Source organism: Oryzias latipes, chromosome 10 (genome assembly GCF_053564925.1).
Source record: "Oryzias latipes strain Hd-rR chromosome 10, Olatipes_Hd-rR_3.1".
Lineage (NCBI taxonomy): Eukaryota > Metazoa > Chordata > Actinopteri > Beloniformes > Adrianichthyidae > Oryzias > Oryzias latipes.
The window spans coordinates 20,466,601-20,604,631 of record NC_136246.1 but is presented as its reverse complement, the minus strand read 5'-3'; the positions used below and the strand labels follow the sequence as shown (position 1 = coordinate 20,604,631).

Below are 138,031 nucleotides of genomic sequence, written 5' to 3'. Positions count from 1 at the left end.
GTTACCATGCTCCTAAAGGGAAAAGAGGAATGACAGTCATCTGACCTGACTTAAACGACAGAAGCGTAAGGAATGAAGTCCTCAGCTTGTCTGTCCCCTGACCCGCGGAGCGATGAGTTTTCGAGAGGGGGAGCAGAAGAATCGGTCATGCTTGGAGTGAGATGGTGCCTAATCGTCCAGAGGCCAGGAGTGAGTAACTGTGATGGGTGCATCTACTGCTGTGAGAAGGCAAGGGACAATACGAAATGCAGCAAAGTTGTAATCATGTTTTTCCCACAGACTGAAAGGAATGGTCTGAACTCGGGTCGCTTGGGGCTGTGAGTGGCATCAGTCACTGCTGCTTCACAGACACGGCACAAGTCATTTCACCTCAGCTCCAGTCTGTGTATTTCCAGAGTGGCTGTGGATAGGCTGGATGCTTCTTCTCCATCCTATGCTGCTGTGTGGATAAAGCATGTCTGTGTAGCTGGATGGCTACTTTTTCACACTCAACTCAACACCTTTTTTCATCCCAGGCTGCAAATGTATATCAGGTTTTGAACTGCACCAAGTTTTTTTTGTCAGAAAACACTGTAATCCTGCACAGTATCTCAGTAACAGAGCCCTCTTATTTTCCCCTCAAGTGGACTAATGGTATTTTCTTTGACTTTATACCAGTGCATTGTGTTTTTATCTTTATGCTTGAACATATTTGTTTTACACCATTGATCTGGACAGTTTACAGCAGACATTTAAGGAGGAGAGTGGAGGCTAAGTGCAGCAGGGAGAGATGGAAAGAGTGATGGACGGAAACAGAAGAGGGGATGCTGAATTCAGGCACAACTGTCTGCAGAGATCATTTGCCGGACAGGAAAAGTAAAAAGAACATATATGAATATTTTAATGCGAAATCCACAAATTGCAAAGATGTTTCTGTTTAGTTAGGAAACAAAAGAAGAATGGACTTAGGAAGGTACTTGACAGAGGAAACAGCAGGAAAAACAGCAGCAACTCAGAAAATCTTTCTTCTGTAAAAAGAAAAGATCAACAACCCCCTCTGTCATCACCAACACACACACATGAAAGTGTGCTCTTATAAATCAATCTTGCTCTGCTCCACCGACACAATTATAGTGGAGGAAGTGGCTCAGAAATATCAAACCCATCTTGGGGAGCGCTGGCTTACTGCGAGCTCTGTGTGCCTCCCCTACATGGGCTCTTTGTATCTCTCCCATTCAGCGAATCAGCTGCCCGTTCTCTCAGCATTAATGAGATGTTGGAGTATTATTTTTGGTGTTGGACTGTTTGTCCTGTTCTGTGGGGATCACAGTCAGTGAAGAAAAACCTGCACACAAACAGCGGAAATGTCACAATGTTGCAGGCATGATGTGAAAAGAGGCCTGTCGTAGATCTTCAGTCATCACATGACTCATGGCTTACTGGGATGCAAGTAACTCAAACACAGGAATGTACACTTTTATATGATTTTACATAACTTATAGTCAGCTTTTAGATCTTTATTTTTCAACTTAATCCATAAAGAGCTCAGAGTATTTCTTTTACATAAATTAATTTGAAGAAATTACTAACTTTGAGTGTAATAACATGCAAACAGGAACACGTGTCGGTTGTTCACACACACCAACCACACTCGCAGCAGGTCAAGAGCACCATTTGTGCACGTTCAATTCTTAATCACATTCACTGCTTCTGAATTATGTATTTGTGAGCAGACATACAGTGAAGGTGGGATACACCTCGGTTTACATAAAAAGGGGGTCATGTTTGACACTTATTTGTTTAAAAATCCTCAGCAATCCGTGAGGGCTTCTCTGCTGTTGAGCCAATTAGTCAACAGCTTTAACTTAACGGATTATCCCTCAAGGATGTTTTAGAGACTAAACTTTGCCACAAAAATTTTCCAATAGGGGCTTTGACAGTCGAAGTCTGAAGTCAGATTTTTACAAAAACAGCTCAAAAACAGCATTTTTTTAAAAAGTCTTGGTGAAACTCAACAAGCTGGTGTATACTGCAGTTGTTTTTGTAAAGTTGTTTTTTTCTGCACCATGTGCACCCCACTATCTAGGTATCAAGCAGCATTTACTCAGATAAATGTGTCCAAATGAAAATGAATTTCAGGATTTAATGACTTTAAAGCTCCTAATCATCAGCGTTAACATCTCTCAGATCAATTTTTTCATGTTCATGAGTCAGATTTACAGAAACATTTTGGCAAAAACTCCAACTTTAGAATAAAATCCAGCAATATAAATTTCGGAAAAATACAACCGAGGCTTGCTGCAACATCTTACCCTCGAGTTGTGGATGTTGTCTAAAGAGGTTAGCCAGAGAAGATGTCAAAGAAGCTGCAAACACAACCCCAGGTAGCTCATTTGTTAGCTCCATTCTCTATTAGTCAGCTATGTGAGTTTCAGCCATCGTCCTTTTAACGGTGTTTGTTTCTTGTCTCAGGCTGCAAGCAGGCTCTAAACAATCTTTGTTATCTTTTTGGGCATAACTAGCTTACATATGAAAACAAGCATTCATACCATGCATTGCAAATTTCTCTACAACAAAATGTACAAGTAGTATGTAAAAAGCTCTCAAAATATTCAGTGATGAAGGAGATTTGACAGTGACAAAATAGTATATTTAATATACACCTTATACCATGGTCTGGGTGAATTCTTGGTACTGATTGGCTGCAGGCTGTGGATTAAAAAGTGATGACCCACAGTGATAATGCACACCAAAAAAAGAAGTTCAGGTCACATAGCCCAAAGGTTTTATATTATTGTTCTGGCCTAAATGCCAGCTGATAACAGAACAATAGAAACTCAGAACTTAGGTTGACATAGGTGCGTTATTCCAAAGTCTAGAACAGCTGTAAGACAGTAGAAAAGAAGTAGAAACTTTCAAACAGTGTCACCACCAGCTGCCATACTGTTTTGGATCCAGCACTGTAAGTAGATTGAAACAGCCATTCTAAAGTTCAATGAGCATTGATGCAGTATGCAGCCGAGTGTTAAGTTTATTACACAAACTTCTGGGACACCTGAACAAATTTCAGTCAAAATATTTTTGATATATTAGTCTCCATTTTATATTGTAATATGTTTGATGTTTCACTCCAAAGTTTCAAAGTTAGTAAAGGAATCTGCTCCATTTTGAAACCAGCCTCTAGTGGTCCTATGAGGAACTGCAACAATTGATCATTTTGTGTTGACTGTAAGTTCAAGTATGGAATGTGCAAACTTGACCATCAACACTCTGAATGCAGTTGGACTACCAAGCAAAATGCACAAGATAACCAAAGATTGTAAAGATTGTTAGCATTGTGGTAAAACCGCTTCAGGAATTTATTGAACACTGCAGTGTCTCAGCAGCAATTTTTAAAAGCAAATTTATAGTCAGCAAACATCTTCAAGTGTTTAGAAAGTATTTCCCTGAGCGAACCTCAACTTCTTCAGATATTTATAATCAAGCAAACTGCTTCAGCTTTTTAGCAATTTATTGGACATAATTGTTTAAAAACTTTGTATCCTTAAGCGATATTACCATTAAGCATTGATTCGTTGAACATGTTTGTTTAAGTAAACCTCAACCTGTTCACCGTTTAGTGCATTTTTTAGCATAAAGCATTCATACTTACATGATTGACAGTAATGCACACTTTTTTAATTTAAGATTTAGTTTAAATAAAAAATCTGTGAGAAGATAAGATCTAAACTGTTATTATTTTCATGCCTCAAAAATGCATCTACATGTTTTGGTTTCTCCGTGCCACTAAAATGTGGATGCGGGATTATCAAAAACCATATCGGGTCTTTGCCTTTGCTCGAAAAGATGTAGAAAAATCAAAATGCGCTCTGAAACAGAGAACATCTTCAATACGGATGCATATCTTAGCAGTCAACACCAACATGCTCATGACACACAAGGCCTCACTCTAAGTCAAACAGGAAATCGCCTGCACGATCCTGGGAACAAACAAGGGAGGACAGCACTGCAGTTTGATTGGGCCGTGAATAGTCGCTGTCGTTACAAAGCACCACTGTAAGCTCCATTGATTATCAAAGGGCTCCGAGCTCAGACAGGGAGTCTACTGATCTTTCCCAAGCTCAGACATGAAAAGCCCCCAGTGACAGCTCATAGCTGGGGCTAGATCATACCGCTGTGGAGAAGGGGGGGGGCTCTATGGTAGCTGATTTCTAACCACCTGCTCCACAGGCCATGGTTGTGTTTTGTTGTTTTCTCTTAACGCTGTGCTCTGTCAGGGGCAACAAAGATGAGCTTTCATGTGAACTCAGGGCCAGCAACAGCATCGGTGTGTGAGAGACACTTGGTAAAACAATAGTAGACAGGCTTTTATTATAGCTATGCCTCATTACTTTTTAACCAGGGTAATCGTATGTGCTGCTCGTCATGAATAATTCACAGGTAAGCTCCATCATAAAAATGACAAAAGGAGATTCAGAGCGTTCCAAATGGAAAAACAAGCTCAAAAATAGGAGAAGGCACGTCAAATACGGCATGTGGAGATCAATTTATCATAGCTTTCCCCCATGAAGACTTTTTACTATGGTCAATGTTTGTGTAAAACAAACAAACAAAGTTGGGGGTTATAACACATACAGAACATATTATGAATTTATATCTGTTGCATGAGACAGATATTCATACTAAAGGAATCAAATATAAGCAAATGGCATCTCCGCTGGTACAGATTTGATTCCATCTCCTAATCACGTGCCAAAAATGCATTGACATGGTCCTTGAACCAGACCTGTAGTTGTCTGTGTGTGGCTGTGTGAGCGTTTGAGTGTGTCAATGAATGAGTTTATCAAAAGCTGGGTAAAAGTGCTTTAAGTGCTCAAAGATAGAAAATAATTGCATAAGTGCAGGCATCATTTAGAACTGCTGTTATTGTAGATCATATATTCAGTTTGCAGACATATATAAAAAGCACATGGCGCAAATGTTATTGTGGCAGTAGTTCAGGGGATTGTGCATGATTCAGTTTCATCTGAGCTTAGTTGTTATCCGACGTACACATCAGGCATTTGTGGCGCGCTCAGGAACACGCTGAATGTGGGGTTTTGAACATGATTTTAGCATACTGTGTTCACACAAGTCTTTCGCTACTCGATATTAGCGCACGTCCAGTACACCTAAGGTTGGTGCGAAATGTTAAAGTGGTGCAAATGTTACAAATCCGGCTTCAGGCTTTTTTATTTCACAGCTCTATTCCAATACATGAAAGACTGGGTGTCTTGTTATTTGGGTCGGGCACAAACTACAATTATTAATGTCTCATTCATGATAACCTTTCTGTTTTGAAAAGGATGCTACACATGTGTCACTACCAAATCTGAGTCCCTGATTGGTCAAAGTTTGACTTTTATCACACATTCGATTGTCGCACATTTTTTACGCAGAGCCAGAATATGCATGACTTGCATAAGGATCCATGACAGCAGAAGCCCAAATTGTGCACCTACGCACATTTTCAGAGACTTTTCATTAGAAGCAGTTGCTCAAACAGGCGTTTCTGAGCCCAGTGTGAGGTCCAGTTCTTGATGTGGTGAAAAGCCCCAATCACTGTACCTAACTGCTTAATATGAAAATTTATTCAATTGTGTTGATTTCAGCTTTGACATTTGTGTTGTCAAATATACTAACGGTGGTTTTGTTTTTTCCAAGGACTTTGTGGAACTTTAACTCTGAAACATGTAAGCACAGAGGCTATGATTAATTTTAGACTTTGCAGCGTTTTTGAAAAAAAAGTTCTTGTCTCATCTATTTATTTAATAATGGATTGGATTTATCTGCGCTTTTCCAGACGCTCAAAGCGCTTACATTGTGTCCATTATTCATTCACTCCTCATTCATACTTGGTGATGGTAGCCACGGTTGTAGCCACAGCTGCCCTGGGGCAGACTGACAGAGGCGTGGCTGCCAGTTCACACCTATGGGCCCTCTGACCATCACCAGGACATTCATACACGTTCACACACCAGTGGAGCTGCTCTGGAGGTAGGGAGGGTAAAGTGTCTGGCCCGGGGACACAATGACAGCTGGCTGGGGGGAGCGGGGATCGAACCGCCTTGGACGACCTGCTCAACCGCCTAAGCCACTGCCGCCCTGCATTTATTTATTTATTTTTTAGCAGATTGGCTTAAGGTTTAAGGTCGCTGTAAGATTTAAAGTAGAAAAAAAATGTGCTAGTTAAGAGCTGCATCATTAAAGATGTTTAGTCTCTGCTGTTAGCATTTAGAAAAAATATTGCAAGCACGGAAGTAATAGAAAACACCTCATAATGGTTCATTTAATATGATATTCACCTGAATGTTCTCACTTTAGTCTATGTAACAGACAGATATTCAACTATATATATATATATACATTTATATATAATAATGAATCTTTTCACGGACTGAGGGAGTCTGTTTCTCACCTGAGACTTTTCTGCTGCTATCACATACGTGCGGCATTCACAGCTTTGTGAAACATCCAAGATCAATTAGACGCCAATTAAAACAACTTGTTAATGAGCTGCCTAATGACTTAACAGCCATGTTCCTCCTCTGAAAGTCTCTTTTTGCAGTTCTTCCTCAGGCTCCGAATGGAACTACTATTTTTAATTCTGTTGCTAATGAAAGTTTTTGTCTCTACCTCACAAAATCCGTTGGTTGATCATTTTGAGATACATTTTAAACACAGTTGTTCCTTGTAATAGGAATGGCTGCTTTTTAGATCACGTCCATCTGTTGATGAGATCACCATCAAAGCCTAAATCTCAGATTTTAAATGAAACTGCAGTTACTATGGCAACTGCATGACTCCTTTCATTGTCTGTTAGGCGTTACTTAGTGGACTAGCTTCTAAAGAATCCAAGAACCATACTGAAGCCAGCTTGTAGTGCCCAAAGGAATAGAATATTGGCATCTGTTATATAATCTGGCCCACTATACTAAATTTTCTCCAGCATAACTTGTGATATACAGCTGGTCTGCTGACTTGCAATGCCCACGCAGGTTAAAACAGCACATACAAGTTTCTGTGACTCAGAACTTGAATGTGTGAGAAAGTAAAGTAGAAATTAAAGGTGAGTTTCAAAACCTCCAGTTCAGCTTTGCTGCTTTCTGGCTCCACTCCTCCACTACTCTGAGTCAACCCGCCTGCTTCTCAAGGCTTTCATCAGCAGAATGCAGAGTGAATCGTGATGTTAGTTTCATTAAATTCCTGCTAAACTTTGTTTGAAAAGTTAAAGATGCTAATGCTACATGGGGAGGGAGAAAGCAAAAAGGAGCTCAGATAGCGATGACCCACTTAGTGTAATTATCGCTAACAAAGAGACGGGAGAAATGCGAGCTGGGGAAAACACACAGGCCTAAATGCGTTAAATTAATCCAGATAATTCAATAGGCAATGATGAAACGCCACAATCAAGCCCCCTCTGGCTGTAGTGTTTGACTAATAATAGTGAGCTGGGCTGTTTCATGCAAATAGTTCTTCATAATCTTCCCGTTGTTCTCTTTGTCAGTAGGTGTGGTTGTGGTCACTGTTGCTGGGTTGTGTATGTCTGCGGAAAGTGCCACACAGTGTGCACAAACATTTGCACGCATTGGCGCTCACACACACATGGATAAACACACCACTGTATGTTGTCACCCTTGGACATTTTCCCAGCCTCATGTGGGATTCAAACAACGCGTTCAGCCGTGGCGTCCCTCCGGGGGGAATGCAAGAGCAGCGTCTGAGATTTAGTAACAAGATCATTAAAATAATCAAATTATGATAAGAGAAAGTCAGTCGAGCTGAAACCGGTCCATCAGCGGCGTGTGTGGAGCGACGGCCGAGGAGAGGGCATCATCAGCATTAGCTGACAGCATGGGGAAAAGCCTGCGGTGGCTCTGAGCAATAATATTACCAGCCTCACAGTGACAACATTGCAAGAGTGAAAGAAAAGTTCCTTTTTTGTTGGAGTCGTTAAGTGTCCCACTTTTCAGCCCAAAAGCAAAGCAATCCTCACCCGAGCTCCGACTTTAACATCGTGTTGAAAACCAACAGGCTTCTAGTGTGTTTCTGCAGGCAATGCAGAACAGCATTTCCCTCCAATTCACCACATCTGACAGAAGAAAACCTACAAGTGGCTTCAGACTGGGTGTACACACATTTGTCTTTAGAGCAAGTGCTTGTGTAATTAGAAAAATATTATTCCACCTTTAATTACAAATGTGTCATTGCGTTCTGTTCACAAACATCTCCTTTGAGACGTTGTTTTGTAACAATCTCGGTTTAATATAAAAAATAATTAAAGCGAGAGTAATTAGCCCATAGAACAGCCTAATTGTCTTATATGTTTTTAAAGCATTGCTTCATCTCCTCAGGAACTCTCAAAGTAGGATAATGCACCCATCCCCCCCCCCCCCCCCACTCAACTTCTCTCCTGTGCAGCAGCTTTACAACATAACTATTCATTTAAACCAATAATCTCCAAGTCATTACCAGTTATCAAAAAGACTGCAAATTAATTATGGTAACCGCAAGGAATTTCATTAGATCTTTAAATGTGTGCAGTTCACCCGTTCGCAGAACTCAGCAATTTGATTACAGTTGGTTTCTTTTTATTTAATGAAGCAAGCATTTCTTTTTTTGTATCTTTCTTTCATTAAGTGGATTATGATCAATGCAAACTTTAGTGTTATGAAAAACTTAAGCGAAGCCTCTATCAGTTTAACAACGCAAGATTACAGCGTGCCATATCGTCACTCGTCAAAAATCTGTCTTTTCAAAAAGGATTTTGGAGTGAAATGTTGCTAATCGCTGCTGACGAACGCACGCCGCTGTTCCAATAAAGATAATGAGCGCGCCTCAGTCACAAACAGCTGAGGAGAGAGGAGTGAGATGGGGAGAGGAGACAAAACCTGACAGACCAGCTGAACGCAGAAACCACAAATCCAACTCCAGACTTGACAACTCGTGTGGAGGAAACTTAAACAAAAGAGAAGAAGACAGGAACTGGTCATGGACAGAAGGAACAGGAGACGTCTGCAGAGGAGTGAGAGCGGGAGACCGTCACATTGTTTCAGATTAAAGGGTAGGCCTAAATGAATCGTCGAGACACGGTCAGAGATGTAGCTTAGACACATGTCAGCTACCAAGGGATGTGAAGTGTGAAAAAGAGAAGCAAAAAGAAAAAGGGGGGCAAAGGAGGTGAACAGAAATGCAGAGTGCTTTGAGAGGAGGAGGGAACCAAACGCCGCTGTCATCCCAGACGCAGATTCTTAGGATGCTTTCACAGTTGTTGGTTTCACAGGAAAGTTGGTTTCCTTAAAAAAACAAACCTTCATTTGCCAGATTAAAACTCAGTTAAAAGAGTATAGACACTTACTGGACTGATGTCACCCATAAGATTCTGCATGTTGAGAAAGAAGCCAAAGTGGAGATGCTGTTTTTTAGAAGTTTACTCCCTCCAAATAAACTCAGTTTATAACATGGCACTTAGGCAGGACAAAGTAAAGTGAGATCTGCATGTGAATTATATTTTTTACATTTCCTGCTGGAAATATAAAACCAAGTAAAGTCACTCCCAGAAAAACTCACAGCATAGCACTTGCTCTTAATGTGTTTCATGATGTCTGCCTACTGCTGTGCCTGATTAGTGGAATAAAATCAACATAAAGTCTCAACCAAAAACTTCTAAAACCCCTCACCCTTTTTCACATTCTCAAGAAAGCACACCCTTACAAACTTGATTTATAGCATTATGAAATGTGTGTTTTATCCTCCCCAACTTTGGTCCTGAAATGTCACACAGAAGCGTGCACACACACAGACACACACAGGCACAGGTGCTGCTGGGTGGACCATGGGGAAGAGGTGAGCTCTTTCGCTCCACTGAGTGGAAAACCTGATCTTCTTACCTCAGCAAGTTCAGATGGAGCAGCTCGCTGGAGAGACATCTGTGTGTGTCAGTGTGTGTGTGTGTTTGTGCGTGCATGGACGGCGCTCTCAGAGGAGCAAACATGGCGACTGAGGAGGAAGCGAGTGATAGGCAGACTCAGCTCAAGACTCTGGTTTCCTGGCAGTTGCTATGGCAACATATTAGCACACCAAAGGGTAAACAGGTGTGTCCTTTTAACTTAATCACTTCGGCTAAATGAGCTAATCAGACCTTGCGATGTAATCTGCAGGCCCGAGGAGAAGGCAAACAGAAAGAGCCCCTCCCTCCTGTCACACTTTTCCACCAGCGAGTCAGACACCCAACCCGTCTGAGGTCAAACGCATTTTCACAGCAGAGCACCTTTCAGCTCACTCGTGGTGCATGTGAGCGCAGGAGGCTTCCGACCAGCTACTTGGGTTTGCATGTGCAACCACCCACCATCATCATTAGCATGTAAGAGACAGAGTGCACCGATTGTATGTTTCACAGACACACATGATATTATCATAACAGTTACGATAGCTATGCTTTGTTGAATGGATAATCAGCATGGTATTATGCCCGCTGATAATAGCAGCATGTGAATAGCAGAGATGCACTCTCCACTAACACGCGTGGCCAACGTACCTGTAATTACGAGCAGGGTTCACGCTACATTTGGGTAAAGCTGTGCATCCCTGCAGATCTGATTACGATAAAGGCAGTGCATCTGCTGATTATAATTATTAACACCACTGCAGAGATGATACAGTTGTTATTTCCAGGGATGAATTTACCTTTTGTGTGTTAAACAGCTTTGTGTATGCGTGCCAAAGAAAGAGAGCAAATGGTCGTAGTCTATCTTCTGAAAAGCATCTAAAGTGTGAAAGAAACATCACCTGTTACAGTTCACACGATCTGTTCAGCTAAGCAGTTTGTGCCGGTCGCGATTTATTTACTTAAAGAAAACTAGTGAGATCATCTCACTTTGCAAATTGCACATATCTCCTTCACTGCACGACACACCTGCGTCTGTGGGATTTGTAACTAATGTTAGCGGTTGTCATTAGGAGAGACTTAGCGCTAATTATCTCATCACTGTCAGTCTCATTGGATTTGAATCCTGCTAAAGCTGAAAGCAGGGAATGCAAATTCATTTTAGTTTCATCAGCCTCATTCTTTATAAAAAAAAAAAGCGCAGAGATACTTAGAAACAGCACATCCATGACAATGAACAAGAGCGTTCAGCAGGAAAAGGGAGACTTGCTGTTGTACAATTAAATCTGCTGAAACACAAGGTTTGCTCTGCTCCATTGTTTCCCCATCTCATTTTCGAAGGGCAGCATTTTTTGTTGCTCTATATTCCCCCAACGCTGTGAGCATGTACACATTATTAAGCTGCTCAAGCCTCATACCAGCGTCTGGGCCCCACGCCTCTGCCCCTCATCACTCTCCCACCCAAAGTCCCCTGAGATAATCAGGGAATTACAAATGAAAAGTCGGAGCCATAAATCAGGACCCCCACCAGCCTGAGCTCACACACCCCTAAGGTTCCTTCACCTCTTGCTACTTCTTATTCTCTCTTTGGTCTTGGTTCTTTTCTAGTCCAGAAAGAGTTGCAGGAATGATAACTGAAGAATGGAAAAAGGGAGGAACTGAGAAGGCTGACTAACCCGGGATTTCCACAGTGTGACTTCAGCAGTTGGACCGTGTCATCCATCAGCCTCACATCTGTGCCTCAAACATTCCCTTGTGTGTGTGTTTGTGTGCGTGTTTGAGTCTGCATGTGGGTTTGTTGCAATCCAGCATGACTCAGATGCAGCTTGTTTCCTCCGGGCTGCCGAAGTGGATGTGCAGGGACAGTCCAGGGTGGAGAACTGTGAAAAAATAAACACATTTTTAGGAAATCGCAAATCAAAATGCTAGCATTTTGGATTTCTTTTTAAAGACCCATACCAACATTAATCGGGTTTTTGGTGTTTTTAACATGTTTTTTAGAATTTACTTATTGAGTAAATTTATAAAGAATTTAAGATTAAAACTGTGTTTCTGACCATTTGTTTACTTGAATCGGGATGAAACGAAAAAATGACTCATGACGTTGTTACGTACAAACAATAATCAGCGGGCCACAAGCTCCCTGCTCTACTCCATTCTGATTCATCCACTTGCAGACAAATAGATCCATGTATGTCTTCGTTTTTCCGTTGCTAAGCTGAAATCTGGCTCAGAACTGTACGGCTGGACAGCTCCAATATTGCTTGGCATTTTTGTTGCACCAGTAATGATAGATTGGGTTTGTGAGGGGCTGTAAGCTAGCAGGAAAGCATGTATACAAAAGGATGATGGGAAGTCAGGGAAGGCTTATTCTGTGACAACAGTCCCGCCCATGACTCAAAGGTGAATTCCAATGAACTCCTGCCCCTTTGCAGAACCTATGACCTAGAAAACGATCAGAATAAAAAGACCACTAGAAACACTGGGAAAATAGATCAAACGATGATCGGAGTGGGGCTTTAAAAAAAAACAAAGACAACAGATTCCAAAGCTTTAAAGAAATAACTGCAGTATGAAAAAGGTAAACACTCTCGCTTCACCGTCTCATACTGACAATGTGTTGTAAAACCTGCAGAATCAAAACAACTATTTTTTTCCCACTGGCAAGACACACAGCAGACATGAGTCGATGATGAGCGGATGTAGAGGGGGCTTCTGAGACAGCCACAGCAACAGATTGAAAAGTTGCTTTTGTGTCAAACACATAAGGACAAAGGGACAGCCTGATCCAGGTGCCAAACTGCACAATGCAGCAGTGAACGGCAAAAAAGAGGAGGGGAAAGAGAAAAGAAGGTAGGGGGCGAGGGAGGGGATAGAAGGAGCCTGTCAGTCAGTCACAGAGGGGTAGAACGACAGGCCACAATGGGGCCCTTCAAGCCTGGCTGAAAGTTGTAATTTAGCATGAAGAGCCATCGAGGGGCGCGCCTAAATATAGCACCACATATACATTGTCTCTTGTAGAGAGGATAGCAATTAACAGCCAATTAAATTAATGACTGGGGTCAGCAGCAGCAGCAAACTAGTGGTGGGTGTGTTGCTGCACTACTGGATAATCTGAAGAGACAAAGAGAGGTTTGGGAGCAAGTGGGGCAATTTTTTTTTCTTTTCCTTGCGAGTGAGGTGGAGTAATAAAAGTTAAAGCAGCCTAATAATTTGTGACCTGTACCTCATACAGTGTACAGTTGTCATTTTCCCTGCATGCTTCAGGAATATTTGTGCCCAAAAGACAGCGGTGCACAAGTGTAGAACTCAGGCGTTACATCATGTGTTGGTGGTTCACCAGTCACTCCTGTGTGGCATTGATTGGCCGGTAGGTGACAGCTTTACTAAGTCACCGCAGTAGCCCAAGCACAACAGAACAAGTCCCCCTCTAATTGCCTTGCCTTTGAAACAGCAACTCCATGCTTCAAAAAACAAGACAAGTCATTAACGCAGTTCTGGCTGCTGTACACCCCCCACACACACACACAACCCCACTTTTCTCGCGCTCCCCCACCGTCTCTGCTGCAGCCAATAACACCTTGTTCAGAGGCAGTGATCAAGACAGAATCATCTCCTTCTCACCCCCTCCACCACATCTTTTCTACAACTCCACCTGTGTAATTGCTGCACCTAACCTTTTCTGTGCTACCTCCACTGGGAGTCAGCAAGCCAACCCAATCGGGCTGCAGGTATTAATAGAATCTCATTTCATAACTCCATTGGATAAAACAAAGGCTGGGTTTCACTGAGCAGGTTTGATCTTATTACCAGGGTTGTTGAGAAGGTAAGATTTCAACGTTGAAATCTGCTTGGGTGAGCTGGCAAGGCTGCAGCACAACATGGCGAGTTCTTGCGATAGAAACTCACTAGAAAAAGTTCTAAAAGGAGAGAAGTACGAAATCTGCCATCAAATAAATCTTAATGACCCATTTTAATGAAAACCATGTCTTTTGGTGTTTTTAAACATGTTGCATTTTTCTCATGATGGAGGACATACTGAGAAAATAAAGCTTTAAATTGCATTTCTAAATATTTCTTTGTTCAAATGGTTGTGAATCGGAGGCATACGACAAAATGCAGTTAGAAAAAGCTTGCAATTGTGACACAAGACCTACAAACTCCCTGCTCTGCTCCATTCTGATGCATTCACTTGCAGACACATAGATGCACGTATGACGAGCTGGAATCTGGCTCTAAACTGTACGGCTGGACAGCTTCAATATTGCTCACCATTTTTGTTGTATCGCTAATGTTTGGTTGGGAGGGGCTGTAAGCTAGTGGGAGAGCATGTAAACAAAAGGATAATAGCAAGTGGGGCCGGCTTTCTCCACGGCAACAGTCCCGCTCTCAAAGGTAAATTTCCAATGAATTGCTTTGCAGCAACTATGTCCAAGAAAATGACTCAGGTTTTTGTGATTTTGGCACCAAAAAAAAATTATAAATGTACCTAAAAGACCACTGGGAAGACTGACAATAGATCAAAAGCTGATTGGGGTGGGACTTCAAAAACATCAAATAAACTTTTTTACATGAGTTTTACATGCAACACAAGATGTCTAAAACAAATTTAAAAGCCCCAAAGAAAGATTGGTCTGTGTGAAGTTCAGTCTGGGTTGTACGGTTGATTAGTAGAGGTTTGCTGGTGAAAAAAGCAGAGACAAGTGTGACATGAAAGACTTAAACATGTAATTTTTTACCTTTATCCACATGTATTTTTATTTTCTTGCTAAATATTTAATTTATTTTCCGTTTTTCACCTTTTACACATCTCTGCTGTTGTAATGCCACGAATTCCTCCTGTTGTGGAATCAATAAAAGTTTGATGGATTGAATTTGAGGCATTTAAAAATGTCACCACTATTAGACTATAACAACACTTGAAATGGCCATTTAATGACTATCTGGTGAAGAGAAACGTATTTTTATATGTACAATGTATAGAGCAAAAACTGAAACGTTAGGTACCTCACTGTCAAGGGTTTAGGGCTTGTTTTTCTAGTATAATTTGTTGTTTTAACCTTTGTGGGTTTTTTTAATAATCCTGTTGTGAAGTTTAAAATAAATCCATACCAGTGCTTCATGGCAGAAAGAAGCATGTTGAGGTCTCTGACCTTTCCTTGTTGTTAAATGAGACTCATTAGCAGCTAAATATTCAGTGACTTATCCTCTGAGTTTAGCATATTCCTCAGCTTTTTGTCAGTGGAAGCTTTTCATGTTGACTCCCTTTAATTAAGCCCGTGCTTACCTGATTGACCAGTTTGTAAAGATGCCACAAAGAACTGCTCCTCATCGTAAATCTGGAGTCATTTTTAACATAAAAAGCCTTTAACCCTGAGGGATTACCAAGTAAAGTCCTGTGAATTATTTCTTTGTTTTTTTATAATAATTGTTTGTGTTACTCTTGTGAAGGACAGGCAGAGTGTGAGGGTTCTTGAGCTTTAGGCAAGGCCCTTTAATGAACCTGGAGCCCTTTGACAAGTTGTATTTTAATAACATTATGCTACCATTTAGAGATCAACGCCAGCCTCGCCACACACATAATCAAATGTTTGCACCGTATCAATGAGATGCATCTTGGGAAATCTCTTTAATGAACAAACACAGCCAAGAAGGCGGCAACACAAAGTTTCAAACGGGCGTCCGCATCAGCGTTAAAAATGTTAGCCTTTCATCATTAGCGTTTCTCTGTTATTTCTCTGTGTGTTGTGTGTTTTTTCGCCCTGTGTTCTTGGTGTCTTTGAATCTTTCTGCTCTGTAACCAAAGCTTTTGCAGACTCTTTGCAGGCTGTTTTTCTCGCCTTAATAATGCATAGATGTTTCGGGTGATGTGGCAAAGGCATCTTTGTTCAAGGAATCCCTAGTGTGACACAAATTGATGGAGATCTATGAGAATCTAGCTTGTTATGAGAGCCAGGCCCGTTTATGAGGTGGGTGTAGGTGGCAAGGGGGGAGGTGAGCAGGCAGATATAAGACAGGAGAGAGGGAGGGGCGCAGCAGGTCACCAAAGACCAGTCTCTGAGTCTCATTTAGAAAACGATCGAGAATGACAAAGGTTTGCTTTCATCCAGGGTTGAGGAAAGGAGCAAAGCAGCAATCTTTATACAGCACATGCATGCGCCCTGTGCACAAACACACACACACTCACACAGGTTCAAACAGTTCACACAGTCTGCTACCCTCAGCTCGAACCGGTAAATTAAAATCTGACCAGAAAAGCATTTACATGCAGTATGTGCAGTAAGGAGGTGTGTGGGTGGGTGGGCTGCTGTCTTAATTGAGAATTAATGAGGACGACAAGGTGAGGAAGACTGAGGGAGGAAGAGAATGTAGGGAGAGAGTGGATTACCCTGCATCAGTATGATTAAGAGGGATTTTCTCAGCAGTCCAACTCTGCTGTGGACTGATGGGACAAGGATCCCCCTGGAATGGTTGCCATACCCTTCTTCTGTGCACAAATACAAAAACCGCTGTCACATGATCAAGCCTGGCAAGTCACAAAATTCCAAACACTTGTGTACTTGTTGAGCGCACCAAGAAGAAGCACGGATTTTCTGTTTGAATCGACATTTCAGAATAGTTTTTGTGTGCCTGTTACTTGATTTTTTGTGACACGGCTGCGAGTCTGCAGGAAATGCTCCCTTCACAACAATATCCCCTCATTTAAAATCAAAGTTAAGAGCCACTCAAATGAAAATGGTATTTTTTATATTTTACACATGGTCTTGTGGATTTTTTTCTGATTGTGGAGGACATATTTTAAGAGGCCTAAAGTTGTATGTCTGAGTATTTCTTTATTCAAATCATGAATCAGGAGAGGACGAAAAAATGCTGTTGGAAAAAGCTTTTAAGTATCATGTAGAAGCTACAACCAGCGGGCCATAAGCTCCTTGCAACGCTTCATTACAATCAATCCACTATTGGACGACTGGATTCATGGAGATCTTTGTTTTCCTCATCCAAGCTGGCATTTGGTTCAAAACTGTACTGCTGGATAGCTTCAATATTGCTTTCCATTTTTGTTGCACCAGTAATGTTACGTTAGGGTTTAGAGGGGCTATAAGCTAGAGGGAGAGAGTGTAACCAGATAAATGACAGGATATGAGGGAGGGCTTACTATGTGCCAGCAGCTCACAACTCAGAGGCAAATTTCTGATGAACTACTGCCGCTCTGCAGAAACTATGTCCTACAAAACGACACAGGTTTTTGGATTTTGTCTAAAAACATCATAATTGAAAGACCACTGAAAATGCTTTAAAAATAGTTTTAAAAAAGTGGGACTTTGAGGAAAACGGAGAGCAAGGCATGAACAGAATATTCCGATATTTTTTTTGTCTCACTTCCGTTTTCCTTCTTTGTCCATGTTCAGCTCGTTTTCCACACCATTTCTACTCGTTCCTTCTTTCTCATCTATATTTATGTACCCCGTATTGAAAAGTTCTCCTGCATCCAAAGGAAAGCTGCGTGTAGCTCCTCACTGCAATTACCGATTAATTACAGGGAATTAAAACAATTAAAACTGCCAAGATATACAATTAACGAACGCACTCTTCATGACGCCACACACAGGCAGTGCAATCTCTTGCAATGCAAACACCCTTTTTGTCTTTTATTTCTCTCACAAGGCATTTCTCTTCACTTCCCTCTCTTCAGAACACATCCAAGACACACTCCTCTCATGCACACACTTCTTGCAGTGGTGGGGGCAGGTTTTCCAGTTCATTAGATAGTATTTAATTTGAAAATATCTCTGTGTTGAGGGAGATGTGAGACTTCCTCAGGGATGGAAACTGAGGCAGCAGTGGGCAATGAGAAAGGGACTCCTCCATCTGTCCCCCTCAGTTGCACAAGGAAGACACCAGAAATAATCTTTGCCAAAAATGATCATGGTGAAGGGATTTTAGCTGACATTATTACTGCACAGCAGTGACAGTTTCTATTTAATTCAACCCGGTTTATTTATACAGTGCCCGTTCACAACAAATGTCATCTGAGGGCACTTTGCTCAGACAAAATTAAATTCAGGTCCAATTAAACTAAGTCATTTTGATCCTGTTTTAATCTGTTTAAAGACAGTTTAATTCTGCATAACCCTCCGTACAAAATCAAGATGCCAATAAAAATTGATGGACTCCCTTTAACGCTTGATCACTCTTAGTGAGTGCTTTTCCTCTGAAACAGATCAGAAAAAACAAATGTGAAAGAGAAGATCAGGGTTCGTTACATTCAATTTAATTTTAATGCAGGAATAACACGAAGTGTAGACCTTGAACTCCCTGAGACTTGAATTTTACTGAAAGGAAAAATCTGACTCTTCCATCATCGATGTCATGAAAGTCTGCAGAAAATGCATCCAACTCATACCCTGACACAGAGCTTCTGTCAGATTGTGTTTTAATCTAAAATAAAGTTAAGATGACTAAAATGTAGCAGGATTTTACAAGATGTTTATTCCATTTGTATAATGCGTAAAAGCTAATTATGACCAAAAAAAAGGGTAGTTACGCCTCTATCCATGAGTAGTGGAACAGTCAACTTAAAGAAACCTTTTTTGCCATGGACTTAAGTCAGAGAACATTTGTATCTTCAAGTTAATCCCATTTTTTATGTTTTTATGTCGAAAGGTAATACAACCAACTGATTGTTAAACTGGAATGCTGGGATCTGAGATTCCCACTAACTCCAATGTAATGCTTGGGGGTTTGTCTGTTACTTGAGAAAAACCTTCTCAATCCAGATAACGCAGAACATGGGCTCCTTGATGGTGCCAAAAAACTTATTAGACACCAAGAAAAAAAAAAGCTCTGATCTGTGATTGGGGGGGTTAGTTAGTAACAGCATTAAGGGGGACAGATGACTGGTGCATCATTTTCATATACTGCCGTCATGATAAACTAGGCGTTGAGAAAGAAAGATTTTGATTGGAGTAGATTTTTACCAATTAGAAAAACTATTTACTTACATTTGGAAACATACTTCACCCATTTTCTAAACCCACTCAACCCCTTTTGGGGTCTTGGAGTTGCTGGAGCCTATCTCAGCCACTGTTGCTGGGGCTGGGGTACACCTTGGACAGGATGTCAGTCCATCCCAGAAACAAACAGAGACAAACAGACTTTAAACAATTTGAAAATAGTGGTTAGATTTACGTTTCTTTTAAAAATTAAAAAAACTTGGTAAAAACGTTGTCTAGCATGTGCCTCCCAGCCGTTATGTTATGCAAATGTGCACTTTTTGTCTCTTTGTTGAAGATTGTCAATCTCTGTCAAATGTTTGCTCTTATTCAGTTAGTGAATAGACAGTTATGGGAAGCTTGATATTTCTGTTCTGAAAGCAATTGTAGCATTCATGTTTGCAGAGCTGCAGAATTAAATAAAGTGCAATTATAAAAAGTACATTTTTGTCATTTTTTTTATTTGTTTTCATTCCGTTACAGTGAAAGTTTTTCATCTGTGATCTGGATTTTGATGTCCTGCTATTTCTTAAGGCTTAGCTAACCTTAACTCTCCATGAAGCATCAATCTGCAGAGGTCTGAATAACACTGCAAGACAGCATTTGTCTGTCATTTGTTACAGCCTCGTGGCTGACCACTGGTGTCAAACCTGCAAACTGAAAAAAAGATTGACTGGATAGAGTCCACAATTTGTTTCTGAAGCAGTTTGTTGTCAAACTTTCCATTATTTTCAGGTTCAGGCACCTAAAAAAATAGCACAAAAAAGGAAACAGTTCAATGAAATAACACAGCCATTAACTATGCTGTTGTTGGGCAATAAAAGAAAACTGACAGCAGCAGTTTTTGCAGCCTTGAAACAGAAGATAAGATTTGCATCTTGGGGACGGATGCCCCTTCTCTGGAGTTTTCACTGAAATAACATCTTTCACACGTCAGGAATGTTAAAGGAGAATAATTTTTTTGTGTGTAAACAGGAAAATCAAACACCAGCCAAACAAATAAAACCTGCAGAGGAAAGATTGATAGGTGACAGATGTTCCTCTGTCTCTGCTTCCCTCTCCGGCGCTCTGAGTGTGACACCCTGAGGCAGTGCCCACGGATACGCTCTCCTTTTTCCATCCAGCCTCTTTGCCTTTATTTAAAAGCCCACATCTCTATGACACTTGTGTGCTTTTAGTTTTCTGTTATAAACTTTTTCTCACCAGAACAAATACATTTTCTGGGCCTATGTCTATTAAAACAATGCACCCAGATGAACTTGTTCAATTGCTTTGATTTCAACAACAGGCTCCTTAAAACTTCTAAAAATATTTTTAAAAATTTATGCACATACATAGTTTTCCTCTTCAGTTTTTGTCCAGTTTTCAAAAGGAACATTTTTCTGCACTTTAGGATTTGCTATATTTATGAAGAGTGCAGGAAGTGTCCCCACGGAAACGCTGTGACTCATTTTAGCATCCTGCTGCAGCACATGGGCAAACCTTAGATCTAACACTTACGTCCTCCATTATACACTTAATATTCTTTGAAAGAATCAAACACATCTGGAATGCTTCACAGATAAATATATCATTAATATAAATTAAAACTAATTAGCTTAACTGATTTGCTGTTATGTTCATATTCAGTAAAAATTTACTGAGAGGAAACCTGGATAATAAAAGCACTCAGCTATTAGAAATGAGTTCAGACTGAGCAGATTAAACTGAAGATTTGACTCCGAGTGATGTTTGCAGCTGGACTAAGAATCCACAGCGTCATCATTAAAGCTGCACAGCACAACTTTGAGATGTTACATGATTTAAAATATAGTAATGTTCAGTAGACAGTCATGTTGTTTTTTTGTTTAGTTTTTTGTTTTTTTTTCATAGTTTTGATCTTGTTTATACTTAAGATAGGAAGTCAAGCAACATTACTAATAATATTACTTTAGGATGAACTCACATCTTTGCCAAAACAATCATGAGCCCAAACAGTTTAATACATAAGCCTCCCAACAGTGAACAATGTATCGTTACGTTATTTCATTTGATTGAGCACTTTATAAACTCTCTCTAAGTGTGGGTCATCTATCAGAAGCTTGTGAGCTTTAGGATCCTGCAATGTATCTGAGCTGTTTCTGTGACTTCACTCTTCGGGAAAAAGATCTGGGATGTTGTTCCTCTTATAATCCTGCCTCCTGTCTCCACCTGTGAGGAGCTGACAGGTGATCAGCATAATTACTCACACCTGTATGACTGCCTTTTAGGTAGGCTCTACCCAGAGGACCTCTGCCAAATGCACCATTCTGTTTTTCGCCAACCACCATAAAAGCAACACCCAAAGAAAGTCATATGCAACCAGAGACTCTCCAGCCACCTGTTCATGGTTTCTAGTCCTCACCTGTTTTCCGGCTTTGGTTTTCCTCAACTCTTGTCTCTGGACCAGAGTTTGCCTGCCCCTTTCCTGTGTATCTGGCTAGTGATGGAGAAATCAAAGCTTTCTGAACCAAAATAAATCAAATTATTTTAAAATGGTTCAGGGTCGTGAAGCATTTGACACACTGAAACTATTGATATCTATTGACCCAACTACAAAATTGCATCAGAATGGAACAAAAAAGACCAGCATGTCATGAAAGAGTCGATGTCTGCGTTATGTAGCAATAAAATTTTTAGGATTTGAAAAATTTGTTTCTTTCATAATTAATAATGTAGTTGTCACATGGTGACATTTCATGTATGAAATGTTGTAAAGCAACTACTGTTTGTTTGCAATATTAGTTTACTAAATGATTTAGATCTTTAAAATATCACATTTTTTACAATTGGTTTAGTTTAAGTTTAATTGTGAGTATGATAGAAAAGCATGTACCGGATGAGTGATATCTGTCTATAGAATGGACATATTGATAACCCGGCTCTGAATTAAAAACTGTTGCAAATGGTTGGCAATACAAGAGTGATGTAATGAAGCTGTATTTGGAAAGTCACAGGATCAAACGCATTCTGAAGCGAGTGCTCGATACGCCACCAGTGGCACTTCCGCTTTGAAAGATCGATACAAAGTCAAGCCGCCCACTCGAGCTGAAAACCTCTGGCGGAATTTTGATAGAGACTGTTTCTAGTTTTCTGCGGGTTCTTCAGTGGATCTCGGTTGGATTGAGAGGCTCCAGCTTCCAAAATTTTGGCATGATAACCTGCTGGGATTCCTCCAATCACTTCTCACTGCTGCCACCCAAAAGAGACTACCTTTCCTTCCTTACTTCCCCATTTTAATGGTTTCATCTGAATCAGAATTATTAATAAACTGTGTCCTGTGTGTTTTCTTGGATTCATTTAACACAGCCATATACCTGGAATGAAGCCATTCTCCCAGTTTGGGGTTATCAGCCTTAACTGTTCCACCTATTATAAAGACCACTGCTGCCTTCACTTTCTACATGTACAGTGGGGGGGGAAAGTATTTAGCCAGCCACCAATTGTGCAACTTCTCCCACTTGAAAAGACGAAAGCGGCCTGTAATTTTTATTATAGATATGCCTCAACTATGAAAGACAAAACAAGGGTGAAAAAAATCAAGAGAATCACATAGTCTGATTTTTAAAGAACTTATCTGTAAATTATAGTGGAAGATAAGTATTTCATCACCAACAAGAGAGCAAGATTTCTTGCTCTCACAGACGGTCAGATGAAACCAAAATAGAACTTTTTGGTAAGAATTCTATTTGTTGTGTTTGGAGGAGAAAGAATGCTGGGTTAAATCCAAAGAATGGACCTACTGCAAAGCATGGGGGCATTGGGGGTGGAAACATCATGCTTTGGGGCTGTTTTTCTGCAAAGTGACACGGACAATGGATCCGTATGAAGGAAAGAATGAATAGGGCCATGTATCGTCAGATTTTAAGTGAAAACCTCCTTCAATCAGCAAAGACATTGAAGATTAAACATGGCTTTCAGCATGACAACGATCCCAGACACACAGCCCAGGTAACGAAGGAGTGGCTTCGTAAGAAGTATTTCAAACACCTGGGAAGGCCTAGCCAGTCTCCAGCTCTCAACCCCATAGGAAATCTTTGGAGGGGGTTGAAAGTCATCACTGCTCTGGAGGAGATCTGCGCAGAGGAATGGGCCAAGATACCAGCAACATTTTGTGAAAAACTTGTAAAGACTTAGAGAAAACATTTGACTGCTGTCAATGCCAAGAAATAGTATACAACAAAGTATTGAGTTGAAATTTTGTCATCTACCATAATTTACAAATAAATTCTTTAAAAATCAGACATTGTGATTTTCTGGATTTTTTTGTTTCTCATTTTGTCTCTTCGTGGTTGAAGTGGACCTGTGATGAAAATTATAGTCCTCTCACCTTTTTATGTTTGTTTTATGTCCAGCACCACTTCTGGTCTGTTATCCATTACTGATTTATCTGTGTCTGGAAGTCCCACTGAATCTTAGCTTGGTCATTTTCAACACATTTGTAAGCATTTCCCATCTTGACCTTGGGACTTCCAGACCATTCTTGGCACAGATGATTCTGTACACTATGACAGCCACTTGGTAATGGCTTTCCATGAAATCCCTGTCTGCTACCATCTCACACCCAATTGATGCCTGGAGCACCTGGAGCCCTGCCTGGTTGGGTAGATCTTAGTCCTTGTGGATCTTTAAATAGGAGCCTACTTCTGCCACAATCAGTGCTACTGTGCTGTATTTCAGTCAAGCTTTTACCAGCTGTGGGTAGAATTGTCTGATATCAACCACTTTTTCTATTTGCTGGTGACACAAACCGTGCAGGAGTTTGTCCTTCCCCCTTTGTTTTGCTTGGATTTCTGTTGGATGAGCATGTCACCACTTCGACCCATCTTCTAGATGTCCAGTATTCTTTGAATCTATTTTGTTTCTTCCTGGACAGTAGCTCTGGTGTTTGTTGGTGTTTGTCTCCCTCTACCATCTCTTGGGGTCCTAGAATTGGGGTGAAATGTCCTTGTATCATAAAGAGCTTGCTTGTCTTGATGTTTGTGGCCTCTATCTCCTCTTTGGGAGATTTTATTGTGCCAGCAGGGTATCTGATGACCTGGAGGGGCACCGATGTTGAGTTCCCAGGCCAGTGTCATTCAGTTGACTTCTCAGGACTTCCCTTAGATAGTCATAGGTATAACATAAATACTTTTGTTACTATCCGGATAAACTTGTTCAACAAAAAATGGTATTATGTCATTGCTGTTGATTCTGGTGTGGATCAGTGAGTTAAGGCCTCGTTCATTCCTAACATACAGCTTGATGTCATCCATTTACAGGAAGTGATCGACAGTTGCTCAATTCTATAGTCAATATTAGTAACCAGTCTTAGTGATGATCTAGTTGAAAGGGTTCTGTCATGGTGAGGGGTGGCTCGAGAGCCGGATGGACCCAGACGCAGAGGCGGAGGCATGAGGATCAGGGCTAGTGGGTTTTAATGCACAAAAAGAACAAACAAAAAGCGCTGCAGAGCAGGATGACAAAACCCAAACGAAAACTCACTGTGGCGTGGCGAGGAACAAGAGACTTGACAGCAAGACATGAACACCAAGACTGAGTTAATGGACCAGCACAGGAGGAAGGCAGAGACGAGACTTAAATACAGACAGGGTAGACAAGACACAGGTGGACACGATCAGGGCTGATGGGGACCAAAGGAAGTAAAACTCAAGAAACAAGACAAGACAGGACCTTACAAAATAAAACGGGAAACAGAAAAGACGAAAAACAAGACAGCAAACTCAAAACCATGACAGTACCCCCCCCTCAAGGAACCGCTCCGAGGTTCTAACAGTCAACTGAGGGGGGGGGCCCGGAGGACAACCTCGACGGGCATAAGAGTCCAAAGAGACGGCTGGGGGTCCGCACCGTCTGGCGAGGCAGGTCCGGAGGACGGCTGGGGGGCCGAGCGATCCGGCGAGGCAGGACAGGCGTGGAGGCGTCGTCAGGCGTGGAGGCGTCGTCGGGCGTGGAGTGGTCGTCGGGCGTGGAGTGGTCGTCGGGCGTGGAGTGGTCGTCGGGCGTGGAGTGGTCGTCGGGCGTGGAGTGGTCGTCGGGCGTGGAGTGGTCGTCGGGCGTGGAGTGGTCGTCGGGCGTGGAGTGGTCGTCGGGCATGGGGTCGGGCCAGCAGTCAGGCTCTGGCGGGTCGGGCCAGCAGTCAGGCTCTGGCGGGTCGGGCCAGCAGTCAGGCTCTGGCGGGTCGGGCCAGCAGTCAGGCTCTGGCGGGTCGGGCCAGCAGTCAGGCTCTGGCGGGTCGGGCCAGCAGTCAGGCTCTGGCGGGTCGGGCCAGCAGTCAGGCTCTGGCGGGTCGGGCCAGCAGTCAGGCTCAGGCGTGGAGCCGAGCTCAGGCGGGTCAGGCGTGGAGCCGAGCTCAGGCGGGTCAGGCGTGGAGCCGAGCTCAGGCGGGTCAGGCGTGCCAGTGGAAGCGGGGACCGGTCTGGGTTCAGGCGGCACCCCCCTGGGAGCAGGAACGGGTCGGGGCGCAGGCGGCACCCCCCTGGGAGCAGGAACGGGTCGGGGCGCAGGCGGCACCCCCTTGGGAGCCGGGACGGGTCGGGGGACGTCCGGGACCACCACTGGACGAGATTGTGGTGCGTCCGGGACCACCACTGGACGAGATTGTGGTGCGTCCGGGACTACCACTGGACGAGATTGTGGTGCGTCCGGGACCACCACTGGACGAGATTGTGGTGCGTCCGGGACCACCACTGGACGAAGTTGTGGTGCGTCAGGGACCACCACTGGACGTGGACGGGGACGGTGGCGGCGACGACGACCCCCCCTCAGGGCAAGCCGGTTCCCAGCAAAGTACTGGTGGCTCCCACATCAGGGATATGAGGCAAACTGGGCCTGGTCAAACACCCAGAATGTCCTGGTCTGCTCTGCTTCCAGGCAGTAGGCCTCTAAAAGCCGCATGTCCCGCTCTGCTGGGTCCAGGAAATAAGGTTGGTCCATTCTGTCATGTGGTGGGGTGGCTCGAGAGCCGGTTGGACCCAGACGCAGAGGCGGAGGCATGAGGATCAGGGCTAGTGGGTTTTAATACACAAAAAAAAAAAAAGCGCTGCAGAGCAGGATGACAAAAACCAAACGAAAACTCACTGTGGCGTGGTGAGGAACAAGAGACTTGACAGCAAGACATGAACACCAAGACTGAGTTAATGGACCAGCACAGGAGGAAGGCAGAGACGAGACTTAAATACAGACAGGGTAGACAAGACACAGGTGGACACGATCAGGGCTGATGGGGACCAAAGGAAGTAAAACTCAAGAAACAAGACAAGACAGGACCTTACAAAATAAAACAGGAAACAGAAAAGACGAAAAACAAGACAGCAAACTCAAAACCATGACAGGTTCAGTCCCATGCAGAACAGTAGCAGGACCATGAAACATGCAGCCTTATCCAATCATGTTTGCTTATCCTGTTGCTTACCCCCTCAGTTTCCCCTTCTGATAGAAACAGCCTTCATGGCACAACATTGGCTTGTAATGCGTTCTATTTGAAGTTTAATTAATTAATTTATATTAACACACATTGTTTTACATTCAGTAATGGTACCTTGTTATAGCGACAAAAACAAACTAGTAAGATTACCCAATAACTAAAAAAATAACAGTTATCTTAAATAGTGTTAATACAAACTGATTATTTAGCACAATTTTTACCTGTGGAAGATTTGTTTCAACTTTCATACTTTTAACACATATATACTTTGTTTACATTTAATGCTACCTATGACAAATATAAAAACGGCACAACAATGAAACAAAGGTCATTTTGACAATTTTGTCAACCTTTACATATCCATGTTTCCAAACTTAGAAATTAAAATTTTGTATTTCAAGGTTCTTGCATTTATGTGTTTGAATAAATGAGAGCAGTGTCACAGCAGAGAGCAATTCCAAACTCTATTCCAAAGCAGTTAGGTTGTGAATGAGGTTATGGAAAATGTGACTGTAGGAGAGTGGACAGAAAAAAAGCCAAATCTAAGAAAACAAAAGCAAAAAAACAGGAGATCCTCATAGGACCAAAAGAAACTCAAGAATGACCAACTCAAAGAAACTATATAGGACTGTGACCCACTCAAACTCAAAGAGAGACTCCAGTATTTTCCAAAACATTTGGGACCTTTGTTCAGAAAAACAGTAAAGAACAGGTGCAGTTTTCTCTTGTTCCCAGGTTGGGGGAGAAAGAATGAAACAAAAATAAGGAGTTGTAAGTCCAGCTTCTGCAACAGTTTCTTTAGGTCCTGAAGGTTGTTTGTTCCAGAGCATAATGCTGCAGACATTCCTAGATAAATTACATTTAAAGAAGAAAAAATCTATACATTCTCAAATGAACATGAAAAGATATTTTTTGTACCCAACCAAACCACAAGACTTGGAATAATTCTCAAAACAACGCTCCAAAACCGTCCACTCTAGTCCTACTGAGACATGTGGACAAATGAGTTTGAAAGGTATTTTAATGCAGTTGCATTCAAGTACTTTATACCATATTTTTATCTGTTATTCCTGACTCCTCTTTGCGCACAAGCATCACATAAACTGTATTGTAAATGGAATATGCAGCAGCTTCCCGTCTATCTTCATCCCTCTGCCTCTCGTCTCCCCCTGTTTCAGCTTAACACATAATGACTGCACAGTGGTACACTCACACAAATAACATCTAATGTATTCAGCTCTGATAATGTGTGCCATGGCATGTTGCATTTCCATACCGCTGCCTAGTACATCACCGTCACATGAAGCCATTATGGTAATACAGCACCTGAGGGAACAGAGACAGAAAGAGGGAAGAAGTTGTCAGGAGAGAGGAAGATGAAAAACAGGAAGATATGTGCGCACAGATTAGTGAAGGGTTAATGGATACTTGCTGGTGAAATAGGTGTACCTAGGACAAAAGCATGTGATGTCCTGATTTGATTAGTGAGCTGATAAAGTATGTTTGCTTAAAGCTATATAATAAATGGGATATTAGAGTTTTGAAATTCAATATAACCCCTTTTGTGCTCAGAATTTGCACACAGAGTTATGGAGTTCTACTTTGTTGTTCCTAAATCATGGCGCTCTTTGAGATACTGCTCTCAGTCCTGCAAGAAAACACGTTTTTGTAACTGCCAGTACAGATCAGGAAAAACTTGAATTTTCTGTCTGTGACAGGGGTTATAAAAAAACTCTACTTGTTTTGAAGCTGTTCAATTCACAATGATATATAAGCACAACATGAGTTTATCAATATTACAATTTATAACATCAATTGTGGCAGTTGTTTTTGTAGGACTCTTAAGTACATTAGGCTTTTAAAACCTGTTTCTGGTCACCTTAGAGTCAAACTGTAAAGCTACATTCACACCAACCACAGCATGGGTGTTCAAGCGACCATTTTTAATAAAAAGTCTTTGCAAATGCAAGTTTCGGGCTTCTGTGTTCAAAGCTCTTCTTTTTAGCGACTGTTTTTGGGCTCTACATAAAAAACTGTGCGTCCATTGAATGCAACCAAACCAAACCAGGTTGAACTTTGATCAGTCAGGGACTCGTATTTGGTCGTGACGTCCAAAACATCCTTTTTACAAAAGTGCCAACTGTTTAAAAAGTGATCATGAAGGAGAGATTAATAATTGCAGTTTGTCCCCGGCCAGAAATATGACACCCAATCTTTCATATACTAGAATAGAGCTGTGAAAGAAAAAGCAAGAGATTTTGCACCAAGCCAATGCAAACTGTATGTGATGGATTTTTGGTAATAATGTATGAAAGTTCATCTGTACTCTGATATAGTTTAAACAAGTAAAGGGTCTTGTCTACTTGTAAGTGAACCCTGGTGTGGTTCAGTGATGTCATAATAGGTCTAAATAGCGGACCTAAAGACTATCAATGGTCACAAAGAGTTGGGGACATGGAATGTTTTTTTCATTATTAGATTAACAGTTGAAGAAAGACTTTAAGGCAAATTTAATCATGTGCACAAAGAAAAAGAAATTTGAAATGTTTCGTAGAGAAACATGGAGTTGTGGTGGAGATTATTAGATTTTTGACCTTTGATCTTTGATGAGTGGCAACTTGTAGCAGTCTGTTTTTTTCCTTCATGTATTTTCCTTCATGTTTTTTACTTGCTTTGAACTGTGTTAACTGTGGATGCTTTGTTGTAAGGAGTGCAGTTTGAGGCCACACCACACAAAGAAGAAAAAAAGCCAAAACAAAAAAGTTTTGAGGAGTACTATTTAAGTGAACTTCCATTTTCTAAAATTGGGAATTTTCTTCACGTTTTAGCTTTTTCATGTTTTTCATTTTGTGCAACAGTTTGGTTTAAGTTTTTTTCCGTTAACATCATTAATAAGTGTACTAGTATTTCCGTCAGTGGCCATGAGGATATAGAAAATTGTGCGGCAGCAGACAAACAAGATCACAGGTAGGGTATGCTGAAGAAACTCTGGATGTTTAATATGTGCAGCAGTTCAGGAAAGGTTTGTTTTTCTGTTTTCTAATAGGAAGTAAGAAGGTTGCACTCGGCAGGAGTCCTGCCCTGCATTAATGAAGGTTAATGAGAAAAAAAAATGCGTAGGGCTTCTGCTACACCAGAAGCTTTGTTTTTCCATTTCTGTGTTTTATTAAGGTGTTTGCCTTTTTCTTGAATATAAATTATTTTTTCATAATGAAATTAAAAAGTACATTGGTATGAAAGCATATTTGGTCTATGAAAGCATAAAGAAGAGACGGTTAAATTAAATTCCAACAAGAACACAGCACAGTGCGTCACAAGGATCACTTTTTTTAGGTCAATATTTTATTTTCTAGAATTGTCAGACGCCATTTCTGCAAACGTGTCTGCACACAGCCAGGTTCCCACATGCATCTGTGTACCTCGCCAGAACTTTCTGACACCGCTCTCATCTCTGATGTCATACTTAATAAATGCTTAGGTTAAGTCAAGAATCCGTTCTCATTTTGTTATTGATTCTATCCTAAGTTTTCAACACCCTGGATAGGTTAGCAACCATCATGTAAATAAAATAAATGAAACAAAAGAACATGCTTTTTTCCTTTTCCATCAGCATAATTCAGAATGAACATACCAACAGGTTTGAGGGTTATGGGAGAAAATCTTAGCATGTTCGCACAGAGGGGGGGCCGGTTGTGATTCATATCCTGCTGTGAGACATCAGATCTAACCATCCCATCAGTTTGAAGCCTGATTTAAATCATTTTTTCTCATCAAATGTGTGAGTTTTCTGTTGTCATTTTGATCACTTCTTTGGACAAGGTAAACATCACGATGTGCAAAAGCACCGGTTTTCAGAGCTGCTGAAGAAATCCTTTTTGAGTAAATGTGAGAACAATCAGATAAATTTGCCAACAGTTTAGTTGAGCAGTATGAAGTGATTAAAAATGTCATGAACACAGTTTGAGTCTCTGCGCGTGTCAGGTTTCACTGTTAAGAGTTTACTAAATAATCGCTGCATCGCCTCAATAATTGGGATATGGATACTTAAGGGTTGCATTTTTTCTGGGGAATCATGACTCAAATGTTTACATTTATTAATTTAATCAGATCAAGCAAAGACATGAAAATGGAGTAGAATAAACAAATGGGCAACGTGATTTTTTTTTTTTTTTTTTTTTAACTTGTCCCGTCCAACAGCTGGGCAGACAGAGGAGACCTGAGATGATCAGCAAATGACACTAGGTGAGGCTGAGGCAGGAAAACTGAAAATAAAACATTGTGGAATCCATAAAAACTCTCTGAAAAAAGCTAAAAAAAAAAGAAAGAAAGGGGACAACCCTTATACTTTATCCACCAAAGGAGAATTTAAAGTGCTAAATATTAATAAAGTCCTCTTGTGAGCACAAAAAATAAATAAATAATGAGAAATACATGATTATGGAAAGCCTTATTATTGTATTTTCCCAGATTAGAACCCACTGTTTATGATTTAATCAGTTGATTTGTTATAATACGTGTCCTTTCTGAAATACAAATTAAAAAAATGAAGTTCATTAATATGGATCAAATTGAACTATTTTTATTTTTGTTTTTAAAATTTAACAATCTAAGAGTTGTGCTTAATCTGAGGGGTGGATGGGTTGTTGTTGTTGTTTTTAAACATACAATGAGTACAATCTTAATTTAACCTTAAGCGTGAAGTGACCCTTCACAGAGATAAAATGGATAGAACCTGAAAAAATATTTGCATTTAATTCAATATTTCATTTAAGAAAAAAACGTTCCAATTAAAGGAAAAAGTGATATTTTGCCGGAAAAAATTAATTTACTAAAATATTGTGCACAAGGTGTGTTTTCAGAGGAGGTTAAAAAAAAAAGAGCATTGATCATGGGGAACCAAACAGCTGCAAGACATTTTTGCAGAAAACGGCACAATAATTACTTCCATTACTTAATGTATAAATTATTTAAAAATGTATCCATTAAGAAACAGATTTTCAGTTTTTCTAATAGAAATTTAAAAACATGTTAAAAATATTGGTACATTACTGTTTTACAGGGAGCAAAGGTTCCACAAAGAAGGCATAGGGAACTGATATACTAAGAATAAACTAATCAGTGCAGAAAGTTTAACATGACAAATTGTCTAAAAGAAAACGCTCACACTACATTGGCCTGCAACAGGTTGTTTTTCATTTTATATGTGTAAAAGCTCATGTGCTTTAGTTTCGATTATAAACTGTTTCTTTCAACAAATCAACTCTGGTTCACCTGAGAATGAATGTCTTAGGTCACTTGCAAGGTAATCCTGAAGCGGATAACTTCAGTATGATGCAATGAGACTAAACAGAGGGTAAAAGAAAAGAAACAAACAAATGAGAATATGTGATTTAATCATTGGAAAGTAAGAGACAAAATTATAAATCTGAAGATTGTATCAGAAATGTAGAATGAAGCTTGTTTCATTTGTGTTTATTGTGCTCTTTTTTTTAAAAAACACTGACTGTATATGAGAACTGGACTGTAAAACCCCTCCTTGTGTTCCAAAAGGAAGTATCTGCGGGTTTCAAGAAGTCAAAATCCCATAGACGTCTACAGAAAAATAAACAGCCTTTACTCAGTCATTCTATTTGTCAGGATAACCATTCTTGAGCTGGTTCATTTTTTTAACATTTTCTTGCTCATGGCTACATACAAGTATGTAGTCGAACAATTAAAACTTTTGATAAACAGATTCTCCTGAGCCTGCTTTCAAGTGGTAGGACTGTTGCCTTGTCATTGGTGAGAGTGGTTGCCATAGAAATGTTGACTCAATCACTGATTACTGACGAGTTCTGTCAGACAAAAGAAAAAAAAAAATCCGACTGAATTAACTTTATTTCTTTGGAATCAAAAGCAAGTCACTTTCAGTGGGTGATGTCACACTTGCTCGGCCCAGTTCTCATATGCAGTCATTGGTCGTAATCTGGCATTTTATTATGAAAAAATTTTTTTTACAGCATGTGACAGGATGTGAATCTCTGAATGTACTCCAAAATCTCTCGAACACAAGAGGCTCTCAGCTTCTGTGTACTAAGCGGCTGTACAGGAGAAGAGTATAAATAAGCTACTTAATCTTCTGAGTTGCTGCATGACTTTATACTATCTAATCTTGTTTGTTTATTGCTGTTCCCACCCTCTTTTTTACCTTTACTCTCCTCACCACTTTTGTGTTTTTATAAACCTTTTTTCAGTTCAGTTACTTTTTCAGTCTATAGTAGTCACAGCTTATGGAGCACGCCACAATCTAAACTCCAGTCAACTCTCCTTAATCTGCAGCATTTTCCCTTCGCTAAATGAGTCACTCCACTGTTATTACACTTCAGCCCGAGTGAGAGACACCACTCAGAGGGCAGGAGGAGGGGTGGCAGAGACATGACATGTGAGAGGAGGAAACGCAGGTTTAATTATTCATACCTACTGCAGCAAGAGGAGAGTTGGAGAGAAATACCGGGGAGAGACGGAAGGAGATAAAGATAAAGAGGGAGGGAATGACCCAGATGGGGAGGTTTTCCTGTTGCAGTGGTGCACTCTGGGAGCATTGCCACCCTGGGGCAATGGGTGTGAGGGAAGTCCTTCATGAGGTACCAGAAAGCAGCAGCAGAAATCAAGAGGGAGGGAATATTCATGAATTCTATATTAAAGCTAGCCCATTAGTTTCATTTTGCTTCCTTAAGACACTTCTGCTGTAATCCGTGCTCAGTTTCTATACTTCCCTGGAGTTGAACGCACCCTTTAACTGTGAATGCAGCAGAGACTGGAAGTTTTAGCTGCAGTCTTCACTGGGGACCATCCCCTTCAAGGTGTGTATGTTTGCACATGGTGTACAGTTCATCAATGTGGAGCAAATGTGAAACACAGGACCCAGATCTCTGGCCCCACCCTGGAGACACCTCGTGCCCGGGATGATGCGCCGCTTTGCGATGTATCGCTAGGAGAGCCTCCCCGTTCAACTCCGGCGCTCCCCTGGGACCAGCTCCCTTTCATCTCCCCGTTTCCTCAGGGTGCCCAACAACAAACCACCAACAGTAAAAGCTGTTCAAGTTACAGAGAAGGAGCACGTTAGAGCTGGAAGTAAGGATTTCAGCTCAGAATCTTCCAAGGAAAAGGTCACCCTGTTTTTTTTTTCATGTACTTTGGCCCAAGTGATCAGAGGCAGCGACACCTTCATGTGAAAGTTAAATTAAAACATCACTCATACATCTGCTTCCAACATCAATACCTGAAAAAAAAGGTTTTTGAAGTCACAACATTTCAGAGGGCCCGACTGGTGCCAGCCGAGGAGATTTGATGTCTCATTGTTGATGGTGGGACTGAGGGAGGATGGGAATTGGAGAAAAAAAGAAAGATTTTTACAGAGATGAGTTGTGGCAGGTGTTGGACAATGACGGGAACAAAAGAGAGATTTGAACACATACTTCAAAAAAGAAGTCTTTCCCTTTTCTATTCTGTGTGAGCTCCGTCTCATCCACTGCAGAGTCTTTCTTCCTCTCCCTCCTTACACTCTTAATTGCTACTTGCTGAATCCCTTGTCCTTTCTTCTCATCCCCCCGTGTTCTCATCATCTCCCTCCTCAGCTTCGCTTGTCCCGTCTGTCTTTCTTCTCTTTTTAATGTCGTCCCCTTGAAATCTTTTTTTTGTCCTCCTCGAGTCCTCTATCTGATTCAAACTCTCTCTGCTTAAACTCGCATCCTTCGCTTTGCGTTTCTCGGCGCTGACACACTGACACATAGTTTCTGAGGAAGCAACAAGTCATTTTGAACAGAGATTTCTTGACTTGCACTAAAACAAATGTTTTATTTAGACGACTGCAGGTCACTAGCAGAAAAGTTGGAGGGTTTGAGATTTATCTTTAGCTAAACAAAAACTTGGGTCAGAAATTTCTAAACCATGTCTAAAGACCCACTGCAATGAAAAGTGTGTTTTGTGTTTTTATTAGGTTCTTATTGCATTTTTCTGATGATGGAGATCATATATTTACAGTATTAAACTTAAAATTGCATTTTTTATTTGTTGTTTTTTATCAAATCATTGTGAATCAGGCAACATAATGCAGTTGGAAAAAGCTGGTAAGTGTGACGTAGAAGTTACTACAGCAAGCTACAAGACCTGGAGTTTGACCTCCCTGGTGTAAACAGATACATGGTAGGAAGGATTAGGACTGACTCCACACCAACTCAGAGACAAATTTCCAATGAACTACTGCCACTCTGCAGAAACTATGTCCCAGAAAACGACACGTTTTTTTATTATGCTAAAAAAAATAGCATAATCATAATAAAAAGACCACTTGAGGCACTTAACTTTTGTGCTATCTTATGGGGGCAGATAACCCCAACCTTAGATTGACATGTTCTCCCTACCATGACAAAGGTGGATAAAGGTGAAAATGATTACATGTAATCCATGGACACCAGTGAAGATCACAAATCATTGAAGAAAAAAGGTTCAGCGCACTGTCTAGTGGGTCTAGATGACCCAACTCCCAATGTTAAAGTGCCTAGGATAGCATAATGGTTAAAATAGATTAAAAGATGATTGGACTGAGTCTTTAAGCAACATAATCTGTTTTTTTGTTTTTCCTTGCTTCATCTAAATCATCCCAAATCCAGTGGACTGTCCACTCTTATGGCATTTTTTGAACTTCAATTATCGGCCCTTTTGAAACCAAACACACTGTAACCGCCTCAGTGATGACATTCATAGCAAAGCTGCAGAGCTCGTCAAGCTCATATGTCAAATGGAGAACAAGTGGTGGGAAGCATTTATTTAAGATCACAGCAGAGCACACATGCACGGATGCGATGCATGTTTTCACATATGCAAAACTGCCAAAACGCATGTATGTGTATATATATGGACAACGCCACAAGAATAAAGATCAAGCCTTTATCTCCCTGTTCAAATGTCAGGCCTTTAACCTTTTGGGTTTGGCCCGCGGTGTCGTCCAGACCCGTCAGTCGCAGACTGCCACGTGCTGGACAAGAGAGGGAAAAAAAAGGCGGGGGGGGGGACTTGAAGATAATATTCAAATGCCAGCGTTCAGTCTGCTGGCGGACAGATTGACAGATTGAGGTGTCATGCAGAGAGAGGAGGGAATCTGTTCCCATACAGGTGGTGAACAGAAGGTGACGGGAGAAAGGAGTGGTGGGAGGGGTTGAGAGGAAGAGAGAAAAGGGGAGAGAAACGAAGGCTGTTACTCCCATTACATAATAAATGAGGTAAGAGGGCACATATTTGCCGTGGAGGACTTATTGCTCTTCCTGTGCTGAATGTAGGCGCCCCTCAATGCAAACCAAACAAATACTTGCAGAAAAACTTAACAGAAACTCCTTAAATAGAATAAATGATTAACCTCATGTTGACTACACATAGGGCCTCCATTCAAGTCTTTCTTCCTCCACAATGAATTGACCTCATGATGAACTCGTAACAGCGCCAGGCAGTCCATACGGGGATGCAGCTTCCCTTTCTACCCGCATGTAAACATGTGTAATTAGCAGGTGAGTACAGACATGGCTGAAGTGTATGAGAGCTGCCTATATATATATATATTTGAGCCATAATGGGTTTACGTGTGAATATGCATCGGTACAAATGATGAGCTAACAGCCATTTCAAAGAATGACAGGTGACCACACTTCAAATATAGAGACGTCAAGCTCATCCAGAGAAAGGGTGGGGAGAGGCAGGAAGCCGGGAGTGATGAGTACATCGCCGCAGCTCCTGTCACTTCCTATTAGCAACCCATACACACAAACACACTGCCTGTGATTGTAATTAATTCATCAGGCTGGACTGGAATGTGTGTAAGTGGGCCTGTTTGCATGGCAGAACGTGTTCCAGAAAATATCTGCACACGTGTGCATGTATGTGTGTCGAGGAGGAGGTATTTCTGTAAAGAATGAGAGCTGACAGAATCTGTGAAAGCTTGCTGTGGATTAAAGCAGCGGGATGCCCCAGCACACACAGTGACACACATTACCCCTCCGCACGTTCTGTCACCACTATTTACGTGCCTCAGATTACTGACAGGTCAGCGCTGCAGGCCCTACTGAGAATTCAAAAAGAGCAGGTCGGATGCTGGTCGTTAGCTCCTCATTGACGGCGGTTTACTGAGGTAATTCCGACAGTCAAATTTTGTTTTATTTTCATGAGCTAATTTCTGGAATTTCTGCTGAGATGATACATTTTGAGGTCCATAGTTCAAATATGTGGAGTGCAATGTGTGACTGCAAAAAAAAAAATCTACTTCAGACCAAACAAAAAAGGAAAATGGCTAAACATCCATCCATCCATTTTCTGAACCCGAATGATTGAAAAGGTTCAGAAAATGGCACCAGACGTCATCAGCCAGAAGTGGAAGTTACAGAACTTTAAGGGGAAGCAGAAGTTTTGTTTGCTTGTTTTTTCTGTTTGGATATTTGATTTATTGTTCAAAAGTTAGGGATAAAACAGAAACAAAATGATTATGTTTTTCACTAAAAGTATGAAAATGCTTATGCACTGTCTCATTTTGATTAGCACATGCTTTGCTTTATTTTCTAAGTTTGAAAAGGAGTTGATCACGTTTGCGCTCCTGTTAAAGCAGATTCTCTCTTTATGGAGGAATGTTTTTTGATGTCTTAGAATCTTAAAACAACAAATGCACTAGATGTACGAATCCTAGCAAAAATATGCAGGCATAGTATATTTCAAAGTTGACATAAAAATAATTGTGAAAAACTTTTATCAAAACATTTAAAAGGGAAAACCGTGACTGTCAGGGTTACCATTTCAAATATAGAGTTCTATTTGGCAATATAGGGGGAACTTCCGGTTCCGGTCACTGACTTCCAGTTCTAGCCAATGCTGTCTGCAGTTAGGTCTGTCACGCTGAATCCCTTTTGGAATCACAGGATCTTTGGAGCCAACCAAGCTACTGTTGGGCGAAGGAGGGGTACACCCTGAACAGGTCACCAGTCTGTTGCAGGGCCACTCCCATTCTCACTGAGGGACAATTTAAGAGTCATCAATTAACCCGTGAAGCATGTTTTTGGACTGTGGGAAGAACTTGGAATGCCTGTGGAAAACCCACACTACACAAGGGGAAAGAAAGGCAAACTTCACACAGAAAGGACCCAGCTGGGTTTCAAACCAGGGTCATCTCACTGTGAGGTGAGCATGCTAACCACTACTCCACAGTACAGCCAGAAGGTGGAAACATTTAATAAAATTTCCCATGTCACTGATTAGGCGAAAGCAATTTTTTCCTAAACTCACCCTTGAAGTGTTTTATTCAAAAACGAAAAAGATATGGACATCTTCTTCATGAGGTTTTTCTTTTTTACATTTCACTTTTCCGGCTTCCTCCCACCGTCCAAAAACATGCGTCATAGGTTAATCTAAATTGACCCTAGGAGGGAATGTGAGAGTGCATGGGTGTGTGATTGTGGACACACTACCCCGTGACAGACTGGCGACCTGTCCAGGGTGCCCCCTGCCTTTGCCCACAAGTGGCCGGGATAGGCTCCAGCAGCCCCGTGACCCCGAAAGGGAATTAAATGGAAGAAGATGAATGAATGAACGAACGAACGAACGAATTAACATTTTACTTTCCAGCAGTGGAGGCAGTAGGACAGGTCAACTCAAACACAAAAATGAAAAACAGTCAGATTCTGTTTTTTATTGGACCAATTAAAAGGCAGGTTTGCTGCTCTGTGGGCATCACTATTGTGTGTCTCAGTGTCACCAAGTTTTTCTACAGCACAACTGTCACCCATCTTTCAAAAGATCAATTTGAATGCAATGGAAAACAGCAGGTAAAAATATTCAGCTTCACATACATTAACTTATAGTGCATTTATTAGGAAGATTTAATGCACTGTTTTGTTTTTTACAACAAGAAGGAAATTGATCTGCCTGTGAGACAGGCCACCTTGGGGTTCCCTATTAATCTGTCATGGTACCAGCATGTTTTATTGCAAACCAGGGTCAAATGGGAGGGCTGGCTTGGGTTTTTGCTTAAATAACCTATAAAATGATCAATTTGGACTGTGGGACTAAGTGAGATGCGAGAACCTAGGCCGTAAAAATTGACCAGTCGTGAACACAAGTTAAAAACTAAGAAACAGGGCAGAAATTTTGACTTTAGAATCTTGCAGTAAAAAGAAAAATGGTTAGTTACATCTTGGATGAGAAAACAACTAAAGGATGGCGTGGCGTTTACCTGACACCAGATTTGAACATTAAAAAGAGTAGAACTAAACAGAAGTCAAATGAACGGAGCAACCTGAAATGAACACAAAAAAACATTTAAACATCCAAACAAAAAACTCATCTTTACTTCAGAGGACCACTTATAGAACAAAATCTCTTTTGCAGACCGATCCTCCGAACATCTCATGAGTTTTTAACAATTGTCTTTCTGTAAACACCTCTGTGAAACACCAGGGTGTTTGCCATCTGCCTTTATATTATAGCAGCTGCTGCATCAGGGAATTAACACCTTAAAAGTTCTCCTGCAGCGACTTATGGGAGTGTATGCTTTGTGTGACAAAATGCTTCTGTCTGTATCAAAAACAACGTACCGGTCCGCTCTGAAACAGTTTAAACCAGCATGTTGGATCAGTTCTGTTCAAGTGCACCACCGAAACATCAAATATTCTGCAAACTCTAGTATTCCTTTCTGCGATTGCAGATGGCCACCAGCGTAACAAGCGCAGTGAGAACGCACATTCTTATTCACCGTTTCCACAAACATGAAAGAAAACTTGTGGCTGCATTTGTCAGATGATGTGTTTTTTGTTTTCTTCACATGGACTGCTGCCTCTTTGTTTAACTTTTGCGATTTAGTTTTTTTGTTTTGTTTGTTTGCCACAGGAGACACTGCAAAGAATTATCAAGGGACTGTTTCTTTTCTGGGTTCTGCAGGCTCAGACTACCCCCCACCCCCCCACCCACCCCTCTCATGGAAAAATCTGTGATCATTTTTGCAGCAGTTTAATTTTGTATTTGTTGGCATCTACCAACACGCACTGTACATCTTCTGTCCTTAGACACTCAAAGAGAATGCCTAAATATGTATTATTAACAATTCAACAGTTGCATGCACGCTCCTTGACATCCTCGTTTTCGGATGATGGCAGCAAGAATGTAACATGGGTGAGTGTCGCTCCACGACAAAACAAAACCTCTGTGTCCGATCCAGGCCTGCCCAGATACCTGTGGGGGGTGCTTCACGAACGAGGCCCACTAATCTGAGAGTGGGCTCCGACCCAGATCTCACTGAGTGGGAACCACCCCGACCATCTGTGGGTCTCCACACCCTCCCTGGCACCTTACACTGCACACAAACACACTTCCCTTTTTTTTTTGCACCAACACCTCAAAAATAGAGACGAGGAAGAAAAAGATGAAACAGTTTAGGGTTTTTTTGAGTGGAGTAGAGGAATGTTCTTTTTTTCATCACTTTTAATGTCTTTAAACTTGATAAATTTGGTCATTTCACCCATTTGGCAGGTAGTATTTGGTCTGGAAGTCGACTTTGCGGGGCAGGCGGACGGGCCGGTCGAGTCGACCTTCTGCAGTGGCTAGGTGGGAGGGCAGGAGGACACCCTGTGCCCCGGCCCAGGCCTGCTGAGAGGCCATCTGGACAGGGGAAACACATGCAGAGCACCTGCCCAGACCTGGAGCTCAACCCTGACTCACCATCACACGCACGCACTAATGCCAAACATGCAGCACAATTAGACACACTTGTGGTTACACCTGCACGCCGCCTGCACACACACACACACACACACACACACGGAGGCACAGAAATATCAACGTTGACGTTATTTGTTGCAGGAGGAATGTGCGAGTGACACACCAAATCTTTTTTATACATTATATTTACAGTCAAGATTATCTCTAGCTTGAAAAACCCCATTCAAACCCACACAGCACTCTTGAGTTTATGGTTATGTTATCGTCGAGCCCCTTCGATTCCGCCTGCCAATGAGAGTTTTACATTTGGTTGCAACAAATTCTGCCTGTAGCTTTGGAGAGTGCTACATTTGGTTAAAAGCCATTATTATGGTAATGTGAGGGTGCTTGAGATAATGACAAGATGAGAGCAGCTCGACTGTCTCTGACATAACAGCCCTGCTCCATCTATCTCTTCAGCTTCTTCTCTGTACAGTATGCTGCCCTTTCTCCTCTTCTGTGTACCTGACTCACCTCTCCCTCTGATCACAAGCTATTTTTTTTCTTCTCCTTTTCTACCCGCTTGCAGCAAAGCTATTATGTCATTAAAATAAAACCCGATGGAGTGAGAGCTTTTTCTGTTGTAAAATATCTTTCATATATGGCTGTATGTTTGCTGGATCATTGAAAATTACATGGTGTCGGGCTTCAATCTGTTTCTGTTCAGCCGGAGTGCTACCTGTGTCATGAGGATGCAAGGGAGTTTGGCCCTGGGAGGAGGCTGGATGGGAGAATCACTGCTGGCAGCAGAAAACAGAGGATCAACTCACCGTATAAGTCGCTGGCAAGGAATTTTTTCAGGTCACTAGCATTGAAAAATCAGGAGGAAATCATGATGATGACAGAAGAAGGGCAGGGAGAAATGGAGGGAGGAAAAAAAAAGTCTAAGGGAAGAGCTGAAAGAAAAAGCAGAGATTTGCAGCGGTAATGCCATGCACATCGAATTTCTCCTAATATGATTTTGTGTTCTGTGTCTATTCAAGTCAGTCCTGATTTGGTTGTGTATATAATCGCATCAGAGCAGGGATTTGCTCTGGCTTTTTCACTGCTGTTGTGTTGTTGTTGTCCCCCCCCCCCCCCCCCTTCTTATTGGAGCTGGCATCAGCGTTCATGGCACAAATCCCTTCAGATAAATTAAAAATGATTGATTCAGAGTCAACAATTGAAATTGCAACACAGGGAGTGCTCCTGCGTCTCCACTCAAAGTCCACGCACGATGGCTAAAGAGCACGCACATGCACAAGTGTCGCCTCGCATTCTTCCGTTCGTGCAAGCGTGTAAGCTCTGTCGCTGGAGACAATGTGTGAGCGCGATACGCGTGTAGATTTGTGGGTAATGTGAGGCGAAGGATGGGCTTACAACACTGGTTTCCTGACACTTTTAAAACATGTGAAAAGATGGCAGATATCTGATGTGTGAACCTCAAAGCCATCAGTGTGCATTTAATGCTCAAAGCTGCATTTTCCGCCAGCATCAACTAAAAGCGTGAAAAATTCTGGACCAAAAAAAGTGTGAAAACTCAACCAAGAAGGACTGAGCTGCAAGTATTAGCTCACTTGCTTTCATTGGCATACCAACACGCAGAAGGTAGGTCTAATTAAGTGAGCATGTATAAGTTGAGTTTGTCTTATATTCACTTATTCCTGGTAAAACAGATACACACACGCTTTTCTGAAACACACACCCACACTCCGGTTGTGGGCTTCGGCTCTCCCAATTAAGCAGAGGAGTGTTGCGGAGCATCGGTGTCGGGGGATTCTGCTTTCTTCTCCTCTGTCAGGACCCATCACAAAGGCTCCTCATTAGTGTCAACCTTAGCTGTGCCACCACTTTCTCCTTCCCTCTTCCTCTCTACCTCTCCCATACCGCTTTGACTTCCCCTCTTCCTCCTCTTACATCTCTATCTTTCCGTCTTCCCCATTTGACTTATTCACATCTCGTTGATTGCTGAATGCCTTCCCCGAAAGCTGCTGCTGATGGCCCTGTTGTCACTCCTTTTTACGGCTGGCGTTTTTTGGTCTGCTCCACACTCCAAACCAAAATCTTTTTTGCAGCTGGCGGCAGAACGCCTCAGAGTCGACAACAGGTGTGTTTTCACAGCACTTTAATGACAATGAGTAAAGCGACGTTTCCAGAAGAAAATAAGAAGGATTACAAAGTTAGTCTCATCATTAGACCGGCAGAAAAGATGGAAAGCTGATTTGTGACTCGACTAGCTGCATCATAGACACATAATGATGTTAATGATGAACGTGCTTGCACACACAGCAGCGGGAGCGGCGTGTAAACAAGGCGACGAGGGAGCTGGCGTGGAAGCGCCAAGTTCAGAGATCAATAGATGCATGCGGAGGATGAGATCCAGAGAAAAGGCAGTGAGATAAAACAGATTATTGTTGTTTTGTTTGTTGTTGCAGTGTTTCCCCTGAGCAACAGTTCCCCTTTACCCCCTACCGTTACCCCACTCCTCCATCCTATTATCATCCCGGTGGCCCGACTGAAACTCTCATTCTTTCTCTGTGCATCTTGGCTCTGTAATGAAGAACCTGCACTTTGATTTCAAAGAAGGGTTGTGGGTTCCAAATTGGGATGCAGAATGAGATCCTCCACTTTCTGAGTCCTGGTCTCCATCTTCCCGGCTGCTGCCGACTCCTTTTCCGCTCAATTTGGTATCAAAGACATGATAATTAGGCAGAACAGAAGTTCATTTGGCTTCTATCAGTTCTCTTTAATTAATAGTGTACAATAATGGCGTAGAGCAACTCCAGTGCACTTTGTGACTCATTGTGCCAGAGAGACAGAGGCAGGGTGTGAACTCGTGCCTGCGCATGCATATCTTTTAGAGCACACATAACTTTAAACCCTGAGACGCCGCACAGATAAAAGGCGCCAAGTGTCAAAAGCCCACAAACTTTTTCTCTCTCCTTTCTCCTCGCCTCCTACCCCTCCTCTTCACTCTTCTCCTCTCCCCTCTCTTCTTCTCCTCCCCTGTGCGGCAGTTCCCTCCTCGCAGCATTTGTGGAGACCTAATGAGGACATTTCTGTCACGCTCCTCAATCACACGCGCAGCTGCCAGTGCCAGCCAGCTCCAAGTCCCAGGTATCTAAGACTTCACCCCCCCCCCCCCCCAGATGAAAAACATCAAATAAATAAATAAACAAATAAAAGCACATTTAGTGCAGTGCAATGATGTGAAGAAGGAGAGGAAGGGGGAGTATGAGAGAGAAGACTTGAAAGGAGACACAGTGGGAACAGAGCAGGGCTGAATTCACTAATCTTTGAGGAGGCATAAAGTGAACATGCCAACCACCTTCGGCTCCTCGCAAAAAAAAAAAAAAACATTCCATTGGTTTGGTGATAAATAGGATTTAAGTGAAGGTGACAGCTCTTGTGTATGTATGCGTATGCCTGCGTGTTTGAATGTAAGTGCACATTTGTCTGTTTTTTTTGTGGGCTTAAGCGCATTCAACTGATATGCAGGAATGGGCATCCTTCCAGCGAGCCCCGGATGCTTTGCTCTGCTCTCGTTGTGACTTATCTCTCAAAAACAAAGATGGATGTGTCAGTGCGCTTATTAAAACATGCTTTTAGCCCTGGCCGCCATTCTTCAGGAGGAAATCGCTTTCTGGCAGAGATTGACAGAACAGAAAAGAGAAAACAACATCCTCATTTAGGCCCAACATCTCGGACATGATTGCTCGCTTTAAGCTGGGTGTTCCTACTGAGGGCTTTTTAATTGTCGTTTGCTTTTTTTGCTCGTAGCCTCATATTCAAACAGGCTGCCAGCCCTGGCTGGAAACTTTAATTACCTTCTGTACTTGTCCTTTTCATTTCAAACATTTGCATGATTAGATGTTTTTTTTTCTGGGTCCTCAAAAACAGAACTGTTAATACAACATTTGCTTGTTAGACGGATTATTCTTAAACAGTCGAGCTTCTATAGCAGAAGCCATGGAGCACAAACCAACAAAGACTCCACTTGTTCCAGTGGCAGAGCAGCAGCCGGGTTTGTGAACGCAGCCTGTTCAGATTGGATCCAGCTTTGCCTCCATCACATTATCTCACAGACATGACGGTGTCAGCTTACTGTGGAAATGAAAAGATTGCCGTTGACAAATCATTGCTGACAAGAGTAGCAGAAGATATCCCTTCAGCTGCACGCGGGATTAGCCGTGTGGCGTCTTAAAGACAAACACAGTGGCCCATGTGCTGCTATTTCCATCATGGAGGAAAACAAAAGCTGAGGGAGAGGAAGGCTCGTCTTAAGTCTCAGTGAGATGATGAGCCTTTTTCATTTCGTATTAGCAGATTAGACATGTTTTATGAGCCAATCACTCCAGAAGATGTGCTGCTGTGGGTAAACGTGGTAACACAACAAAGCAAAAAATAAAATAAAAACTGGTGGTGGAGGTGGGGGGGTTCACTTCTGGATTTATAATTAAAGATGGAAAACAATATGGTTTGGAAAACACAGTGATCTGCTCAGATGCAACCCAACAGTGCTGCATTCACTGCAGTCTTCTGCAGAGACTGCCAGCTGAGCGTTTGATCCTAAAACAGATACTTTATTCATGCAGTGCACACCTTAGCTGCCATTTGCACTGATAAAACTGTCAGTAAGGTTCTCAGTGTTTACATGTTTATGTTACGTTGATGCAGAAACAAGAAGAAAAAAATAATCAAGACTTTCTCTTTTAACCCCCAAGTTGCCCATTAGCTTGGATGAAGCAACACTTTCAGTCATGCAGCAGTAATTCTTTGCTTTCTTTGTCCCCATTTTCCTCTGATGCCATGCCAGGGAATTTAAGGTAATCTCCAGCAAGAGAAAAATAAAAGAAGCAAAGACGAAGACAAGTGTGGAAAACAGTCCTTAATGGATTTGCCATCACGTGAGACAGGACATGCAAGTGCAGCCAAAACTCCTGAAAACCACTTTTCCCCACAGACCAACCAACAGGCCTCACATGGAGCACACGCTTTTATTCTGTTAAGGAAGCTGTTTTGCAGGACAAAATGAAAACTACCCTCATCAAGAGATGTGGAAAAAATGTGATAATCTGCATTTATTCCCTCCGAGTTCTGCATGACTCTTGGGGAAACCAAATGACCCCCCCCCCCCCCCCCCCCCCCCCCCCATGGTCATTTATATGCTGTGATTGATGGAAAACCTTTCATCTCGCCGATCAATCCCAATGATTAGGGTCAACGTTCCTCACAATGACTGACATTTTTATAAGCATATATGTAAACAAATAAGACACGAGGCATGACGAAAACAGTGAATGAATACAGACTGACAAGAGAAAATGACTTCTAAAATATCCATAAACTTACAAACTCTTATAATTTTGCAAAAAGGTGGAAGAAAATAGTGACATCTCTCCCAATGTTTGAAATAGTCATAAAGGAATGTTGAAGTGTTATTTCTGCAGTAATTACTTTTTTAAATGTTTCTTTATGACACATTCTCTGAAAGGCTGTTTCTTGTGAAAACAATGGAATGTGAAAAGAACTGGATCTATCAACAATATGAAAAAGTACATTCTTATTTTTTAGACTCGTATTTTTTTTTCTTCATCACAGAGAAGCAAACACACCAGAAACATCGAAGCAGAAAACGCCGCTGGAACAACCGCTGCGTGAGAGAAACACTTGGAATATTCAACACGTCAAACGCTTCGCCCGTGAGGTGGCGCTAGTCTTCAGATGAGGATGACAGTAGCATGATAGATACATTCAATACTGCCTGACTTAGTTGGTGAAGACAATTTGTTTGTGCCATCAATCTTGACAGCAGCACAGACGCACTTTTATACACACTCTGTCACTCATTCAGATGTTCCTCTGCTTCCATCCCTGCAAACGTTTTGCAGCATTTTCACACAAAACTGTCTGAAACATCCCAGTTGAGCTCAAATCAAAACCTAAATGCCCATTTTAATAAACACCATTTTCATAAAATATAAAAAGGGTAAATGACAGAATTGGTCTGCTGTTAGCAAGAGTGACTAAAGTAAAATGACTGTCGCTGAGTAAACCTGTGCAGCTCTTCACTGGCTCAGCCTTTTAGCAGATCCTAAATGCTTAATTGAGTTAAATGAGGCCGCAGCATGATGCTAAAATCCTCAGAGGTGTGTTTGGTCACCAGCCTGCATGCTGCTTTTTTTCAACCCCAAACCCTGTATTTTTGATGCTAGAACTCAAAAAAAAAAAAGGAATACATAAACTGACAATGCCCTCTTTACCAACTGCCAGAAAAAGCTAGAATTCAAATTCTATTCTACCACCTTTACACAAGCTTTTGTTCTGCATTAGCTGAAGAGAAACATTAAAGGCAATAATCTAAACTATAGATACTTTTCTTATTGGTTCAAACCTCAAATTGAAATCTGCTGTTTTGATTGGCTTACAAGTCGAAGGTCAAAGACCCACTACAGAAATAGAAAGGAGTTCTGACCACCTGTTTCTCAAACTGAACTGACAATTATAACTATTCTTGCTTTGCTACACTGCAAGCATATTCACACAAATAATTAAAAATAAAGAGATGTTAGATAAGAGAAAGTGAAAGCAACTATGCGATTTAGCTCACCTCGGTGAAGAACCGGGCAGCAGATGCTACATGCACAGCCTCTCCCGTCTCAGCAGCTGAAGCTTGTAACTCCTTCAAAGTAGTCGTAGGGGTCTTGCTGGCTTCTCTCACAAGTCACTCAGTTTCTGAGGGCAGCCTGATCTAGGCGTATTCATCTTCGTGGCATATTCCTTCCATTTCTTGATGATTGATTTCACTGAACTCTGGCGGATGTTCAATGCCTTGGAAATGTTTTTGTGTCCATCCGCTGACTCGTACCTTTAAAAAACCTTTCTCTGAGTTGCTTAGGATGTTCCTCTGACTTCATGGTGAAATGGTAGCCAGGAATACCGCTCCACCAGTATCTGGCCCCTTCATAGACTGCTGTTTTATAACTCAGTCACTTGGGACACACCCACTCCACTCAGGTGATCTTCATTTCACTAATTGTGAAACTATTGGCACTAATTGGATGGACTTCCATTGAATTAGACCATTCAATTTAAAAGGAGGTGAATAATTATGCAAACAGTTATATTTCATTTCATATTTTTGTTTTATTGACATTATTTTGTAAAAATCTGTTTTCACAATGACATTGAAGGTTTTTTTCTAGTAAATTTTTGTCTGAGGACAGACATTTTATTGACTATGAATGATTTATGAAAGCAACAAAAGGGACAAACATCCAAGGGAGTGAATACTTTTGCAAGGCGCTGTACAGGAATAAGCATGACTTCTGTCTGTGTTTGTTATTAATTGAAATCTGTTTCTCCTGAAGAAAAGTGTCAGTCTTCAAGTTTAGAAAGGCTGCAGCTTCACTGGTTGCTCATCAAACTAGTAAATGGCCTAACACCATCTCTAATCAAAAATGTTCTGGTGTTTACATTATGTTGGGAAATTGGAAAAAGTTGAATTGTCACGTACATTCAAACATTTTGTTTTTAGACATCTTTCTGCTACAATCACACCGCCATAGGCATCGTGCGTTTAAGTGACCGTTTCTAATGAAATGTCTATGTAAATATGCGTAAACACGCATTTCAGGCTTCAGCGTTCAAAATTCTTGCAGTCATGCATAGCTACACATATTTTTACAACCATTTTCAGACTATGTACAAAACGCGTGGCCATTGAACGCACATTGCAAATCAAACCATGTTGAACTTTGACCAATTAGGGACTCAGATTTGGTAGTAAGGTATGGTTTGTCCTTTTTAATTCACGACTGTGTGAAAATCAATCATGTTGGACAAATTAATAATCACGGTTTGTGCCCGGCTGGAATTCCATGACAGAGTTTTTTTATTTGTCGGAATAGAGCGGTGAAAGAAAAAGCCTGGATAAAGCCTCTTCCAACTGTAGGTGGTGGACATGAGCTAGTAAATACTAGAAAAAGAAAAAGAAGCCCATCCCTGCTTGTCCAACATGGGTTAGCTTTTTTAGTTAGAGCAAAACTCCTAAGCAGCACAGCAGATACACTTGGGAATTTAAGCAACTGTCTGCTAAGAAAACTCATTTGTCTGGCTGCTGTAATTCCTCCTGTAACCTGCATAAATTATTGTCAGCAGATTTTCTGACATCAGAGACTAAAATGTCACTTCAGAATGACAAGACAAATCAAAGCAAGGTCATGTGGGGAGGGCACTGCTGCAGTCAGAAACAAGTCTCATTTATTCACCTTCAGACCTCATTTAAGATAAAAAAAAAACATTATAGCAAGATGACTCACTGAAAAAAGCCATTATGATAGACTGAAGGAATGCTAATTTTGGCGAGAGATGACTTCACATGACTCCACCGTCACTTTTTAGCTAAAAAAAAATGTTATCATCCTTTGATGCAGCCTGCCACCCATGATGGAAAGACCTCGGTCTGCTTCCTGCCATGTCCACAGGGGACAGTCTGTACAAATCAGCCCTGCGCCGTCCCGTGCCCTCATGTGCCAGCGTGCCTAGTCGTGTGGACATCTGCCATTCTGACTGGTGTCAGCACCCGCTTTCCCTGTTTGGCTAACAGCGTTTGACACTCCAACACCCCTGGGCACTGCACTGCTCTGAGTGGTGGGCATCTCATTTGTGTAGCTCATCTACAAACCAACAGACACATTGACCTATTCTTTAGGCTTTAGCATCACTGTCAGACCGGGACCCGGCACTCAATCCATCCAAACACTCCCAGATAGACTTAGATGTCAGATAACCCCCTTCACTGGAAAACATCAAAGAGATATAGAAGTGTACCATTGAACATGCCTGTCAGGGGACTGGTAAAGTTAACCCTTTCAGCTGTGCACCTCTGGGAAAACTTCAAACACTTAATAACGCCATGGGCAGGAACAGTTAGTGATTACCACAGCAACTGCCTGCAGTGGTTGCTATAGAGACAGCTCAGGATCCAAAGCAAGTCTAAACAGCAGCTCAAGCCTGTTTATGCTGTTGCAGAACTGATAGTCCGGTACTAACTTTCATAAAACTGCTCTCAGCAAAAGTTTGAAACTTTACACTTTGATGCCATGGAAAACATTGTGGGATGCATATGCATATCAGCAAATTGAGCTCCTGCAGGCCAGTTATTAAATGACTCTTCTGTTGACCAACAACACTATGGATCCTTGGTGTGCCATCTATCCCAGACATATTGTAATATAAGTATTAGCCAAGGGGCAGTCCAGCGCTCCCCAATGCTAGTCAGTCCAGCCAAACTTCTCATCCCAGGTTTTTTTTAATTCTTTTTTGCATTGGAGGCATGAGCTCCTGTTTCTGTGCACTTAAGGAAACTTTTAATGCTCTAGCTCTAAAAAAGTGAACCTTTGGTGTCAGCACACAGAAAGATGAAGAAAATCCACACCACACCTGCTTCCTGTTCTCTCCAATTCTGCCGAAAAACTATGACACAGCTGAGAGACTGCAAAATCCCTCTGGTTTCGAGAGTCCTAGCATGTAGGCCTCTATATTAGATCACTGTATACACATTATTAGAGAGAAGGGGCCAAGGTGTGTTTGTATGAGTCCCAGGTATGGCGTGCTATGATTACCTATGGTGGAATAATTCTCAGCTTCATAAAGATGGTAGGTGTGGAGCAGCATCCTGCAGGGCATGTTTGTGTGTGCTCAGTGAGGATGCACGCATGGACACGGATGTGTGCGAGACTTAGGAGCGCATCGCCACCAAAAGATCTATTTAGAGGTATATGGTCTGTCTTTCCTTGAGGTGAGAAGGAGTGAGGGAGGTGAAAGAGAAGAAAAGAGGAGGGAATGTTTGGGATTAAAAACCTTTGGGCCTTTAAGAGATTACTACCTTATTGCTTTGAGACTATCCAATCTGACATCAGCTATGTAGCACTTGAACAGCTGACATCACACAGACCCAGCAATAAAGGTTTGTGAGAGAGAGAAATAATAGAGCCATGAGGCAGAAAAGCTAAAGTAACAAAGTGCATTACTTTACATCCAAAGAAAAGTTATTGATTGTGTACTTTATAGAGGTATAAAGAGGCTGTTAGCAAAGGCTATGCTCCATTTGAACAAGAGTGCAGGCAGGAGGTTCAAAGTAAAAGCAACTACATGAGACCTGCAGGTGGGTGGAGAAGCTGTGATGGTGAGGAAAAGGTCTTTCCTTACCCATGTGGTGGGCCAGCGTGGGAGACAAAGTCAAGAAAGTCCAAGAAAGAAACTGTACTGAAATACTGCAAGATGAGCACCGATGTGTGGGAAAAAGAATAAGACATTGCTGTGGACGACTGGCAACAGGAAGGAGGGCGTGGCGTACGATCTGCCACAGAGGTAGTCCCGTCCGTCACCCCCTCAGCCTTGTGACAGTGTGCTGAGCAGGGAGGGGAACTGGGCTGCTGCAAGCCACCCACAGAGCCGAAGTAACCAGGGGAGCCCTGTTTCCGCCTGACTGCCTCCCACTGCACAGAGAGAGCCGGTGCCTTTCCTCCCACCACACTCTACTTACCGACTCTACTTATATCACCCACACACTCAGTATCACTCCACACACAAAGCCGGTCACAGATTCGTCAATAACGGAGGGAGATCGAATGAAAAAATAAATGTTGCTGTTGCAGCATCAGGGTGCAGCTCTCCTCAATGAAGGGTCACTAATACTTCCTGAACTTTTCTGATCAAAGAGTTTTTTTACGCTTCTCACATCACTGCTTTCTTTTTGTTTAGTGAATTATGTCCATCACAGACTTTATATAACAGGCTTCAAGAACTTATTTTGGTTTTCAGCTTTGTGTGGTTTTCAGAGCTGGAGTAACTCAGGTCATAACAGCGTGTCAGGCTGTATTTGTGGAACGTTAGAAGTGGTTGGTAACAAACTAGAACATTTCTCAAAGAAGTACATGTGTGCAGGAAAAAAGCACTGAAAATGAAACTCACAGCACCGCTAACAAAGCTGCAAATCTGGGGCTTTTCAAAAGTACAATCTGTTGAGTTTCTTGTTTGTTTTAATACAAATAAACAAAAACACATATGAAGAAAAGGCAAAATGAAGAAAAAGGAATTTAAAGTCCCCACTATGATCACGAAGTGGTCTTAATCATGATTATGCCGTTTTTAGCCCAAATCCAAAAATCTGTGTTGTTTTCTAGGACATAGTTTCTGCAGAGCAGCAGAACTTGAATAATTTGCCTCTGAGAGGCAGGAGCCTACTTCCCCTACGATTTGAATAAAGAAGGACTCTGAACTGCAAATTTAAGCTCAATTTTCTTTATACACGCCCTCCAAATTGAGAATAATGCCATAAGAACATGTAGACACCAAAAAACATAATTTTCTCCAGAGTATTTCTTTAAAAAGGTTATTTTAAAAAAACATATCCTGGTTACATCTCAAACATAAAATATTTCAAATGTTAACATGATCTTAGTCATTCTTAAGGAATGTTCCAATGCTCGCTCAGTGCAGCATACTAATCTAAGCAATATCTGAAGCTGATGGCAACATTAAGAAGAATGCAGATGCATCACAGAAGGCTGCCAATAAAACTAAATCATTTATGGAGGGGAAAAAACCCAAGGAAAAGAAATGGCTGTGGCTGAAGCAGCTGTGACCAGGGACTGCTGGCACCAAAATATGACAAGCAAGGATGTGACTGAGAGCAGCTGAAAGCATGGGCCTAAATACACTAAGGGAGTAATTAACTCAGTGGGAGCAGCTGACACAATAAACTAAAGCCAGGTGTGAACTCACCAGACTCAAACACTAAATGCACGGATTTAAGAAAAAATCTGAGCAATTGAACCATAAAACGTAACAAAGATGAACAAATCAAGAAAGTAGGTAAAATACAAAAGGAAAACGGAACTTCTGTGTTATGAAATGTAAATGTTACACTGAAATTTACATCAAAACTTGCCAAACTTTCTCCCCTCTGAGCTTATCAAGCCATGCTCTGCACCTAACTGCAGATAAGTTTCTATGAGCTTGAATCAAGAGGTTTTTGGTACAAATGAAAAAGCAAAGAAGTGCAGAAAAGATGGGAAACACATCACAAACGACAATCTCCAACTAAGGTGTTTATTTCACTTTAAAGGGAGTTCATTTGTTTGCAAAGATTACGTTTTATTTTTGCAAATACTCTTAAAATATAATTTTGCTGATTTTACATTTTTAACCAATTCTGATCGATAAAATGTTTTTGTTTTTTTTTGTTTTTTGATAAAATATTTATCGTAGGAAAAAACTCAAAGCAACATTTGGGAATTTTCAATAAAAAAAGCACCGAATCGAAACAAAACAACAACAGAAAACAGTGTCAGTGAATGCAAATTGCAGAAAAGTTTGCAACTGAATTCAAACACAGATTTTTGAGAAGTGCATTCGCAGTAATCCTTCGGCTAAAAAGATCCTGTTAGTTGATTGAAAACATTTAAACACGCTCCCAGTCGTTCCTGCATGTTTCTCAAAAAGCAAAAGAGGAAAGAATAAAGTGTTGCAAAGGTGCATATTTTATGTGTTTACAGCATCCAGAGGTATGTCAAGCGCTGGTGCCTGCTTGGTACTCTCATAATGAGGATATTCCTCTCAAAGGCTGTCATATAAAGAAACTTTCCTCAACCTAAATGTACTATATTTGGAAGAGAGCAGCATTGTGGGATGCATCTTAACACAGTTGCCTTACAGCTAAGGAGCTTTGAGCTTGAATCCCAGCTCTGGCCTTTTTTGAAGGGTTAGCGTGTTCTCCTCATGGCTCTTCTCCAGGTACTCTGGCTTCCGTCCACAATCCAAAAATATACTTGCCACAGTGATGGCTGATGCTGAGCTGCCTATTTGCACGGTGGTTTTTGCATGCCTGCCTTCATCCCCATGCTACCATCAAATCTCTCATTATAGAAAAATCATTGTAGGAATCCTGGTCCGGATCCATTAATGAGTTTTATTTTTTGCAACTTTATTGACTATTGGTTCATATTGTAAGTTTAATACATTAAACTATGCAAAACATCATACAGTATTTTACAAACGCCTGTGATTCTGTGGGATTATCAAAACTGCTGCATCAAGTGACAAACACAACAATGCTATTAATAAATAATAAATAATATTTAGTATACAAGTCTTGTAATAATTTTTTTGACACACTGAAAATATAAAATTTGAAATACACATTACTTCACGTTTCAGAGTTTAACGCATAACAGGTCTGTTCAGTTTTTATGCTGGTAAAACTAGCAGCCTCTGACTGTGATCACAACAGTTTTCCAAAGTTTTCAAAATTAAGATCGTATTCTAATAGAAATTTACAAAGATTTTCTAGTCCACCGTGCAATCATTTATTTCGATTCAGGAGAAGATTCAGAATAATCTAAGGCAGAGGTCTGCAACCTGAGGCTCCTGAGCCACGTATGGCTCTTTATTCCCTCCATTGAGGCACTTTGGCTTTGGAAAAAATGAAAAGGAGCGTGTATGTGATGCAGTCAAAAGTAGAAAGTAAAAGTTAAAAATATTACGTATAGAATAACACAACCCTGTTATAATTACATTTTTGTAAACACTTAAAAGCTACGTGTTACAAACGAGCCTAATGGGCCGTGAAAATATAATGTGCTCGTTTCTTAACGTTGACTTGTCGACAGCTCCAAGCTGCATTTTGGTTAGCAAGACACCGAAGCGAATGGCCCTTTTAGGGTTAAAGGTTGCAGACCCCTGTTCTGGGGTATATACACTGAGTTTCTAGACAAAAGCCAATTTTTTGGAATAAATATCATGAGAATAGGTCACGAACATCACGAGAAAGCTATTTCATATTTTTATACTGTGTCATTTCAATTCCAAAACAAATTTATTTTTAAAACTATATTATTGGAGCTAACTGACTTATTTTAACCCTTGTGCTATCTTATATGACCCCACCCTTACATTGACATGTTCTCCCTACCATGACAAAGGTGGATAAAGGTGGAGAGGATTTCATGTAATCCATGGACACCAGTGAAGATCACAAATCATTGAAGAAAAAAGGTTCAGAGCACTGTCTAGTGGGTCTAGATGACCCAACTCCCAATGTTAAAGTGCCTATGTAACCCAGGTTACTAGAACTAGTGAGAGATGTTTTTTAAGTTTGGTGATGGCAAGCCATCCAACTGGAGTCTGAACACAAGCAACCGTAAAAGAGCTCTGATTGCCGCACAGGAGAAATTGAACACTGCGTTCAATCGTGGTAGGAGAGTGACTACCTTTTCCACAGGTGCCAGTCACCGGGACCTGAAAGAACTGCTCGAGGATGGAACAGACTTGTATTTTCTTCTTTTTTATTTTAGATATTGTTTTGATTAAGAGAATTTGATATTATTTTTATTGGTGTTTTTTTGTGAACTAACCTGGTACATCGGGTTTAAATTGGAAAATTAAGGTTCATTGAACTAAAAGAGTATTTTTTCTAAAAACCTTGCAAGGTAAATTTTCAATTCTCTTGCTACAGAAGTTTTATTTGGGTTATCAGGTTTACTTGTTCATGTTCTGTAATCATTTGAAAGTGTTAGTGTTAATTAGCATCCATTTATAAATAAGTTAAAAGTTCTAAAATCATAATTATGGTCTAAGGTTATTTATTTAATTTAGTCTATTCAACTGCTCCTCCGAACCTAGAATTATTCTGGTCCAACTCAGCATTTGAGGAGCTACACCTAGGCTAGCACAAGGGTGAAAGAGTTTTTGGAAGTAATTCAAAACAAAATAATTATAGAAAATCTTTAAAAATGTGAAAAAAGAAGGTTGTGTACCATCGTTCCATTAACCGAGCCAGGAGCACTCCTGCAGTTTTTGCTTCTGTTGTTAGAAGCAAATTGGCTGCAAAAACCTTATTGCAGTATAAAAAAACAATCTGTAGGACAGTATGACCAACACTAACCCCATCAATACACAGGGAGGTGAACACAGGATATACAAGCACCTAAAACTACAAAAATGATAGAAAATGACTGGGATCAATCAAAAGAATTGAGGAACAGACAAAAATGAAAACTCAAACTAGCTGAGGATCATCTAAATGCATCGATTCTAAACCAAAGGTGTGTACCCCTGGGGGTACTTCAGCACAGGGGTTATGTAAAATACGTATAGGCAAGTTATCTTTTAAGCTGTTTGTGGTCATAATTGGACTGACATTAAGATTTACAAGACAAGTTTGGTTATGCAAGTAATTTTTCTGTTTTAATGCTTTTATTTTAAAAGCTGGTACTTTAATAACATAAATGTAGTAGGGTAATTGCTGCTCACAGAGCCCCATTAGCTATATATTTTTATTTTACTGATTCGGTAATGATAAAGAGAATGGATGTTTTTATACAGTCTTTCACAGTCATTTGCTCCTTTGACTGTAGTTTCAAATGTCTGTTGATTGAGGAGTTTAAAGGGAAGTTGCTTGAAGGCAAAAATGTTTTTTGACAATAGAAATAAGCAAATTCATACTTGCACATCATTAAAGGTGAAAGCTCACCTGTTGCTATTTACTCTAATGCTTGTATCGTTCAGTTGAACTCTTTTTGCTTTAAATTTGAGTTTGGAAAAAAGCTTTAGAATTGATTGCAATAACGGGTTAACGTTTAGTTTGAAGAAATGTGAGAAACTTGTTTCAAATTTACAGTCCCTTTCAGCGTTTTCACAGTGTGTTTAATTTTGCATGACCACTATGTCCTCTGACAAACACGACAAAAGAATTGGCTAAGAACCATGGATCTGACCTGTAGACTAAATCCTGGTTGTTTCTGGGATAAAGAGCGCTTTGGAGGAAACTGAACTGAAGCGCTCGCAGGAAATCTAAGCAGACACAATGTTACCCAACAGCTCAACGTGTTGTGTTAGATGCTAATTCTGATGATAGATTTGACAAAAAATCCAAACAAATTATTAAACTGAGCCATGTATGTAACTTTTATGATCATTTTGAATTTACGGCCCTGACAGTCTGTGAGCAAATAGCTGCAGGAGCTTCAAAGTTCCTGAACTCTATACCTACCCTTCTGAGGGCTCTCATATGTTGCATGGGCCTGTTTGATTGTGTCAGCCTAATGCTGAGGTTTCAACCTAATCGCAGCTACATTTGTTTTTGAAATAATAAACCTGCAGCACATCTGGAAACACCTTATTAAGAACCACATGATGCCTCCTCATCACTTCTTAGGGAGTTTACATTTCCTCTTGTGTTATTTCTCAAGCAGCTCCATGTATGACCTGTGCACATTTTAAAACCAATCTTTAGTCACAAGTTTAAAAATAAAACTTCTTTGCAAAGCTCAGCATTACCTGTTGTGATCTGGATGGGTCAGGTTGACTTAATTAAAGTTTTCACCATCTCATAAATTTTTATGATCACACAGCTCCAAAGGTGTCTGAATGCCTCGCCGCTGCACAATTACCAAACACATGAAGACAGCTGAGCAAAGCTGCAAAAAAGAAGAGAAAACAGCTGCATCACTCTGACTTACCATCCGCCTTTGGGGTGTGAAACAAACAGAAGAAAAAGCAGATAAAGAAGGAGGAGAATGACATGGAAAACTAGGAACAAGAAAATTCTTGTTATTAAGATGGTGCATCTTCAAGATAGCAGCCCCAAATCTCACATGCAGACTCACTGTCACGAGGAAGGAAGGCTGCGATTCAAAGGTAGCCAGAAAAAGTGAGTGGGTGGAGGTTAGCCCTTGGGCTTTCCCCAGAAACTAGCAGTTTCATTACAAAAGTAACACACATAGATGCACAAACGGGGGTTTCCTCATGCTAGAACAGCTGCGAGGCCTGTGATGAAGCAGCCCTTAAAGGTGCCAGATAGTGGGTCAAACTTACAGCATGTATTATGCACTGGCTCCTCTGTTCCAAAGGAAAACACATCTCTATGAAAACAGAGATATTGAACAAACAGATCTAAACTGTAAACAAAAACACATAGTATTGTCTGCTACTGTACAATATAGCAAACACACACAAGCTTTTCAAGGTTCCTCTAAGGAGTTTCTGCTGTTTGTGTAGCTGTTTGATAAAAAGACAGTAGGATTACTTGGAGGGTAAATCCACGAATATCAGATTATTACTGTAATATTTATGTATCCACATTAAACGGGTTGTGTCCATTATTACCGTTATTAGTTATAAGCAGCTTTTCTAGCACTAGTGGCCATGTGCTCACGGCTCTCCGCAACAGGGGCAATGTGGGTGGAGAAGGGCTTTCCCGATGCCATGCAACAGCACCGTGCATGCTGGTCTTATGTAAACTCCAAGGATGACTGTGCAGAGAACTCCTACACACGCCACACTCAACGCAAACACACTGGTGCAGACATTCTGTGGGCACATCGACGTCAGAGGACAGCTGTTATGTGAAAAATGTAATATTCATTGAAAGAAAAGAAAAAACGAGTACACACAAACGGACTGAAATACAAAAAAACAGCGAAAGTCTACCGTTGGGTTTGGCATTAAACCGCCACAGAGGACATAAGTCGCTGCCCACACCACAGCCATGTTTGCAGTGAAAAATAGCCACGTTTCATCATTCACAGCTTTGAGGACAAACAAGCAATGATTGAGGTCCATTGTCAAATCGATTAAATTAACTCTAGTGATTCAGTCCAACTAATTTCATCTTGTTGTTTCTTAAAGCACTGGTGACACAAAAAGTAACTTTCCACTCAAATGTAACTTGTGAAAAAATAAAATGTTGAGCTTTTTTTATATTTAAATTCCGAGCTTCAAACTCAAGTGAAGACACTCTAGAATCATGTGGGAAAAAATGTCTTGGTCAGACACACCAAAATAGGCAAGGTAAACATACACTCACCGGCCAATTTATTTGATACACCTTGCTAGTACTGGGTTGGACCCCCTTTTGTCTTCAGAGCTGCCGTAATCCTGTTTGGCAGTGATTCAACAAGGTACTGGAAACATTCCTCAGAGAGTTTGGTCCATATTGACATGACAGCATCACATAGTTAGATTTGTTGGCTGCACATCTATAATGTCAATCTATTGTTTCACCACATCCCAAAGGTTCTCTAATGGGTTGAGATCTGGTGACTGTGGAGAACATTTGAGTCCAGTGAACTCATTGTCATGTTCAAGAAACCAGTCTGAGACGATTCCAGCTTTATGACATGGGAACTTATCCTGCTGGAAGCAGCCATCAGAAGATGGTACACTGTGGTCAGAAAGGGATGGACATGGTCAGCAATAACTCAGGAAAATCTGTTTGTGTTGGAACCATTCTTAACTGGTACCAAAGGGTGCCAAGAAAATATCCCCCACACCATTATACCACCACCAGCAAGCTGAACCATTGATGCATGGCAGGATGGATCCATGCTTTCATGTTGTTGATGCTCAAATTCTGACGCTACCATCAGGATGTCGCAGCAGAAATGGAGACTCATCAGATCAGACAAGGTTTTTCAACAAGGCATTCCTGCCCACAGAACTGACACTTACTGGATATTTTCTCTTTTTTGGACCAACCTAGAGATGGTTGTGGGTGAAAATCCCAGTAGATCAGCAGTTTCTGGAATCCTCAGACCAGCCTGTCTGCCACCAACAACCATGCAGCCTTTAAAGTCACTTCAATCACCTCTCTTCTGCATTTGAACTAAAGCAGCTCATCTTGACCCTGTTTAAATGGTTAATTTGTTCACATGATTCCAGGAGAAAGCTCACTCCAGCTAGTTGTAGTTTATGTTCTAAAAAAAAGTTAGATTATGTGTTTGATCTTGAAAGCGAAAAAGTATTTAAAAGTTTTTGAAAATGTTACTTTCAACCAAGAAGACATCTGGAATCCTAAAAAATGCTTGTCCTTCCATCATTTAAAAAGAAAAATCAAAATCATACACAAAATATAAAATTACCAACGCATCCTTAACTGAGCAAATCAATGTAGGCTTTACTTTTATCATTGCTGTTCACTCATTTATCAGCAGGCAGCTTTTACACAATTTTTATAAAAGCTAAAAACATGAAGCTATGGCAAAGAGAGGCATTTTTCGCTCATAAAAAGGTCACAGTAAAAACAGTCTGTTAATGCAGTGACATTTCCACACATCCGTCCCTGTTTGCTCACTGCCTGAAAGCCACAGACTAATACACAACACAAGCAGAGTGATTTCTATTCACAGGGATTTGGTCCGTACATTAAGTGAGGCCGAATAAAAATCAAGTGCAGAACAATGGAGTTGAATCACTGCTTTCTTACCCTCATGTCACATTCGCAGTGGCATGCCACATACAGTGTTAATGTACAACACAGCTTTAGTTAGTTAGTTAAAAAACCACGACTATAAAAATTGTGTTTTTGTTGTTTCGAACATGTATTTGTGGCATTTTTTTCATGATGGAGGACAATGAAAATTCAGCTTGGAATTGCTTTTGTGAGTATTTCTTTATTCAAATCCTTGTGAATCAGGAGCAGATGAAAAAAATGCAGTTTGAAAAAGCTTGTAGCTGTGACGTAGATGCTTGGTTAGAAATAATTTTGGTGCAAACGTTCTTTTTACAGCGATAACTGTGTAATAACAGGAACACGGGTTGTAATAACAGAACCAACAAACTCCTGTGTTGTTATTTCTTCAGGGAAGACAGTCTCATTTACTGAGGGCTGTGTGAAAGGTAACCTCTCATTTCCAGGAGCACCTTTATGACATTGACGTATCTTCACCTTTAAAGTCCAATATGTACACTTTTACTCTAGAGGGAAATCTATCTTTTAACCTGCTGAATGCTGCACTATGTTTACATGCTGGCTGCTTACCGTGTGCTTCCTCTGCTTAATGATTGTCAGCTGTTTTCCAGTAATTACTGCGTATAAATTAATAACTGCTTAAAAAGCAACAGTAAAATTGACCAAACAGAAATTAGCACCACTAGAGGGGATTTTCTATACCTTAAAAAAAAGTTACACTTGTCTTTTTTTCTTTTCTTTTACTATAAAACAAGAAAATAAAACATTGTAGTTCTGAGAAGTAAAAGTTTGAAAAAGATCTGATTATTCAGCACAAGAAAACCTTGGACTGTTCTTAGTCCAACACCAATGCTCCTAATGCTATGTTGGCAACATGTGTTCAAATAGCAACTTGAAAAGTCTATGTAAGCGCGTGTTAATGTGCATTTCAGGTTCAGAGTTCAGAGTCAAGTCACATTCACGTGTTGCTAAGCAATTTATCACGACCGTTTTTGGAGCTCCACACACAAAATGCGTGTCCAATAAATGTGCATTGCATATGTTATAAGATAAACAGCAATTTTTTTACATTTTTGTTTTTTAATTATTGTTTCTTTGTGAGTGTGTGTTGTAATACAAAAAAAAAAAAAACACAAATAGTAAACATAATGTTGGACAAAAAAAAAGTGTGTTGCAAGTTAAACCAGGACGACCAATCAGGGACTGGGAAACTCACCAAACTCAGCATGGAGCTGGTTTATCTGGTGAACACAGACACTTCAACGAGCCTGACAATGTCTGCATTTCTTTTTCAAATAAAAATAAATCAATACCACTCTGCTGACATGATGGTAATCCATATCTGGATTACATATCTGCAGGGACTGCAGCAATGAACCAAACTGTTTGCCATTTTTGCCCAATTTACAAAATTTGCACCACTTCGACATTTCGTATCAAGGCTTTCCCATTGTAGGTGGCGGACATGCGCAAGTAAACGTTGATACATCCACTTGTAGACAACTAGATCCATGTACGTCTTTCTTTTCCTCGCCTGAGCTGACATCTGGCTTAAAACTTTACAGCTGAATAGCTCCAATATCGCTCACCATTTATGTTGCACCGGGAATGTTAGCTTTGGGGTGTGAGGGCTTGCAGGCTTGGAGGAGAGCGTGTAAACAGCTCTCACTTATGGGTGATAGAAGAGGGGGGGGGGGGTCTTCATGCCAACAGTCCCACCCACAGCTCAGAGGTAAATTTTTAATGAACTCATGCCGCTCTGCAGAAACTATGTCATAGAAAGCAACACAGTTTTTAGGATTTTGGCTAAAAATGGCCAAATCATAATTAAAAGACCACTGGGAATGCTTTTACAATAGATCACGATTGGAGTGGGACTTTAAAGGTAAAGTTGAGATAACTCAATGTTAATTTTAGGTGTAACACACAGAATTGAGTTCTCTGGTATCTCTGGAGGGTTCATGCCTAAGGACAGACAGGTCGGAACGGAACTTAAGTTTAGTTCACTTTGGGGTATGTAGTTACAGAAGGGGTTTAGGGTTAGACTGCCACTGGAATGAGTTCATAAGAAAAGTTTTAATGAGTGTGTTAACATGTAAATCAGGGACACCCATGGTAATACCAACATTATTAAAGTATGGATTATTGTGAATGTTAATTATATCTTGGTTTATGCCTCATTATTGATCACAAGTGTACAATTAAGCAGCAGTACATCTGTCTGTTTTTTACCCTGTAATTATTGTCTGTTGCATCACCAGCCTAAATAATTCTACAATTTCGCAAACTCTTGTTTTTTTCTCTACATCTAAACACATTCATTGTTAACACACTCTTCATTTTTAAGATGAACAAACTAAACCTTCAACCCCAGTGTCACTACATTATGACTTACCCTTTCTGTACATGTGTGTGTTAGACTCACATGCAACAACACTGAACTTAACAAACTGCTCTGTTTTCACTTTTTTGCCTTACATCCAGAGAGAGCTCTTTAAAGCACCCCTCTGGTGAATACTGTCACTCATTTGCAGTTCAGCAGGTCTGAGACATGGTTCTCAATGTCATCAACACGCAAAAGAAAACAATCTTTCCTAAACACAACATGACACAATGCATGGCCAACCCTATGAAGTCAAAAAACACTCAACAGCAGAAGCTGTTTGTTTAATTTCCGTGAACACAACGTAAAGTTTCTCCCCGTTTCACTTTCTGCACTGTTAGATTCCTCTCAGCATTAGAAGAAAGTCAGACTTAGGCGTGTCCTCTTGTTAAGCATCCCAGTGGGTAAACTATACAGAATAAAGGGAGGATGTTGTGTCTGCACACACTCTCCTATAGCAATGTTACCCCCCTCAACACACACACATCTGTGTAGATTATGTAAAGTGTGGGGTGAAGAGTAGAAGAGTATAGGAAAGATCCCCAGAGAACAGTGTTGACATCATATATTAAACAGCACCCCAGGTCTGACTAAACACTGGCTCATTAATAAATAATGAAGACGGTGGTTGAAAATAGATCTTCAGCAGCCCCCCCACCAGCCCCAATGCCCCCCCACTAAAGAAGCCTCTCCTCATGAGGCAATGAGGACATTTGTCCCGTTCTGCTCAGCTCAGGGGTCTCTCATGTTGGGATCAGCACCACGGAGAGCACCGCCGTGGTGCCTGCCCTGTGTGTGCGCGTGTTGTTGTGTATGTGCTGACAGCTCAGCAGGTGTTCTCTCAGCGCGAGCTCCTCAGTAAACAGCAGCTGAGCGGTAAACACAAGCCCTGCTGACTGCCGTCATGTCAAGCCCTCATCTCACCTCACCTTCCTTTTTTCCTGACTCTCAGCCTTCACTCTGCTCTCCCGCTTCTTCATTCTTTGCCTCACTCGGCAATAAACACTCATCAGTCCTTTGCGTCACTTCTGACTTTCACTTGTTACCTTTTTGCTACTTCTTTCTTCCTTGATATAAAAGTTGTTTTTTTTTTCGTTAAACCTCAGTCATTTTTCTTTTCCTTTCCAGTAAACATCTCAGTACATCTTCACCTCTGTGATCCACTGAGCACTCTGCTTTCCTCCATCCACCTTAGTGTTTTTTCCTAAAGACCTCCATCCATATTTCTGTCTGATTTAAGTCTCAGGACTATTTTTCACTCTTTCCCCTAAAGGCCAGATGGATTTCTTTTCATGAGTCTGGAGAACAAGAAAGATGAGGAGAATCTCAAACCCCAAGGAGCAATAGAGGGAGAGGACAAAAAGAGGGGGTAATGGGTAGAAAGCAGCTTTTGCACTCTGGCGACCTTTAGCTCCTTGCTGGGGGGCAGAGGGGAGAGGAAGGAGGAAATGCATTTCATCAAGCATCTTTTCAAGCTGAATTCTTGAAAAATGGAGAACACTGAGAGCAAAAACTATTGGTGTTCTTTTAATGTAGAGGTTAATGGATCTGGTTCAAGCTAAAGCTGAGCCCATTTTGGGTCAAAACAAATGGGTGGCATTATCTGACGTCTCAACATCCACCTGTCTTCCACTGATTATATTTTAAACCATTGTGGAGTTTTATGTTGTCTGTCCGAGTAAGAATAGTTGTTTTTTTTTGTCCTGTGGGGCTCTGGTGACCTATGAAAGGTATTTTGACTACGGTGGCTCTGAAGGGCAAATCAAAAAATCCCTCTATGTAAACACATATTAAAGATCGCAACAACAAATAACAAAGAAAAACAAAACAACATAGTATTTAAGAAATCAACACAAAATTCCCGAAACCCAAACACAGTTCCAAAGAAATAAAATTAAACAAAAATGAAACATTTGGAAAACGAAAGTAATTTCCAGAAATCCAAATGAAATGTTAAAAAACGAGATACAACAAGGGACCGTAAGAGGTAGGTACTATGGGACATCACTGATTGGATGATGACATCCAGTATCACGTTAATGCCAAATAACTTTCAGTTGAAATGATGGAAAAACATCATTATCCAATCAGAAATGTCCCATATTACCTACTTTTTGATGTTTCTAATTGTGTTTCTTTTTTTAACATTTCATTTTGATTTCTGGAAATTACTTTTGTTTTCCAAAACGTTCATTTTTATTTCATTTCATTTAGTTGGAATTGTTTTTTGGATCCTAAAATGTATTGTAGTTTTTTTTTTATTAGTTAGTTTTTTTATTTTTATTTGTTTTGCTTTTTTAATTGTCGTTTTGATCATTAATATCTTTTTTAATTTTAAATGTACTGATGTGATTTGCACTTCAGGGCCACCGTAGATGATAGCTGGACCACATATTTTAACAAAAGGATGAATAATCTTCCTTTAACAATGAAAATATTATAAACAGATTAAAAAAAAGATTCCTAAATTGAATTTTAACAGTAGCAAATATGTGTGCCTCTGCTGGTGTTGCATTGTCCTACAGAGAAAGTCCTGTTTTTTAGTAGTCAAAGGGGGGCCTTAACTGTCTGAGATTTATTGATGAGATAAATTCTTTTCTAAAACCTTAAAGAGTTTAAAAGTTTTTATAAAAGCAAAAGAAACCCGCTCCTGTAATCACTCCTGTCTGTGAACGTTTCCAGGCTCGTCCGTCAGATGCTGGTGTGGACACCTGGAGGTTTTGAAGGTCAGCGGCTCCACCTCTGGTTGGCGGCCAGCTGACAGTATGCCCAATCAGTTGGAGCAGGTTGAGGAGGGGGCGCGTTTGAGGAACGGCAGCCAAGATCTCGCAATAATGCTCCCATCCGAAAGAAGAAGCGCAAAAGAAAAAAATCAATAATACTTTAGCACAACGGGGAGGGATGAGGACGCAGTGAAGAAAAGGGCAAAGAAAGTTGGGAAAAAAGGAGGGACAGAGGGTGAGCCGTGGGGGTAACGATGGAGTGGCAAAGACGTCAGTGGAGGAGAGGAGGAGTGAGGGATGGTATTGGAGAGGTGTGGTAGTGGATGCGTGAAGGTGAGCCAATTGTCCTGCTCACTTGACCCTTCCAATTACCACGGCGACGGTTAATTAGCACCGAGGTAAGCTTAGGTAATTACCACATTGTGTCTCGGACAAGAGGCTGCTCATGCAGATCACACACACACACACACACAATTCCCTCACACGCACACACACACACAAACCTGTTGCTATGGATACCTGCTATTCGTTCTTTCACCAAGCAGCAAAACAAAAATAAAAGAACACAGAAATAGAAAAAAGAGAGTAAAGAATTCCAAAGCAGCGAGAAAGTAAAGAAAAAGTGCAGGAAGTGAGAAAAAGTGTTTGGGTTCTGTCCAGAAGATGCCTGAACGGCTCACACAGTCCAGGAATTAAGATAAAAACATTGCAAAAAGTTATCTATCAAGAACATACTTTCATTTTTTTTTACTTTGAATGTGGCTTTATTCATATTATAAATACTTCTATGATTTTTTTGCAATTTGCTTGACCCAACAGAGTCCACTACAGTTTTAACTTCCCTCCACCTTTCGTTTGGCTATTCTGAAAGGGAACCCTGCAGCCCGCTACCCCACAGCAACCATATACCCCTCCACACACAAAGAGCAGTTTATCTGAGTACACAATCTCTCCAACACACAGACACCAGGGTGGATCTACCTCGTGGATGTGACAGATAGGTCCCGACACTCTGACCTGGCTCCTCACCCCTGCCAACACCTTCACCCCTGAAACCCTGCTGCATGTCCGGAAAACACTCGTGTGTGCACGCACACACACAACAACAACAACATGCCTCCCAAGTTTAGTTGACATGTTGCATAAGCTGTCGAAAGCTATATCTCTCAGTGTTGCAGGAGCTGCAGCCTTTCTCCAAATCAGCAGGGATGTGGCCAACCAACAGGCCGCTTTATTGCTCACATTTTGGTTATAAGACGTCACAGAGGATTCTGGCTTTTCCTCACAGACATCCAGAAAGAAGCTGGACGTTGATGAACCTTTTTAGATTGAAAAATATTCAAATCTGTGATAATAAAACCCCAGTAATTGTTTTACCGCAGAAGAACAAGAACATAGAGGAACATTTTCTGCATGACACTCCATTCAGACCGAATGTGTCTGTTGGTCGTCCACAGTGGGTTACAATTCATTGCCCGTCCAAAGTTGGATTGTTGGTCAGACAGCTCCGCCCAGTGCTACTTACTTGTACTGCAGGCTAGTTTATTAAGGCTACTGTCACATTTTGTACAAAAAATGCTTTAAAATCTTAACCCTTGTGCTATCCTATGGGGTCAAGATGACCATTGACATGTTATCCCTACCATGACGAAGGTGGATAAAGGTGGAAAGATTTCATGTAATCCATGGACACCAGTAAAGATCACAAATCATTGAAGCATTGAAGAAAAAAGGTTCAGCACACTGTCTAATGGGTCTAGATGAACCAACTCTCAATGTCAAAGTGCCTAGGATAGCACAAGGGTTAAAAAGATCTGGACACACAGGTAAAATAATATTTTACACATTATTTTTACATCCAACTGTTACAGAGTAACATACCAGTAAACACCGTGTTGAAGTGACACACTACAGCCCCACAGGTTATTTCTTTCACTCGTTTTTATTTATTTTTGTTGCAGTTGTTGTTTTCAGTTGTTTTTGTTCCATAACAGTTGTTTTTTTGGTGTGTACTTTTTTACCTAAAAGTGGATCACATGTTAACAGTTGATCACATGTCACTTTTGTAGCTGTATTTATTTAATGTGAATGTAATTTCTGAATGTCCTTTTTGCTGCCGCAGATAAGTGAATTTCTCCATCGTGGGATTAATAAAGTTATCAAATGTAATCTTATCTAAATATTTTGTACACATTTGCTGCAATGCTAACTGCTCACCCTGATCTAATTTCAAATAATCAACATTTGGTTTGAAGCTGCTGTCCAAAATAACTTTCTTTTTATTTAATAACAACAAGCAGTAATACAAAAACTACAAAGAATAGACAAATAAAATATGATTTGATTATCCAAACCTTTGAGCGGTACTGTAATCTCGTGATCTTCCACTGTTAATAATCAGTCTTTTGAAGGAACTTAAATCCAAATAATAACAGTAAATCAACTGTTTGAAGGTTTATATCCAAATAAAGAACCGTATGTTTTCACAGTTCTACTGTTTTTAACGGTAAAAGAAACAAAAAAATTGTCCTAATCATGTTTTAAGGAAAATCTGTAGATTTTTTTTCCAGTCAGGATTAATTAGTAACTATTGAGTTGTTTTGAAACAATAACTGTTTTAAAACAAAAAAGTTCCACCCTCTTGTGTACAAAGAAATACAAGTGGAGAAATACAAGTGGAGCCAGTGCACCATAAAGAGATCCTGACATGACTGAATTTAGTTTTTTATTTTTATAAAATTGACATTAACATCTTCTAAAAAGTTTTAAAGGAAATTATTATTGCTAGGTTTAAACGTGTTATGATAAAGGCCATTTTAGATTATTTTACATAAAAAAAACAACCCAAAATTGTCATAATTTGCTTTTTCAACCTTGCAATTGAACTCCACATTCATTTAACAAAGTCAGCAGGATTTGAAAAAACTGAATGAATAAAGCTGAATAAATTTAAATGAAAAAAAGCTAACGATTGCACTGCAAAGACCATTTTGTTTTTCCAATTCTTCTTTCTGACTGTGCTTATGACCCCCACCAAAACTCACCAAAACTTCCACGCATCTGTTACCAAGTTGAAAATGACTTTTGGGCATAATGAACTACTGCAAAACATGACGACATTCAAAAAAAATAACGAAGTCAACTTTAAAGTATTTATTTTAAAAATATTTACATTTCATTGATGTAAATTAGTGTTTGAACCCTCTTGTTGGAAAGACTCAGTACTTTGTGGCAAAACCCTTATTAGCAGGACAAAGGTCAGACATTTCCTGTAGTTGATGATCAGGTTTCTCCGCTTTTCAGGAGGATATCTAGTCCACTCTTTTTTGTAAATGACTCTAAATCATTAAGATTTGGTGACAGTCGCTTAGCAACTCTGAGCTTCAGCTCTCTCCATAGTTTTTCTGTAGGATTGAGGTCCAGAGACTGGCTGGGCCACTCCATGACCTTGATGTGCTTCTTCTTCAGCCATTCCTTGGTTGCCATGGCTGTTTGTTTTTGGTCATTATCCAGTTGGAAAACCCATCCACGACCATTTTTATGCGTCTTTGTCAATCAAGATATGACTGAACATGGCTCCTTCCATTCTCCCATCCACACGGTGAAGTAGCCCTGTGCAGAAAACCGCCAAAGCATAATGTTTCCACCTCCATGCTTGACAGTGGGGATGGTGTTGTTGGGGTCAGAGGCAGCATTTCTCTTCTTCCAAACACAACAGGTTGAGTTGATGCCAAATTTTGGTATCATCTGACCACAGCACCTTCTTCCAATCCCTCTCTCTAGATCATGAAGGTGTTCATTAACAAACTTCAGGCTGACCGGCACATTTACCTTTTTAAGCAGGGCTACTTTGTGATCACTGCAAGATGTTACAACATTAAAAGTATTCCCAATGGTTTTCTAGGTGACTGTGGTTCCAGCCGCTTTGAGATCATCAACTAACTCCTGCCGTGTTGTTTTAGGCCGATGGCTCACTGTTTTCTCATGATAATGGAAACCCAACCAGGTCAGATCGTGTTTGGAGCCCCAGACCTACAGGTGGATTGATGGTCACGTTGTGACAGTTGCACCAACAGTTGTCACCTTAACCCCCAGCTTCTTGTTGATGGTTTTGTAATCCATTCTAGTCTTGTGAAGGTCTACAATTAAATCCACTGAAAGCTCTTTAGTCTGTGCCATGTCAGAGAGTTTGGAGTCTGACTGACTGATTCTCTGGACAGGTGTATTTTCTACAGTTGATAAATTCAAACAGGTGACCGATGATTAGGAGAGTCTGACTGGCCTGTGTGAACCAGAACTCTAAATGTTTAGAAGGGGGATCAAATACTTCTTTCCCCTCAATTTAATGCAAATAAATATATATCAATTCTTAAAAGTCAGTTCCTTGATTCTCTCTCTGTTCAAATGAACCTACCACTAGGAATGAAAGGGTGGGCAAACTTACAAAATCAGCAAGGGATCAAACACTTTCTCCACTGTATGTCAATTCAGTAAGCAGGCACCACCTCCCCCATGCTCCTTCACTCCTAAACAGAATCATTACCTTTCATGGCTCTCCTGTGTTCTCCTCCCCTCCTTCACTGCTCACCCGTTCTCTCAGGTACTGAATGCTCTGTTCTTGCCAGTTTCCAGCATGTAGTAGTTTTCTGCTCATTCCAGCCGTTCTTCCTGTTCCTGTCAAACCCAACACACCCCATTTCTTCCCAACTGTAAGGAACCATCTGCTATGGATTATACAGACTGTTTTTAAGACTGTGCATCTGGATTTCCCCTACAGGTTTGGTCAGTGATGACTAATCTCTTCCTCAACCACGGTTCCTTTCATCCTCCCACACTATCTCCTAGAGAAGCAGGGAGTACAAAAAATGGTCACTAATCTGCCATGGCTCCTTTCAATCCTCCACCTTTCAGGAGTTTAGAAGCCTCGATGAGTCTGTTGCTGTTGTGTGTCCTTGCCTCCAACAGCAGAGCATCCAATCCTTCCCCTTTTCTGTGCAGAAAAACACTTCCAACAAAAAAATTAACTGTACACAAAAAAAAGGTACAAGTTAAGTTGTTGTAAAACCTCCCATGGGTCCAGTGGGCATCTTAATAGAAACTATAAGCACAACTTTGTGTTCTGTTCCTTTATTAGCACTTTAAGTGGAGCATAATCTTCTCTGGTGCAGCTGTACCAGATGATAGTCAACTTTTAGCTTTTGATAAGCTGCAAGTACAGGAAAAATCCAGTTGACCAAGGCCTTATGACATTAATTATAAAGATAATAAACAACTAAAACACATATGGTGAAAGTTAAAAATCCAAAACTGTGAAACATGATCAAATCTAACCTAATATCCAAGAAGGGAGTCATTGAAAAAGCGAGCATTTGTTTTAAATTAATACAAAGAAGCTTTTAAATATAGATAATACTTGGTGATTTTTTTATGCCAAACAATAGAATGATACACTCAAAGCTTCCTCAGCTATAAAAACCAATAATAAATAAAAAATTTAAAGCAAAGATGAATAAGGCAGGCAAACCAAGGCTAGATGTACAGTAATGTTTATTTACATTGAGAGCTCCTCCAACAGTTTAAGTGGGGTTTGTCTCCCCCTGTTGGCTGATTGAAGTGTTGCAGTCTCTTGCTTTGTAGTGCACTAAAGAAATCACGGTCAGTTTAATAATTGAAAGCCTTCATTTATGTTCAAAGCAGCAGAAAACTCCACAGCTTGGTAACTAACAGCAGAACAACTTGCTGCGGTTTATGACTCCCACCCCAGTGTTCCTCCTTTACAGCAATAAAAAAAAAAAAAAAAAAAAACTATGATCCCCAAAGCTCTCAGAAGCAGGGGAAAACCTTACTTTGGAATGTCAAACACAAATGATGGAAAGCTTCTGGCATCAGGGAATTATTAAGTTTCAACCCAAGAATGGCGGCAAAATGGAGACAAACCAAGCTCGGAAGGAATGAACCGCCTTGGTATCAGTCTTGCACCTGGCCAGAAAGTAAACGTACCCAAAGAGACTGAACTTCACTGGGCTAGCTTCTCTGAGATCAAAGGAAAATGAAAATCAGTCAGCCCAAATGAAGAAGAAAATATACAGAATGTGAAGCTGCTAAAACATAAAGACAGCAGTTTGTAAACATTAGACATATACTGCTGCAGCCCAGCCACAAAGAGGGACTTTTACTGCCCCCTGCGGGGCAGATTAAACCAAACCTGCAGAAAGAAGCTAATGACACAGATGAGACGTCACTTTACTTCTTCCATCCACAAAGAATACTTCTCTTTTCGGACGCGTCCGAGTATCTACTGACCTTTAAAAAAAAGCTGCTGATCGGGGAAACTCCACCAGGATTTAAGCTCACGCTAAAACATCTTTAAAAACATATATATAATATATATAAGCCAGTGAATGTGAGAGCATCTCTCCGAACCAAAACGTACTTTTTAAAAGACCGTCTGCACGTAGAGAGCGAGAGAATTTCAGTTCTTAGAGCGGGGTGAAGGCAAAGGAGACCGCTGGCTGTGGGCGGACGGAGAGCAGGGGGCGGGGCCGTGGACAGCAGGACTCAAGGTGGCGTCTCCGCGTTATTGGTTGTGGTCTTTTTCTTGGTTGTCTTCTTCACAGTCTTGGCTTGAGTCTAAAAAGGGACAAGGAGATTTTTTGGAAGAAAAAAATAATATTTCAAAATAGCTTCAAGCTCACAGGTGAACATTGCTGCTTGGATCTTTAAGGTGGCCGCACGAGCCTCAAGGAAACTTGGAAGACACACCTGTGCTCCCTTTAAGACGCAGACACAACCCAAAACCCTGCAGCATATGGCTTAGGCTTTCAGAGAGCTACTTTGTGATATAAGAGAATATCACTTCATCTCTTTAGTAACTTTTCATGTCAACACTTGTGTTTTCAATATTCCTGAAAATATTGAGGGAGTTTTTCTGTTTAAAGGAGATTTTCTGAACAAATGTGTCCACATGTCTTTGTATCTGCATGATTAATGCCTCTTTTACCTGCTCTCTCATTGACAAGAGCATTTCAGCACTGATCCTGTTTGGATACTCATAGTAGTAGCAGATGAATTCAATTATGTGTCAATCATCAGCAAAGCGATGCACAGAAGAATGTGACGGCAAAGCAAAGGGAAATCAGCTGATTGAGGGGTTCACTAAGATGAAGAAAAAGAAAGACATTCCAGCTAAATCACTTGTAATCCTCCAGAGGTTTAACCCTGCCATGGCAGTCAGTGTTTTAAGCTTTAACAAGTCAGATAGTGATGTAAAGAACATCTGACATGATGCATAGTAAAAAAAAAAAAAAAAGTCAAATGACGAGGTTATATAACGGTACTTCGCTAACGCTGCGTGCTTTTTACCACCTGCTAAGACTGACTTTGCAGTTCTTCTCCTGTTTGGACTTTGAAATGAAACTTCTTTTTTTACAAACTTGAATTTATAAGAGAGTGACTTGTTTACACTCCTTAGGAACAAGGAAAAAAACAACTGTGACTTATCTTGCTAACTTTTCCGAACTCTTTGTGTGCGTTTCCTGCTCAAACTGCTGCCGTATTCTGCTGTGCTTTACGGCAGGAAAAGGCCATCCTCCGTTCATGATATGCAGACTTTTAGTAGAATATTTATCTCTCATCGTAAACTTAAAATACGCTGATCAGGATGCAACATCCGATCGAGTCTGAAACTGTGTGATCGGGCCTCGATTTCCGACTACATGATTGGATGGAGACATCCCTACACATTAGTGTGACAGTTTTTGTGCGTCTTTTATCAGTTTTTAATAAAAAGAAGCAGCAGGATGCAGACGTGGGTTGATCTGGCTGAATTCAAATGTCTTCAATGTTTTTGCCTCTGGGCTGCTTTAAAGCACAGCTACAAATCAGTCTCAAGGATATAAAACACACTGATTGAGAAAACACTGATAGAATATGGGCACAGAAGAGAGATTTATTCTGTTGGGTAAGGAAGGTTACCGTAGTTACCTCAGTTTTCACTGCAGCGGGTTTCTTGGTCGTCTTTCCAGCCGTGTTGCGTTTGGGCGCCTTGTCTCCTAAATCGTCGTCAGAATGCTCGGTCCTCGTGTCTGACTGGTCGGAGCTGTGTTGGGACGAGGCGTCGTCCGCCAGAGACGCAGCCGCCACCGAGCGAGCTGCAGGGTTAGAGAAGGTCACACAGACTTTTTAAGAATCTGTCACAAAGTTCCTGAACTCTGCATTTTCATGCCTTCAATCCAGAAAGTCAGCCATTTGTCAGCTATAAATAAATCTTTTATCCGAATGGACAATCAGATTAAACCACAGGACTTAAACTCCTGGAATAAACCAACATATCTTATGTTACTTTTCTGCAATAATGGGAATTTTATGGAGTTTGAATTGCAAACTGTGACCTTCAGTTTCTCAGCCTGACAGTCCCACACAGTCTCTCAGCAGTGCAGCCAGACACAAAGGGCTCTTCTGATGGTCACATGCTCGCACACTCACTTCTTTTACAGTTTCCCTTTATCATGCAGTCGTTTAAATCACACGATTGTAATGCAACCAAACCCTCAGAATCCCGCCTAAATCAAGAAAACCACAATCAGCAACCGAGCCCAGGCGATACGAGCAAGCTTTCATTTGGCGAGAGCAGCCTTACTCTGGCGTGCAGCAGTGCTCTTGGCCCTGGGCAGCGTGCTGACCCCGGACCCCATGTTGTCCGTGTGCTCTCGTCTCATGCGGACCTCGGAGGGGTGCAGAACCAGGTCGTCGTCGGCGTTGATGAGCGTCAGGTCCTGCATGCTGAAACTCCGCAGCTTGTCTGACAGCACGCCCTGCCCCTGAAACGAGCAGCAGGCTCAGCGGCGCCGAATGAGAGGCAACTTCATGTTTGAGGGCAAAAAAAGGATTTCAACCTTTTTCTAGAATGAAGTTGCTGACATTCCATCTCTCATTTAGAGCGTCACACATGACCAGATATGTAGGAACCAATGACATTGTCTTCTTAAGGTTTTGCTCACTAATACATAAAAATACAACTATTTAAAGAAGTTTCTAGGTCACTAAGTGGGTCTTTTCATCGTTCAGCCATGCGGTTCTGCAGGATCTCAACCCAGAAATGATTTCCTAAAGGAAAAATAATAGAAGGCCTCCTCAGATCAACAGCAGGAAGGTCATTTTGTTGGTTTGAAGCAGGATATTTGATTCTGTTGCATCCAACAAATTTGGCGTCAAAACTTTACTTAACCACTACTCACCTTTTTTTTTTTAATAAACAACTTAAAAAAAAATTTAAAAAATGCCTTAAACCTTTTACCAGCTCAGGGGCCTTGTGGGAGAATGTCCACCCTCAGACTGGAAGGTCATGAGTTCAAATCCATGGTCAAGTCATATCAAAGACTCTTAATAAAAACTGACCCACAGACTCCCTGCTCGACACTCAGCATTAGGGGGTTGGTTTGAGGGGTTTTAACAACCAAATGTTTCCTGAGTGTCTGCAGCTTGCCGCTGCCTCAGGGGGTGGGACAAATGCGGAGAACAAATTTCACAGGTTTCACCAGGTGGGAAACTTGTGAATGATAATAACCTAGAAATGTGTCACGTTGCTTTAAGTTAAACCGAAGTTAAGAACCGTAGCTGACGAAAGAGCGGCCCACCTTGGTGGCCGCGGTGACGGCAGCATTAGCGGCGAGGTTGAGGCCCCGTTTTCCAAACCTCATCATGGTCTCATAACTCTTGTCTTTGGCCTGAGCGATGTACTCATCAATCTCCTGTGGACAGCGGGGAGGAAGGAGGATGGACGAGGACATGATTAACTGAACATTTCCAGATTCAACTTAATAGCTGTGTCTCAGAGTGAAGCGTCCAACCTTCTCTTTGTTGGAGAGAGTTGGATGTACAAACTTGCGGTAGAGGACGCTGGAGCCCTTTGTGTACGGGGACAGGAGCCAGATTACAAAAGCAATCTTTAGCTCAAAGTAAAATGGAAACCTGGACAATGAAACACAGGATCAGGAGAAAAAAAAAAGGTTGCAAAAGTGCCCAAACTGAAGACATACTGCATTCAGAGAAAATGTACTTCAATAAAGTACAACAAGATTGACGAAACTTTAAAACTGAAAAAACCTTTTATTTGTGCTGCAAAATGCTGGAAAGCCAAGATGTGAGTGTGAGGTTTAGACTGACCATGATAGGAGCAAATCTGTGGCCGTCTCTGCTGTGGTGAACAACGCAAACACTATCCAGTACATCATCCATTTCACCTGCAGACACACAGACGTTCAGGGAAAAGGAGAACAGCTTAAAATAGCCCATGAGGTCCCACATTATCACGCCTGCTCCAACACGTGCAGCAAACGTGTGCAGGAGTTCCGTTTTCATGGTTAAGAGAATTTTATCAAAGTAAAAAGCAAAAGAAATGTTTAACGGATGTTTACTGACAGCAGGAGCTCCAGGGCATCCTATACATCATTCGACTCATTTAATGAGCAAAAGGAGAAACCGAGCGCAAAAAGACTAAACATACATGAACCAGATCTAAATGTGGTATCCCCCCCCCCCCCTTTTCTCCTTCGCTTTAGCTCCTCCCCCCACAATCTCCTTCTGTGGGCTCGAATACCAATTGAGAGGGTGGGTTGCCATAGTAACAGGCTGAGAGGAGACTGTTCTCCTTTGTAGATCTGGGCTGAGGGCCAGAGTGCTGCTGCTGCTCCTCTGATGCTGCAGCAGGGCGAGCAGGCAGGACGCCGCTCGGCGAGCAGGAGAGCAGAGGGTATCCCGGAGCAACCACTCCCGATTCATTTAACTGTGTTCTCACTCAGCTGCGTCTTCCTTCTGAAGCGGGGTGCGTTCACAAACAATGACGGAATTGGGAAGTTTTCTGTTTCTGTGTGTTTCAAAAGTTTTATGTTAAACCCAAATCCTTGACATAAACACAACAGTTCCATAAAAGTGTTAAGTCGGACATTTGCAGTTATCAGAAAAATTGACTACGGTACTTATTTTAACTTTTATACTCATTTATGATGGAGGATATATGATGCACAATTTGCAGCAAATCCTAAAATCTTGCAGATCCCAAATCTATTAAGACCTAGTCTGATCATCTTTTGATCTATTGTAAAAGCGTTCCCATAGTTGTGAGAGGGACTGTTGGCGTGCAGTAAGTTTTCCCCTACTTCCCATCATCCATCTGTTTACCTGCCATCCTGCTAGCTTACAGCCCCTTTCAACCCCAACCTAACATTACCGGTGCAACAAAAATGGCAAGCAATATTGGAGCCGTCCAGACGAACATTTTGGAGTCAGGTGACAGGCCGGATGAGGAAAAACAAAGACGTACCTGGACCTAGTCATCTACATGAGGAGTCATTTGGCTTCCCATTAGCATGTTTTTTTCATCTGCTCCTGATTCACGACAATTTCAATAAAGAAACACTCAAAAAATGCTAGATGAAGCTTGATTTTACTTATTAATATATTTAGATCAGTGGTGGTCACACTTTTTTGGCACGTGAGCTACTTTTGAGTCACAATGTCTTGAAGATCTACGTGTGTGTGTGTGTGTGTGTGTGTATATATATATATATATATATATATATATATATATATATATATATATATATATATATATATATATAAAAAATACTATTAGTAAATATTTGTTAGTTATGTTAATTAGTTACATGTTTATTTGGACATTGTTGTTTATGTACTGATGATTAAAAACTACACAGTGAGATTACGCAAAGATACTTTGTATTAACAGATGAGGCATTTTATTACAAAGACAGAAAGCAGCGACTATCGTATGTCATCCTCTCTTGTAAACCATGCAATGCGGGGAGGACGCTTGTCCTCAGGTTTAGTAGATCTGACCTCTGTGTATCTGCAGTAAGGAATAACAGTAGATGCCAAAGAAGAATTGGTTAAAGCCAAACAGCCCACAGAGGTCTGCTGTGACACAGTACTTACATATTCCTTCACGTTTTTCGTTTTGACAGCCTTGTATGAGGAGTAAGCTGGGTACAGGGTCCCAAAGGCAAGGCTGCAGACAAACAGAAACTGAAGGTCAGAGGGGAAAAAAAAGGATTCAGTAACAGAGCTTGACCTCAGAGTTTCAACGCCAGAACCCACTTCTGCAAATCAGCTTTGAAATACAATGAGTTCATGTAAACGTCGTTTGATCCTCTGGGGTTTTTCATCCAAGTTCAAATACATCAGTAAATAAAGCACACACATAAATTAAACATTGCTGATTGGCAAAAACACACAAAGATCTGTCAGGGGCGGGCCAGCATGTGTTTGAGCACGTGCAGACAGGACGTGTGTTGATGTGCAGTTTGTTCACACAAATAACATCGCTTGTCTCAGTAAGTTAGTGGTCAAATATTTGAACTAAAATGTTGAGATAAAAGTACGTCTTCTATCCACAAAAGCATATCGTTATAGCCGTACTGTTTTAACAAAACCAAATGCTGATTAATAATCCGACATTCAAAACTCAATATTGCACTTGAATGCATCACTTCCTGTAAGCAGAAACATTCACATGAAGCTAACAGCTAAAATGAAAGCCGGGGAAAAGATGTCATTGGTAGGTTAGTCATTTGCTATGGAAGTGTTTTAATGGATAAAGTAAGTAGAAGGAAGACAACAGACTGGCGATATCGTGACAAGCACTTAAAACGAACACGGATCATGTTTATGACACGGACACATCATGGCTTTTCAACCTTTCCAGGTCATGTCATGGTTTTTCATGGGCAGATGAGGTCTAGCCTGTTTGTAGTTTAAAAAATGAGCAAAAAATAAATAAATAAATCTCAAGCAACGTAAACACAAATACTCCTCTCGTCATCAGCAATCACCCGCAGGCTGCTGGGAGTTCAAGTCTCAGGGGATGATGGGTAGGAAAGAGGGGGAGAATTGTTGTCAGAGAACAGCAGTCCAACATTTGTCTTTTTATCTTTCTGGAATTTAAGGCGGGTTCTGACAACAGACACTCCAAGGTGCACTTTTATTTTACGATATTGGTTTTTTACACTTCAACAAAAATGATTGCAGATCATTGATAGAGAAGTTACAGTTACACATCTAACAGGTCTAGTTTAAACATCTTAAGAGGATAAAAATCTACATTTAACAGTACTTATCGGATGCTTTGAGTCTCCGTACTTGAGCACTGTTGTTATAAAGTTGAATATTTAAAATGATTATCAAAATAAGATTAAAATGCTCTAGGATTGATCAGCTTCAGAGAAAGAACCTTGTGCAGCTTTGGGGTGAATCATCATGATGTGACATGATGCTGACTAAACCAACACACACCTCAGCCATTATTTGAAGGCGCCTTGTGTCAATAACATTGAATTCTCTTTGTCCTTATTGGTCTTTCTGTGCAGCTATGCATGTAAACATATAGGGACTTGACTTCCATTATGCATTTCAGAGGCCACACGGGAAAAAAAGCTGAGTAAAGGTTACTAAGATGCCCTGAGTCAGTGTCTTTGCCCTAAAGAAAGAGACGTGCTTGAGCAGTGGTGAGGTCAAACTGGCAGTCTGCTATTTTAATCTCGGTTTATGTAATCCAGGAACAGTATTTTGAGATGGTTTCTGTCTTTCAAAAAAATTGTTGAGGTAAAATGAAAAATTTGTATTGATGAGTCAGTTCAGAATTAATAAATCTAATAATTAGGAGTATGAAAAAAAATCTGCAATAACCAATCACAATTTTATAAATAAAATTTATACAGAAATAAAAAAAACGGGGGGGGGCAGTTTACATATTTTTGTTTAGTTTCTGTTGTTTTAATTATCATAACTGTTTGTTTTTTTTTGCTACACATGCTTCAATCTCATTAAAGTCCGCCAAAGATTTTTGTTTTATAGCTGCTTTAAAGAGATTTCACATCTCCAAATTAGAGTTGCTGTGTATTATTTCAATTGCATGAGAGAAAATGAACGTTTAACTGTTTTTTTTTATTACGCTCCTGACACAATCTGACAGGAAACTTAAAAAAAAACAAAAACATAGAAAAATGGATATACATGCACAGATTACTGAAGAGAAATCCAATGAGATTTCCCCTAAACTTCTAAGATATTCATGTTGTCCAGTTTGACTGATTTGGAGTTGGATTATTATTTAAAGAATCCATATTATATTTATGTGATCACTTCAATAGTCTGATAACTCAGGAAATCGGACTATGATCAGTCTTTGGTGTGTGATAGAGCCTGGAAACGTCATTAGGAGGTGGACAGAGGTGGAAGCTGAGGCCTGAACTACTTTTGATGACAACCCCATTCATGAAAATCACAGTCGGTGCTCTTTTTCTTTTTACAATTTAAAGTTAAATATTTACCTTATTATAAATAGAATCTATAGGGCAATGTCCAAATAATGAGCCCTGGTGTCGCTTTAATGCGTTAACTTTGTTCAAAAGTCCAGCTAAACGTTTAAATCAACAACCATGTTTGTCAGCAGGCAGCTTTTGTGTCGGTTAACTGGTCAGCAGTGAGGCTCGCATGTTAAGCAGGTTGTCCCGAAAAGGCAAATTGGGTCTCTTTTTTTAAGACATGCTTCTGTGTCAGGCGGCTGTTTAATAATTAGCGTCCATCGTTAGCTTAGCACGGCTGGATGTGCTGCATCATCACTGATCAGAAACACAAACCGTTACCACGCAGTGTTTTTTATTTATTTATCAAAACCACTGATCGCCTGTGATAATATGATAAACACACGTTATTTGAGGTCAGATACATTACAACACGCATGAGCTAGATCGATATCGAACAGCGATGATTGGGTGCTAAGGTTCAAAATTATTGAAAATATGGGTCCGCCCCAAACTCACACGACTATCCTCGAAATGATCCAAGATACCATCTTGCAGGACAGCCGGCCGTGGCCCCTTTTAGCGGCTTCGGGAAAATCTGGGTGGCTTTACTAGTTGCGCGACGATGCTGCAGCTAGGCGCCCCCCATTTCCCCTCCAGGAGGCTGCTGCCAGTCCACGGCTCCTCTGTGGCGTCAGGTGGACAAACGGCAGCCGGGGAGGGGAAGGAGGGAAGGAGGAAAGGAGGAGGGCGAGGAGGGGCTGCTGCTGCAGTCTGCTAAGGTCTCATTCACTCCTGGAAAGGCGGGATCTTAAAGGGCCAGATCACGGCTGTTTGATGTCACGTTCACTGGAAATGCCGCGCGTGCGCTCGACCACCTTCTGCTGCGCGCACGAGCGCACTGATCAATGGGGGTGGGATGAGGAGGGGACTCAAATTAAACCAACGCCGCTTATGGGAGCATGAATGTCGACTTTTTCGTAATTTTTGTGAGATGTCTTTCATGTTATGTTCCCGACCTGCATTATGGCTAAAATGGCTTACACATATCCGATTATTTCCATGAATCAGCAAAAAAGGTGGTCACGTGGCCATGCTTAGTCATCCAGTTTCGTGAGTCAAAATACGCAGAAAAAAAACCACATTCTAATAATAAAAATAAATTGTTAAGATGTTTTTCTGTCATATGAATGCTGTCTGTGAACTCAAACTAAATATTTTACAATAAGGAACAAAAATATAAGGATAAGATAGACCGTTATAAGTGTGAACAAATAATGCAATTAAAAAACATGAACATGTTTAAATCGAAACGTGACAGTAGTTGTATCCATGGGTAGAATTATTTTATTCCAAATTACTTCAAATTAAAAAAAAATGTTGTAGTAAGAAGTATTTTTAAATGTATACAATAATGCATTTCATCAGGGTTGGTTTTTAAATCCTAGTGAAAAGCAAATATCTTGAATGTTGAAATACATTGTTGTTTAAATAAGGTGTACACGTTTTTAACATGTTCTTGACCAATGGAAAAGCTTTTACAATAGATCAAAAGATGATCACAGTAGGACTTTAAATTTAAACTATAATCCATTTTAATATTCAATATATTCTTTTTTAATAATGATTGAAAGAATTAAAGACATAAAGCAAAGTAGTTTTTGTAAACTTTATTGTGAAAAATCAAACAGACTGCTAAGATCAATTTATATATTGATACAATGTTAATGGCCAGTAGTTTTGTTCCGCTGCAAATGTGATTATTAAACAATGCTGTTGGAAGTCTGCAGTTCACTGAACCCACAAGACAAAAGCAATTAACCTGCCCTCTCTGAAGCTCTCTTCACTGTTAACTCGCAGCTTTACATAAAAAGAAAAGACTTCTTACTCTGAGAGAGAAATAAGAAAACGAAAAATACAAAACTTTGGTCTGCTTCCCTTGACTGGCTGCTTCGAAAAATCCTGTCAGCCGCAGAGGGCAGAAGTGTTCAGCTGCTTAAAAACGTCACTGGAAATAAAAATCTACAAAAGCAGGTTAACCTGGATCCTATTAAAGAAACTTAACATCCATGTCATCATAACAGGAAAGTTAGCCCAAACTCACAATTCGTCAGTTGCTTATTTTGTAGCTGAACCTCTGCTCCAAAGGCACGTCAGCTTTCACCTCCCTTCCTCTCACACCTCACATTTACAATGGAAACAACAGAACACACTGACTGATCTTAAATACAATGTTAATCAAAAAAGAAAACAAAATTGGAAAACAACTAGACAAGTTTGAGCATACTGTGTAATAGAGTGATAAAAGGACTTTCTTCATCCAAGTGTTGATTAACCCCATCCCGCATCTAAATTGCCCCAATATGAAATGCTTGACACACTCGGTCTTTCACTGCACCAAAGAACCTACACTATCTCGGTGTGCTGCTAGCCGCAGCATGGTGCTGTGTTGTCTGCCGTGTCTCCACAGTGGACTGATCTTCAGCCACCGGCTGTTTGGGAAGAAAGACTAAGGGCGGGCTAGTTTCGACTCGTGGGCCTTCAGTGTCCCGACAGCGTCCTTCACTGCATGATAGATGATGTTCTTCACCTGAATGACAGCAAGAGAGCAGAATGAGATGAAAATGGACAAATGAGACATATTACTGTCCAGTTATAGTGAGGTGTACAGTGGTCCCTCGTTCATCGTGGGAGTAACGTTCTAAAATAATCCACAATACACGAAATCTGCAAAGTCGTCACCGTTATTTTTTTTTTTACAATGTCCACGTTTTAAGGATGTAAAACCCCTAAGAATATTCTCAGAGAAACATTAATATTTTTACACTTCAAACCTTTGTAGAAAAAATCTAGCTCACACCTCCAGGTGACCAGTAATTACTGAAGCTGCTTTTCATTTCAGCTATTTACCAATGTAAAGCGTTGCATTGTGACGCAAAGCCGCTTTCTCTGCAACCAAATCTGTCGATTGGTAGTTTTGGTTCTCTAAATATTTATTTCCAAGAATCATTTGTTGATTTTTATGTTATTCAGAAAAAGAAAAGAAAAAAAGCTCAAGTATCAATTTTTTGCAGTATCAATATTGACTACAAACATTAACCAAAACCGATTTTACACTAAAACATTCATCTATTCATCTTTAAATGAACCAGAACAATACAATGGTCGGTGATTCAATGTGTTAAATAAAAACAATCTAAAATGTAGCTTAAAAATTACAAAATGATTCTTTTGTTCAAAGAGGTAAAGTTTTCCTTTCCTGTTTTTCTAATCTAAACTGAGGGCAATTAGGATTTTTTTAAAACAATCAACCAATCTTACGTGAGCTCTAAAACATTAAGATACACACACATTATAATCAGTCGGACCAACCTGAAGCTTGTCTTCGTGGTTTGTGTGAGTTGTGGACAGGTGTCTGAACTCCTGCGTGAGTCTGAAACAGTGCCTCACATGCTCCGGAGACACAAAGTCCTCTGCCACTTTGATACAACTGTACAGGTTGTGTACCTGGGAGAGCAAGAATGTACACAAAAAAAAAACATTAATAACAGAACAGCATGTACATACCTATTTTTAACACTTAGTACAAGAATGTCTAAAACAAAGCAGATTATTGGGTGTGGATGAACAAAAACACACATTTTTCATCATCTTTCCTCGTCACTTTTTTATATAAAAAGTGACCTGTAACCTATAGGTCATGTTTAGCAAAAGTTTAAAAACTGGACACTGCCATTTTTTATTTTACCAACTACATGAAAAGAAATCGATGAACGGGAATCTACACAGATGCTGGCTTTGTTGATGCTGCGTGTCATCACTGTGGGACAGCCTCCAGAGCTACAGAAAGTCCATACATTTCCCATTATTGCAACAGTGTTCAAGAACTTCTCCACTGCTGTGCCTGCATTCTTCCATGGTGCAATTACTCATATCCTGGGCTAATTATAAGGTTTTTGTTTGTATGTTTGTTTTTTTTGGCCAAAGCACTGGTCATACACTCATCTGTCATGGGCATCTGGTACTGAATGCACTAGAATGTTACTGAAAAATGCTGACAAGTGTCTGTTGCAAATCAACCACTACCCTTTAGTATTTTATCAAGGACACAAATCAAGCAGGTTTGCCTTTAAGATCTTGGTTGATTGTTTGGACTGAAGCAGAAATAGGCCTTCACTGTGTGAACTTGTTTCTAGCTTGGTAGCACTGACCAAAGAGCATCCAATCTTCTAGCTGAGCTTAGTGCTGAAGTGAACATTTACTGTGAAGCTGCAGAAGCTGGAATATGTTATTAAGAGTAGATGTGCAAGCTTAAGTCTGACCTGGTGTGGAGCTCCGGCTGGAATAAATACAGCATCTCCTAAAAACTGTACAATGGCCCAGCCTTGGACGCCATACTCTTCGTAGAGCCTCCGGCGAAGCACCTGGTCCAGGTACCAGCTCTGGTCGTGAATGGGGTCGTGGTCTGGAGGGTTCTCTTGACCTTGCTCTTCTCCCACCTGACAAGGGTTAAATAAGAATTAATACATGGAAGAATGTTCCCACCTGGAAGAACGGATCTATGAAAATAAATTTTGTTGATGTCAAGCTCATGCTGGCTTTAATGTGAATATCGTGTCTGCAGCACAAACAACCCTGAATAAATTTTCCTCAAAGGTCAGGTGACGCTGCTTGAAAAAAAGGTTTACACTGCTGACCTTGCGGAGCAGTTCTCTGATCTTCTCAGCGTCCTTAGCAGCATAGATGTGCCAGAGAGCTCCTGGTTTCTCCTTTCCTTCGTGAACCCTCCTCTTCGTCATTTCATCCACATCACCTTCATCAATGGTGGTCATGACCTCTGCAGTTTGAGAATAAGTAAAAACAAAAAAGAAAGGGAAAAAAAAGCACAGACAGGAATAGGACACCAAACATTCATCAGTAATGTCACCAAAACATTGAAGTTTTTTGAAATATCTCATTATTTCAAGATTCTACACCATAACAATCCTAAAAATTCTGCTCAGCTTTGTGCAAATCAGGAATAAATGAGGTTTATTTATCATAACCTACTGAGAGTAATGGTACACAGCTGTGGTTCCCAACTGGTGGTTAAAAAACCCTAATGGAAGGCGAGATTTGGTTTTAAAATAACCTCTTTTTCTCTTACATGTCTGCAGCAGTGTTGTGCTAACAGCAATAAAATGAGGAGTTTGTGAATGTTTGTTGTTCCATAGTAAAGAATAATCCCTTTAGTAACCACAACCATCTGCTGCTCAGTACCTTTCCATTGTCTGTCAGGTTGTTTTTTCATTTATAAAGAGCGCCAGTTTAAAATGAATAATGGCGGGTTATAAGCCAGAAAAGTACCATAGTACTTCGTGTGGGACAGTTTAACTAGGGAAGATGTTCTGAAGTAAAAAAACCAACATAGCGATCTGAGTTTTCTAGGACTATGCTTCTAAATGAATTTTAGGCACATCCCCTAAAATTTTCTGCACACGTCAATGGGGCAGATTCTCGTCAACAAGAAGGGTCATACTGGACATGTTCTGTCCCACACATGAGGTTGCCCTTAAGCAGCACTGCCTGCTGCTGCGCATGAACCATTGATTGGATCTGAGAACTGGACTGAGAGTAACGTGACCCACAGTAAAGGACTCATTTCTTATTCCAACCAAATTAAGTCAATTCAGACATTTTTTCGCGATACGGACATCGCCATATTGGAACCAGCAATTGTGATCGGTCTGAGTCTACATTTCTATGGCAACAACTTTCGCCAATCTGGAGTGAGCTTGTTGGAATAGGGCTGGGTGATATGGCCTCAGAATAAAATCTCCGATTTTATTTTTTTTAATTCGGTTTTAATTCGATTTCCGATTTTTTTCCTCGAGATACAATCTAATATAAACTAGAGCTGTGACGGTGTGGGATTTTTGATCACCGCGCTGATGAAGCAGCAGGAGTCACTCAATGACATTGATAAATGACATTAAAATGACTAATAAACAACACACTCAACTTGCTCACTCATTCATTTCTAAAAACAACACAAGTTTGTCTCGTGTCTGTGCGACAAACGGGTTTCTTGCTGGCACTGAATCAAAGAGTGAAAAGTAAAGAGAAAGAGAACTTGTTTTAAAAATGAAGCATACTGGGTAAAACATTTTTCCCATCTGTATTTCCAAAAAAACCACAACCTTTAACTGATACATCTTTTTATATAAGCATCGATGCTTATATAATGATTCTTTTCTTATTACATTTTTTAATAATAAAATAAATCAAGTGTAGAAACATTAACAGACCAGTTGAGAACCACCAGGCCAAAAAATTTAAAATGACATAGCAAAATACACAAATCACAACTACTGACAATCACACACACAACCTAGTACAGAATATGTGGAGCCACTAAACCAACCAACAGTGTGAGGACTCAAACAGGTTCTAATTCTCACTGATGGATGCAGTTCCATTACTAATTTAGACTTCAGGGCTTTTCACTTCAAAGTTTCACTCAAGTCAGAGTAAAGCCTTAAAAACTATTGCAAGTTTGACACATTAGAAAAATATATTTCAACCATTCACACCAGAATACAACAGGTCTAATATTATATTCATTTCAACCTAACTGCACGGATTGAAAATGAAAAAAATAATTAAGATAAAAGAAAATTTGTTTGAAACAGAATAGAAAACGGTGACAGAGGTGTTTTCATAAAGAGGTGGTTTTGGAGCCTTACTCATGAACTAACGTATTTATCGGACTACATGACGCACTTAAAGGCCTTAATGTTTTTCAAAAAACAACGGCGAACCTTAAAATCTTAAAAGTGCCTAATATATGGATTCATTCTGGTTGTGTTTCTGATGCTGAAGTGATTTTCAGAGGTACTCGGTGCTCTGTCAAAATATTGGTCTGTTGTAACAAATCGCAAACAAGGTTGGGTGTTATTGTGTAGGCGCCAAGCGGGCTAACGTGTAGCATGTTACAAACTAGTTCTAGAGTTGCTCTGAACGCAGTTAAAGTCTGACTGACAGACCTATCACTGACTTTTTTGTTTCGTTAATGCGCCCTACATATGGGTGTGCCCTACATTTGACATCATCTCAAAGATGGACCATTCAATGACCATACATAAGAATGCGTCGCGCCCCATGGGACGAAAAATACAGGAAGTCTTTTAAAACAAATCTAATGAGCGTACTGGCAGGTAACATGCTGTAGCATGTGAATTTAACTGTAGTTTGACATGAAGAAACAAACCTCTGTTTCAGTACAAACACAGAAAGAATTTGTATTGACCCAAGTGCAGTAAAGCAAAGCAAATATTTGCTGTCCTTTGATATTTGTTTGAAGCCACCAGCTTCTTCTTTGGACAGACCTATTTGTCCCTGCAGGTCAAAGTCCAGAGCTGAACACACCGACTGCACCGACGATGGTTAGGGGTCAGCTGGACATACACAAGCAGCAGGCTAACAGTATCATATGGATGTAGAAACCCAATACACAATTTAACAAGTTAAAAGAAACTTGGCTTATTCAGTAAATCAATGAGCAGAAAAGCTAAAAGATACGAAGGTGACAAAAAATAAACCATGTAAAAAAGGTTTATTTTATTGTTATTACCATTAATGGAAAACTAGAACAAAAAAGAAATTTAATATAGAAAAAGTAACTATTATATGCTGATGCCAAAAGGTATTAGCTCTAGATTCTAAAATTAGAAAACAGAAGTTCAAAACAAATGTTTAATAAATTTCATAGAATCACTGCTTTAACCTCCTCATCATTGAAATTTAGTGAAGTTGTTGAGGTTTTATGTAATTTTAAAACAACTTCTAAGCAGATTCCTCTTTTGGGTGTGTTTGTATACAGAAAAAGAAGCTCAGAGGGAAAAATCATCACTACTGTAAATGCCCTTTATTTAAACTTTTCTCCAATAGTCTGATGGCCAGAGCACTGTTAACCCAAAGTAAACAGGAAGTTACAGTTGCCGCTGCTTTGACTCTATAAAAGAAATCTTGATCCCGACAAGAAGAAAAAAAAGCCCAAAAGACAGTCACTTTAATATATGACCCAGCCTAATAAAAGTCTGCAATCCTTAAAAAAAATCTACACAAATTTTAAAGACGTGCAAAAAGATAGAACCTGTGGGATGGTGGGGCGCAGTGCTCTGACCCCCCAATGCACAGAGAAAAACAGAAGCATGACTCAGAAAAGTGAAAAGGGGAGTTAGTCAAGAAGAAGGGCATGCTATTCAATAAAAAAACAACTGAAAGACTACAGACCTTTGCGTCCAGAGATTACCGCCTCTGTGAAGGAGAAATTTTACCACATTGTAAATGAGTGAGACCCACTGGAGGGTCTCTCCAGTGTACTTTCCAAGCACATGAAGCCAAGAGCTCAAAGAGTCTTATCAGATGACTCTTTGAAACATTTTGAGAATATTTTCATGGTTTTAAAACCACGAGTGTTTGAAAGAAAACGTTTTTTCATTTATTTTAGAAAATCTAACAATACATTTTAGACTTTCTTCAATAGAAGTTGCTTCAAAGTGAAATTAGAATATTGTTTTAAATTGTAAATGCTTTTAAAAGCAGTTTGTGGCTTCATTAAAACGGAACAAAAATTCTTAAATTTGTGCATCGTCAACAGAATGTCTACTAACCATCTTCGTGGTTATCGTCTCCGCGAGGAACGCCAACATAAACCATGACGTTAACCGCATCAGACACATCCAAATGGAGGTTAGTGGTTCCCACCTTCCTGTCTTCAGTCGAGGTTAGGCCTAAATTTAATTTTTTTTAAAAGAGAGAGAGAAAGGAATTTGGTGTAAAGAAAAGCTTTTCATGAATTTTTTCTCCCATTAGTGAGATGGGACATAACACAAGCTGCCCCGCTTACCATAGGCGTTGTACATCTTTGGCCCCAAGTCAGGGCGCACAAAAAAATTGGGCAATCGGGCTGCCAGGTTCAGACGACCGTCTCTTTTGGTGTACTCGGGCAAGGGAAGATTTTCCATTAAATCATCAAATCTGGGAACAATATGTAAGAACTCATTCACAAATGATGTTCTTGCATGTAAAGGGTTTATTTAGAAGAAACAGATTCCATCAAATCTACGTGTGAACAAAATAGGATCAAACTGGTGGAAAAGGCACCAATGGGTTCCTAACCTGGTAGGCATCATATCCCTAAAATCCTCCCCTGGAGGCCAGTCCTTTAACTTCAACACCATGGGTCGCCCATCACTATCTTGTAGTCGCTCTGCATTCACAAAAAAACATACAGAGAAGCATCTAAATATTTATGGAGGTGACAAAATTCCTTTCTTATTGAGCAGAAGTTCTTTACTCACTGGAGATCATCTCAAAGCCATCCCAGAAGTCCCGAACCTTTACGTCAGAAATAATCGCACAATTCCTGCAATTCACCAGGTCCACATCTTGATCTCCAAACTCTTCGCTGAAGGCTTCAGGTCGCCACAATCCTCCTTTTAGACGTTTATGAATCCCCGATACCAACACGGGCTAAAATCAGAAAAGATGAGGACCAGGACTCAATGAGCCTCTGCTGCCTTGGTTTTTATGGTGTCCGTTTTTTCCATTCTACTGATGCTTACCTGTCCCTGCTTCCAACACTCCCTGAAAATCTTCCAGTTGTTGCTGTTGCTGGGGTCTTGCAGGCAAAGGAGTCGCCCGTCACAGAGCCAGGAGTGGGAGGTGTGCGGTTCCAGAACACTGAGACCCATTACCCCATCTTTACGAGCCCCCATCACACCAAGTTCTCCACCTTCAGGGGCCCCGGGGCGGCGGCCCTCTGCCTTTTTGGTCTCCACCACCGAGGCAATGATGTGATCCAGGAAGTTTGGGAGGCTGCTCTTCAGCTTGTCGCTCTAAATGTCCAAAAACAACCTTTGAGTTAGATTATTGGGAAGTGTTTTTTCAATCATTTTACTTTCCAAAATCACAAATATTCAATTCCATAAGAAATTACTTTCTAACACCCTGATTTAAACAAAGAAGCAGGTAACACAGGAAATGTTGTTGTTGGTGAACCAACAAGTGAGCAGATGGGAGAGAACGTACACTTGCTGATGTGAAAACAGAGGGGAATGGCACTCCACTCTCTCCAGGACCTTGGGGGAGTTTGCCTGGTCCAGAGTTGAGCAAGTCTCGAAGGCTGGATCCCTCTGGTTTAGACTGGGCCATACTGGGGCCCAGTAACAAGCTGTTAAAGAGCTTAGGACTGGAAACAGAAGGCTTCGACAGAGCACCCAGAGAATCCAGGCCGAACGGTGGTCGACTTTCTCGATTCATCATGGAGCGAAGTGAACCGGACTCTGGAAGGGCATCACAAGAGGAGGGTGACTCCAGCGTAATTCTGATCTCGATTTACACCTTGCGATTGGGATTTCATAGTTACCCTTGGTGTCATCCTTGGCTTTTTGCGTGGCCAAATCTGCCAACCAGTGAAGAGCAGAGCTGTTGCCCTCTCCCGACGAGCGAGAGTCTTTGACGGGAGTCTGGGGGACGTTACAGGATGAAGACACAGCAGGGAAGGAGTTGCTGGTGCTCCCCACAACTTCCCCACCCCCGGTGTCTGAAGGCATTGCTGTTGGTATAGCTTCTGTTTTGATTACTAGTGTTTCTCCCTCTGGCTTGGGAGTTACAGAGGTCGACGAAGGAAGGCCACCCACACTGCTTGTTGAAGACTGATGGAACGAGCACAAAAAATGAATGAATACGTTGAAACAAAACAGCAAAGTAAGTTCAACAAGTTGAAAACGGCATCAAAACAGAAGCACTAAGGTGGTAATGCAGTACCTGTGAAAACCCGTTGGGGGCAGTTGGGCGCACTAAAGGCTTTGTGTGTCTACTAGCGCAGGGACAGTTGGCTTTAATACCCCATTTGCCTCTGGCAGCGTGTACCATATCGCCAATGTTGTACAGAGCTGAAAAAAGCAAAAAACAATTATCTCATAGCTGTATCCGTGCGAGAGCACACTGCTAAAATCTAACTACAGGGCTCAATCATCCATCTTACCCGTCCCAGGTATAATTTGTGTAGGCATAAGGTTTTGCGGCTCATGAGGTTGACCTTTGGCACACTTTAACCAAGAGAAAACGTCGTCCTCTGGAGCTTCATCCAAGTCTGAAGAAAAATTAACTGTGAGTTGTTTATTTTTTTCCTCACTAAGATCATTTCTTTAATGTCAGCTCTGATAACAGCCAAGTTAGCTTAGACTGAAGGGGGTACAAAATAAAAAGCTAGAGGACAAAGGTCAATCCCAATTTTACTGGGAACTAAAAACATCAAAACATTGGAATGCTGTGAATTTAAAAGACAAACTAATGAATATTCAAGCAACTAGATAGATAATAGAGTCTCAATTCATAGAACTCGTGATTAAAAGCAGTAAATCTAATGTCCAAAAAAAATCTCCTTTTAAGACGGATCCAGTCGGCGGATAAATAGATTTATGTAGTTATACATTACTTACTAATACTACATCATCAGGGATCAGGGCATTACAGAAAATTTATGTGACTCAAGTATTAATATTCTTATATAAATAATCACATTTACAGCACAGCTGATGTATTTTGAGGCTGAAACCAGCATTTTACTAAAGAAAAATGTTCTCTTGAATGAAATTTTCTCTAAACTTTGATTTTATTACAATAGTTTTACGATGAAGTAATTGATGCTGGCTTACCTTCCCTTGGTCTGTTCCTGCGGAGTCGGTAGCAGTCCAGACACACGCCGAAGCCACATTTACGACACACCCAGTGGATGTTGAACAGCGTGGTCTCGCAAACGTCGCACATTTCTCTGACGCCTCGTACCGCACGTTTCCACGCCACTTTCTCTGAGGGGAGGATGGGAAGATAATACTTGTAACAACAGACAGTTTCTCACGGGCAGAATGAAAGATAAGACAACTGGGGGAAAAAAAGAGGAAGAAGGTGCTTCTACTCACGGTGAGGCTCCACCATCATCATAGCTTCTTTCTCAGACATAACCAACTGACAGAACTGATCTCCCACGTTGGCAAGAATGTACTTGGAAGTGTCAAGGTCGAGCCCTTCTTGAACTGCTGGCACAGGCAACCACAAGCCCATAGCCATGGCGTCGCTTTGCTGAGGGCTTAAGAAGCCCTCCACCCGCAGCACACCTTTACGAGTGAAAGCCAACCTGATCGCCACAAAAGAACGTTTTTAAAGACTTGATTATTTATAAAACATCAACTGAACAACATTTTGAAAAGCACGTTACCTTCTAAAGTGGAAGAAACGACAGGCGACATTTGGGTCATCGTCATCCTCGCTGTCGTCTTCTGTGTTCCGATATTTGCGGTACCGCTCAAGTCGGCATTCGCGGCACTTGTGCAAATGTGGAGCCACGCTGATGCAGGAGCCATCTTGGAGAAATGACTCCCCAGATTGTTTTAGACGGCGCACCTTGCTCTGGTCTTTTAGAATAGACTGGCCCACTAAAAGAGATGCCGATGTAAGTCTACGGACAGAAGTTATGCTTTCCTAATGTTGGCGAAGAAAGAGCATCATTACCTTTGAAGGGTTTGTTGCGAGGCCGACTCTTAGCGGCCCCTTGGATTTTGCCCTTTTGCAGAATGGTTCCATCCTTGGCAGAATGAGCGAGTCCTCCGGTAACGTCGCCTCTTTCAAGGCCGTCCTCGTTCTCACTGAGGTCTGAAATGTCACTGTTGCTGCTGGAGTCTGAGTCGTGTTTAGATGACTGACCTCTCTCTTCTAGAGAAAAATTCTGGCTCGGATCAAAAGCTGCGGGCATGTCTTCCATTTCACCAGGCTCGGTACTTCCGAACAAAGGCCCGCTTGAGGTGGATGTGGGCAACTCCCCAGCTCTTTCATCCTCTTTTGCTACAATTCCCTCACTCTGTGATGTCTGAGAAGAAGCTGCGGAGGAGGAAGAGCTGACTGAAGCAGCAGAAGACAATGCCGGGAAAGAGGATGAAAGGATCCCCTTCGGGGGTTCTGCCATAGTGAACAGGTTAGGCTTACTGTCCAAGGCCACTCCTAAAGACTTAGACTCAGTCCCAGAGAGGCCAGCAAAAGAGGTATGGGGGCTTTTATCCCCATATGCCAGAAACGGATTAGCAGACTCTTTGGAGGCCTGGAGAAATATATTCTGATGGCAGTCTGTGGATTTAAAATTAGACTGTGGGGCTACGCCCCCTAAGGATGTCCCATTATTATTACTTTTCTTAATAGCACTTTGGGCTCCACTTGCACCACTCTGACCTCCAACACTTAGGCCGGAAGTCCGCCCTCCTGCAGAGCCTCCCTGGAAGACTGATGACTTGTTGAAGACACCATTTCCTGCTGGTTGTACCTCAGGCACTTTGGTCTGCTCAGGCTTTTTCAGTCCTTCAGGTGAAGCTGCAGCATTGAAGAGATTGGGGGGATCTTTACCAAGACTCTCAGACACTGAGGTGAAGTAATTTGTGTCCTTGGGTTGAGCCGGAGTTATGCTTGAGCTGTTGCCAGGAGTTTGGGTCATGCACTGGAAAAACAGATTCTTGTCTTGTTTAGTCTGAGCTTCTTTACTGGAACCACTAAAGCCGAAGCCAAAGGACCTAGGAGTGTCATGGGTGACTGTGGAGGTGGAGGTGGTGGTGGGAGCTCCATTGGTCTGAGAGGTGACATCTCCAAACACAGGAGCAGCAGTGGGTGCAGCCTGAGGAAAACTGAAGTTATATGTGGTTTTGGATCCCTAAAAGAAAGGAAAATGGAAAAATTACAATGCCGATAACAAATCCAGCTTTATGTGTATTTGATGAAAGACAATGAGGATCGTCTCACCTCATTTAAGGCTCCCCAGGTGGTGGCTTTGGGATTAAACCCCACAGATGAAGAAAGCGCCACACTGGGTACACTGTCCTGTGACCAGGAAATAGTGACAGGTCCTGGAGAAACAAGAGCTGATGTTTTCGAGAAAGACGTCTGACAGGCGTCCTCCTGCTCAGCTTGCTGGGAGGGGGAAACTTTTGGAGCTGGAGCTCCAGGGACCAGGATTGGCATCTGGCCCAGCGAGGGAAAAGATGTAGTAGAGAAAAGAGAAGGAGCTGGTTTCAGGGGAGGAGGAGTGGGGGTGGGGGTGACTGGGCTGGAGGAGTCGGAAGCTCCCTGCGTGGGGAGCGAGCGACCGTTTTCTTTGACGTGAGCCAGACTGCGAGGAGTAGTGTTGGACTGGTTGGTCTGGAGTGATGCGTTTGGAGACGACACTCTGCCCTGAGGAGAGGTTCCTTCTGAGGGGCTTCCGTTCTTGATTGCTTTGTTGACTTTGTCTGCACCGTCTGTGGCCCAGATCCCTATCCCGTCCACTGGGGTGTTTCTTGAGTCCTCGCAGTTCTGTGCGTCCGTTTGAAACTCCCCAGCTCCTTTAAATCGCTTCAAGTTGAAGTCCTCTTCACCCTCTGAGGAAGTTCTCCGTCTCCGCCCGCCATCTCCTTTTACCGTTTCACTCTCCTTCCTTCGTTGTCCATTCTTACCAATCTGAAGGAGAATTCAAGAAGGAATTGATGTGGAAGAAACACATCAGGAATTCTTTTAGATGACACAAACTGTATCAAGCAGTTTTAAATAGAGTAACTTCTGACTCGGTCTTGTGAATGTGGCTTAGTTATTTCTTGATTTTGTTATTTCTCATCTGTTTTACAACATTTGTCCTTTTTACAGTCAGGATTTAGGGTTCAAAACATTCAGAATTACCAACAGCTTTGAATAGAATTCACATATTATTGGCTGTTGCTGCAATCGTATTGCAGGTCTAGTTCAAGCGTAGCCTCAAATACAAATATACACTGTGTCTGAAGATCCTTAAACACAACTGTAACAGTAAAATCAGTCCAACACAAGAGGCCTTCAGCTCTGATCTGCTTGCTGATCAGCTGTTGGACAGAACAAAAAAATAAAATAAAATAAAACTGTGGATGACTTCACCTACTTGTGTCACAATCAATTGATTGGGTTACTTTACCCAACAGGACTGTACATGATTCAATCTATATTTGTAATGCATAAAATACATAAATAAACCTTGAACCTATACATGTTCTGGAATTACAACGATTGTTTTTCCCCCCATGAGTTTTAAACTGTGAACAAAGATGCTCTATGGTACATTAAATAATCTAAATGAAAATGTGATTTTGAATTTATTTAGGCTTCTTTCAATTTAAAAGTACCTCTTCTTCTATAAGCATGACATGTATCACACGGGGGTCCACCATCTCATGGCTGTTTTTCTACAAAAAAAAGAATAAACAAATTTAAAATTCTTCACATGTTTTATATTCATAACTTATGGCAAATATGAAGCAGAAAGCAGAAATGTACCTCCTCCAAAGCAATCTTCATTATATGGGAAGCAGGGTCATGCTGCGAGACCAGTCCGGAGGCCCAGCCGTCAAACTCAGGCTGGTACACACGAACTCTGCGGCCTTTAATGCTGTAAGTCCCTGGAAAACAAAATCAGTGAGAAAAGGCTGAGTTTGATAGCGACAAAGTTCAAACTACACATAAATTAGACAGCAAAAAACTTTACACAAAAACATGCTTTAAATAATTTCAAATTTTCCACAAATAGCCCATTGAAAGTAAACCTGAAACAGAATATAAGCAGGAACCAGAACCCAAAAAACAGAAGAACAGTCTTTTAACTACTGACTACCCACAAACAAAGGAAACTTTTTGCAATGGAAAAAGTAATAATTAAATTGTACAGTGTTCCCTTGTAATATTGCAGTATTAGTATTTCTTTCAGTGCAATTTTGCATGCTTTTTTTTCTGTGCACCAGACTGTGTCCTGCGTCCCGATTGGCTGTTGACCTCGTCAATGAATCTCCTCCGTTTTAAAGGTAAAAAAAAAGTTCATATTTAAAAAAAAAAACAATTCCTTTATTCTTTTAGGAGTCTTGTATGTGACAGCTTGTAAAATGACTGTAATGTTCAGACTGTTTGTAAATAAAATAATAAAAAATATTAAAGTTTTTGGTTCCTCTTTAGGTATAACTGAAAATATATTTTTTTCTATTTGGTAATTAATGTAAATGTCTTACCCTTTCTGAAGATATCCTGGAGTTCAAAGTTGGAGCGCCAGCTGGAAACGGCTGCCTGCAGAGCCGGATACTCCAACAGAAGAGGATGTCTCAGATCTTTATCAACCTGGAAAAAGACACAAACATTTCAGAAGAACAATAACAATGCAAAAAAAACAAAAACAAAAACATTTGTACTATTGTAATGGTTAAAAAAGTTCAAGTTAAAACATATGCTCTGAAATTATAAACAGTCTATGTTTTTATGCTTAACAAGGAGAAGTTTTGAGTGTTTCAATTCAAAGCTAAAACGATATTTTAGAAAATAAAAAATTAAATTTCTGTCAATGTACTGTGTTCTTCACAAGTTGGTTCAATGGGTTCCACAATTAACTAAAAACTTTCAAATCTTTAGAGTAAAACACAAATCTGCAAACCTCAAATCTCTGGACAGTTGTGTTGTCAGGAAGAAACTCAAAATTCTTGCTTCCGAAATACTCAACAGGAACCAAGGATCCTAAGCCCACTCTATCCACAAGCGAATGAAAAACCTGGAAATGAAATAAGGAATTAATGCTAAAAACAACCTTACAGATAAAACAAAGGTTTTTTTTTCTGTTTCTGATTTTCTGTTAATGTGACAATGAGATGAAAGATTTTCTGAACATTGAAACATCATTTCAATGTTTACCAAAACAGCTTTACAACAGGATTAATGGAACACCTTAACCATTCTTTTCTAAAGGTGAACAGTATAATAGGGGTGTCATATCTTATGCTCCGTTTACACCAAACGCGATATGCGTGTCAAATTTGTGCACGCCGCCTCTGTGTTGATGTGCATCAAATTCAGTGTAATACGCTTGAAAAATAAATAAAAAGTATGTTCATGAACCTGAAGCTCCTGACACATGTGGGAGGAGCTACTAATAAAGCTTTATTTTACAAACTCATTGGTACATTAAGGAAGACATGGATGGTTTGTTCATTTATAGTAAGGGTTTCTACAAAGACATGGATAAGAATGTCAGAAGGTTTGGGTTCTTGAGATTATTCAGAAGAGTGTCCAGTACGGTGAGGTTCACCATCTACTACAGGAAACGTTTTCAGTGGTACTTCTGTATCTCGGTTTGACAACCGCATTGGTCAGTAGAGGTCTTTTTTTTTTTTTACCTTTGTAGCGCTTTAAATGTAAAAACATAAAGTTTGGGACAAGAACAAACAGCTTCTCCTTCGTGCTGGTTTTGTGCTTCAGCCGCCGTTTACATCAACAACACATCACTACCGAAGTTAAAATTCCCGATTGGTTGATGCGATGCAAAACTTTGCCAAAGTTCAGATATTGGAACTCTGGAAATAATGCACCGCACAGCGAAAAACTTGACGTGTTTTCACACACTGTGGTTCCTAACATTATTAAACAGTGTTGCGTTAAGTCTGTCTGTGCCACAGACAGAGTTAGAAAGTATTTTGTCCTATGAGCCATCAGACTGCACAACACTCTGTGTTGAGAGCTTTTACTTTTACTTTAGTTTTTGATTAAGCTGAAATTCTGGGAAATTTGACTTGTTTTTAGGAATAGTTCAAATTTGCTTTTATCTTTTTTATCCATTTATATTTTTATCTATTTATGGTGTTTCTATTTGTTTTAGGAATGATGGTGTTTTTAAGTGTGGGCAGCTGGCCACTTAAAATTTCCTTCGGGATCAGTAAAGTCTATCTATCTATCTAAGGATCTCTCATCACGTCTGTAGACTTGACTTGAAACATTGAAACTGGACGCACCTGCCGCGCAAAATGCAGTCGATGTGAACGCAGCTTAAGGAATTCCAAGACTAGAACAAGTTAAAGAGCTTTTGTGGAATCAGCTTCATATTTCAGTTCAGGATGGGGACACCAGCACCAGCTTTTATCATAGTTCATCGGTAGCATTAGGGGGTTTTCAATATCCTCCCCGATCGTATTGGCCTGTCTTTCTTAACCATAATGTGTATGTTTTGTTCCAATCACTAACTTTTTTCTCTAGGTTCTTTTCTGCTTTCTTCATAGCAGCAGTTCCAAATGAAAACATTTATTATCTTCTCTTGCTGTTGTAGGTACTGACATAAAGAGTATTGTGGTTTAACAGATGTTAAAGGGATTTTTATGCTCATGTCTCTACTCTTTCACTGCTGTAATTATTAACTAGTATTTCCTTTTAACAATAGATATATCAGGGACTTTTTTTTTATTATGCTATCTCATCCCATGAAGGCACTAAGATGTTTGGTGACTTTCTCCCTGGTTTCTTGCCATTGCAATCACTAGTTTGTTTGTTTTTTTGTCCTAAAAAACATTTTGAAAGATTTTGTGATCCACTTAGAAGCAGTTTTCTTCTTCCCCATCACCTTTTTTGTGCCCAGTAACTGATTTCTTTCCGAAATCCCTCCGTTGTAATCCATTGGGCATTTATGTAAGTAATTTTTTAACAACTAAGATAATCAGATCTTATTGGAATTATCTGAAATAAACTGGATTATAACAGTCAAAAATATTAAAGCTCAGTTTGGAGGTTTTTGTCTTTTGTTTAGTGCTTTAAGACCACCTCAGTTGTTTACTAGTGCTTTCTAAAGTAAATGAATTAATTTAAAGCTTTAATGGCTAAACACAGCTTCTGTAGGTTCAACTGCAATGTAAGCATTTACTTACCAAAGCAGGCCAGGCTGTGACGGACATAGGAATTCCAGCTGTCGTGTTACCATCATTCCGATTAACCCATACGATGGAGTGTTCCACCAGCACGGCCTTCACCCCCTCGTCATACACCTGCACCCAGGAGCACTGCTGCGATGCATTCTCAAATTCAACAAATACCTGCAGGTCACAAACACAGAAAAGAAGTTTATAACTTCAGCCGAAACACAAATACTAGCTGCGTTTACATGGACAAAAGTAATCGGAAAGAACGCCTGATCGGAAGAAAAATGCGTCATGTAAACACGCCGTTTAGAATAGTCTGCCCCGATCAGACTCGTTCGGATCAAAATTGCTTTCCTATCGAGATAGGTGGGTTATGCAGATTGTTGATCCGATCGTTGTGCATGTAAACGGTTCATTCCGATCCGTTGTCACTACTGCTCTGGTTTAACGTCATGCATAGAGCTGTGGCGTGTGGGATTTTTGATCACTGCGGGGATGAACCAGCACTATTCTTAATAACAAATACCAGTAACAACTAACTACTACCTAACTAATGAACTAACTATATAGGTGTTGTAGAATGACTATGAGGATGTCTGTCAGCGCATGTGTAGGAGGAAGGCGCGTGCACAAGTGTGTTGGGGGTGCGTGTTGATTCTTCTGCAGCGGACTCCTCTTGAGCTGCACGCGAGTTTCACCTGTGCTCTCTGGTAGACATCTTCTCAGAATATTATATATTGCCCAGTAATAAACGAGACTGCAGACACTCTGTCACCTTTCCGGTAGCCATTAAGCCTGACACGCATGAAGAACACGGAGCAGGAGGCTCCGCCTTTGTTTATACAGACACGCAACTTTGCGCTGCGCAAAATAGTTTCCAAACAAAACATGTAGTGATTTTCATCGAAATCGAAATTGACAGCCGCGCGCCGGCAATAGGCGAGAGGCGCGGTGCAGGGAATGAAGGAGATCATTGATAAAAAGGTTTCCCCTAGAAATCCTTGAAGTCTGAACACAGGACTAGCAGAAAGAGTAAATTATCAGCAAAGATGACTGTGTTTAATGTGTTTATTATAGTTCTAATCACGCACCATATGCAGAACTTAAAAAAAAAAAAAAAAAGTGCGGTGACATGGTTATCATCATACCCCTATTCATGCATAGATGGTGTTTTGCTCCAGAGAAGGCTTTGGAGCTCAAACAGGACCGACCAGCTGCTGGGCAAAGCGCGGAGCCCTGCCCCGCTGGCTCCTCGCCTTTCCCTTTTCTTACACCCTCGCGAGGGGGGTGCCGGGGAGGAGCGCTTTGTGCTCCCTGACGTCTGGACCCTGCGCGGTCCGGCCTCGGGTGCCGGTAGACCGAGCGAACCGTGTTTCTGAGCAGAGCAGCCGGGGAGGATGCTTTGTTACATGTGCGCTATGTGGGGGAGACTCAGACTGCGATCCGTCATGCCACTCTGGGTTAGCAAGCTGCTTGGGCAGATCTCGGACTGCCAGCTCACACACGGGCTTTGGGGCAGTGTGTGAGCTTTTCAAAGCAGAAATGCCGCTCAGTCCTTACAAACCGTTCAATCACCTGGATTTGTGTTTCCAGTCGTGTCCCGACAAAATAAAGGCTGATATTATTCCACATATTTACGTGCAGCCATGCAGATTCCGGCATTTCCCTTATGGAAAGGCTAAATGTTGTTAGCACGTGTTAGCCTTCTCAAACTCCGTTCAGCAACAAAAAAAAGCACCAACCGCACGGATTAAAAATAAAATGATGTGTGAACAGGCGTAACAATAATAAAAGCACGTTTAGAAGATCATCTCGTATATTACTGAGCTATGTGGCAGCTCAGTTTTTTTACACCGAGACTCGTTTCCTCTTCCGTTATTTTAAAGAGAAGTGCGCATGTGCAAATGACCGAAAGTGTGGCCCATAGGGACGTTTGTTACATTCGGAAAAGGTTTTTCTGGGCCCATGTACACGGTTGAATTCTAATCCGATCTTTGATCCGATCAAGATATTTTGCACATGTAACCGTAACTGTCAGACGGTTGAGGTAACATTACGTTAAGTTGATTTAAAGAACTCCAAACTTACACATATTCATATAAAGAATCTCCTCTTTCTCTATTTAAGATTATATACTCCAGTATACATGGTCACTGATGTGAAGTCCAATTTAGCCAGAGAGAAAAGGATGGTTTGAGCGAGGAGTGAAAGAAGCCATCTTTGTCAAGTAAGAGAAACCCTTTCTTAATAAGAATGGTGGTCTCAGGTTTATTCTTCCATCAATCTACAGCAGTGTTCCGAAACCCGAACAAACTGAACCACTTTCACCTCGGTTATTAACAGCTGAAAGAAATGACCAGTTTGTGAAGAGTAGCTACTGCGCCCCAACCCCAGCTGAGGACGAAGGACTCCTAACGACCCAAATCCATGTAGTCTAAGTAGACGATGCTATCCAGTTTCAGGTCTGACTCCTCCCCCATGAGCACATAAAAACCAGCTCTTTTGCCAGCTATTTCAGAATTGACAAAGCTTTTTGGATAAGAGGTGAAACGTCTTCAACTTTAAAAACCAAGTCCAGGTGACAACCTTTAAACCCACTAATTTTATATCCCAATAACACCGTACGTGTTACGTCTTCATAGACATATGTATTTTTTTTTAATTATTATTAAGTATTTACTATCTAAAACCTATAAATGACAGAAAGATAACCTTCTTTGTTATTTTTTTAATTAATACAAGATTTTATTTTTTCAAATTAAGCCAAAAAAAAACAAACAAGTACAGCTAAATAAAAAATAAATTACCATTTTAAAAGTACCCAGCCCTACAAACACAGCATGGAGCAACTTGAAGTCACACCAGGCATGTTGCAGAAGCACAGCAGCTCCAAGCAGAGAACATGAGTTTACTCCAGTTACTTTGAAATTCCAGCAGATGTTCTGGCGTTTCTCTGTGAATCATCGTCTGCCCCTATCCTCTGTATTATTCATGTAAACGCAAGTAAATCAGCAGTCAAACAGTACTGGCTGTCCCTGGACTTACAAGCACATCATTTGTTCTGAGCAGTAAAATTTTTGAAGAGCAAAGTACAACTATTTTAGAGGCAGCGATCCCTTTCGTTTTGAACTCTGGAGTGAAATGCTTGGCTGGTTGGCAGAGTGCGCTGCATCACAAATCCCAGGTCGCAAGATTGACTCGTTTGTGCCTTGAGCGTAAATAGTGGCGGGTTGTGTTAAGGTGTCAATTAAGTGACAAAACACTGCAAATGTGACCCAATAGTCACCCCCTAAAGACAAAACAGAAACCACAAATGTCTAGAGGCCAGCAGATCAGACACGACCAATGATGTAATCATTTTAAACTTGTGATCATTAGGGATGTCAAAATTCTTGGTTTAAACAGTTACACCAGTGAGCTGAACCGTGGGGAAAGTGTATCATTGCATCCCTACCGCATACCATTAGGTCTGTTTAAAGTGTCAAATGTGCATTGTGCTAAATTTAAGAAAGATTTATTATTTATTATTTTTTACATTACATCAGACAATAAGCCTGGTAAAAACCAACTGAAAGTTTTTTTCTTAGTATTTACTTGCTTGGAAGCCATGAAGGCGAAGCTGCAACAGGAAGTTGGAGTTGTCCTTAACATTCAATTTAATAATTATGCCTCTCCCCCTAAGTATGATCTGTGATATTACATCTTTTATAATTATTTCAATGTTTTGTGATGTATGTAGCCTTTTTTAAATCAGTTGGTATTTTAAATTATTTTAATTGATCTGTGAACTACAAAAACCCATCAGGACGCATGTCCCATAATGCATTGTTTTGTAGTCTGTAGGGCAGCTTTCAGTCAGTTCAGTACTAAATTTCCAGCTGTGTTTGGTCAGGTTGGGGTCTTGCTTCCGCCCCTTTCTGGTGATATTTTGGTTTTGATTGACAGTTGATGTTAGAGCAAAAACAAAAATATGTCTCACACCAGGTGATCTGTGCAGCGTTACGTCCATCTGGGTGATCTCAAATTATTGTGCATCTTGGCTGCACGTATTTGGTGTCGCCAACATGAATTTCCATCCCCTAATGTTTACATACATTTAAGTATTGTTCTTAACTGTGAAATGACCGAAAGGTTATTACGGTAATCACTTGTTACTAAAAACTTTTTTTATTCTAAATTTATGGTATTTTGTTTACTATTTTTTCTGTCATGACAGCCATGCTGCTGTCAGTTTACCTTCTTGTTGCATCTTCAAAAGTGCAGAATAAAATCTGACACTGAATTTGAAAAAGCAGATTGTAATTTTTGCATCTATAATTAAAGTATTTATTTACTTTATTTATTTTATTTAGTGTATTTATAATACAGTGGAAATTAGAAGATCTGGTTTGCATGTTGATTTACGGTATGCGCCCCTAAATTTTCAGGTTGTGCCCCTAAAATTTTCATTTAGGGGCCACAGTGCTGCTAGTGAAAAAAGTTAGTCTGGAGCCCTGGCTGGTCAGAATAATACAAAGAAAACATGAATATTTCAAGCATCAGTAGCTCCAACTGGTACTTGGTAAGGGGATATTTTAGAATGTCCGTCATTATTTCTTTGCGGCAGTGTAGTCGCTACTTGGCGTCTATCTTCTTCGCTGGTATGTGTGCTCAGCAAGGCAGTTTTGTGTTTGAGCGCCCCCAAGTTGTGTTTTACTGTAACTTCAGAAGCTCCAGACACGTGTGCAAAAGCGCCTTTCTCATTGGTCGAATAGATTTCGACGCGACGCGTCGAAGAAAAAAAACGAAACCGAGGCGTTTTTTTTTTTGACGCTTTGGCGCGTGGCGTTTTTTCGCGTCGGTGTGCACACTCACATTGGTGCCCTTTGTTTAGTCAATCACAATCACAGTCACCGGTGAACATCCAGGGTTCAGACATTGAGGTCGTGGACACATTTAAATATCTGGGTGTTCACCTGAACAAACAGACTGGACTGGTCCAACAACACGGATGCTCTGTACAGGGGGGGGGGGCAGATTCGCCTTCACCTGCTGAGGAGACTGAGGTCCTTTGGCGTGTGCAGACAGCTGCTGAGGACCTTTTACGACACTGTGGTGGCCTCAGTGGTCCTTTATGGAATTGTGTGCTGGGCGGGGGGCAGTGCAGGCAGAGACTTGAAGAGGCTTAACAAACTGGTTAGGAGGGCCGGCTCTGTCCTGGGCTGCACACTTGAGTCCATCGAGGAGGTGGCGGACAGGAGGATGTTAGCTAAGCTGACATCCATCATGGATAACCCCTCCCACCCCCTGCACAAAATTGTAGAGGCGCTGACCAGCTCCTTCAGCACAAGACTGTTGCACCCTCAGTGTAAGAAGGAGCGCTACCGCAGGTCATTCCTCCCCACAGCCATCAGACTGTACAACACCGTGTCAAAGTGACACTCCACGGTCCCAGGGGTGTTTTTCTGTTTAGTTTAGTCATTGATTCATTTACTTTTGTTGTAGTTGTTGTTTTTCAATTTTAAATTGTTTTTTGTTCCTGAACAGTTGTTTGTTTTTGTTCTTGGTGTGAACTTCATTAGTTATTTCTGTATTTTGAAAAAATTTGTAATGTTTTTTTTTTACAGTTTACATGTTTTGCAGACCCCATGTTTTTTACACTTTTGCAGCTGTATTTATTTAATATTTATTTCTTTATTTAATAAGAATCTCATTTTTGATAATTTTTCATAATAATTTTAGTAATATTTTTAATTATCTAATATAAATGTAATTTGTGATGTCCTTTATTGATGTTATATTATATAGATTATTTCTGAATGTCGTGTTGCTGCCACAGATAAATGAAATTTTCCCATTGTGGGATTAATAAAGTCATCTATCTATCTATCTATCTAGTCACGAGGCGTTAAAAGTCGGCGAAAATCGCCGGCGAAATTCGTCCCGGTGTGAACAGGCCTTAACGCTAATGAACTTCTATACAAGATGTAAGTAACTGACCTTTAATTCATGTTTCTTTTTGATTGCTGCTACAAGACTTTTTATTTTTTCTTACAAGAAATTAAATTGTGGCTGTTCTTAGCCAGTGAAAAAAAATGTCAGTTCAAATCCTGAAAAGCTCTAGAAAGACTTTGTTTCTATTTACAAACTATCCATTAAGCTTCGTCAGTACCGGTTTCAAGTATCAACTACTAAGCATCACAATGTGCCAAACAGAGCTTTAATTTTCTCCTATTTGCACATTTTTCCTTTATTTATTTATACGTTTTCTTGTTTCTTACCACTGGCGAAATTTTAATTAGAAATTACAATATATATATATATATATATATATATATATATATATATATATATATATATATATATATATATATATATACACACACATACACACACACCTTTTAGGACTTATTTTTTAAAAAAAATTCTTTGTTGATTTTGTTCATTGCAGACTAAATTCAAGCAACTAAGATCATTTACAAATTCTCAATAAATGTTGAACTATTCCAGCCCTGGACTTATACTATTCTTTTTATTTTGGCTCACTGTGTATTTAAGTTTGACACTATTTAAAGCCATGAGATAATTCAGATCATGACTCAATCATTACTAAGGGCTCTATCTAGCCTGGGGCTGAAGTTAAGTATTTGCTGGACTGTAAACACATAGTGATGACATATCCAGGCAGTGACACGTTTTGCCGCATACAGATGTGGTAAAAACAACCACCTACTGTATCGGTGTACATAGCTACTGTGCTAAGTCAAAAATGGTAAAGGAGTGTTTTGAGTGCAGCTAGAGAACGTAAGCAACTACTCCACTGTTTCCAGCAAAGTACAGAGCAGAAAGTTTGCTGTGAACAGGTCCTCTACCTTTAACCCTTTAACAGCAAAGATGTCACCAGCCACGCCAAAATAACACACTCTTTGACCATTTATGCGATCAACATTTATCGGCTAATTCTGACACAGAGAACAGCAGTCTTTCATATCAACTCTGCTCCCTGCTAACATAACTGTATGACACTTCACCCTCCCTGCCTCCAGTGTGGCTCCACTGGTGTGTTAATGTGTATGAATGTCCCGGTGATGGTCAGAGGGACCGTAGGTGCGAACTGGCAGCCACAGCTGTCATTACCAAGTATGGATGAGGAGTGAATGAATAATAGACACACTGTAAGCACTTTGAGCGTCTGGAAAAGCGCAGATAAATGTAATCCACTAGTATTATTATTGTTGTAAGACAAAGGCTACACTATGATTCTCATTAACTGCTCTTGAACTGATTCATATGTCAACAGAATGCGACACAATTTCAACACAATAAAACACGTAAAAACAAACTGGCGGTCCAATCTAAGCCCTTAGCCACAAAGTTGGGGATCTTCTACCAGTACATATGACCTCAATAAGGTTGTAAAACTTTGGCACATGGACCATGTTCTGTACAGAGCAGGAGCCCAGACTTCATGGATTGTGTGAAAACACCAAGAATAGAAAGCAAGAAGTCATTAGGAATTAGAAATCAATAAAGCAGTTCCTTCACAAAAAGTTTCTAGATAAAGGTTTCTTTTTCCAATGTCTTAATTTATGTAGTGGCTTCCTCTTTGATTGCATTCAACATAATACATTATAAAATAACATGATAAGGTGTAAAATGCGAGACCTGACTAAAATACATTTTTTAGGCTAGAAAAAAAAAAACTACACCTGGCCTGCAGATTGTGTTCCATCTACTGGGCATCTGGCTGGTAAACGTTAAATTTTGGTTACTGTCAGCAGGGTATCTGCCTGCTACTAGGGTTGGGCGATGTCCCTTAAATTGGCCGTTGCCGATGTTTGCTGTCAACCATTAGGATGGACGATGATATCGTCGGGGGGGGGGGGGCTATTTTTAATATTTCGGTCTTATATAATTGCTATTCGTTATTTTACTTTATTACTTTATTTATTTTATTTCCCAACTAATGACTCATCCGCGATTATCCAGTATAAACTGAGGGAAGTGACTTTAACAAAAAAAGTAAAAAACAAACTAGAAAAGAAATGGTCCGCTCCTGCACTTCACTAGTCAAGTGGACCGGCGGAGCGCAGACTTACAGCTTTGTGTTTGAGTGGAAAGGGGGGGTGCTTTGTTACATGAGCGGTATGTGGGAGATTTAGAACTGCGATCCGTTCCGCAGCTCTAGGGGAACGGGCTACCGAACTCAGAACCGGGTCTAAAAGCGTGTGTCTGATCGTGAGCACACACACAGCGCTTTGGGGCGGTGTAAGCTTCAAAGCAGAAAGGCCGCTCAGTCCTTAGAAATCGTTCAAACAATCACATGGATTTGTGTTTCGAGTCGTGTCCCGACTAAATAAAGGCTGATGTTATTCCCACATGTTTACATGCAGCCAAGATGCAGATTGCAGCACCACCCAAAGCTAATGTTGTTAGCCCGTGTTAGCATACTGCTGTAATTCTGGCTTCTTTCCGGCTCCGTTTTTCAACAGAAAAAGCAATGACCACACGGATTAAAAATAAAACGATGAGCGAACAGGCGTTTCATAATAATCGTAACATTATTAAAAGCACGTTTAGAAGATCGTCTTGTATATTACCGAGCTGACATATCAATGTATAAAGCCGCTCGGCAACATTGTTTGTATTGAATTGTTACATTCAATAAAGTTTGAGAAGAAAATAGCCGCTCGGCGGAACTGATATCCACTTCTGGCTTTTCAAACCCTACTGCGCATGTGCGAATGATTTATTCCGACCGAAAATGTGACCCATGTGAACGTTTGTTATATTCTGAAAACATTTTTCTGGAACCATGTACACAGTTGAATTCTAATCCGACCATTGATCCGGTCAAGATATTTTTCACATGTAACCGCGTCTTATGGTGTCGACTCGCAGCGTGGCGGGGACGTGGCATCACGATGGTGTCTCTCCATCGGGATGTCAGTCACCCATCACGATGGACGATACCATCATCCATCGGCAAAACCCTACCTGCTACTCTAACCATAGCCAATAAGGAGAAACCATGGTCCAGCCAGAAAATATTGTTCTGCAATTGTGACAATTCAGGATCCATCTTCTACTACTACTACTACTAAACAGTAACTGTTTTAAGTAGAGGAAAGAAGATAAAAGGATTAAATGGAACAGAATGGAAGGTCAATGCTTGAAAACCTGTGTGGGATCACTGCCTAAAATGAACACAATCATCAGCAGGTGATGTGACGTTTCTGCATCCGAAGAAGCGGCCTAAAGCAAAAGTTAAGAGGCGCTGGACTGGTGGTTGAAATAAATCGTATAACATTAAAAATATATATACATACAAAAACATTCCACAAAAGAAGATGATAAAGTCTTAAAGTGTTTTTATCCTAATAAAAGTGAAAAGGGCAAAGAACATTGCTGTCATTTCAGCAAAACTTTGAGTCTGATTTGGTGCTTTTGGTTTCCTCAGCTCTATTACCTGCAAATTTAATTTTTTAGGGGGAAAAAAAGATTGTGCAGTCTTTGCTGTAACATGCGTTTCTGATAAAGAGGTGATGATTCCTGGAACAAAAGGTGAACAAGTAACTGAGCTGCTCGAAAATCTTGGTCTCCATGCTTTGAATACAATGTCTGATTTATTTCCAACATGTCAAATGTTCTAAGTTCCATCCTTTCAAAACGTTCCCTGGTCTGTTCTTGGTAAACGTCACAACTATAGTAGATGTCTATGAATAGGTTCTTTATCCCAACTGTGTTTTTATTCCTCAAGGAGCAAACAGTAGTTTACTCGGATATATTTTAATTTCTATATGTCGTGCATAGATATAAAACTGAATATTGATGGGGCATTTAACTATTCTGAGAGAAATTTACACATTATCACGATTTCTAATTATTACACCCTTGCTGTTATTGCATAGAGGACATTGGAATACCTATTTTGTATTGTCACTTGTAAAATTTGGAGACTCTTAAAAAATCCAAGAAATAAATGGATATAGGGCTGGGGAGAATGACAATACATTTGGTTTAGACATTTGCAAATATTTAGCATTTTATAGGAAGCTTTGTCATTTATGACACAATTAGGCTTTTTACGGTACACTTTTACATCAAAATGTACTTTACAAGGCAGTACAAAGAAATGTGGAGAAAAATGTTCATGAATGGGTTTCGAGGCCAGAAATTCTGTAAAATTGATTACCAGTCAACCCAAACAAAATACCTTGTATCTGACAAAGTGGCCACTTCTGTTCAATGGATTTGGTATAGATATAAGTAGAAAAAATGTATTTATGAAGTATACCATCCACTGATCCAACAACAAACTCCAACAAGACAAACTTATTTTATCCTTGAGCAGAAGCAGCATATGGTGATGCCATTGGGCCTTACAGAAACATCCAGAAACGTACATGAAGTGAGCTTTTGTTACACATTCACTTATTTTAATGGCAGATGTTAGCATTAAAATAATCTTACTTTAAACAAAGTTTCTAAATAAAAGAAATATTTAGCACAGAATAAACTTAAGTAGTATACCATTTTAAACAGCATTTTTACTTTACAATTTTAAATAAACTATTAATGAAATGTTTTAGACAAAATTGCTATATTTCTATATAGCATCACGTATGGTGTTATTGGGATATAAAATTAGTTTTATCGGGTTACTTAATCGTGGTTGTGTAGCCCCACCCTAATTGTATATTTGCTGTACATGTGAACAGGCTCATTGAGTCACTGGAGATGTAAATACTCATTACAAAAACCCTGGGTCTAAGTGTGGAATGAAATTACCTACTGAGCTCTTAACTAACAACCGGCAGCAGATTAACCAGCCCCAGATGCCTAAGAGTTAATCTAGAGTGCAACTATTAATACAGCTTAAACAGTTCCCTGATCAATGAGGCTCACCAGAACAAAATTTCTTTAAAGCAGTCAGTCCTGCAGGTTAATGGGAAAAATACAACTCCCAATCCAGCCTCATAGAACCAGAGCCTGGTTAACCTTTCATCCACAGTGATGTTTTAAAGCTTTTTTTTTCTGCATGGAGGGATTTCCACTGGTGATGTCTGATTTCAACCAAGCCTGGACACAACTTCTCCTACTGGCATAACAAGAGTGACAACAGTACTCACTGCCTGTCTCTGACAACCCACAAGATACTTTTTGGCAGTCAGTCCACCAATGCTGGGTAATGTTTCTACAAACCAACAGAATATTGAAATAAATTGATATATTACAGAAGATAACAGTTAGTGCAGCCAGTTTTTGCATGAACGTATATGAGGACGTCCTTCAATTTGCACTAAAAGGGGAAACTGAAATTAATTACAAACTATCGCATCTAACACACTGGGTTCACAAACGTAAATTGATTTTTTTTGCAGGATATAGCATTAAAATGAAAGCAAGATCTCCATGCACAGCATCAATGCAACCAGTGATGATAAAAGGCAATACTGCTTATTTTTACATTTTAAATCACTAGAAAAAAATATGTTTGGTTTCCTCCTTTCCTGCTCAGTCCAACATATTTGATATATGCTTAAGTAATCTCACAATACTATGTAGCTAAAGATTTATTTTACATTTGTTTGATGACACAACTGCAGCTGTATAGTTGAAAGAGGCTCTTTAGATTCACAGTAAAGTCTGTTGACTCTATAAAGAATTACAGTTTTGGTATTTTTTTCAAAGCAATGTCTAGTTTCCAAATTACTAATGAATAATAATTAAACTTTGTTGATTATAATACAGTTTTTAAGCAAAAATGGCCCAGGGACCATATTTTATTGTTTTTTTTTTGCCCGGAAAAGAGACCAGCATTTCATTTCCAACCTTAAACAGATTGTTTTGTTCCTCTTGTGTACATGCATGTCAATGAATTAAATCATGACATTTAAGAAATTGTCTGTTGTGGATTTAAATAAAGATGTTCATCCAGCAAAGGGAAAAAACGATAAAGGCACCGACAAAAACACTCACCCATTAAATAAAAATGTGAATCATCTTGACAAAAGACCTCAAAAAAAAAACGAAGACATTTTTTACAAATAGATTTTTTGGGGGGTTAGTTAAAAGAGACGAAACTTTAAAAATGGCTTTGTCTACTTAAACAGAATTTTAAAACAGCAATTGCAATTTACAATAAACATTACCTTTGAACAATGTGTTTAGTTTTCTTAATAGAACATTCGAGTCTGCAGAAACCTGGTTATGCAGAATTCCCCATTAAACAGCAGTTATCAGAATTATTAGCAATTAGGAGAACTGTAGTTTTCTAGAACTACAGAAAGAAGATTAGATATTCTTTTCTTTACCATCATCTTTTTAGATCTATCAGATCATTATATAGTTTTTATTTATAAAAAATTATAAAAAAAAATCCACTTTCTGCCTCAGTTCATTTGTAATTTCATACGGTAGTGATCTGACAGCATAAGCAAATCATGTAGTTTCCTACAGATGTGCATGTTTATCTGATAAAACCCACAAGTTCCTGTCAGGAGTCTTTTATTCGGTTTGAAATATTTAGAACATTTTGCTACTGTGCAGTTTCTACTTTTATCTTGTACTTAGCCTTTTTTCTAAAGCCAGTCATCTCTCATTTTACACTTTTAGCAACATTATAATGAGACCCCCTGTTGAAAATTGGGAAATACTTAGATAAAGGCTAAAAACCACAGAGCAAATGTACTTGATGTGGCCAAGAGTCATTTTCCCCCCACAAACCAGTTTAAAAAGAAAACTCCTGTACCTCATTCTACTCGACTGTTGTGCTCTATCGGTTTCTTTTGCTGTTCACAACCCAAACTGCATTTCTCCTGTAGCATATCTGTTTGTTCTAGCTACGATTTTATGTTTGCAGGAAAGCAAAAACAAGATGATCCCCACTGAATGCGTTTTCAGAATATCAAGTTAAGTACCTGCTTAAGATGGTCAGTTTTTAATCTTAAATACAGTCTTGTATCAAACTGAATAATAATGAGATACTTGTTAGTTATTAAGAAATATGCGAAGAAGCTCTTATCTGTAAAGGTTAAGAGTTTGTCGTTTTTCTTGTAATCTATAGATATCAGCGAGTGACTTTCCCTTTCTACTAGCCTAGTCATTGATCCATGGAGGACAGACAGGAAGCACAAGATCTTTTTACACTTCATAACAAAAAATAATTCTTTTTAAAACAGACAAACTGCCCAAAGCTAACAAAATGTGTGGTTGGTAAAGATTGTAGGACTTAAGTTTGTGTGACGGCACAGCCTCTTTGCCAGAACACACAGTGGCATGACTCACATCATTGCTCATTTTAATCAACCGTAAAAAAAAAATCTGTAGAATCACACCAAAAACCATTTCACTATTGACTAAAAAAATCCAGAGAATGATTTTTAGTTATTGTTAATCTGTCCTGTTTGTTTTTTATTAAATGTGTTTATCACATCATCACACAAATTTCAACTATTTTAAATTTATTTACTTTTAGTTGGTCTTACTTTCTTAGGGACTAGAGACTAAAAATTAGCAACATTTTTTACAACCTGGCACAATGTAATGTGTGTTTGATTCATCATTGTATGAATGTATGACTGATGACTGTATTGTTTTTGTGTATTATTCTTATTTGATTGCTTGATATAAACTATTTCAAATCAAATCAAAATCAAATCACAATACAACTTTTCACATTTCACAACATCAGTATTATTTTGTACATTATCACTTGCAAAAAATAAATAAATTCCTAAACTCTTAGTTAACTTGTTAATACATTAAGAGGGGAATTTTCAAAACAGTCCTATTTTTATTTTTTTTTATCATTGGCTATCATAATGTGTTGTAAACATACAGATGTCCAAAAGGGTTATAACAAAAAACTTTTTTTCCTTTTGTTATCACGAGAACTCTTTCAGAAAAATAAAAGAAACTCAGAGAGACAAAATGTGAAGTTATACCTGAATTTTCCTGCATCGTCTTCAAACCTTAATGAAAATTGTGTTTTGGGTGTTTTTAACATGTTCTTGTGGCATTTTTCTCATAATGGGGGAGACATATAACGAAAGTTAAGCTTAAAGTTATTGAGTATTTCTTTAGTCAAATCGTGGTGAATCCCGAGCAGACAAAAAAATTAAGTTGGAAAAGGCCTGAAGCTGTGACATAGAAGATACTACGGCAAGCCACAAGCTCCCTGCTTCGCTCCTTTGTGATGCATCCACTTGCAGACAAATAGATCCATGTATGTCTTTGTTTTACTCATTTGAGTCGGCATCTAGCTCAAAACTGTATGGCTGGATAGCTTCAATACTGCTTGCTATTTTTTTTTGGACTGGTAACGTTAGATTGAGGTTTGAGGCAGTGTAAGCTAGTCAGAAAGTGTAAATAGAGGGATGATAGGAAATGGGGGTGGGCTTACTCTGCGCCAACAGTCCTGCGAAAAACACAGAGGTAAATTTCTAATACAGTATGCCCCCATATTTGTGGGGGTTAAGGACCAGAGACACCCGCGAATATACAGAGAACCACCCCGGCCGAAGAATGTCCGTCACGATCCTTACTCACCAAAGGCTTTGTAGAACATTTAAGAGCATTGAAATACTGCTCAAAATAGCTTTTTTCTTAATTAAGAGCAATTGACTGTACAGTACAGCTTTACTTTATAACCCACATTAGGAGTTTCTCTCTGTGTCTTAAAACCAGGAGCCAGTGCTTCCTCCCATATCAGTTAAGTGCGAGGGGGCATCTTCTTCCACAAGAGGCCGGTCTTAATCAGTCATTCATTCATCCGGTTGATAATTGTTCCCCATAATAATTATTCTCTCTTATTCAGTGTTTCAGGATATTTTCTGGTTGTTTCAGAGTCCACTGATGTCATTTCTCCGTGAAGGAGCACAAACTTCGGTTATCGCAGGAATTTAGGAACCGGTGGAAATAGCTGTGAAATGATTCTCATAAGCCAGTAATAAAAAAAGCTGGTGTCCTCTTCATCGCCGCTCCCCGGCAGCACCTCCTTTAGACGCAAAAGTCTCATCCAAGCGTTTTAATTATCTTTTTGTGATGAACCAGAGGAGGCAAGTGATAAAAAAAAACAAAATCTGAATACGAGAAACCGCGAATATTGAAACGCAAAAAAGCGGGGGAACACTGTAAACTACAGTTGCTCTACAAAACCTATGTCCCAGAAAATGCTACAGGTTTTCAGATTTTGGCTATAAACAGCAGAATCATATTAAAAAGACCACTGGGAATACTACAAAAAAAATCAAAAGATTAAAAGATGATTGGAGTGGGGCTTTAAATAGTGCTGCTTTAGAACAATAACATGGAAATACTTAAAAAAAAAGTTGAATTAGAGCTAATCTTTCAACAGATTCAAGTAAACAGTTTCATTGATAATGATATTATAAAATCTAACCACTTTAGTTTGTTTATTCTACAGTAAACTATACTAAAACCAGTCCTTCTATGTTTAAAGGTAGTTTTAGATTAACACAAATCCCCCCTAAACATTTACACTTAAAAAAAGGGTTGATGGTAACTTAGGGTGAACTTGCAGCTATTATGTAGGTCAGGCATTACTAAAGCATTACAAAGGAGGCTTTCATTAAATGGTGATATTCCTGATATATTTTGTGGTATTATATCCCACCTGGAGCAACAGTTTAGTAATTTGGACCCACCAGAAAAGCGAGCCATTTGGTCATCTCCCTTCAAGAACCCAAAGGCCTAACCCAGGACTAGTATGTCGTTGGTTTAGGGCGAAACCAGCCACTTACTAACCTCCTGCCATTTTATCTAAATCAATCATAAATTATAATAGGGCAAGAATAATCATCTAGGTGGTGTGTGAAATTGATTGACAAATATTATGGGGGATGCTGTTAATGTACATGTCACACAGGTAAAAAGAGAACAAAGCAAAGGCCTGAAAATCCCCGGCCTCGAGTTTTGTTTTCCCGTATGACGGCAGCTGATAGCTAGCGAAAACATGTAGCCGCTAATGTACACGATAACACGTCTAGCAGCACTTGTCGCAATAAACTAGTGGATTCATGTTAAAGTATAGCAAAACAAAAGTTTAAAATGATACATTAGAGAATGTTAGCGAGCCTTCGGATATGTAATACTAAGCTTCGCTTGTATGTAAATACTGACCGTCAGCCCTGCAGAAGTGGTTGTTGTTGTCGCTTCTTCTCCGCCAACCTCCGAGGCGTTAAGGCCGATTAAGCTAACAGCTCGAACCGTTCCACGGAGCCAGTCCCGGGCCCATGCAGCCTGCTCCGGCTCGGACACATTCGCGGACCTGCCGTCGTCAAGGAGCAAAAGCAGACGCTTCCCGATCAATTCGAGCGACTCCCCCATGGTTGGCTAGGGAAAAAAATAGGCTAGCTCCCTCTAACGAGCTACCATGAGCAGTTTTAACTTCTCCGTTTGGGATAGGAACTCAAGACAGCTAAGGTGAGTACAAAAGCAAAAAACCTGCGTCGGCTTTGTGTCAAATGTTCATGCACAAAGAAGATCGTTCGGCCGTTTTACCCGGGGGCAAGCGGGGGACCGAGCCCACGCAAAGAATTCACCCAGTCGAAACGTTTTTGTCCTCGGTATCAACACGACTATCCTGCTCTGTCCGCCATTGAGCCCTGCAACAATCAAACGCACTCCTCCTCGTAGACTGGCAGCACTGCGGAGAGGGATCACATAATGAAACAGCGACATCTAGCGGCCGGACACGCTCATCAAGTTCTCACAATGCACGAAGTGATGGCTGTAAAATGTAAAATGTAAAAAATGTAAAAATAATAAAACATTAGTATTTCTAATTATTTATTACTCATCCGCTTATATTTATTTGCTTACTTTAATTGTATACAAATAAATACTAATAATTGCAGGACTTTTTACATTACATTTTTATTATTTAAATTTGATCTAAACACAAATAAACAAATAGCTGTAGATGGAAAACCTGTTAAAAATGTGTTTAGTAACTACAGTATAATTTATTATACAATGACGTTTCTTTTTCTATTCATTACAAGGCGAGTTTGATGATTTACCAACTATGACCACTAGTTGGTGATATTTCACTAAAATCACAGCTATTGCAAGGCCTGTGCATTGCCTTTAAATACTGTTTACATGAAAAAGTCTTGAGCCAATCATTCTTAGGAGGGCTCAGCCAGAACAAAAACAGTGGTAAAGACATGCATTATATATTAAATGTTTACCATTTATATATCTAAATAAATGTTTTTGTGACTTTTAATGATGCACTACAACTATTTCATATTATTTATGGATTCAGACATGTGTCTGTAAATGCTTATTGTGTTCAGTGTATTTGGTTGTAAAGACAGAACTGTATGTCCAAGTTCATACATATAATAATACATCTGGGTTCTACTTATTTTATTGGATTTATTAAATTCAGTTTTTTTTCATCATTAAAGTCTGATCTTTATTCAAAAATGTTATAATGAAAATGCTGCATTTATGTTTTCTAGTTGAAAAACAGCTCCATGTTTATTCAGGAGTAATACAGGATTAAATACACTTTACAGTATGTACAAAAATTCTTCAACAAAACATCAAAAGATATCAATTCTCAATTATGATTTGTTTTTCACTATATTCTGTTCTAAAATAGGTTGTCCCCATTTCCGGTATGTTGATTTAGTGGTCAGGTTTTATTGAAAGAGCTTCACAAGCCACATGTTTTTAGGTTATCTGTGTAACCCAACACTTGTCTGCCTGCAATTGTATGCAATATGTGCAAGGACTTCTATGTGCAGTTATGTGTGCGCATGCGTGCCTTTCGTATGTAAGATTTTACCATGAGCCTCAGCCAGTATTGGCCTACATTTTGAATGAAAACTGTCAATCGTGAGCAAATCTTGACGAAAGAACTGAAAAGTTCTGATTGAAACTTTTGCTAGATTTTTTCATTCATTCTCTAAATGTTCAGCCTAGAACAGAGCTGAAAGCATTCTGCTTTCTTTACATTTTGGACATTCTCTAATCTTTATAATAATTTTGTTATTCCACAAAACATTGAAACTATTACCAATACCCTGAATATCATCGAAGACCATCTTTATTTTGTCCTTTCTGTCAATGAAGGACACCCACAGTTTGACCATCAACGCTGCAGGTTTGAACCTTTGACAGCTTCCTGTAGCAACAGTGAAACAGGCCTCTGCTCCAGCAGAGAACAACAAAGTCAGAGCATTGAGCAGGGCTTCGTTGGTGCTCCTGCTGTTTCGTGGGTTACTGACGATTCTTCATACAGCTGTATGGGACGCATTCAGCCTGCTCTTCCAGTTCAGGGCAGGGACTCCCGGCATTGGCTGGTCGCAGGAGGATGTAGCGTGTGCGGTGGCGAATGCCGCCCCTGGAGCAGGGACCCAGACACAGACCCCAGGAGGACCAAAGAGAGACTTCACAGTCTAGAGGTGTCTCTGTGTTGAGATACAAGCGATTAGAACTGTTAATACCCATTCAACACTCTTTTGTAACAATTTTATTCAAATACTTAAATTTTCTTCGATGTTACAGGACACCAGAGCACGTTTGGTCTGCACAGGAGTTCGTTTCAAGGGGTGGCCGTGGTGCAAAGGTAGGGCAGTCAACCTCTGATCGGAAGATTGGTGGTTCGGTTCCCGCCTTGCCCACCCATTTTGTCAAAGTTCCCAGATCCCCAGATTACCGCTGGTGGTTGTAGGTTGGCGCCAGTGTTCAGCAGGGGAGCCACCATCAGTGTGTCAATGTGTATGGGTTAATGGGGCTGTGACTGTAAAGCACTTTGGGCCTTCAAGGAAGGTAGTAAAGCGCTATACAAGTATACACCATTTACCATTTCCTTGGATTTTTTGCTTTTTGGTGAACTCTCTTGTTGCACTAAGCAAGTAAAATCCATCTTAAAGGCAGTCTCTTATCATCCTTTGATCTATTTTAAAAGTGGTCCAACAGTGTCTTTGAAATATGATTATGCCGTTTTTGGCCCAAATCAAAAAGTCTGTGTGGTTTAAAGGACATAGTTTCTGCAGGGCGGACCAGAGATCTTGCGACCCCCCCCCGACTGTTGCTTCTTCTGCGTCTGCTCTGAATTCACTAAGATTTTAAGAAAGAAATCTTCAGAAATAGAATTCTCAGCAAAGTTTTCCTTTTATCCCGTATGTCATGAGAAAAATGCCACAAGAACAGCAAAAGCATCAGAGTGGGTCTTTAAGGACTTTATAAAAACTGCACCAGGATACTGTTTGTGTTTTTTTTTTTTTTTTACTGCTCAGCTCTGTAATCCCCGCCAACAACACCTTCTAATATTTGAAACATTTTAAGTAAAAGTTGAACCAACAATAAAGTGTTCCCCGTGACCTTACCCGAGAAACGACGAGGACTGATGGAGTTTGGCAGAATGTGGTTAGACAGCACGGTTTGGCGGTTGGCTGATCGGTGCTGCCGGGTGATTTTTATGCTGGCTATGGCCGGAAGCTCCTTTAGGCGAGGGTAGTAGAAGGAGTTGGCCGGATGGTTTGGCACCTGAGATGTGATCTGAGCAAACCAGAGAAGAAAGATTTGTCAGAAGAACCAGCAGATTCTTACACACACACAAAAAAAAAACACATTAGGCTTACTCTGAAACACATAAGTGGAAAGGATGGATGGCTGGTTATGTAAGTGAGGCCCTTCTTAGTCAAATCACTTCAGGTCAGACACAAGTTCTGCCAAGCAATTATTTACTAAGAGACAGTGAAGAAGTCCGTCCTCCTGCCATACTGGGTATTTATTTTAAGAATAGAAAAAAGTTCACCCTTTGTCTTCATAAAACAACCTAGAGAAGAAGCAGATGACCATCTTGTACCTTTGAGATGTTTTCTGGCGGGCTGGTGGGGAATTTGGGGGAGGAAAAAGTGAACCCGCTGTTGGTCCCCGCATCGTAAGGCTGGAGGTTGACCGTCACTTCCTGTTTCCAGTGGTTACCCTCGCATAGGTTCAGACTGTTCACACCAACAAACCAGTCAGGACTGGGGATCATCTTCACCATCAGGGACAACTGTTGATCACAGAGAAGCAGAGCCTCAGTTTTCAGAAGAAATTAAGCTTTTTAGCCCTTGTGCTATCTTAGATGACCCCACCCATACATTGATGTGTTATCCCAACCATGACAAAGGTGGATAAAGGTGGAAAGATTTCATGTAATCCATGGACACCAGTGAAGATCACAAATCATTGAAGAAAAAAGGTTCAGAGCACTGTCTATTGGGTCTAGATGACCCAACTCCCAATGTTAAAGTGCCTAGGATAGCACAAGGGTTAATTCGAAAAATGAGATGGAGAAGCTGTTGAAATGACCGTGCTGACACAAATTATAGCAGGTATAAATGATTTTAAATATTAAGAATGTAGAAGAAGAACAAAACTCATTTCATTTCAATATTTGTCTTTTTCAAATATGACCAAAAAAAAGGTATTTTGTCAACAGAATCCAATCTCATCGCTCCCCATTTTCAAAAAATGTGAAAGAAATGAAGACATAGGTTGTGTCCGAATTCCCTTTGTGCTTACTAAAAACACAGTCTAAGAGGTTTCAGAAGCAGTTTTTAAACCCCTCCATTAAAAATTATCTTTGAAAAAAATCGATGAAGCTACACTGTGTTAAGAGGTTAAATGGCAGTAATGCTCACACACACATAATCACATGAAACCGTGCCAAAAAAGGAAAGACGTGCGCTACCGTCCTAATGATGCTTAAAAACACAGGAGGGGTTGCATGAGCAGCTACAAATGGGTTCAAGACAATTTTTCTGTGGTTAGAAAATGTAGTCATGGATGGAAGTTATTCCAGGACAGTTCCCAGTTGTTGGAAGTTCATGCCAAGGTTAAAGCGTGCAGAGCTTGAGGAACGATCCAAAGAAACATCATCCATGTCGGACATCTGTCAATGTGCCAAATGTGAGGGGTTATGACAACACACTTGGAAAAATTCAGCAAAGTATTAATTGCTTTGAGTGGTTGCTTGGACAAAGGGCTCATCAAACTTCAGGAAGAGAGCAGACCTGAGGGGTCGACTTCAGGGCATGAAGCTGTGTTTTCGGCACAAAAATGTCATCAATTCTGTCGAATATGGTGATGGACAGCTTTACATTGGGAATCATTTAGCAGAAAAATGACTGTGGTAGTTTACAGTGAAGCCCTTTGATAGACTGGAAACACTCAGCAGTAGCTGAGGATAGGCTCCAGCAACCCTGTGACCCTGACAGAGATTGAAGACCCAATGAAAATTGTGTTTTTAACATGGTATTGTGACATTTTTCACATGATGGAGGACATATATTAAGAAAATTAGGCTTGAAATTGCATTTTCTGACATTTTGTTGTAAACCAGGAGCAAACGAAAAAAATGACCTTGGAAAAAGTTGTTGTTGCGACATAGAAGCCATAAGCTCCCTGCTCTGCTCCATTCTGATGCACCAACTTGCAGTCAAACAGATCCATGTAGGTCTTCCTTTTCCTCTTCTGAGCTGGTTTTTGGCTCAAAACTATACGTCTGGATAGCTCCAATACTGCTCACCATTTTTGTTGTACCTGTACTGTTAGGTTGAGATTGTAAGGGGCTGTAAGCTAGCAGGAGAGCTTGTAAACAGAAAGCTCTCAGTAATGGGGAGGGGAAGAGGAGCGGGGTTGCTCCTCGCCAACAGTCCCGTCCACAACTCAGACGGAAATTTCTGATGAACTACTTGATACTGTTGATCATGGGATCCTTTTGCACAGACTCCAAGACTGGGTTGGCATCTCTGGATCTGCCCTAAGTTGGCTCAAGTCTTATCTGGAAGACAGGAAATATTTTGTTGAAATTGGGAGTTGTGTCTCAGACTACATGGGCTTGAATTGTGGTGTGCCCCAGGGATCGATCCTGGGACCCCTTCTGTTCAACCTCTACATGCTGCCACTAGGGCAGTTAATACGCAGTAATAACATTTCTTATCACAACTATGCAGATGATACTCAGATCTATGTGTCACTGACAACAGGTGAATATGGGCCGGTGGATTCACTCAGCCACTGCCTCCAACAGATCAGTGCGTGGATGCAGAACAACTTTCTCCAGCTAAACTCAGACAAGACCGAAGTTATTGTTTTTGGCCCACAGAAACAAAGAGAAATTGTCAGCAGCTACCTTCATTCTCTGTCTCTTAAACCCTCAAATCAAGTCAGAAATCTAGGGGTAATCATGGACTCTGACCTGAACTTTAACAGCCATATCAAGTCAGTAACATCAGCGGCATTTTACCACCTGAAAAACATTGCCAAAATCAAAAACATAATCTCAAAGCGAGACCTGGAGATACTTATTCATGCATTTGTCTCCAGTAGGTTAGACTACTGTAACGGCCTGCTCACCGGCCTCTCCAAACGAGCTGTAAAACAGCTTCAGTACATCCAGAATGCTGCTGCTCGAGTCCTGACCAAAACCAGGAAGTATGATCACATTAGTCCTGTGCTCAGGTCTTTGCACTGGCTCCCTGTACCTCAAAGAATAGACTTCAAAGCAGCTCTGCTTGTGTACAAGTCTCTCCATGGCCGAGCACCAAAGTACATCTCTGACATGTTAGTGCCATATGAACCATCTCGTACTCTGAGGACCTCAGGGGCCGGCCTCCTGTTGATTCCCAGAGTCAGAACTAAACAAGGGGAATCAGCGTTTCAATATTCTGCAGCTAAAATCTGGAACAGCCTCCCTGAAGGCGTAAGACAGGCCTCTTCTGTGTTCATGTTCAAATCTAGACTTAAAACATTTCTGTTTAGCCGTGTATATGACTGAAAGGTCCTATCTGCACTTTTCTTTCCTTCCTTTCTTTTTAAATCTTTTTTTTTTCTTTTCTTTTAAAGTAAATTTTATGTTGATTATTTCTATGATGTATTGTGATTTTAATGCATTTTTCTGTTTTGTGAAGCACCTTGAATTACTTTGTGTACGAATTGTGCTATACAAATAAACTTGCCTTGCCTTGCCTTACTGCTTCTATGCAGATACTACAGAGGGGCAATTGTGAAAGTTCTCCCACTAGGTATACCTCAACTATAAGAGACAAAATGAGAAAAAATACTGAAAATCCATTGTTGGATTCTTCAAGAATTTATTTGCAAATCATGGTGGAAAATTATTTATTATTTGGTCACCTGCAATTAAGCCAGATTTCTGGCTCTCACAGACATACCTGTCACTTCTTCTGTAAGATGATCCTCTGTCCTCCACTCTATACCTGTATTAATGGCATCTGTTTGAACTCGTTCTCTATATAAAAGATACCTACAACCTCAAACAGTCACACTCCAATGTCTACTATGGCCAGGTTCAAAGAGCTGTCTAAGGACACCATAAAAAAATCTTTGACCTGGACCATCAGTGGCTAACTAAATCCTTTTTTGCCCCAATGCATATCCTTGAAAACTACACATGTTCTTTTTTCAGTCAGACAACTGTAACAGTAGAAAAAGCTTTATTTTCCAGATTTTAGTTTGGCATAAGGCTCCATTCAGATATAATAAAAACAAGATCTTCATCGAAAACCTCTGGTATAAAACTAACCCCTAACGGAGCTCACAGGTGGAAGCTCGCACAAATGGATGAATATGAAATTCTCCCAAGGTCGTTCATATTTAGTCTAAAAACGGCATAATCATAATTAAAAGACCCCTGGGAATGCTTTTACAGTAGTTCAAAAGATGATCGGAGGAGGACTCTAAGTAGATTCAGAAAATGGATGGTTGGATGTGTGGATGGTCCTGTTGAACATGGATGCATCTGAAACTGTCACCAAAGTATTTATCAGTGCACTTTGAGCCCGTTTGTCCTGTAGCTAGAGCTTTGCTGAAACTGGGTCAACGGTGTGAAGCACACCAGCACGTCTACAACAGCCCGCCACAGAAAAGAAAATAATTCAAGTTTTACAATGGCCTGCTTAGAACCCAGACTTCAAACTGTTTGGAATGCCATGGCAGGACTTCAACAGAGCCATGCACATGCCCGCAAACCTCAATGGGCTGGAGTTTGAAGAAACAGTGAGCCACAAATCATCAACAACTTTGAGAGAGACATAAACCAATTCCTACAAGTAGTTTGTACCAAATGTGCCCCCAAAAAACGTTTAACTTCTGCACGTGATGCACCAGATAGTTTTCGACTGTGCCCTGATCTGTAAAACCAGAGATACAGTAATTTTGTTCTAATAATAATATCATTTGAGAATGTGTTGACAAGATGCAATTATAACGGAAAGAATAAAAAAAAAACTCGAAGTCAAAACTGGGAAACACAAAAGTAGCTCAATATGAGCTTGCTTTAACAGTTTCAGACATTTCTTTATTAGTTCATGACTAATGTGACAAAAGGAGTCCTATGAGCGTTAAAACATTAACCTGGTGAGGAAAAACTCTGCACAACAAATCAATGATGAACTCACCCAAACCGCAAAAGCTAAAAAAGCTCATGACCTAAGACATCCCCGCCTCTCAGTGATTGTTTTAAAACAGCCATAACCTGGTCTAAATTAAAAAACCCTCTTGGACGTTTAATCTATTACCCATTGGTTGAAGGGCCTATATGGGTTCTTTCAATCTGTCTGCCATCTCCTGTTACTCAGTGTGTGAGATGAAATGTTTTCAGGAGATGGTGACCTCACAGAGGAAGTGGCCAGAGAGTCAGCAGATAACCAGACTACAGCACATACAAAAGCATCTCGTAACTCAGTCTAAAGAACACCAGCTGAGTCTTTAGGAGAGGGGAATGTGGGTTATTGATCATGAAGTGCAGTCTGGAGTTGGACAAAGCGCAGGAGAAAATCATCCAAAGAAAGTCTACTGTGTCTAAAAGTCCCAAAAGATCAGTTTTCAAGACCCACTTTGGATCGAAATGGCGTTTTTGGTATTTTTAACATGTTCTTGTGGCATTTTTCCTATGATGAAGGACATTTATAGAGAAACTAAACTTGAAATTGCATTTCTGAATATTTCTTTAGTGAAACTGTTGTGAATCAGGAGCAGATGAAAAAAATGCAGTTGGAAAAAGCTTGTAGTTGTGACGAAAAAACTCTGCTCCTGTCCATTCTGATGCATCTACTTGCAGACAAATAGATCCATGTACATCTTAATTTTCCTTGTCTGAGCTGGCATCTGACTCAAAACTGTACAGCTCCAAAATGCTCACTTGCTTTTTGTTGCACTGCTAATGTTAGGTTGGGGCTGTAAGATAGCAGGAAAGAGTGTAAATTAATAGATGATAAGAAGTGCGGAGGGGCCTATTTCGTGTCTGCGGTCCTGCGGTCCAGCCCACAACTCAGAGGTGAATTTCTAATGAAATCCTGCTGTTCTGCAGAAACCATGTCCTGGAAAACGACAGGTTTTTTGATTTGGCTAAAAACAGTTTAATCATGACTAAAAGTCCACTGGGAACCTTTTTACACTAGATCTAAAGATGATCAGAGTGGACTTTAAGGTCTGAAAAAGAGCAAAAAGAAAGCTATTAGAGGTCTATCACACTTTTTTTTTTAAATGTCTCTCCTGTCTCTTTCTTGAATGTTTTTAAATCTGCCCACATGCTCACCTTCTCCTGAACTCAAGGATAAAATGGCATCTCACCTGACTTTAGCCAATTCCTAAACTTCAGACAAACATCAGTACAGAACGTATCTCCATATGAGCATTTATTAGCAGTAATTCAAGCTGAAATACAGAAACACTGAAAGGTGAAGTAATTACGCCGTGGGTTCAACAGTTTGTCAAGCCTTCTTTTAGGGGTTATCTCTAACACGACATTTTTATTATTATTTAGGAATTTACATTAAAGTATTTGTCATTGATGTTTGTGCCTCAGCTCCCTTTGTTTATTACCTAATAGTAATTTATAGGTTTTCTTTAAATCGTTATCAGGTTTTTATTTTAGCCAAATTTCATGAATGACTCGTATTACTGCTGTTTAGCTGTAGAGCAAGCCCAAACCATTATGCCGTCACTACCATGCTTTACACTTTTTATTGTAAATATGCTAGGATGAATTAAGTAAAAGATGTTCATCCTGCTCTTTGAAGGCACAGCTTGACCTTTGAACAAACCCTCTGACCCGTCAGACTGACATTCTGAACAATTCGTCTGTCTGTGAAATGTTGGACTCCCAATCCAGTCGAGTGGAATTAAATTCCCTCTACTGACAAATGGCGGGCCAAAACCACTTCTCCTAAATAATTTATTCCCTCCTTTGTAATTTGTGCAAACTGCCAAAACATCTGCCCTTACTGAGGTGCTCAATCATGACTAGTGAAGTGCATCCGATCAAATGCATTCCACTCTGGATGCTGCTGCTGCTGAAACCCTGACAAACCAACACGTGTTCAGCATTTTGTTGTGCTCCCATGCTAAGAAATTAGCAACATTTTCATGAGACAAATGAATGTATGCACTGCTCATTACTGAGCTGATGCGTGCTGGTGATATATAGACCAGAACGTCTCTGGTGCAGATGGTTCCTCGGAGCTTCCAAAAGGTCGCTCTCACTTTGTCTTCATCACTGCAAGCGTTCTGCTCTGTCGGAGAGAAAACGAGCAGACAGTATATGCAACCTGCTGCAGCTCCCTGCCTGCTTTCTCGTGCTCTGCAACCTCATGGCTTTGGTATGACCCGTCTGTTTCAAGTTACAAAACAAACAACGAGATGATGCTCATGAATATGTAGATACAAATCATATGCGTTTGGAATTTTTGGGGGGGATTTTGCACCGAGGATTTTGTTGTTAACAAATGAAAACAGATGAGAGCTTTAAACAAATGTGGGACACTGAAGAAGAAACAGAGAGAAACCAGCACAGGTCAAGCAGGGAAGGGATTCTCTGTCAGCATGAGCAAACAACTGCTGTGCTTTTGTTTTCCTCGCTGAGCTAGCAAGAGACACAGACTTGTTCAGGGCAGACACGTATATCATATAGCTGCAGGACAACCTGATCGTAACTTTTAACGCACAGAGGGTGCCCTCTGACAGGGGGTTGTGTTGATTTTAAAGGGCTCTCAGGTTCAGGCAGAGAAAGAGCCAAAAAAACAAATGTAGGTCACCAGACTTTCAGTCAGGCGTGCACCAATTTTCTAAAAGCTCCAGCAAATATCAAGCTTTTTCCCCTCATTCATCAGCAAGCCTGGGCTGGGCAAATACAGGCAGTGCCATAACTCTCAGAATGCTTTTTTTTTGTTTTTTCTCCACACCATAACTCAAATCCCTTGTCTTTGTTTAAATCCTCGCCACAAATTTAGCCCACCCCACAAAAAGGGATTCCTGCCATGACCTTTGCTCCCAGACTTCAGTTGCAGCAGCTGAGGTATCCTGCAGTCTGTGTTAAACTTCAGCTTGCAAGGGGCTTCAACAGTCAGGATGACCTTTTATCTATTTTTTTAATTCATTGAATGGAGACCTTTTTTAATTTTACAAATAAAACAATTCTGTTATCGGAGTGCTGATTTGTGGGAAATGTGCTTTTAAAATCATGAGAAATGACCTTGTGCAGCATGTTCATGCTAAACATAAAGCTTCACACTACAGCTTTTTACAAATATTGAAGACAGTTAAGTATATTATTCACCTTTAAGACCCACTTTGATGAAAATTGTGTTTTTAACATGTTCTTGTGGCATTTTTCTGATGATTTTTCTGACATTTATTTCAACAAAGTTGAGCTTAAAATTGCATTTCTGAGTATTACTTTAACCAAATAGTTGTAAATCAGGAGCAGACGAAAACATGTCATTAACAAAAGAGCTTATTCGTGGCGTAGACCATATGCTGGGCATTTCACAAGCTCCCTGCTCCGCCAAATACATTTTTGGTGGTGCTGCTGTTTGTGTAAAACTACCGTAAAGCCTCTTATTTTGGAGAATCAGAAGTTATTTATGTTGGGTGAGTCAAAATAACAGCAGCTTAAACTAAAACCAGAACAATGTCTATGAATACATCAGCTGCTGTCTCTTCAGAAATTATGAAAAAGCATTTTGGAGGACTGGTAAAGGTCTCTCAATTTGCTATAATTTCAGGAATGGTTAAAAAAATAGTTAATTTTCTGTTATAAGTTCATCTCATTTAAAAAAAATTAACTTAAATGACAAAATGTAACTAACAAACCCATTGTCTATTCAAATCATTAACATTGTTCTTCAAAGCCAAAGAGCCACAATGGAGGGATAAAAGAGCAGCATGTGGCTCTGGAGCCTCAGGTTACAAACACCCATTCTAACCTAAAAAGACAAAATATCACTCATTCTGAACATTTTTTATAGTACTAAAAAAATTACTGAACTGGTTCTGTAAGCAAGTAATGCTTAAGTTCAAAAACTGTAAACAGGTTCATAAACGGGTCATAAAAGCAGTGCATCTGTGACGTATGTGCAGCTCAGACAGAGAAAGATGTTCCTTGGACAGAGCACGGCTCTCTTCAGTTCAGTCATGATGCGTCACTGAGTTTGGTGGCTTCAGGCCTCTTGGGTTCAAGCCCTGCTTTGTGAGCTCAGAGTTCAGAGGCACAGGCGGCGAGCAGACGGAGAGCAGACCGAGCAGGATGGATGTGGGCGTTTGTGGCTGCTGGGCTAAACATAGTCTGACTGGATTTAGTGGAAATAGGTGGTGATATGTTTGGTTGAAGCGGATGGATGATGTTATGGGGTCACCTGGGTCAAACAGATGGTTTGTGCAACTTGTTGCATCTGACCAAGTGTGTGTTTTTGTGTAGGAGTTTGGCCTTTTTATTGATCTTTTTCTGTGCTTACCAGCGAGCTCCGCGGCTGCATGTGCACCTCTGTGGAGCTGTGCCCGATGCCGTTGGGAATGCCCGCCGTTCGCTGCATGGCGCCGACCGTGCGTTTCTTCCTGGCCTCTTTGCCCGCCTTCATCAGCTCCACTGTCAACCCGAGTTCGGCAAACTTCTGCACCCCTAGACTGGCTGCAGCGCCCTCCTCCCATAGCCTGAAATGGTGATTGTGGCTGACCGCTGAAGAAAAGACAAGAAATCGAGGAGAAAAGGGGGACCAGGGTGAGATGCTTATTCACAGGAATGCATGTCAATGTCAATGAAGCACCACAGAGCCTCAGCCAGACGCTGAGATCATTTCCACCACAGGGCCTGCGTATTTCTGGGGCTGTTTCCTCCTTCCTGCACTTAACGGATAATTCTGAAGGAATTGTCCATATGAACGTATTATTGCAAGGTCATATTCCCCCTCTATGACTGCTGAGACCACAATGAAGCTGCCAGGAGGAAGGTCAGGCAGCCAAATGGTGGACAACTATTTTATCTATTTTTAAAAGCAGTATTGATACTTATTTTTGGCATTGTTTAGAACTACAGAGCCTTTTACTGTCCATGAAATCAGTTCAAAATCCAGGCCCAGCTTTAAGCCAGTCCTTCATGTTGAAACCAATGCACTGGCCAGGGCTGGTGGTTTGAGGGCCCAACAGGTTGGCCAAAAACACGCTGACAAATGCTTCCAGAGCACGCACCCACACAACCATTCCTTTGAGACTCCAACGCTCTTGGCATGTGTGTGAATGTGCCACACGCGTTCAAACTGCCCAGCACACTTTGCACCCTATCGGGTTTCCCTCCCCAAAAACCTCTGCCACTTGTGCACTTAATTGCATTTCCACCCAAACTCATTTCCTTCTTGCATTTAAGTCTTGAAACTTGATAGCACCTCACATTTGAGCCCCACCAGCTCTTCAGACTTACCCTTTCTAAATTGGTCATGTGTTTTTCTACCATCAATACAATGCTGCAGTGATGCCCCCACTCAGAGAACAAACCTAGATTTTTTTTTTACGCTTACAAAGAAATTCAGATGATTCCTCATCGTCTGCTCAGAACTTTTGATCGACCACTCATCAAGTCAATATTGAGCACATATAAAAATCTGCCGTCTACAGGTTGGAGAGGAAAACCGATAACAGGAACCCGGGAGAGAAGAGGTTGCTCCTGTTTCTGAGTTTCTGACTCCATCACACCCTAGCTATCATCACCCACCCCCAACCCCCGTCGCCCTGAAACCACTGCGACAGCCTTTGCTGCCAACACTGTGGTAAACCAGCGGAAACGAGGGAAGGGTTGTAGCCCTGATCGAAGAACTGGAGAAAAATCCAAATGTGGCTGAGCTGAAACATTTAGATTCTGATTTTCTTTCAGTTGCATGTCCCTGAAAAAAACACCCAGTTTGTCCAGTTTGTGTGGGGATTTGGAGAAACCTCAGAACTTCAAAGATCTTCTTAAGTAGAGTTGGCTGTCCGATGCACATTTTCTCTTTGTCCTCGGTGGACCTTCTCACCTATGAGTTTGGACCACTGCGCTGGGGGCCGGAACAGTGGATACTGCTTTGGGAAGGACTGGGGGCTCCAGTGACCTGTAAAGACTAGAATGTAAGAAGCAGGACTCTTGGCTGTGCATTCTGTCCCGTTGAGTGGTCGCAAAGGCCCCGCGAAAGCCAGGCAAAGCTTCACGAGAACAATGAGCAGCTGCCGCCACCAACCGCAGGTCTGCCGCTCCGATGACATCATCTGAAACGAAGGGAAGAGTGGCGTTACTCCTCGATCAGCTTGGTTTGGGACATAAACCCTGGACGCTCACTCTTTCTTGCAGCATCTTTTAAAGTCACCGCTCTTTTGCAAATCACCAAAATAAAAGTCAATCCAGAAATCTCTATCACAACAAAGTGCATCAAAGAATAAAGCTTCCTGAACCCGTTGACCCTTCGACATAAAACACCCTCCTTATTATTCAGGTTGAGGATATTTTGACGCACACCCTGTCTCTGACCAGGGGCAAAGTGCTTCGTATTCATCCAGAATGTCAGTTCCAGGAGTCGCCCTAAAACAAAACAAACCAGATGACACCCATGAGGATGGATGCGCTCCATCTGCTTTGCGGAGCTCACAAACTTCATGTTTAATCACAATCACTCCAGTTAGGAGGTGGACAAAAGAGCAGGGAGTGTCTATTACTAAAAAATGTGTCATATTTGGTCAATTCTTTATTTAAGAGATTTGAGATCAAAATAAGGATGAAATAAAGTCAAAAGATCCTCTGGTGGTGGTCTGAGGCAATGTAAACTCATTCACATAAAATTTTCGAGGCTAAAGGCACCAGGATGACAAAATACTTTTTGTATTTTTTCAAAATAAAGGCATAAACATAAAACATAAAACATAAAATCGCCCCTTTTTACAAGTAAGACACGGAGCTGCTTCTCTCGTCTAAACTATAACCAAAGCAGCTTCAGAATGCAGACAGTTAAATCTGGGCGAATCCCCCGGCACACAGACACGCACATGTACACACCCTGTCAACACACATAACACCCATGTCCTGCTGCATATTGTCCCTGAGGTCTATTTTCAGGGGTCAGATAGAGTTACTCTGCCAATATAGCTGCAAAACTTTATGAAGGCAGTCTAATTCATTGCAAAGTGTTTCATCAATTTTCCCGTCTCCATATTAACTGGTGTACAGTTTAACAGGCGAAACTATAAAAATACCTTTGAGTTCGGAGACTGAAAGAGCTAAGCTTTGATCTAGAAGCTCAGCTACCTGATCACCAACTTTGCAGCTCCAGGTTTGAAGGCTTGAGTGCGCCATAAAAATCCAAAAAGTTACCTAAACTTTGCAGGACGCCCTGTGAGATGATCACAGAAAATGAAAATATGGCCGTTTTACCACTGCATTGATCTGAACGGAGATGATTTAGGAGGGTCAATATCTTTTGCAGTCGTGATCTAATAAAGACATTTTAAAAGTTGCCTGAAACCAGAAAAATGGTTTAAAGTTAGAAGCAGACACAAATGGGATCTCTTTTCTTCTCCTCCACTTAAACTTTGGTCAATAAAGCTTTGCAACCATTGAAATGGGTCCTGTTAACTGTGTTTTATCAGCAAACTCCCAGATTCAGAGGTGCATCCATGCAACAACCTACAGAGGGATTCATGAAACCACTGCGTGGCAAAATCCTATCCCCTCATATGGAGTTCACAAAGGTTAATTTTTTTTGTTTGTTTGTTTTTTTTGACAGGCTGGAAACTCAATAAAACACGGGAATGTGGACTAGAGCCAAACATAAAGCCCGCCGCCCTTTGGGCACTTGGCTGCGCTTTTACAGCCGCCACATGCTGAGAAAATACAAATTCATCCCAGCTCAAACGCAAAGGCTTTCAGGTGTGCATGCAAAGACAGATTTGTGTAACCAGCAGGAGGTTTACTCATATTTTTCTTTTTAACAAGGAAAATGTGGGAAGGTAATTTTCCATTTTTGCCTTTTACTTTTATGAGTTTGGAGAGTTTTTTTTGCCAAGAAAAAAAAATGCATCCATTCATCCTTCTGCTTCTTTTTTTTTTTTATCAGGCTTGCTCAGAGTTCATTTACAGTCAAATGCAGGCGGCAGAAAAGGCAGTGTGTGTGAATGTAGATGGTCAGGAAACATCCACAATGAGGTGATCCAGGTTTCCACCGTAAACTCACCAATCAGAGGATGATTCCTTGAGATCACAACGTTACTCTAAAGGAGTTTAAAAATTAGTCTAAGGCACAGATTCAAACAGCTTCAAACTTTTATTTTTGATCCTCTTTTTGCAGAAAATGATTCTGTCAAACATTTTAGATGCTTGATCCTGTAGAAAACAGGATGTTTTGCATGTAACCGGAAGTATCTTTTGCATCTTTAATGTCTGCATCTGACAAAAACTCAGCATTGTTATTTAAACATTTTAAAAGAAATATTGATTGGAGCAAAAGCCCAGCAGAAATTTTGAAAGAACATTGAACGAATGAAGCGTGTGCTCTCCTCACCTTGTAGGATCACTCAGCCGGTGACAGAGAAGCAGTAGCTCGAGGAGGATACAGCTCCCCCTCTTCCCCTCCGGTCTCACTTCGACCACTGCAGCCTTATCAGCCTTTACTCCTCTTCTACCCCACTATGTCGCTTTCCAAATTTCTCTCCTCCCTGATTCTCCTCATGTTACCTTGCTCTCCCTCTCTTTCTTTTGCTTTCTCCTCCCCTTCCATTTTTTTTCTCCTTGTATGGAAAGGCCCTCCTCCACCGTCCCGTCTATATTCCTCCGTCTATCTTTTGGACTCATTGCTGTTAGTAATCAACACCACATTGGCATGGTGGGTTTTGCTTTTCTCTCCACGTTGTCAGACGTTGAACCTGAGAGCAGAAACATAGAAAGAGCAAAAACAGTTCAGACGGGATCATTTGGCAGCAACTGTAATTAGAGTAAGAAGGAAATTAAAGGATTATAAGTGGTTTTCTTGGGTTTTAATTCTGGTTCTGGTCTCAGTGAGGAACTGGGGTAAATGTGTGTGCTCAAAAAAGGGACAGCTGGTACACACATGGCCAACCAAGCTCATGAAAGAGCAAAATAAAAACTAAATGAAGCCGTTTGTACACATCTGTGAGTCGGGCAGAATTTGTGTCAAAGATTCTTTTTTTTTTTTTTTAGTTTGTGAGAGAGCAAAGCAGCAGCCAGCAGGAGTGATCATTTCAGACCCACAACCATGGACACAGTCAGATCTGCACCACATCAGACCCAAACGCCTTCAGATGTTTCAGCGCCACTGTACAACCCCCCCCCCCATGAATGCCAGGAGTCACAAGCAATCGAGGAGAAAGGGTTAGTCGTGGATCCGGTAACAATTTGGATTTACATGTCCCACAGTCAGAAACAGTTAAGCAGTTACATCCACTCTCCGTGTGTTTCTGCATTTTTTCCAACTCCTCTGATCTCATTTCTGTTGGTCTATTTGTGGGGAAAAACGGGAGGAAAAAGATTGAGTCACACATAAACAACATTTTTCCACATATTTAAAAAAGAAGAAAGCATTTTTTAGGGTTTTTAATTTTAACCGTATTCTCATTTGTCATTTGTTTAAACTCCTGCACAGATTTGTCTTTTTTTTTGCGGTTGATGAAAGGAGATTGTGGGAAAACCCAGATTTCCTCGCTACTGTCGGCTGATTGATGACAGTGAGCTCATCATGCACACGTGTTAGTGCGATCTGTGCATCAAAATCACCTCCAGTCACACTGACGGTTATGCCAGCAGACATTCGGACACACGAAGGCTCATCTGGTGGGAGTGGGCGTCTGCTTGGATTGCTGTGACACACATAAGCACACAGGGAGTGAGTGCCGCTCCACTTTGCTACAATTGCCTGAACTCACGAGGGATTAGGAGGACAGGATATAGGAGCAGACGTGCAAGACGCACATCTTTAAATTATTTGTTTAAAGATGCTAATTTAATCCATTGACACCATTTGATGCAAATTTTCATCAAACAATTTGGCTCCAAAATAACCATAATGTGTCATCTACATTTTTTCAGAGCTGGAAACAAATTCAGGCGTCAAAGTGTTAAAAAAAAAACACTTCAAGTGATGCATTATGTTTCTGAAAGTTGAATCCAACATCGTCATTCAAAGCAGCTAGAAAGGTTAAAACCCAGAACCAAAACAGATATGTAGTAATTTGTATTAGTAAAAAACTTTTTAAAGGTTGAAAGAAGATATTTTGTTTCACAGTATTCTTAAATACTACTTGTTATTTAAAAAGAATATCCTGTTTGCTCACTGGATTCAAGCAGCAGCTGATCGTCCCACATTTGTGCAGGCCGTCTTTTAACAGGCTTACTGTCAGACAGATTATCTGAGCAAAGCACACAATCTAACTAATTTATTGTCTGTCCCAGTGGTCTTTTAATAATAATGATGCCGTTTTTAGCCAAAATAAAAGAAAAAGACCTGCAGCCTGTGACATAGTTTCTGCAGAGCGGCAGGAGTTTGATTTGAAATTTACCTTTAAGTTGTAGGCAGGACTGTTGCCATGGTGCAACCCTGTCCCCCCCTTCCCCTCAGCGTTGCTGACATAAATGGATCTAGTCATCTGCAAGTGGATGCATCTGAATCGAGCAGAGCACGGATTGTGGCCTGCCGATTGTAGCTCCTACATCACTGCTAGACCCTGCTTCTAACTGCATTTTTTTGTCTGCTCCTGATTCACAATGATTGGAATAAAGAAAACCTCAGAAATGCTATTTTAAGTTTAGTTTTCTATACATATGTCCTCCATCATGAGGACAGATTGGCAACCAGTCCGGGGTGTCCCCCCGCCTTTGCCTAACAAGTGGCTGGGATAGGCTCCGGCAGCAGCGTGACCCCGAAAGGGATAAAATGGGTTTAGAAGATGAATGATGATGAATGAATAGGTTCTTAAAAGATGTCTAAAATGAACTATAATCAAATTTTAAAGATAATTAAATTAACATCACAAAAGCAGCAATGTTTATATGTTTATAAGACTAACTTACAACCATTTACTGGGTGTCTAGTAACATTTAAACCCTTGTGCTATCCTATGACCCCACCCTAACATTGACGTGTTCTCCCTACCATGACAAAGGTGGATAAAGGTGGAAAGATTTCATGCAATCCATGGACACCAGTGAAGATCACAAATCATTGAAGAAAAAAGGTTCAGAGCACTGTCTAGTGGGTCTAGATGACCCAACTCCCAATGTTAAAGTGCCTAGGATAGGACAAGGGTTAAATAGAACTAAACACTGCGGTTGGGGCCAATTTCTAAGAAATAAGAGGTAATTTAGAACTCATGAACATTGCGTTTCCTGCAGATGATTTTAATTAGAACACAGAATAATCATCCTGTGAACTTTTAAGAAACCATCAGATTGACTCTTGCACACACACCCCGTCATGGTTGGGGTTACCCTACTGCTGTGGCAGACGCATCAGCTTCCCTCACGTGATCCATAGCCTGGAAACCGGGACACCAAGCCCACAAGAATTTCCCGTGTTCAGTGTAAACACAGTGTCCTAAAAGTGATCCAAACCAGAATAAGACCCAAAGCCAGGACACTAATGTGCATGTAAACACGCCCCAAAGTGAAATACGCATCATCAGACCACACATGTAATACTAAACATTCAATCAGCTCATTGTTTGCCTTTTTAGGTTTGTTGATGCCATGAAAAAAAACACCATAATTAACCCTCAAACAAAAAAAGAATCGCCTGAGATCAAGTAGCTGAAGTGTGATGTGTTGGAAACCGGAGATGGTGCTGTCTGACAGAGATGCAGCATCGCAGTCGTTTGGTGGATGGAATAATATTTGAGTCATTCCAAAGACAACCCAAGACAAATATTTAGCCCGCAGCTTTGGGGTTGGTGGCGCAATCCCTCCAAGTGGACCAGGTCGTTTGTCTGGAGGCTAATTTGTCATGTGGTCCATGTTGCACAAGCGTGGCATTTAGTACCGCACACGTCCCAGTGTGTCCGAGGGCTCCCATCAGGACTCAAAGAGGTCGTGTTTGTTGATGCTCTCTTGTGACGCCTTACAGACATCTGAGATGGAAAAACACTTTGGAATGAATCGGTGCAAATAAAACTACACCTTAGGAGAATGATTGAAGAAACTGAGGGGATTTAATAGAACTGCTTTAAATCAATCCAACAATTCAAGTCTTAAAGACACGGAAGAGTCTTTTTTTCATACGTATTCATCTGATCAAACAAATTACAGAGTAAGGACTGCTGGCATTGAAATCAAGTTTCTTCAAACTTAAGATAAGCTTTTTGTGGCATCAGTAGTAGGAATCAAAACTAAATTAGAAGATTTTTTTTGACACTTTTGAAGGTAAAACTAACGAGAAACATTACGAGGAATCCCCTTTTCTGGCTGTGATATTTATCTGGATTCTTGTGTGGGGGCTCCTCGTCCTTTTGGCTCTTAGTGTTTTCTTACAATAACAGCCAGATGAGAAGAGCTTTGGAATTTAGTTATTTGGTCTTGTGAGCTTTAAAGCTGTTTCAACACAGGACAAATTTGTTCTTTTTTAACCCAAAGTGAGTCTGCACAGAGAAGCACAGTGGTGGGAGCATAATGGTGTGGTTCGGTTTTAATGCTTCACAATCATGCAACATTGCTGAGGTGCATCAGTGTATAAAGAAAAACCTTGTTAGCTTGAAAAGTCATCTTAAATTTGCTCCCAGATCAGCTTTATGCCAATGACAAGTCATCCATCAATCCATCCATTTTTAAAATCACCTTCCTTTGGGTTACTAGGTTTCTGAAGCCAACCAAGTTACTGTTGGTCAAAGGTAGGTTACACTAATCTGTTGCAGGGCCACACAACCACACACACATGTACACTTTACGGACAATTGAGTCACCAACTATTCTATAAAACAAGTTTTTGGACTGTGGGAGGAAGCCGCAGTGCCCAGAGAAAACCCGTGCATGCTCAGGGAGAACATCCAAACTCCACACATAAAAGTCTCAGCCAGGATTCGAACCCGGGCCTTCTCTCTCTCAGTGCTAACCACTACACCACAGAGCAGCCTGCAAAGTTATCCAGCAATACAAAGTATTTCTTAGATGAAACTTAAAAGAAAACCAAACGAGAGTTCCTGAAAAAGCAGAGAACATCTCAAAGCTGCAGAGAATCTGCTGTTAAAAATCATAATTCCACGATGAAAGATAGTATTATTGAAAACTGGAACAGTTTATCCAGAAAAAGAAAATATTTTCCAAATAGAAAGGCATCCAGTTTAGTCAAAAAACAGAAAGTTCAGCTAGCTTTGGGTTACTACTGACTGGAAAATAAGTGGAGGTGGGATAAGTTTGCTTCGTTCCACTCCTTTTTCTCTACTTGACTTTAATTAATAATCATATCTTATAAATATAAGGCGACCTGTTTGTGTACACTACTGCAAAAAAAAAAGTCTATTCATGATTGTGAGTTATTACACTGAGAATTGCATTATTTTCTAAAGATTTGTAAATTTTTTAATAATCGAATCAACGTATTAATTGATATCTAAAACAGGTTTGACAGAACTTTTACACAATTTTTTTATACAGAATTTTTTTTAATGGTTGAAATGAATAAAATCAAAGTCAAGAGGTTAAAGTTTAATTTCTCTAATTTCCCCACAATTTAAAGCATTTGTGTAAAAATAATTTAAAAAGACAAATCTTATTTTGTTTAATTTTTTGCTCTTGTTTTAGAAATTTCATAAACTAAAAACCCAAATTTTGTTTCAGTCGCCTTCATGAAAAAGGAAGAGGTGTTTATTTGGTTTTGTGAAGGAGTTTGGATGGCGAGCCTTTCAATTTCTCCTTTTTTCAATAGAAAAATCATCAAATCATATTCAGTATTAGAAACAATAAATACAACAACTAAAAAAAATAGACAGAATTAAGGTGATGCACTCGAGACAAGAAAAACTCTTCTAAACACACAAAAAAAAAGATATTTTGCAATAAAATCCATAGAAGTTGCCAGAGCAGAGTGACGCATTTAACAGAGCCATTAAGTGGATTTACTGACTTATGGGAACCAGTGCTCATATTTTACTGGCTTGGCTGTGTGTTCCCGGAGCCGCGGAGGCCCCGCTCTCCGTCTTCTAGCGCTAAACAACAACAAAATCCTCTGGCGGCGCAGCAGGGATGCTGACAGAGGTTACGCATGCCCCAACGCGTGGGAATCAAGCAGCAGACGGGACCCAGAGTGTGTTTGAAGTGAGTGTGTGGATCCAATAAAGCACCGCTCACATCCTGGGCCTCACGCTAAACACACACCCACAGAAGCTTTGACACATGCTTATGCAACACGGCCGTCCATCACCTCCATGTCAGCCTCCATCAGGGTTCAATTCTTTGACCTATTTGCTGAAATTTTCTTGTGTAGATCACATTTTAATGAGGAAAAAAAGTTATTGGAATCTGAGCTGCGGTGACTTTAACTTGTATTAATGTAGGATATTCCATCCACTGCAGCCATATTCCACATAACATAAACCAGCGTTCACCTTGTTTTTGCATTCACTTGTGTGGCTGTGGACTCCTGATTTTGTCAAAGGTAATGGGGGAAAAAAAACACAAAGGTCATTTATGCTGCACCTTTCTTGGTTCCTCCAGCTCCACACCCTCCCAGCTCATCCCGTTTCAAAGCATGTAGAACGCATCTGCGAATCTACAGCGCTGCAACAAAAAACGACATGTTTCCATGGCAGCAGAGGGAGTTCTAAGTCAATTTGCAGCCCATTTTGGATGCGTGGCTTCATTTGTTCTCAGCTTTTGTCAAAGCACTAAATCTGTCCAGTGGATCAGCCAAAGATTGACCCACAACATCCCAAACTCAGCACCAATTCCTGCTCCCATGCTGGGAAAAAAAATACAATAAAACCAGTTTTTTCCTTATATATATATATATATATATATATATATATATATATATATATATATATATATATATATATATATATATATATATGAAAAAAATGCCATTATCACAGAACAATTTGTTAGGATTTACTCAAGTTATGTCCTGTCCTTATATGAAAAATATTGAATTGGCTATAAACACTTTTAGGTATTCTGCTCTGGTAATTGGAAATTTTGCCCTGTCAAATGTTTATGGTTAAAATTTGCTGTGTATTTTTCATCTTTCATTCATTCATGAATGACTAATATTAATTTTTATTATTTTTTCTTTTGACCATAATTGACTTTCAATTTTTATTTCTTGTAATTCTGTAAAGATACTTTGTAAACACTTAAGTTGGACTGAATTGAATAAAGAGTCTTGAATGGGATTGGTTGTTAAACTTCATCCGAAGCCCTTTTTTCTAAAATTTGCTTCTCGTCAATTATTGTTATACTTCTGTTAATGATGCTAATGCCTTATCCTATTAGTTTGAAATGAAAAAAAAAAATGTTTTACATATTTAACCCTTGTGGATCTTAGCTGACCCCACCCTTACATTGACGTGTTCTCCCTACCATGACAAAGGTGGATAAAGGTGGAAAGATTTCATGCAATCCATAGATACCAGTGAAGATCACAGATCATTGAAGAAAAAAGGTTCAGAGCACTGTCTAGTGGGTCTAGATGACCCAACTCCCAATGTTAAAGTGCCTAGGATAGCACAAGGGTTAAGTGAGTATATTTATGCTATTTTCCTTCCAAATACAGTCCAATTATCCTTATTTCTAGACCATAATCATCTAAACATCAGACTAGAGTGACACATTTTAACTGTTTGGCCATTATTTGGAATGTACAATATAATCCAAGACTTAATTTAGCTTCCGCTTGAATGGATAAAAAAATATATATAAACCCACAAAAGAACATTTCTTATATAATTGGAAATAAATTCAAGCATGAAGAGGTTCAACTGTATGTAAATCTGTTTTCCTTTCAAACTTCTGCAAATGCATTTGAGTCAAATGGAACATTCCAGTAGCTATAGATGAAGCAAGTCTGTTTCAAGCAAACAACTACTCTCCATTCAGAAAATAAAACTAACATTTTGCCCAAAATCAGATGTTTTTAGAATTGAATGACTCAAGATTTTCAGGATTTATCATCTTAAAAAATGACGTCTTGCTGAAAAGTCAGTTTCATCCCATTTTTTTTTACAATAAGATATTTAAACCAGACAGAAATATTTG

At 40.5% G+C, this 138,031-nt stretch overlaps 3 protein-coding genes across 5 annotated transcripts; all 3 read right to left on the bottom strand.

The window, feature by feature from the left end:
* Nucleotides 1–69,559: 69,559 nt before the first annotated feature.
* Nucleotides 69,560–79,632, bottom strand: reep2 (receptor accessory protein 2). Of its 2 annotated transcripts, none has more exons than XM_020706643.3 (8): nucleotides 79,286–79,632; nucleotides 76,401–76,473; nucleotides 74,613–74,689; nucleotides 74,297–74,417; nucleotides 74,069–74,197; nucleotides 73,087–73,267; nucleotides 72,432–72,598; nucleotides 69,560–71,078 (listed from the first exon to the last, which is right to left on the bottom strand). In XM_020706643.3, exons 1-8 carry the CDS (start codon nucleotides 79,315–79,317, stop codon nucleotides 71,007–71,009), a joined length of 852 nt encoding a protein of 283 aa, XP_020562302.2. In that variant the 5' UTR covers nucleotides 79,318–79,632; the 3' UTR covers nucleotides 69,560–71,006. The 2 variants fall into 2 exon arrangements, with proteins under 2 accessions (XP_020562302.2, XP_004073532.2); XM_004073484.5 differs by having other exon boundaries at nucleotides 74,084–74,197.
* A 789-nt stretch (nucleotides 79,633–80,421) lies between these two features.
* On the bottom strand, nucleotides 80,422–114,171 carry kdm3b (lysine (K)-specific demethylase 3B). Of its 2 annotated transcripts, XM_011480268.4 has the most exons (25): nucleotides 113,638–114,171; nucleotides 97,522–97,686; nucleotides 95,271–95,384; nucleotides 94,855–94,960; nucleotides 94,133–94,254; nucleotides 93,982–94,041; nucleotides 92,597–93,289; nucleotides 91,325–92,507; nucleotides 91,032–91,248; nucleotides 90,736–90,950; nucleotides 90,472–90,624; nucleotides 89,799–89,906; nucleotides 89,579–89,706; nucleotides 89,178–89,466; nucleotides 88,841–89,094; nucleotides 88,375–88,647; nucleotides 88,111–88,282; nucleotides 87,929–88,019; nucleotides 87,657–87,787; nucleotides 87,421–87,540; nucleotides 87,041–87,064; nucleotides 83,464–83,603; nucleotides 83,089–83,265; nucleotides 82,139–82,273; nucleotides 80,422–81,356 (listed from the first exon to the last, which is right to left on the bottom strand). In XM_011480268.4, exons 1-25 carry the CDS (start codon nucleotides 113,842–113,844, stop codon nucleotides 81,276–81,278), a joined length of 5,358 nt encoding a protein of 1,785 aa, XP_011478570.1. In that variant the 5' UTR covers nucleotides 113,845–114,171; the 3' UTR covers nucleotides 80,422–81,275. The 2 variants fall into 2 exon arrangements, with proteins under 2 accessions (XP_011478570.1, XP_004073531.1); XM_004073483.5 differs by lacking the exon at nucleotides 87,041–87,064.
* Nucleotides 114,172–114,972: 801 nt separating this feature from the next.
* Nucleotides 114,973–130,494, bottom strand: spon2a (spondin 2a, extracellular matrix protein). The gene is made up of 6 exons (XM_004073327.5): nucleotides 130,341–130,494; nucleotides 127,830–128,058; nucleotides 126,282–126,502; nucleotides 117,344–117,535; nucleotides 116,862–117,033; nucleotides 114,973–115,940 (listed from the first exon to the last, which is right to left on the bottom strand). The coding sequence occupies exons 2-6, from the start codon at nucleotides 128,056–128,058 to the stop codon at nucleotides 115,750–115,752; spliced, it is 1,005 nt and encodes a 334-aa protein (XP_004073375.1). The 5' UTR covers nucleotides 130,341–130,494; the 3' UTR covers nucleotides 114,973–115,749.
* Between the last annotated feature and the right edge of the window lie 7,537 nt (nucleotides 130,495–138,031).

Excerpts from the sequence above, each read along its gene's own strand:
- spon2a (XM_004073327.5), bottom strand. The coding sequence starts at position 128,058 with ATGATGTCATCGGAGCGGCAGACCTGCGGTTGGTGGCGGCAGCTGCTC. Across the intron at positions 117,034-117,343 it reads CGCCAGAAAACATCTCAAAG|ATCACATCTCAGGTGCCAAA; the intron begins GTACAAGATGGT and ends TGGTTTGCTCAG. Across the intron at positions 115,941-116,861 it reads CAGTCCTCGTCGTTTCTCGG|AGACACCTCTAGACTGTGAA; the intron begins GTAAGGTCACGG and ends ATCTCAACACAG.
- kdm3b (XM_011480268.4), bottom strand. The coding sequence starts at position 113,844 with ATGGGGGAGTCGCTCGAATTGATCGGGAAGCGTCTGCTTTTGCTCCTT. Across the intron at positions 92,508-92,596 it reads CCTGGGGAGCCTTAAATGAG|GGATCCAAAACCACATATAA; the intron begins GTGAGACGATCC and ends CCTTTCTTTTAG. Across the intron at positions 87,788-87,928 it reads AGGGATATGATGCCTACCAG|ATTTGATGATTTAATGGAAA; the intron begins GTTAGGAACCCA and ends TATTGTTCCCAG.
- reep2 (XM_020706643.3), bottom strand. The coding sequence starts at position 79,317 with ATGGTATCTTGGATCATTTCGAGGATAGTCGT. Across the intron at positions 74,198-74,296 it reads CTCTCTCCAACAAAGAGAAG|GAGATTGATGAGTACATCGC; the intron begins GTTGGACGCTTC and ends CGCTGTCCACAG. Across the intron at positions 73,268-74,068 it reads CCAAGGTGGGCCGCTCTTTC|GGGCAGGGCGTGCTGTCAGA; the intron begins GTCAGCTACGGT and ends TGCTCGTTTCAG.